At 39.2% G+C, this 104,852-nt stretch overlaps 2 protein-coding genes and 1 long non-coding RNA gene across 4 annotated transcripts; 1 reads left to right on the top strand and 2 right to left on the bottom strand.

The window, feature by feature from the left end:
- Positions 1-1,748: 1,748 nt before the first annotated feature.
- NHLRC2 (NHL repeat containing 2) lies at positions 1,749-61,978 on the bottom strand. Its single transcript, XM_011287569.4, has 11 exons — positions 61,609-61,978; positions 58,444-58,596; positions 42,184-42,639; positions 40,287-40,408; positions 31,923-32,052; positions 19,236-19,335; positions 15,622-15,853; positions 14,699-14,821; positions 13,577-13,786; positions 12,346-12,565; positions 1,749-9,308 (listed from the first exon to the last, which is right to left on the bottom strand). The coding sequence occupies exons 1-11, from the start codon at positions 61,784-61,786 to the stop codon at positions 9,052-9,054; spliced, it is 2,181 nt and encodes a 726-aa protein (XP_011285871.2). The 5' UTR covers positions 61,787-61,978; the 3' UTR covers positions 1,749-9,051.
- A 197-nt stretch (positions 61,979-62,175) lies between these two features.
- Positions 62,176-85,400, top strand: DCLRE1A (DNA cross-link repair 1A). Of its 2 annotated transcripts, none has more exons than XM_019813836.2 (10): positions 62,176-62,315; positions 62,888-64,031; positions 66,270-67,955; positions 69,484-69,617; positions 71,345-71,463; positions 74,578-74,718; positions 76,537-76,682; positions 77,469-77,623; positions 83,213-83,354; positions 84,794-85,400. In XM_019813836.2, exons 2-10 carry the CDS (start codon positions 63,566-63,568, stop codon positions 84,952-84,954), a joined length of 3,150 nt encoding a protein of 1,049 aa, XP_019669395.2. In that variant the 5' UTR covers positions 62,176-62,315; positions 62,888-63,565; the 3' UTR covers positions 84,955-85,400. The 2 variants fall into 2 exon arrangements, with proteins under 2 accessions (XP_019669395.2, XP_019669394.2); XM_019813835.3 differs by lacking the exon at positions 62,176-62,315 and adding an exon at positions 62,467-62,550.
- LOC123380921 lies at positions 65,537-66,881 on the bottom strand. The gene is made up of 2 exons (XR_006587337.1): positions 66,740-66,881; positions 65,537-66,451 (listed from the first exon to the last, which is right to left on the bottom strand). It is a non-coding gene; the product is annotated as an uncharacterized LOC123380921 (long non-coding RNA).
- Positions 85,401-104,852: the final 19,452 nt, after the last annotated feature.

The raw sequence follows: 104,852 nt of genomic DNA, 5'->3' as shown, positions 1-104,852 counted from the left end.
CGCTTAACCGACTGCGCCACCCAGGCGCCCCTAGGAAAATGTTTTTAATGAGACACAAAAAATATCGACTATGTTAAATTTATAAACATCCCCCCCCCCCCCCCCAGCAAAAGACACCTTAGTGAAAATGGAAAGGTAAGTTACTTGGGGAAAGTATTTGCAATCATGCACTATCAAGACTGGAGGAAGAATGTTTACATGACAGTAAGCACATAGGAAACAGAAAAATGGGCAAGAGATACAAACAGGCATTGAAATATCATCTGACATTTGTGTGGACAAAGTTCAAGTCTGTCAATTCAGTGTGGGAGGGAATGTGGGATCAGTGGCTCTCACAAACTCTGCCATGAGAACCACTTTGGGAAAAAGTGGCCTCCGTGGCTTCTGCACTTTCTGCAGGTGGATGTGTGATTGGCTACTTTCAAGTTCAGGGTGAGGCCTTTACTCTTATTTACCTTGTTTTAGAAATTACCCTTTTGGGTTTTTTATTCATTCTCTTCTCTTTTCAACTACAATGCAAGCTCTAGAGCAAGGACCTTGTCTAATTTGTTCATCACTGGTTCTAGAGTACAGGATCAGAGGTGCTCAGTAAATGGTCCAATGGATGGATTTGCATTTGATTTAGGGGAGTCGGCATCCTTCTAGTGCTCTTTATGAACCGTGTGCTCGCATTCTTTGCCTGTTTCCTAACCGGGGTAACTTTCTCTTATTAGTTCATGGGAGCTCCTCACATATTATAATGATTAATCTTATGTCCAATTTTGTTTTGCAATACTTTGTTTTTCATTGTAACTTTTCATTTCTGTTCTCATTTATTATACAGATGCTTAAAATTTTTGTGTAGTCCTACTTATCAATCTTTCCCATTATTGCTTTTGGGTTTTAGGTCCTACTTAGAAATGCCATCCCTACCCCTGACACTATATTGTTTCATTTTTTCTGGCATTTTGTATTTTCAATTTTTATGTTGCCACTAATTCCTTTAAAATTCTGTATATAGTGTTAAGTAGAGATTTTTTTTCTTTTCAAATGTTCCCAAGACCATTTACTAAATTGATCACCTTCCCTAAATGTATTTTTGAATTTACGATTTTTTTTTAATTAAAAAAAAAATTTTTTTTAACGTTTATTTATTTTTGAGACAGAGAGAGACAGAGCATGAACGGGGGAGGGTCACAGAGAGAGGGAGACACAGAATCTGAAACAGGCTCCAGGCTCTGAGCGGTCAGCACAGAGCCCGACGCGGGGCTCGAACCCACGAACCGTGAGATCATGACCTGAGCCGAAGTCGGATGCCTAACCGACCGAGCCACCCAGGCGCCCCTGAATTTACGATTTTTAATTAATGGAGTTGTGATTTCATGATTTTATTTTATTTGCTTGCAGTTTTTTTTTTTTCAACGTTTATTTATTTTTGGAACAGAGAGAGACAGAGCATGAACGGGGGAGGGGCAGAGAGAGAGGGAGACACAGAATCGGAAACAGGCTCCAGGCTCTGAGCCATCAGCCCAGAGCCCAACGCGGGGCTCGAACTCACGGACCGCGAGATCGTGACCTGGCTGAAGTCGGACGCTTAACCGACTGCGCCACCCAGGCGCCCCGCTTGCAGTTTTTTTTTTTAAAAATTAAGTCCTATGCTCATTTCCCCAAAAGTTCAAATAATAAACCATGATTTATAGGTTTTTAGGCAGTAAAATTATCTCATGATATACTTAAAACAGAAAGCATATTAAAAACAGAAACGTGGCTTTAGAGAGAAAATATTTAATCTATTTCATGAACAAAATGTGCAAAGTTTTAGAAAAGAGGCATTAGGTTTCAGTATAAATACATTCTTGCTTTTATAACCACACGTATTACACATCTTTTGAGTTGGTCATGAGGGCCGGTGCGCACAGTTGTTCCAAATGATCTTCTGTTAACACGTGCACCGGAAAGCATCACATCACTGAAAATAGTCGAGATCGATGTAGAAATACAATGTTATATAAAAATATATTACTCTGTCTACATGAAACACTTAAAAAAGCAGACCACAAACATTTTTAGAGTTAGAGTATGGATGGAAATATCAATATGTGATGTTCTAAATTAGATTTTCATTGCATTTTTTAATCTTTGGAGAAAAAAATAAACCTTTGGAATGACAGATAAGAAGTCAGCACAGCAGACCAACTGTATTTTCAAAAATAAAAACACAACTTTATCCACACAAAAGATGGGAGAGTCTGAGTCTCTAAAATATGACAAAGTTATGAGATGTTACAATTTGGAAATCTGTTTTATACATACATATCTCAAGCACACAGCAAACTCTGTCCACAAACCACATGTAAAGTAATTAAAGCAATGAAAGTATTTCGAAACTGGTTTTCAATGCACCCCTGACAGTGAGAATTTCAAACTCAAAAAAAAAAAAAAAAAAATTAACCTATGTAGAATATAATTAGGAAGGTATATTGCAGACTAGAGAGAAATTAAAAGCACATGGGGGTACGGTTCTGCTCTGGAAACTGAGATACTATTAGGAATTCTAGAAAAAAAGAATTTGCCACACCAAAACCTTTCTGCCGTAGAGCCATAGCTCCTCGCTGAAACCTCTATAGAAACTACCATTGTTTTTAAAGACAGGGAAGCCTAAGGCGTGGAGAGGAAATGGTAGTATGTATTCTACAGGTAAATCGGGATGACGAGTATCTGAGGCGTGCGTGAACAACACATTTCAACTCTATACGAGCAAAAACTTGTTGGTTTTGAACAGCATAATGAGCAAGGCAGGCAGCCCATCCTGTACATACCCACAGAATGATTGTAATTCTGGTGGCATTAAGAATAATGACCACAGATTCTAACAATAGAAGATTGTTACATGGCAGAGTCCTTCTACATTTTGAGAAAGGAACAGGTCTATTTTTACCCTTCATTACCATAGTTTATCAACTACTGTTTTGCCCTCTATGTTTTAGCAGATATTTATGAGCACAGCACACCAGAGTCATGAAAATACTGTTCAAACTGGGCATATTTAAATCTGAAGGGTGTTTTTCCCCCGATTTCTCAGCATCATGAGGGCTCATTTCACTTTATTTCAAATAGAAGTATGTAACTGCGTGTATTAAAAACAAAGGCAATAAATTATATTTGTTCATGTAACTCAGGCTCAGGTTTTCAAAAATTGACAAATTTTGCCGAACTCTGTATCGCTGAAAAACATCAGGTCTGTAAGTGGCTGCTAGAAGAGGAATTCACACCATGCCCTGGCAGTCACAAAAAGGCCTGAGTATACGGTCGTCTAGCAACCCTTTGTGATTGTTTAGTGTTTTTTAGCGTATGGTTGCCGGCAGAGGCAGGGAGGCATAGTTGGAAATACTCGTGGCTCTTTCCTTTTGGTTGGGGCTTTCAACAGAACGTAATGCCCTAGGGTGTACTCGAGAGCGCCATGCCTTGAAGAAGGGACACCCCAGACAACGGAGAACTCGAACTAGGCAAACATCCCACAACCAGGATCTAGAATTTTCACTGTTCAACTCGAACCTTGGAAAATAATGAAACCCAATCACACTAGGAAATGGAGGGGTAGCAATCAGAAAAGCTGCCTAGTGCTGCCTCCTGGCCCACTGTGCCCAGGTCCTGGGTGGTCAGACCAGCTGCCCGGAAGCCAGAAGTAGCCAGTGGGACCTGTAGGTCTGCTGTGCGAAAGGGCCAAGGTTTGCTGGTCACGGAACACATGTAGACAGATCAGTAAGACCCTAACTTCTAATACGACTCTTTGTTACCCTACTGCAAGGACATGGGGAAAACAATTATTCAGGACAAAATGGAGATTTATGGTTAGTGTGAATTCTTCATTTAAATCAACTACGTACATGCCACAGGAGAAAGAGGAGGAAATCTTGGCAATTAACAGTGAATTCTACTTCTAAAGTATGACACAGTAATTACCTTTTGAGTTTTACATTTCCTTCTGGGTTTCAGGAATGAGATTTTATAGCAATTAACAAGTTCTAATGATTTAAATTAGCCAACTATTTAATGAAAAGATGTTTATAATCTGGTTCCTAGATGATCACGGAGTCACAGTGGTAACATTTTACTTCACACTTTTAGTACCTAACGCTAGAATAGGTTTACCGTAATAGAACTGCATATATTTGAGTCACGGGGGGGGGGGGGGGGGGGGGGGAGCGAAGGTCTTCCCTACCAGTGCCATTTATGACACGAGTAAGCAGAGAACTTTGTGTGTTACCAAGACTGGCCAAATACTATGCTTCTGGAACTCACTTTGGTTATTAAAATGTTCTTAAATATGACCAAAATTTTTAGGTTGTGAGACAGTCCTGTTCTAAGGATTAAGTTATCCTTTATGACAAGGTCTTATAATTACCTTTTGAAGACCAATTAAAATAGCATTGTTGGAGCTAACACTGAAAAATCTACTTAATTCCTTAATACATCCATCTGCCAAGAAAAATCCTGGATGACATCTGAATTTGAGAGAATAGTACATAAAATCTTTTGGGAAACAAAAGTATACAGTCTGTTCCAAGCCATGAAGGATAAGAGCTTATAATGAAAAGTCAAAGAGCTAATACGGTTAAATGGATTTAAGTTAAATTTCAAAAACAATCATCACTAGGACTTTTTGGATTCTTTAGATTATTATTTACTATATATAGCTTCAAAAGATGTAGGTTTAAAACAAATTACTTTTGAGAGGCAGTATAACATGGTAGTTCAGCAGACGCATCCAGGCCTGGCCACTTCCTAAATGCGTGATCTTGAATATACTGGTGGAAAGGCTTGTAACTCTTTTGTTTCGGTTTCCTCGTCAGGGAAATAAGGAAAAATAGAACCTCTCTCAGAAGGCTGTTGTGAAGATTAAATGAGCTAATACGTGAAAAGCACTTAGAAAAGTGCCAGGCACATACTGAGCACTCCATATATTCAGCTCTCTGTAAATACCACACAGGCTTGAGAAAGCATTCACAGAAGCAAGTGCTCTTAATTCCGAGGGCTGTCTTCACTCTACATCTGGAAGTAGGCAGGAGTCAGGAGACTGGGATTCAAATAAAAGATCACTCACGATTCACCTTTTTAACCATTCCACGAAACTGGTCCAATGACAGCCTGTGCCAGGCACTGCTCCAGTGTCTGACATATTACTCTGAGAGCTTGAGATACGGTCACTGACGTTCTGGAGCCATTTTCTTATCTTTAAAATGGAGGTAACATCTATTTGTCTGATTCGTAGGTTACTTGGAAGCTCAAAGGAGGCAAATTGCATGAAGGCACTTTGAAGATTTTGTGGAGCACCATCAGACTGTATTACAGGCATGGGTGCAGGGTGAGTACGTGTGGACCCTCTCCAAGGAGGGTAATTAGTCGTAGTTCTGGGTTTAAGAAAACCCAGGCTTCTAACTCTAACATCATTTATAAATAGTAATACACTTTATTATAAAACTGTGTTTCTCTTATTGGGTCCCAACTCTATGGGGAGTATTAACATATCAAATAGATGGTTGAGAAATATTCTCCTTTAGAATTGCAATTGCAAAGAAAATGTCAAGCTAGATATTTATGGTCATAAATTATCATCATTAGCTAATAAGTAGCAGCTCCATTAATTACTAAAAGCTTTACAAACACTATTTCATTGAATCCTTATAGCGACCCCATAAAACAGGTAGAGTGGCCCCATTTTATAGGGTTAGAGTCCAAGAGCCTGCAGAGCACGTGCTCTTAACCTCTACACATTACACAATAAAAACACCAGAATAAAAAGTCCTAATCATTTCTGTCTTTACCAAATCACATACTTAAGAGAACCAATAGATCAAAGCATTCCAAATTATGTTCTGATCCTTGCAATAAAGGTGATTTTAGAAGTTACATCAGTGCTTCCAATTCAGTTTTCCTTTAAATTCAGTTTCACTTTAAATCTTTAAAAAAAACTTTTTTCCCCCTGAAAATAACACATTGTTCACTGAAAACAAACTATAAGCAAGGTGAATTAAAATATTTATAATTTTATCATTGAAGAGAACCACCGTTGACATAGTTCCTCCCAGATATTTGTATGCAATTGTGAACTACGGAATTTAGTTTTTGATGATTGTTCTTAAACACGATACCAAATACAAGGGCCAGACTGAAGTCTTTTTAATTGGCAGATATAATAAATTTTGTGCAGGCAGAAAATTATTACAGATATCTATTTTCAGTTTTTTCCTAAAATTTCCAACCATGGACAAACAAGCAGAGAATAACTTATTTTGGTGATACTAACCAAAAGTATTCTGCCCATAAGAGAAACTTAGATGAGAAGTTCTTGACTTGATCTTTGTATCTGTGTATGTCTATACACGTGCATGCGTGCACACACACACACACACACATATATATATATATATTCATCAGCACGTGTGAAATATTTTTGGCTGTGTTAAGATTTATAGCTTTCTGCAGACCTAATAATACTATAACTATAGTTTTAATTAGAATGGTCAGGGGGAAAACTGTTTTGTAGTCATTGAACTTTGCCAGAATTACACTTATGGGTGATTCAACTGTAAAGTTTTTCCTTGTGAGTAGGTTAAATATTTGCTTGAGGCAGCATATTTAAGATAAGCAAAGTTCTTTTCAGGGATCCTATTAATCCTGAGTATAAATTCAGAAAAAAAAAAAAAAAAAGTCCTACTGCTTGTGAAATAATATCCCAGAGAGTGATGGGAAAAATAGTGACAAAAACAGCACAATAATTCAGGGCAAAGATCCCAGGTATCATGTCAAAGTGTGTGTGACGCCACATTACTGGCACTTTGATTCAGATGACTTACACTAAAATCTGACTCTTTTTAAACTATCACTGGACATAATTGATACAAGAAAAGCTAAAGCTAAAAAAAAAAATGCAAGTCCTTATAGAAAACAGAAGGCAGACAAGGATCAAGAAGTTTTTAAAAATAAACTTTCTAGTGCTTCCTCTTATGTAAGAGGTTTATGTTAGTCATAAATTCTAGGAACCTACTTCTACTGCTTTAGTAGGATTCATAAAAAAATCATACTAAATCCACATAAATATTTTTAATGTAAGAAACAGTGCATATTGGTGACTAAGAATGTTCAATAAAACTATTTTGAAAGAAAATATAAGCTTAATACTAACTGAAAACTGTCTAGACAAAAGGAATAGAGATACATAATACATATGTGTGTTTGTATATTATATTGAAAAATTAATTACCAGGTATTTCTGAATTGGGTTAAAACCATATATACTTCTTTCCCAGGAAGTGAAATTGTTTATGTCTTTTTAAATAGGAAAAGATTAACCCAAAATATTCTCATCATGTCCAAATGGAAATGAGAAGTAGAATATTTCAAATTAGATTAAAACAGGACTTCAGCCTGTTTTCCATAAAAGAATATTAATGTTACTCATTCCTTTATTACTGAATGCTTTTTATGGAAAGAAAAGGTTTATGAGGTAATTATATAATAACTTTAAACAAGATTCCTTTTAACTTTACATTATGCTTCTCTTTAAAAATAGCTTTAGCAGATTACAAATTAAATCCAAATCATGACTATGCATTCCTTACTTCAGAGATTTAGAGAACCTGAGTAAATGAAGCTATTAATATGTTCAAAATTGTATTTCAAAAAGAAAAATGGGCAGATGATGCTAGTCCAAAGATTATAGTTCAAATTTGTTTCTGAAGGCATATTATGTCATCTTGCCTATAAATATTTATTGGGGAAATATAGTTTATACCTGACATTTTCAAAATCCTGTAAGCTGATTAAATCATAAACATATTGAATCAGTTGTAGTAAAAACAAGAATAGGCTTTTTAATAGTTATAAAGGGAAATTATGATAAGAAAAAAACTTTCCATTATCTTCTACTGGCAATTTCTTTTGGGGTTAAAAACCTCCCCAGTGTCATTTAATCACTGTATGTTTCAGCCCTAATATTTTAAAGAGTAATAAATATATATACATATTAATAGAATGAAAGTGCTTCACACTAAAACTTTCCTTGAAGGCTTAACAGTGATTTTTTAAAAAACATCACAATAAATGATCATAATTTAAGTTCTGTATATGGGAGCCAAAAAACCCCAAATCCAACGAATCTGCATACTTTAATGCTTACAGGTGAAATTTAAACCTCTAAGACAACGTATATACCCATTTACTCAGATTCAGCTGTCACAATTTATTCTTTATCATAAATAGCATCACAGATAGTAATATGTCCCGAAGTCCCTTTCTCCTTGAAAGCTGTAGTATTTCTGGGGCCTCACTTATTACCCGGTAAGACTGTATTCAATCAGAAAAAGTTCAGGAATTGAGTCTGTACATCCTTAGACCTCTTTTTCTGTATATAGTTATAAGGCATTAATAATGGCATGTTAAAATAGCAAATAATTTATAATAAAAATAGAAATTCTCTTTTAAATTGCTCTCAAATGAGAGAATCATAGAGAACAGAGAACATATTTACCACCCAGATACTCTTTAAGCTTCTGTAATGTGATTTTTTTTTTTTTTTTTTTTTTTTTGGCTTAAAACAGACCTTAGGCCCTGAATGGCAGGTGTCCTTATACCAACATGTGGACTGGATCTTAGGTTCTGTTTAAAGTTATTGTGAAATTTATATATTTAAATGTGCTACTCGCTACTAATAAAGATAGAAAAAGTTAAAATATTTGGTTTCATTATTGTTATCAGTATTCACTGCAAATTATCTTCATGATAATAGTCTAGACTACAGTGTGGATTTAAGTTTTGTGCCAAATAGCACAAAGTACCAAATCATGGTTCAAATGATGGTCAGTGATTTAGCTGGTACACAGCCAGAATGAAGGAATTTGTTTATAATGGATAAGTAAATATGAAGCGTAGCTTTATCTTAGTATCAGTTGCTAGAACTGAGCAATGGGTCTCCTGGTACCCAGAGGCAGAAATAAAGCTGCTTTTCGTAAGGTACAGTGACTGTGAGGGTGGGGGCCAGGGGCTCTGGTGACTGGGTAGCTGGCTGGCTTGCTAAAATACATACTTGAGCTCTACTGGAGCTATGCACCCTGGTTGTGCACTGGTTATCTGTAAAGGCTGACTGAACATAATTCCCTTCATCATACAGGCGTTGCTGTCTGTGCTACAGTAATAAAGAAACACGCTGATAGACAGAATGGCTTCAAGTGATAGGCAGTCTCCAGGGATCTGCAGTGAGATGGCTGGTTGACTGGAAATGCTCTCGATTACTCCAGAGGGTATCTGTCCTTGAAGAAGCCATTCATTGCCTAGAAAATAAACACGTAAGTTACAAAGACTGTATAAGACATCGAGGAGGAAATCAGACAAACCTCAGGAAGACTAGATTCAATCAACAGACATTTACTGAAAGGCTCTAAGTGTGAGGCATTATGCTCTGTGTGAAGGACATAATGGTCACCCATGAGATGTTCCCAGTCTAATGATCTTGATATCAAATTGTTAAAATTCTTCCTCTCAACACTGTAATTTACAAATTTCTGCTGAAATCAGACCCAATAATGAAAATATGACTATAGAGCCTTAATCCTTGAAATTAAAAATGAAACCTATTAAGTTCTAGAAATTAACATAAACAGGTCATTTTTACCAGATAAGAGTGTTCGGGAACGTCATGAAAACTACAAAATAAATGAGGGCACAGAAATGTGTGTACAACTCTGTGGTGATGCTCAAGTCCTTTAAGTAATGATGAATTATTAAATATCCAAAGGTAAAAACCAAGTAATTTTTAGAAACAAATACTGCGTGTGTTATTCAGATGGGCTCAACAATGTGAATACTAAGAGATTCTACTGAGCTCATTTTCACACATCACTCTTGTTAGGCTTCACTACGTAGATTATAACACAAGTCTAATAAGCCACTAACAACCTTGAAGCTTCTAGTATCAGAATTGTTAAGATCTCTTCATTCGTGAGCGCCTCCTCTCAGAAGGAACGTATGTTCCTACCGAGGAAGCGCACGTGGATGTGGACGTTCAGCTCAGAGGGCTCAGCACCAAGAGCCAGCATTTGGAAAACACAGGACATGCTTTCCTGCGGAGTCACACAGAAGACACTGAACACAACCTCATGACTTCTCAACGACTTGGGCCATTTGTACAAAAGCCAGACCACCTGCTGAGTGGTGATGAAATTCTATGTCTACTTTTTAGCTTTTCTTTCTTTCTTTTCACTTCAAGATGAGCCAACGGACTCTGGGCATCTGCCTATATCAGGCTGCTCAGTCTCCCTTCTAGTGTATTGCCTCTAGTTCTCCGTTGATTGAAAAATCATATTTGAGAAAAACAGGTCAAGTAAGAGGAAGGAGAAGGTGAAATGTGAAAATCTAAAGAGTTAGGTGAAGAGTTTTTAAATCATTACTTAAAAATTCTCTTTAAAACGCTTCAGCCTTCTTTGTTTATTTCTGGATTGGGGAATATGTTTTATTTAAGGTTTGGCTTTGCTAGATGGCAGATTAGTGGGGAACTTCTTATATTTTAAATCAAAACAAACTGTGCTATTTTAATATCCAATTCTAGAAATAAAACACAAGGTTTCTTTATTATTTTTTAGATACATTACATGTGGGAATTATAAAGTTATAATATGCTAATGGTGCTTTTATACTGACTTTTTTTTTTTTTAGGGGGGGAGGGGACTTAAAACCTTCACATATGCTGACAACTTTATATAGACCATAGTGAAAAATGGGCATTTTAAGTCTCTAAATAAACGGCCAAGAAGAAAAACCTTCCTTTATTCATAGGTGTATTAATGTATTCTATAAATAATTTTCAAAAACCTTAAATTATCAGGACTCTTGTCTGAAAGCTTATTTGCCCCTGTAACAATAAAAACAGAGCCACTATTTTGGACAAGTGATAAAACAGTTAGGACTTTTCCCTATAGACTACTTCACTTTAATACTACCTGTATTTTATATTCCAGTGGCTTATTATTAATCTGTGTTTGACCACGGAGACTTGAAAATGTTAATTTGTCAATAACATATTTTAAAACTCAATCCACTGCTCTCTCATTACACACAGAGATGAAATTAACAGTGATCTCCAATTGATGCAGTGCTTTCAGACCAACAGACGCAGGCACGACAGTGAAGCCCACAGTGGAGGACCTGCTCTGGATCCACGGACAGCCGAAGATGGCCAGAGTTTGAGTGCCTCCTGCCCACAAAGCTGACTCCGGACATCTTCCTCCTCGCCTGCAGAGCTCAGCCCTCTCCTTGCGGGGGGCGGGGTGGTTGGTCTCCCAAGGCTCAGTCAGTCACCCCAGGGCCAGCTTCCCCAACTGTGACCCAGCAGCTCCTCCCGGCTGGCCCACCGAGATCTGTGCTCTCTGGATTCAGATGCCCAGCGGGTGGTTGCTGCCCTGGGAAAGCAGCAAGGTAAGGAGGCAGAGAGCCTGGGTCTGGGTCAGGCACACAAGAAGTGTGTGAGAGGGCATGAGGGAGGAGGCGGGAGGAAATGGGAGACTGAGAACATGCGAAAGAGCGTGGGAGAGCAGGGCAGAGGAAGGTCAGTAGAGACCAGAAGTCAGCACTTCGTTCTGGACCACTAATGTTTTACTTTCAAGTTGTTGTCCACGGTTAGTGGGGCTGGAAAGCACTGCTGTAAGGCAAGCAGCAGGCTGATTCCTTCTTAAAAATTAATGAGGAGCACACAGCGATTCAAATACACATTCAAATCTTTACACAATTTACAGTCACTGGGGATACTTTGAGAATAGACGTGAGCAGGAAGTGCTCTTGAACAACTACAAATCAGTGAGTAAGGACAAAGGCTCCGCCTGGATGCTGATCACAGTAATTCATTTGTATTCAGTTACATATCCTCCAACAATGTTTTATTCTTCTACTTGAATGGCATACTTTGAAGATATGATTTTGGCATCCATTTTCTTATAGCAAGCAAGTACTTGGGCTCAAGTTCTACCTCTGGCATCTCTGAAGAAGAAAATGTAGCTTCAGGCTTAGTAACTGGTAAATCAAGTCCTAATGAATCTTTTGAAATAAAATGAACAGCAACTGAAAAGCTCTAAAGCACCTAATAGATGCTATCTGGAAAAGTAAAAGATAATAGTGAAACAAAGAATGGAACTGGAAAAAGCCCGAGTCAAGTTACTTCAGTTAAAAAAGTATGTTTTTAAAAATATCATACTCCACCAGGGGGGAAATCAATTTCATTCTTTAGAATCGATTCTGAGATTTATATCACCGTATTACTGGAAGGTAGAATGGTAAACATGATTTCATACTGGAATATTTCCAAGATTACTCTCATACCTTCAGCTGTTAGAAACCAACAACTGGGTACTCCTTCGGTTAACTTTGTTCCCGATGGGAGGTCTAATCTTAGCTTGAACTGCAGAGTCTGTCCTGGAGATGCAGCCACTGGGGGAAGTTGAATGTTTGGAGCAGATTTAGGTAGTTTGGGTAACGTCTTCTGTTTTTCTCCTAGGAATGGGCCATCTACAACAGCGTTTTCAGGTCTGAAGACTGGGAGCTAGGAAATAAGGAAATCTGTTAATTAAAGCACAACTGCTTTATAGTAATTGTAAAGGGCTTAATTTGGGACTTCAGTAGAAAAATGAGGTTCTGTATCAATGAAACTTAATTGCCATTCTAGTCTGAATTAGAAACGTGCTTACTTAGACGTCCTTATGATTATTTTATAGGCCGAGAAACATATTTCATCCTGGCAAAAAAAGTTACCAATACTAACGAATGAAACAGAACTAAGTTCATTGTCTGATATGTTTACAGATGGTAGGAAATTAAAGTAATACGTTATCAATTTAAATGTAGGGGGTATAATTCCAATTCCAATTTTCACTGCCAACTATAAGATGATCTATGTCAGGAGAAATGACACTTATGATGGCAATCTGTATTTTCACTTTAAATCTTAGGAATCTAAAATCCTAGAATTTTAGAAAAAAAAAACTCTTGCTTTTTTTTTCAGGCAAATGTGATATATCAGGAGGCAGTTTGAAACATTTTGGAGACTTTATCCTTATCTTTAAAAAACTGGAAGAAACTTAAATGAGTTCTAATCAATCTTATTTTCAATGTGTTGAGAAATGTGGCTGCTAGAGTTTCCTTTGGGAGGTTATTTGGTAATGACTCACCACAGGAAACGACTACACATTAAGAATCGTTAAAAAAAAAAAAAAATACCTTGACAACCCACCCCACATGATATGTGTGGTATGATGTATCTCTATACATTTTGTTTTTAGACATTTAAACACAGATCGGAGTCCTCTTTTTTCCTCTTCTGAAAGTTCAAATTCTCTCCAATTTCCAGTATCTTAAACACTCTCGGCACAAATGGAAGTTTTATTTTAACAAGAACAGGGCATTCTTGAACTAGGCATTCGCTCGCTACTCTATCTACCTGTTTTGCCTCCAACACTGGAGATGGTTTAACCACAAGTGTCTCTGTCTGTGCTGTGAGGACTTTAGTAGGATTCTTGAAATGATACTCTTCAACTTCTACTTTCAGATTGCTTACCACAGAAATCGTTTTTGTTTCTAAATCCATCACTTTAATTTGATGATTATTGGTGTCTGCTACATATAATAACTGGCCATTCTCTCCAATACACAAGCCTCCTGGTTCATTAAAAGTTGACTCAGTAAAGCTGGAAGTGATAACGTTACTTGCGTCTCCGGTTCCTGCTAATGTTGTGCAGTTTTTTGTTTTGGGATCCACAACTTTAATCTAAAAACAAAGAACAAAGAAGTACACGTCTGAAGGCCAATCTCATGTTCGTAGTAAAGCGTAGTATCAAGCAAACCAGAGAATCCGACTGCCATTAGCATCCTTGCTAAATGTCAGGAAAAGAATAGGCATTTCCGTATTTTCTTGAAAAGCCAAACATTCAAATTACAGTCTCAGGGGAGACACTCCATTCTGAGAGCTAAAAACTACGTAAAACTCCCAGTTACATCTTCTCTTCCAGCAGCAATCTTTGATGAAATATTTCTGGAATTAAAAAAATAAAGTAAAATTCTTTTCCTGACAATGGGGCACGGTTGAACTGACTTTCTTCTTTCTCATGAGCATCTAACCCTGGCTGAGAATTGGCTGCTTATGTTAAACCTAATGATTCCCAATTGTGCCTCAATTATGTTAATTTATGGTATCATCACAAGGTAGTAACATTTATTTTCCACTAGTTTTTATAGAAAAGAAAAATGCAATAAAAATGGAAACAGTTGAATAATCTGTGCAATAGAGACAAAAATGGAAATGCTGAAAATGGAATTATTTGCTAACAGGCACTGCAACTATGCAACAGCTCAGAAACGTTCCTTTGTTAGTTGACATATTAATTTCCCTGTCACCTGCCTTCTTTACTGTGTTACTAAGCAGCTTTGATGGATTGCAATTCACAATTTTTTGCTGTAGTCATTGGGAACGTGTTTAGTCCCTTCCCCAGCTCATAGTGCCATCATATGCTCTCTGCAAAGAAAGGACCAAGAAAAGAACAGCAAAGGCTTATACATAGTTGTCAAAGACTGTTACTCCTCTCTATTTTAAAGTGGCAGTTGGAGGAGGCTCACAGAGCTTTCAGCATTTTAAATGCCACAGATGCAAAGCAGGGTATTCTACAATTCAGTAAGGACTCACCTTGTGATTATAAGAATCTGCCACGTAAAGTAAATTCCTTTTCTTGTCCCAGGTTACTCCAAGTGGGTGCTGAAGCTTGGCATCGATTCCTACTCCATCAACATCACCATAAGCAAATAAATTCTTTTTTTTTTTTTAAAGAAAGAAACAACACATATTAAAAATTTTACAGGGCTACAGTATACGGTATAAAGAAAAAAGATGACTATATATGCTAGTTAAGTTAAAGAGGAAATGGGTCTGATTTTTTTTGAATGTTTACTTATTTTTGAGAGATAAAGAGACAGAACATGAATGGGGAGGGGCAGAGAGAGGGAGACACAGAATCCAAAGCAGGCTGCAGGCTCTGAGCTGTCAGCACAGAGCCCGACGCGGGGCTGGAACTCACGAGTCGTGAAATCATGACCTGAGCTGAAGTAGGATGCTTAACTGACTGAGCCACCCAGGTGTCCCGGAAATGGGTCTAATTTCACATGAATAGGCCTGGGTGTTTGATTTAGACCAGAAAAACAAAATGACAGAATTCTGAACCTCTTAATTTGTGGTGCTTGATAGTTTTATCCACAGTAATCACACCCCTAGCCAGGAACAGGTCAAGTCTACTACTCTGATGCTCTTTCCACCCTACTGCCTAATACCTAATCTCCATTCTCCTCTTCTTTCGGTAATCAATATTTTATCCTTCCTTTCCTCCTGAAGCCTTGACATGTGTGTAATCAAGCAGAGTCAACATCCAACTTCTCTTGGATGGTTTTGCTACTTGTGTTCCCTTATAGTCGCATTTCCTTTGGCCTCACTTCCACTTTAACTTACGGCGAGGCCAAGAACTCTGTCTCCTAAAATTTATTAACTCTTCGCAATTCAAGAACCGCAAGCCCGGCAGGGTCTGGGCGCAGCATGCAACAGTGACTTTCGGGCATTACCATGGGGTCTCGTTCTCCTCCTACAAGGTGCCTCACCGCCCCGTCCCTCAGTGACACAGCTCTCACGGTGCTGCTCTCGCTGTCTGCTACAAACAGGCAGCGCCAGGGCTCTTCCGAGGCCAGAGAAAGACCTGAAGGCTGGGCGAAGCCGGCCTTGTGAGGATACGCGTTATTTCGGTTCTCTTCATTTCCACTTCCGGCGAACCGAAGGCAGGTTCCTTTTTGTAGCTCACTAAAAAAAGACAAGTTCATAGGTGGAATCAACATGGTTACGTTGTATCCAATTTAGTTAGCAAATGAATGCGAACAATGAAATCAGTGGTGTAAGCATTGTTAAAAGCAAACTATGATCTTGGCCTAAAGAGTGCAAGTCAGCTTTGCTTTCACTGTAGTTTTTCTTTTTTAGAGAGAGAAAGAGAGAAAGCGAGCGCACGAGAGGGCGAAGGGCAGAGAGAGGGGGAGACCGAGGACTCAAGCAGGCTCTGCACTCACTGCCAGTGCAAAGCCCAATGTGGACTTGAACTCCCAAACCATGCGATCATGACCTGAGCAGAAACCGAGTCAGATACTCAACCGACTAAGCCACCCAGGTGCCCCTTTCACTGTAGTTTTTCTTTTTTTTTTTTTTTTAATTTTTTTTTTTTTCCAACGTTTATTTATTTTTGGAACAGAGAGAGACAGAGCATGAACGGAGGAGGGGCAGAGAGAGAGGGAAACACAGAATCCGAAACAGGCTCCAGGCTCTGAGCCATCAGCCCAGAGCCTGACGCGGGGCTCGAACTCACGGACCGCGAGATCGTGACCTGGCTGAAGTCGGACGCTTAACCGACTGCGCCACCCAGGAGCCCCTCACTGTAGTTTTTCTAAATCATTAACTTACTCACTGTGTAAGGACACACACAAAATTGAAACTATTCTGAATGGCTAGATAGGAAGTCCCTGACAAGAATAAGGATCATATCATTGACTAGATAATTTTGGGGTTTTTTTTTCCCTACAAAACGGCCAGAGAGAGGTATAGCTGGATCCCACCTTCACTTACTACAGGATGATAATGCTGCTTTAATCAAATGTAAAATGCATTTCTTAACATACAATAAGAAATTTCTATTTAAAGCACTCTGCAAGGATTCTTTTTGTAACATGGAGAAAGTTTTACACTTTGGCTTCTAAGTTTATGCTGGAGGAACAGTAAGGAAGACGTGGCGTGTTGAAGGAAGGGAAGAAGCTCGCTCAGGATGCAAAATAATGAGACTATGTGCCCATCATCTACAGATACGGTGCAGCAGGCACAAGTCCAAAATGACCACCAATCACTTAGTAGTTGATAAGTCACCCATGCTAAGTTAGAGAACAGGGGTACAGGCAAAGGGTTATAGAATATATAAAATATGGGCACTTATTCAAGAAACTTCTAAAAAAATAGAGTCATAGAAATACATGGGATAACTACTACACCAAATTAAGAGGTAATTAATATGAGTCTTAATTTCAAATAGGAGTTTCCTTAATTAAATAAAAAAGAGTGGGGAAAAAAGTACCTTCTAAAATGTTAGGAGTCTTGCCCACTGAAGATCAGTAATAAAGATAAAGCATCCTTAAAATTATGATACGGGTCCATGTGATCTGACTGGACATTTTCCTATTACGAACGACAGTGACAACTCTACTTATTTGGAAATTTAGTTCACTCTTGACCACCTAGGTCGAAAACAGCCATCACTTACAACAGTATATTCTGGCCAGTTTTGCTACTTCTTTCTCCTGTTTATAATGATGTCTCATATTAACGTTTCTGGTCACCTCACGGTTTGGGCCACTATCATCTCATGCCCAGAGATCATCACAGCCCCATCGCTGCTATCTCTGTCCCTAGTTGTGTCCCACTCCAGATGCTGCCAATGTTCTTTCAAAATCACAGATCTAATCAGGTCACTTCCCAGCTTAGAACTTTCCATTTAGGCATGCAGAACAACATTCACATGTCTTAAAAGGACACACAAGGCACTTCACAATTCGGCATTTACTCACATCACTGGTGCCATTTCCTGCCTAGAAAACCTCCCCTTTCCCTAACTCCTACTCCCCTCTCAGGTTTCAGTTTAGCAGCTTCTTCCCGGAAGCCTTTCTGGATAGCTCCTATCTTATTGCTATCGGGCGTTCTTATTCACTTTAAAGGACTGCTGCAGTGATCCCTTTTACACACAGCACTGGCATTTCCCAGCTATTTTCTGTTTGGTGATCTCATTCTTCCTCCGTTAGTCCACTGAAGAGAGCAACATTTAAAAAGCTTTATTCTTAATACAGTGAATATATTTTATCCCTTCAGATTAGCACAGGCCTAACATCCAGCATGTTTAATAAGTACGTAAGATGAATGACTAAATGTCGCCAAACAGCACACACAGCAACACATGCGCACACACACACACACACACGATTTGGAGCATCTGGTATGTTCGATCATCTATAGAACTACTCCTTCCTACTGATAAGTATATCTGAGATGATTAGCACTTACTTTCTATGGTGATTAAATGGTCTTTGTGGTCTAGGACTTCCATTCATTCTTTTATTCTATAAACCCTTACCGAACTCCTATTATATACCACACACTATGCTATGCACAGGGGACATAGAAATGAATGAGAAAGGGTGCCTTAAGGGACAGTGTAGTAGAAGGAAACAGTGATGTAAACAAGTACAACCAGGAACGGGGAGGGGGAGGGGGAGAGAGAAGGAACTTATCAGCACAGTAATGTAACTACACAGGGGGTGCAGTGAGGTCATAGCAAAGAATATGCGTAGTTCTACCTGGAGTGTTAGGGAGAAGAAACAAGGCTCTACAGAAAGGATATTAAAAAAGTGTGCAGAGACACTAGTTTTTCATCTTTATATCCCCAACAGTGGCAGCAAAACTCCTACATTTACTGTGTATAAACCAGGCACTAGGCTGAGCTCTTCATATATATTATTAATCCTCAAAACAAGCCAAGGAAGTAGATATAAATGAGGAAACGGAAGGATAGAAGGTTAAGTGGGCTCTCCTAAGCTCAGAGAGATAAGTGGCAGAGTCGGGATTCAACCTGAGGCATGACTACAAAACCCAAGCCATTAACCGCCCTGTCACCCAGTCCTCCAGTGTTTGTGTTAATGAGCGGGGATGTCTGGACTGCATGTTAGAGATGTGCCCACAGCTCCAGTTCTGTCTCTAGATGCTCCATAGGGCTGCTCTTCCCAGGTTCCCAGAAGTTAGCAATGGCAGTCACAAGACTTGGGCTCGTGAGATAGAAGTGACGTACGTCACTCCCAAGTAGAAGCTTTAAGAGCCACTGAGCGACTCACCACCTCTCTCTCTGCCAGGATGACTGGCAAAGCTCCAGACGGTGGCCGCTGCATCGGCCTGGTGGCAGAGGAACGCTCCCCAGTGAACCTACTGGGTCAGCCAGAAACAAACCTTGTCTTACGCTCCCGACAATCAGAGAGGCAGTTACAGAGCTCCAGCCCAGCACACGCTAGTGACTAGCACACAGTGGAGCTGTGAGCATGGAGACTCAGGGAGAGAGAATTCTGTGAACTCGTGTAGTTCACACAAGACAGAAACTGTCACTTACTTTTTCTTTGGTAGTCTGCCGCTGTCCAGGAGCAGTGCCCATATCTGATGAGTCCCTGCCATGGCTATCCAGAGAATGTCATCTCTTTGGACCTCTGAACCTTTACAAAAATAAACAGTAATTATCATGTACATATCTCGTTAATACAAACACTCCACGTGTTTTAGAAGTTTAAAAGATGACAGCGGTTATGTTTACAAATCATCTGAAGAAAAAAATAATTTGCACGTTTTAAGTTGTTTTTGAAATTTTTCCGTTTTCCTTGTGAAATGTTACTTACTATTTATAAATTTACCTGTAAATTCATAGAAATCCAAAGCATTCTTAATAGCGGTCTGTCCCTCTGCCTCTCTGGACACAATGTTTGTAAATATTTAAGTTCTTATTTTATCTGCTAAAACAAGTTGACATATACTCTCCAGAGAAACTCTGCCAGTCAAATACCGAGCATTAACCACTGAAATTATATGCTTTAATAACAGGGTTTTTGTACAATTATCATGAAAAGACCCCATCTTTTAATACTGTAAAAAAAAAAATAGGTATTTCCTTTGGGGCACCTGGCTGGCTGGCTCAATCGGTGGAGCATGCGACTCTTCGTCTCAGGGTCAGGAGTTCAAGCCCCAGTTGGCCATCGAGCCTACTTAAATATTTCCACCACTGGATTAGCTAGACTCAGATACACATCACAGCCGCTATTTAAGAATCCACTGTTTAGGGGCGCCTGGGTGGCTTGGTCGGTTAGGCGTCCGACTTCGGCTCAGGTCATGATCTCACGGTCCGTGAGTTCGAGCCCCGCGTCGGGCTCTGTGCTGACAGCTCGGAGCCTGGAGCCTGTTTCGGATTCTGTGTCTCCCTCTCTCTCTGCCCCTCCCCTGTTCATGCTCTGTCTCAAAAAATAAATAAACGTTAAAAAAAAAAAAAATTAAAAAAAAATCCACTGTTTAGTTGGCTATGAGAGTTTTCCAAAAAAACATAGTTCACCTGTAAAAAAGCTAAGGGTATATAACATATTCGAATATAACCTTGTTTACTAAATATCAGAAATACTTTTCCACTTTCTTAGATGATGTTACAACTAACTACAACACGACAAGGCTCTATTTCTCAAATTCTTTTGTTAACATTTATTTTAATTTTTTTAATGTTTAGTTTTGAGAGAGACAGAGTGTGAGCAGGGGAGGGGCAGACAGAGAGGGAGACACAGCATCCAAAGCGGGCTCCAGGCTCTAAGCTGTCAGCACAGAGCCCGATGTGGGGCTCGGATTCACGAACTGCGAGATCATGACCTGAGCCGAAGTCAGAAGCTTAACTGACTGAGCCACGCAGGTGCCCCTTACCATATTTATTTCAATTTAGGGGTGATTGGCTGGTTCAGTTGGTAGAGCATGTGACTCCTTATCACAGTCGTGAGTTTGAGCCCCATGTTGTTGGGTGTGGAGCCTACTCTAAAAAATATGTATCTATTCAAACTGTATTCTGAGGCAATTTTTACATATAATTGAGAATTTTTAAGTAAAACAATTTGGTCAGATCTACCTTATGCTAAAAGAAATATCTTGGTAAGGCTGTTTTGTTTTTTTGTATCTTCTCTAACTTCAAGCAGTTTGTGTCCAAACTTTTCTTCCTTGACTTATATTACTTTCAAGTGTCTTTCAATTTAACAACAACAAAAATAATGATGGTTCTCAAAAAATTGTGGTTGCTATGTGCCAAGCACTTTATAGAGATTATCACTCACATTTTCTGAAATGCCCCAAGAGACACGTAGTGTTGTTAGGCTCTTTTTACAGATGAAGAAACGGAGGCTTAGAGAGGTTAGGTAACTTGCCAGGATCACAGTGCTGGTAAATGAACTGGCATCTGACACCAGGTGGACCAACAGAAAAATCTAGATCACATGTTGCCTCTTTTTCTGTGTTCTTAATTACTATCCTATGAAATCTAAAGGAAAGTATTTTAATTTTTCATAGTCAAATATTTTTATGAACATAAATTATATTAAAAGTGACAAGGGCACCCACTTATTCTGGGGACTCTGTCTCTGCTTAATCACTTTAAAAGTAGATCAAAAGCTTTTCATAATTATTTTATTTTGCTCCTGCCATGTCAGGACAAAGTGCAAAGGCGACCATCTATAAGCCAGAAGAGAGCTCTCACCAGAAACCAATCATGCTGGCACCTTGACCTTGGACTTCTAGCCTCCAGAGCTGTGAGAAAATAAATTTCTGTTGTTTAAGCCACCCCATCTGTGGTATTTTGTTATGGCAGCCCGAGGTGACTAAGACATTCCCCCTGAGAACAGAAATGAGACAAGGATATCTGCTATCAACACTTTTATTTAGCATCATACGAAGGTCCTAATTTGTGCAGTAAGAAAAGAGAAGCACAAAGCATAAAGATTAGAAACAAAACTGTAGTCAGTAGAAGATGGCACGCTGTTAAAGCCTCTACCCTCTGCCAAGAGAGAGCTGCGTTGGTACGTAGCTGAGTCAAAGACCTAATCGGTTCTCCAAATTGACCGGCCTAGTTCAACCAGAGTCTCTTACTGTATGAAGGCCAAACTTACAGTATTAAAGTGTGAACAATCTGTTTGGTTTTGCTCTCTGTGTACTTATTTCCTTTGAAGCATGAGAAACAAGGAAAAGTATAGAAGCAAAGGCTGTGTCAGGTCAGGATTTCAGTGTCCTGGAATTCCCCATAACAACTGATGAGGACAGCTGGGGGGAGGGGGGAGGGAGGTGGCAAAAATGATGACCATCCAGAACACTTCTATGACTAAGGGACTGAGCTAAGTAAGCATGTTTCAGGGAGTATTTCCTTTAACAACTTTAGTAAGTTGTTCTCCATTTTATAAAGAAACTGAAATTGAGAAGGGTTAAATAATTTGTTAAAATTCACACAGCTAAACCTGGAATAATAATCTACTAGTAAATCTGACTCCCAGATTATTAGTGTTCTAACCAGAACAGAGGAACTACAGAAGTGAGCCTGGGCTCTTGCAGCCAAGTTTTCTCCCTCCTTTCTGCCTCTGCCCCATGAACTTAGCCCTGGCTTCAAGGACCCAAGAACATTTTCTGTGTGATCAGGAGAGAGATCAGATCAAATGTAAGCATGGCTCTCTATGCCAGGATGTGTGTCTACATTCACTCTTTCTGTCCTTCCTTTCCTGTAGCCTATGAGATAACCTATGGCTGAATAACCCCTTACCAGTATTTTTTCCAATCCCTTGCCTTTCCATTTTTGGCTTGTTTCAGCTTACCAGCAGCTCTTTGTGACTTTTAGGATGAAACCCCATATTATAACAAATCCTTCTACAGAATTTGTTAGGTACCACTTTCTATGTGCCAAGCACTGTTCGAAATGCATCACATATTAACGCTCCTAGTAATTCGTGCAATAAACTTTTGACCTATATACTATTAGTATATAAATACTATTAGTATATAAATATATTAGAATATAAGTATATTAGTATATAAATACTATTAGCATATAAATAGATAACTATTAGTATCTTTAATTTAGATGAGGAAATTGAGGCATAAAGAGGCCAGGTACCTTGTCCAAAGTCACATAACTACTAAGATGTAAACTAATTAGAACCCCAGCGGTCTGGCTTCAGTCCATACTACACTGCCTCTCAGGAAGTTTTTACCCTGGCCTGATTATTTCACTGAGGGCTGAAGAGTTTGTTCTCGCAGATAAAATCAGAAAGAATGAAAGGGAAGAGAAGGGAGAAAAAGGTAGTCGGGCATTTATAAAGTCTATTGAGCCAACAAGAATCATTAATAATTTATACTATCCACCCTGGATTTTGAAATCTAAAGCACGTAGTTGTATCACCAAGTATAGGTATTGGCTTTGTTCCTTCTAACAAGAATATGGTGATCATGAACATTTCAATTTTAAATTAAGAGTTCATTTAGTATTACTGACTTCCAACAGTCACTAATAATCAGTAAATAAATACATAAAAAAGTAAATAAGTAAATAAATAAAAGTAATAAAAAAAATTAAAAAAAGTAATAAAAAAAAGTAAATAAATAAGTAAATAAGTAAAAAAATAAAAAAGACAATGCCAAGAGCTGAAAAGGTTTTGGGAGTATTTTAAAAGGCAAAACCTCTCGTAACTGTAAGAATTAGTGAAATAATTATATAAGACAGGAATAAAATCAGCAAATGAAATATGAAAATGAAAAGAAAATTACCTGCCATCCAGCTTTTAAAAATTCAATGTTATTTTAAGCAACTAGGATCAAAAATAGAAGCCAATGATTAGAACCCTCTAAATAATTTCATCTGTGAAATTGCCCATTAGTGTAAATAGGTTTTTCTACACAATCTCTCAACCTCCTATGAAGCAAAACTTCACACCACTAGGAGAAAGCAACCAAGCCCAGCATCCCATGGTACAGGAAACAACCAATTACAGCTGGAGGAAGGGCAGAAGACAACACCTCTCCACCTCTGGGGGAGGCATCTTTGGCCAAAGACCCCATACCGACACCACTATAGGTTTCCCACGGCTGGGGAAGAAGCAGAAAACATCTCAAAACCACTCAGAATTTAGCTGCCCCAGAGAGAAGGAGCAGGAACAGCCAAGAAGTTTCCCACCTCCTTTCACGGAGGCCCAGGCCTACAGGGCCTCCCCAGGACCGAGGTCGACCAGTAACGAACCGCAGCGGCCTATCTCTCGTGGAGCTACTGCAGGACAGGGAACCAGCCCTGTGGCTCGGCTGTGCAGGATGAGCAAAGCGGACAGTGTGCTAACACTGAGAGAAACCCTCCGGCACGCAGGCTCCCCACACTAAGGCCGCGGCAGCCCCCTGCTAGAGGAATTCGAAAGCTATGATCGAAAGCTATGTGGAGAGTAACCACAGCAGTCATAAAACCAAGGCCCAGCCTAGCTTCTGACTAAATTGACTGAACCTTCCATTATAATGGCATAAATACTACTGATCTCCTCAGCCTCTATAGTTCTATTCAAGATGACTGGAATATAAAAAAAAAAAAAAAAAAAAAAATGAGAAGACACACATAAAAGCAAGGCCAGAACAAAACAACACCCCCCTCCCAAACCAAAACTCCACTTTTAAGAGACAAAACAATCAACAGAACAGACTCAGGGATGACCTGAAATCTGGAACTGTAGGATATGGACTTTGAGAGAGCTATGCTTTCTATGTTAAAGAATCTAGAGAAAAAGGTGGCCAACATACCTAAATAGGTGAAGAATTTAAGCAGATAGATGGAATCTATAGGAAATAGTAAAATGGAGATGCTATACACAAAAGAATCCCAATAATAAAAATTCCTTCAATAGGCTCATCAGTTGATTAGACACAGCTGAGGAAACAATGACCCTAAAGATAAACCAATATAAATGATCTGAATTGAAACACCACAGAATAAAAGGTGAAATAAAAAACATGATACGTAAGAACTGTTGGGTAGAACATCAGAGTCTCACATATAAGTAGCTGAAATCCCAGAAAGAAGAGAAAAGAGCAGAAAACATACATGAAGAGATGACAGGTGAGAATTTTTCCACCAATAGTGAAGGACACAAAACCACAGACTCAAGAATTCTAAGGATAACTCCTACACTTATCAAACTGCTAAAAATCAAAGGAAATCTTGAAGGCAGCCAAAGGGGGGGGGCACTTTATATGTAAAAGAACTAGGAAAATAATTAGACCTCTTGTTTAAAACTATGTAAGTTATAAGACGATGGAATGCATCTTCAAAGTACCTAAAAAAACTCAGTCCAGACTTATACATGGAGTAAAAAATATCTTTCAAAAATAAGAGCTAAATACTTTTTCAGATATCTCACTCCCAACATCCCCCCCTTAAAAAAATAGCCAAGAGAAATCAATGTCAGCAGACATGTGTCTCTAGAAATGTTACAGAAGTTCTCCAGACTAAAGCAGTGTTATTCCAGAAGGACACTTGGGATTCTAAGAAAAAGTTTTGAGAACAGTTTGGCAGTTTCTTATAAAATGACACATACGCTTCCATATGACCTAGCAATTTCAATTACTAAGCATCTGCCCAAGAGAACTAAGTACAAATGTCCACATAAAAACCTGTACACAAATGTTTACAGAGGCTTTAATCATAATTGCCATAAACGAGAGCCATCCGAAGTGTCCATCAACTAGCGAATAAACAATTTGTGGTATGGCCATACAATGGAATACTACTTAAAAATAAAAAAGAACGAACTGCTGACACAAGCAACAACAGGGATGAGTGTCAAAAGCTTTATGCTAAATAGACGAAGGAACAAGAAATAGAACACTGTTGGTCGCTGGGAAGGATACTGAACAAAGGGTCACAAGAACTTTCTGGGATGATGGAAATATTCTCTGTCTTGATTGTAGTAATGGTTAAAGACTGTACGTTTGTCAAAAATCACAGAGCTGAAACCTAATAAGGGTGAATGTCACTTTTATAAATTGTATCTCATTAACCTGACTTAAAAAAAATCTTATAAATACAAAGTCAATGTGATAATAAACACTCTTCTCTCAAATTTTAAATAGAAAACAACTGTTTTTATTTTACCAAAATAAAAACATATTAGTCCCACTGTATAAAATTTACTCCTCAAAAAAAAAAAAAATCTCTCAACTGATTATCTTAGAGGATGTTTTTTATGGTATTTCATAGCATATTAATGGAAGTCAGGGAAGCATATTATCTATGCACATAAGTACCAACACTGTAGATTTTTAGACTAGCATACTAAACAGTTGGATTTCAATCATTAAGAACAGCTAAATTATATCTAGGGAAAATGCTGATTAAAGGGCCAAGGAAGGTTAATGGGATTCGGGCACACTGTCCTTTCCATAAATTATTCTAAATCAGGTAAAGTCCAAAGTACTTAGAGAGCAGCAGGGGTTTTGACCTTTATGATAAAAAAAAAAAATCTCTTAGTAACATGGCACAGATTCTGAAAAAATATGAATTTGTTGTAGTTATTATTTTTAGTACATTATGAAACTCTGACTATATTTAGAGTGATAAAAAATGAACAAAGATGAAACAATCTCTTTAGTAAAAATAATTTTATGTTATTTTTATGTTTTTATTACTGTAATGGCATGATTAGGCTAAATATTCAGTCACTATTTAAAATACATATGTATGTACATATACACATTACATGTATATTTAAAACGATCAGAGGTATTTCAAGTACCTCCCTAATCTCTTGAAGTATTATTAACTGGGTCTCTTGGTCAGACATATATTCAATTGTGTATTGTCCTCAGTATTTTACATTCTCTTAACCTAATCTATTTTAAGTTCAATTTTTAATTAAGTATACATTCACATGGATACAGGTTATACATTCAAACGGATACATGTTATATACAAAGTTTAATATCTAAAAATCCATGAGCACACCACCAACTTCAAGAAAAAGAATAGTATTTGAAAACCTCATGCATCCTTCTATAATCATATCCCCTCCTCCTCCCACAAAGAACCACTAGTCTAAAATTTTGTGTTTTTCATGCTCTTCTTTTACTTTTTAATTTTTCCATGTCTGGATGGATCTCTTGATTGTACAGATGACCCTTGAAAACATGTCTGAAGTACATGAGTATACCTGTACACAGATTTTTTTTTATCAGTACAGTATAGTACTGTAGTTGTATTTTCTCTTATGATTTTCTTGACCTTTTCTTTTCTCTAGCTTACTTTATTGTAAGAATACAGTATATAGGGGACTCCTGGGTGGTTCAGCCTGACTCTTGATTTTGGCTCAGGTCTTTATCTCCTGGTTCATTTAGAGCCCCAGATCCGGTTCTGTGGAGCCTGCTTGGATTCTCTGTCTTCCTCACTCTCTGCCCCTCCCCTACTCATGCTCTCTCAAAACTAAAGAAACATTAAAAAAATAACAGTATATTACACATATAATACACAAAATACACGTTAATCAACTTTATGTTGTTGGTAAGGCTTCTGATCAAGAGTATGCTATTAGTAGTTAAGGTTTTGGGGAGGCAGAGTTACATGCAGATTTTTTTTTACTGCAAGGGGGTCAGTGCCCCTACCCCCTGCACTGTTCAAAGGTCAATTGTATAGTCTTGCTTCCTATTCAACTTTCTATAAAAGAAATCTAATGTGGGTCTTTTCTGTAACTTGATTTTTTTACTCAGTAGATGCCAGATACTTGCCCATGCTGCTAGGCATAGCTGTGCTGTGGTCCATTTTTGCACCGCGGAGCAGCCTGATATATGAAGATATTACAACACCTAATCTACATTTCATGTTTCCTTTCTGATAATTCCATCCTCTTTCAAATTCCTAACTATGGTAGAATTTCAGATATATCCTTTTAAAATATTAAAAAAATTTATGTGTTTACAAGAACAATTTTTCTCAGTCAGTCCCTTTCAAGTTGCATTTAATTACACATCTGTTTAAACCAGTTGTACAATTACATAATTTATATATGATCCAATTAAATATGAATGCAAATGGAAAGTTATTTTTATGAAAACAAAGTTGAATACTTTGGGAAGACTTAATGAAAGTAGCTAAGCCAAACTGTTGTTGAACTAAGTGTAGAAAGACTACTGAAAAGAATAGGTTAAAAAAATTTCAGCCCTCAGATTTCCTTGCAGGGGTTTCAAAATTCTCATCATACTTTAAAGAAACCAAAACAATATATTTACAGTGGTTCAAGACTATCAGGGGCTACGTAAAGAAAAGGCTGTAGTCCTACATCAAAAGATTGGCTAAAAATGTACATTTATAGTTCTTAAAAGAAAGCATTTTTACTTTTATGATTCCTAGATTTAAAAGTTTTTTTTTTTTTTTTTTTTTTTTTTTTTTTTCCGGGGCACCTGGGTGGCTGAGTCGGTTGAGCACCTGACTTCAGCTCAGGTCATGATCTATAGTTTGTGAGTTCAAGCCCCGCATTGGGCTCTGTTCTGACAGCTTGCTCAGAGCCTGAAGCCTGCTTCAGATTCTGTATCTCCTTCTCTCTCTCTGATCCTCCCCTGCTCATGCTGTGTCTCTGTCTCTCAAAAATAAATAAGTGTACAGGGCGCCTGGGTGGCTCAGTTAGTTAGGCGTCCGACTTCAGCTCAGGTCATGATCTCACAGTTTGTGGGGTTTGAGCCCCGCGTCAGGCTCTGTGCCGACAACTCAGAACCTGGAGCCTGCTTTGGATTCTGTGTCTCCCTCTCTCTCTCTCTGCCCCTCCCCTGCCCATGCTCTGTCTGTCTCTGTCTCAAAAAAATAAATAAATAAAAACATTTTTAAAAAATTTTAAAAAATAATAACTTTAAAAAAATTAAAAAGATTTTTTTCCTATATGGATCAATTATCATAGTGAATCACTTCAGTAATGGATTCTACTCATTTACTTCTGCTTTTATTTCCACAAAGGATTCAGGTAGCTTACAAAGAAATAAACACTAATAAATAAATTTGAAATAAGGAAATTGAAGCAATAGGTAAACAGGGTAGAAAAAAATGCAACTGTACTGATATTGAAAAATGAATGTCATGTTTCCATTATATTTTGCTCGATAATTTGTCTCTAAGTTTTCTGGTAATCAATACAACAAAGCAAATACAATCAGTTACAATATTCAAATTATCAAGGAGCTTAAACTTCATACTTAGGAAAAAAATAATATAGGGATCAGAAAAAAATTCTCTAGTAGAGAAATTTATAAGGTAATGATTGAATTACAGCAAATCTCTATAGTAAAAACAGTACAAGTCCCATAGGGCCGTGTTTTGATGAATACACAGTATGAAACACATATGCACACATATAGATATAAATGAATGTGACATGTTTATGCGTCAATATATCTTTTAATGAATGACACAATCCCAAAATACAGTTTAGTAAAAACAATTGTAAGAACAAATATCCTATGATCCAACTTCCCCATACTCTGACAATATGCATCAATCCAGGAGATTAGATTTTAGAGTAACTTAAAGCAGTGGCTCTTAAAATGTTTCCTGGGGAACATACAACTTTGAAATTCTGGTTAAATTCTGACCAATTCCTCCAAATTTTATAGAGTTTCTGGGAAGTTTAAGTACCTCAAAAAGCCTAACCAGGAATGCCTGGAGTATATGACCCAAGGTTAAAAACTCTTGGACTAGAGTAGTCACTGTGATTATAGGTCCTTCAAATAATGCTTGAAAACCATTTTCTCTTAGCATTTTGAAGGGTGTTAAGCTTTAGTGCATTTAAGATTACTCCTCTTGCCAAGTACCTGGAGTGAAGCTATTTTAAGCTGTAAGTGAAACGCAGAGCCATATGCTCTTAATGATCCGTTGAGCTAAGGTAGGACTCACTTCCTTTACTGAGAACTGAGCTTAATAAAGACATACATCTCAGCACATCAGTCCAGGTGGAAGCCAAGAGGGTACTTGTCTCTAGAGCCAAGATTTTCTTTAGAAAGCAGTTTGGATGCATTCTCAGTAGGAAATAAACAACCAGAGATTCCATGCCATAATGTGTGAAAAACTTTTAGCCTAGATTTAAGTACTCCTTGGCTACTTAAATATAGTATCTGGTAAAGTATATCCTGTTTTTAAGCAATGTAAGTTCTAATTTATGTGACAGACTGAATTACTCATCTTGGTTCATCCACACCCTTACCATGGCCTCGCTGTAGGCAAAATGCAATTCCCATCCCATGACTTTGAGCTCAGTTATGTGATTTGCTTAATAACAGTAGGTAGGCAGATATGACATGAGCAAGGGCTTAAAATGTATGTACTGGGCTTACACTCTTGTGCTTCTGCCTTTTGCCAAAAGAATATGCCTCAGACAGCTACTGGCCCAAGGAGGACGAGAAACAAATGGAGCAGATCTACACCCAAGAAACAGCCTGGAACCAAGCCCAGGCTGAGCCTTGATGGGCTGAACCCCAAACCTATATGTGAGTGAGAAATAAAGGTTTAGGTTTGTAGGAGTTTGGGGATGATTTCTTATGAAGTGTTACTGTGGCAATTACTAACAGACACAGTAAATACAAGTTGTAAGTTGCAAAATAGCAACATCAGTAACTGAACTGCTATACAGACTACAGCTTTAAATCACTCGGGACTTACACACTAAGGGGAGAAAATTTCTTTTTTTGCCGTGAGGGAGGTGACAGCACACCAAAGTAGCAATTCTCACCCATTTTGACTAGTTTACTGAGAGAGATGTTTCCCGACCAGTTTTCTCTCTCTAAGATTTATGTTCAAAGAGCTCAGTAGTGTATCCAAGGCAAAGAGGCAGGAGCAACAGAGAAGTCCTGTTAGGGATGAGTATTTTTAACCTTGAAATTATTTAGAATTGGGGGTGCGTGGTGACACAAAGACGACTGTAGCTGGTTTCACTACAGTTTTAAAATTCTCTGCATATAACATGACCCCTCACTGATTGCACCTGGGACACACTCTTCCCTCTCCCTTCCCAACCCCTTCCTTCTCCCTTTGAGCCTCTAAAACCCTCATGATTACTGGGGCACAGAGTTCCAAAAATAAAATTCTCAAAAGTAACTTACACGAAATACCTAAGTAATTACTAAGTGCAGCAGTACCAGTTCATTCAACTATTTTGTGAATAGCAAAAGCTTTATAAAGTTAATCACAATGGAAAAAATTAAGGTCTTTGAATTATAAACAAATTAACATAATAGGAAATTACCTCAAATGTAAAGCCATTAAACTAAACTGGTGCTTATTCACTCTATAAATATATTCGGATCTGGGGCGCCTGGGTGGCGCAGTCGGTTAAGCGTCCGACTTCAGCCAGGTCACGATCTCGCGGTCCCTGAGTTCGAGCCCCGCGTCGGGCTCTGGGCTGATGGCTCAGAGCCTGGAGCCTGTTTCCGATTCTGTGTCTCCCTCTCTCTCTGTCCCTCCCCCGTTCATGCTCTGTCTCTCTCTGTCCCAAAAAATAAATAAATGTTGAAAAAAAAATTAAAAAAAAATATTCGGATCATACAAACCATTTAGTTCCTAATACCATCTTCAATGGACTCTACTAATTTCTTTATTCATTACTCTGGTTTTAGATGTGTAGATAACTACCTCAGTATCACTGAGGGTCAATGAAAAATAAGGGTATGAATGCTTCTAGATTACTTTTTAGCCAATTAATACAGGTAATAAAAATTAGAAAGATAATATAAATCTCATTCATTCAATACCAACATAATTCAGTAATTTTTTTAATCGCCCAAAAGGAGCTATCACGTTTCAATACAAATTTTAATACTCTAAAAAAAGCAGCTATCACTTCTTGATTTCTTTCCGAATGAAGAGTAAATAAAAAGGGCATTGTTAAACAGCATAGTTCATGAATAATCATTTGAAGTTCTGAAACTACAATCTTTCAAATTTAAGAATATTCAGAACTGTATTAACTGGAAACTGCAGCTAAGCTGAAATTTGTTAACATTAGAGTAATATATCGTCTCTCGTACGTATAAAATACAACATGTAAGCATGTAATGTTATATATAACAATATATACTGCTGGCCTTATTTTTAAATTAACAAACACCACCACAGGTAATAAAAGTCTAAAATAACTAGCAGTTAGAATTAATCCCAATGAATGTCCCCAGAATATCTTAAAAATGTTACATTTATTAAGCAAAGTTTACTTAGATTTAATATTAAAAGTTTACATACCTGATGTCCCCAAAACCACATCCCAGGGGGAACTAATGGGCTGTTCTTCTCCTTTAGCTCCACCTTCTTTGTCTGTACCTTGAATCCCAATGCCAGCTACAGTGCTCACCATCTCAGCTTCTAGGTCAATCTACAGAAATTGACACATGTTTTATGCAGTGCATGTTACTTTTGTTTTGTTTTCCTTTTGGTACATGAGGACTTCCAGTAGAACATACAGAAAGGTTTTGCAACACAAAGTCTTTAAAAAAAAAAAAAAGGCTAATCAAGTACAGTATAGGGTGAACTTGTTACTCAAATGTACAAAACTCTGTCCTTTTCATTCCCCACCCCCCTTTCCCCTCCCCATCCTCATCATAGCCTCTCCTGGTATTGACCTCATCTTAACTGCTACTGATCTCACCTTAACTATAAAGTATGCTAGAAGAAAGTGTAATTCCAAATTTCAAAGCAAAATCTGGAAAAATGCATGTTTCTCTCTTTTTCTTTTTGAAAGAGAACATGTGTGTGCAAGTGGGGGAGGGGCAGAAGGGGGGAGAGAGAGAGAGAGAGACAGACAGACAGACAGACAGAATATGAATCCCAAGTAGGCTCCACACCCAGTACAGAGATCATGACCATGATAGGTCATGATTGTGACCATGAGATCATGACCTGAGGCAAAAATCAGAGTTGGACACTAAAATGACTAAGCCACCCAGGAGCCCTAAAAAATGCATGTTTCTTAAAGTTAAATATATGTATTTCAGTTATGCTTGGCTAGTAATTGACAAAAATAGAGCTTAACATGTGCCAGGCACTAGTCCAAGAGTCATCCATTTGTCCATCCTCATAATAATCCTATGATTTGTGATTTTAATTAATATTGAGGATACTGAGGCATAGATCATAAAGCAGGTTTCCCAAGATCACACAGCTAGTAAATCGAGGATCTCAGATTTGAACCCAGGCAGTTCTAGCTCTACTATACTGCCTCTACTTTATAAACTGAAAAACTAATGATTTCTGAAAAAAAAAAAAAAAACAACAACAAAAACCCTTTGGTTTCATCTCCTGAGATCCTTCCCCCAACATCTCACCACGAAAATTGTCAAACAAACATAAAAGTTGAAAGAATTTTATTGCAAACATCTGTACACCCACCACCTACTATCAACATGTCACTTACTTGCTTTATCACATAGTTTATGGAGCTATCAATCCTTCAACCCATTTATACTTTTTGACACATTTCAAAGTAAACTGTAAACAACAGTACACAGGCTCTAAATATCCCGGCTTGTTTATCATTGGTAAGAGGTCCATATTTTTCCAGTTCCCTTTTCTTTTTTGAGGCAAAACTTACAATGAAATGCAAAGATCTTAAATGTATCATTCAATGACTTCTCATCAATGCATAAAACTGTGTACCTTAATTTACATAAAGATGCAGAATGTTATCTTCACTCCAACAAGTCCCCTTATGCCTCCATCCAGTTAATCCTGCCCCCAGAGACAAACAGTATTGTTTTTTTCATCATAGATGAGTTGTATCTCTTCTAAGATCTCAGCTAAACAGAATCAAACTATATGGACTCTATTGTGTGAGGCTTCTTTCACTTAACAGGTTTCTGAGATTTAGTCATATATAAGTAGTTTGTTCCTTTTTATCGCTGAACAGTATTCCATCATAGGAATATACCACAGTTCATTTATTTATTTTCCTACTGATGGACACCTGGGTTTTTTCTAGTTTGGGGCCTTCAAATAGAGTTGCTCTCAATATTCTCATGTGAGCCTTTTGGTGAACTTGTGTTTTCACTTCTCTTATGTACATACACAGGACTAAAATTGCTGTTATAGGGCAGGTACAGGATAAGTATAAAAAACAAACAAAAAACTTCCAGAAGGATTTTTTTCCAGTGGTCTATTCCTTTGTATTCCCACCAACAACATATGAAAGTTCCAAATGCTCCACATCCTTGCCTGTTGTCAGTCTTTTTTAATTTTAGCCATTATAGCATTGCATTGTGGTTTCAGCTTACATTTCCTTTTTAACCCATGATGTTGATCACTTTATGTGTTTGTGGCCATTCTTATCTCCTCCAATGTAAATTATAATGAGAAGTTTTAAATTTATCATTTTTTTTGATTATCGTTTCTGTGTCCTGTATTTGAGAAACTTTTGCCTACCTGTAAGTCATGAAGACATTTTCATGTTTTCTTCTAAAAGCTTTATAATTTTAGCATTTACATTTATGTCTGTGGTGCATCCTGAACTGATGCTTGTATATGATGTGTAAGGTAGGGGTCATGTTTTCTCTTTTCCCCCATATGAGTATCTAGTTGTTCAAGTATAATATGCTGAAATGACTTTCCTTTCTCCCTTGACTGCTTTGATGCTTTTTGAAAAATCAAATAACTGTGTATGTAGGAGCTTCCAAAAGCTCCATTCTTTTTTACTGATCCACACATCTATCCTTTTAGAAGTATCACACTGTCCTGATTAGTGTAGCATTACAGTAAGTCTTTAAATCAGAGAAGTGTATCTTTTAACTTTGTTTATCCAAGACTGTTTTAGATATAATAAATACTTTGTTTTGCACCTCCATATAAGTATTGGAATCCACTTGTCAATATCTTAAATAAACAAATAGAAGCACCTGATGAGTTTTGATTGAGATTACATTGAACTCACAGATCAATTTGGAGAGAATGGACATCTTACTATTGAGCCTTCTAATCCAATATTGGATTAATTTTTCTCAGCAATGTTATAATTTAAAATATCGAGGTCTCATATGTTTTTGTTAAATTTATTCTATGTATTTTGTTTTTTGTTTAGTACTATAAATAGAATTAAAAATTCCAATCCAATTGATTACTAGAATACAAAAATATTGATCTTTTTATACTGAGATTGTATTCCACAGCATTCCTAATTTCTATTTGTCCGAGTAGTATTTTCAGAGATTTCTTAAATTTCCTATCACATCATTGGCAAATAAAGTCAGTTGTTGTTCTTCCTTTTTGGCCAGTATGCTTTTTCTCTTTCTTGCTTTATTACAGTGACTAGTACTTCCAGTATAATTTTTAACAGGTGTAGTGAGAATGGGGATCCTTGCCTCATTCCCAATCTTGGAAGGAAAGCATTCTATATTTTGCATGGAGTATAGCTATAAGCTTTTTGTAGATGCCCTTGATCATATTAAGGACATTCACTTCCATTTCAAGTTTATTGCAATTTTATCATCAATAGAAAAACATTAAAACATTTAACACCTAACCTAGCAAAACAACAGTATGGTTAATATCTTTTATTCTGTTATTATAGCAAATTACACTGATTTAATTAAGTGGTAGCCTCTCACATTTTTAGTGGCTGTTCTATAATCTCTCGAAATTGTAAGGAATATTCACCACTGTAACCTTATCCATATTTTTACTGAACCCAATCTGCAAAAATACAATAGGCAGTTAGGGATAGGCCCTCGGAATACATCTTGATTTAAGAAATGTATCAAAAACTGATGTGATATTCAAAGAATTCCTCCTATAAAAATCTTGTTACAAAGGCGTTTTAATGAATATTCAAAAACTGTTAATTCCTATGTTAGACAAATGATTCCAAAAAATAGAAAAAGAGTAAAAGCTAATTGGCTCATTTGATGAAGTTAGTGTGACTCTGGTTCTAAAATCAGGTGAGAACAGTGTAAGAAAACAGAGCCGTTTACTTTATGAACATGAATTTTAAAATATTAAAATTTAACTTGGGATAATCAAATCCAAGTTGACTTTTTAAAAAAAAATTCGTGATTAGGTAAGATTTATTCCAGAAATAAAAAGATGATCAAATGTCAAAAATCTCTTAATTCATCACATCAAGACACTAAGGGCAAAAACTATATAATTATTTCAATAAATGTAGAAAATGCATTCGATAAAATCATATAATAAAATAATTCTTAGTAACTAGGAATAGAAAATTTAACTTCATTAACAATTTTATTTCCCAAAGTTATAGAAAATATTAAATTTCTGGAGAAGATGTCCTCCCTTTAAGGTATGAGCATGACAAGAGACCCACTCTCACTGCTAATGTTTAAAGGCAACTGAGGTTCTTGCCAGCAATTAAATTTTTTTTTAAATGTTTACTTATTTTTGAGAGAAAGAGAGAGAGAGAAAGAGACAGAGCATGAGTGGGGTAGGGGCAGAGAGGGAGGGAGACACAGAATCGGAAGCAGGCTCCAGGCTCCGAGCTGTCAGCACAGAGCCCAACACGGGGCTCAAACCCACGAGCTGTGAGATCATGACCGGAGCCGATGCTGGACGCTGAGGCACCCAGGTACCCTTTGCCAGCAATTTAATAAAAGAAAACAAGATATGTATAAACAAGAAGGGAAAAGATAAAAGTGCATCTGTTTTTGCAGGCAACATCATCATTTATATGAGAAACAAATAAGGTTTTACAGAAATGGATGAGCTAATCCTAAAATTCATACGGAATTGCAAGGGACTCAGAACAGCTACACCAATGTTGAAAAAAGAAGAAAGTGGGAGAAGTCCTACTTCCTGATTTCAAAACTTATTAGAAGTTATAGCAATCAAAACAGTGTGGTATAGGCACAAGAAATGATATATAGGTCAATGGAACAGACTTGAAAGTTCAGAAATAAACCCATGTATGTATGAATAATTATTTTCTACAAGGTTGCCAAAACTATTCAATGGAGAAAGAACAGTCTCTTCAATACATGATTCTGGGATAACAGGATATTCATACTCAGAAGAATGAAGTTGGACCTCTACTTCACTCCACATACAAAAAAATAAATTCAAAATGCAGCAAAGACTGAACTGTAAGAGCTGTAACTATAAAACTCTCAGAAGAAAACAGGAGTAAATCTTCATGATCTTGGATTTGGAAATGTAATCTTACATATGACACCAAAAGCCTAAGCAATTAAAAAAAAAATTGGGAATCCTCAAATTTAAAACTTCTGTACATCAAAAGATGTGATTAAGAAAGTGAAAAGACAACCCAGAGAATTTGAGAAGTATTTGAAAAATCACATATCCAGTAAGGGATCTGTAACAGAATATATAAAGAACTCTTACAACTCAATAATAAAAAACACAACCCAATTAAAAAAACTGGTAAAGAATCTGAATAGACACTTCTCAAAGGAAGATATAAAACCAGTCAGTCCATAAAGATGGGAACAGATGTTTGACATCTTTACTCATTAGGGAAATAATTATCGTGTGGTTTTGAGAGGCCACATTACACCTAGTAGGAAGGCTAGAATTTAAAAAGTGGAACAAATAATGGTGAAGATATGGAAAAATTAGAACCCACATGTAAAATGGTACTGCAACTATGGAAAAATGTAGCAGTTTCTTAAGAAGTTAAACATGAAATATAAAACATATAACACAATAATTCCGTTACTTAGATATCTACCCAAGAGAAATGAAAATGTATGTCCACACAGAATTTTTACATAAATTCATAACAGCCAAATATTGGAAACACACTAAATGTCAATAAACTGTTGGACAGACAAAATGTGGCACACAGCTATACGATGGAATGCTATTCAGCAATACAAAGGAAGAAACTAATGATCCGCTGCACCAGAGATGAATTTAGAACATTACTCACTTTAAAAAGCCAGGCACAAGAGACCATATATTATGATTCTATTTCTATGAAATGTTCGAAAGAGGCAAATTTATAGATAGAAAGTAGATTAAGCTGGGCGTAAAAACAGGGATGAACTGTAATTGGGCATGAGGGTTCTTGGGGGGGGGGGGATGAAAGTGTTCTAAAAACAATTTATGGTTATGGTTGTACAATTTGTTAAATCTCCTAAAAGTTCTTCAATTATATACTTGAAATAAGTGCTATGTAAAATATATCACAATACAGTTAGACAACACACACAAACATTACATGCTTTACAAGGTCATACACAAATAGAAAGGTATGAATTGAACATACCAGAATGTCTGGCTACAGGTGTTTTTATATAGGGGAATAACAGGAGAATGAGACTGGGCTAAAAAGGAATTTATAAATTACTAAATGAATTATTCTAAACAAGCGTCAGATCTGCATGAAACAATGATGTTTGAGAAATATGAATGTATGATCACTCCTCTGTAAATGAGGTCTTAAAAGTATAGTAAATATTTTTATATACTTATAAAAATAAAGGAAGAAATAATAATTCCACCTCATTTTTTTTTGGCAGACACTAAACTAAATCATAATTTACAAATAACTTTATGTAACCTAAATTTATTGTGATTATGCTACTTAAAAAATATTTGAAATGCAGTGAATACTCCCAAACTCATTAAGTTCTAAGGCAAGAGATAGAACAGAATTTAAAAAAGACAAGTACACCCTGAATGCTGTGGGCTAAGTATCTTACTGCTTCAACACCTTGTTAGCTATCTGGGACACTACGGAGTTATACAAACATACAACCCTGAAAAGACAATGATAAAGAAACATTGACCTTTACGGACTTAGTAACAACAGAAAACCACTTTTTCCTAAGGTGGGAAATCATGACAGACCATGAAATCATGAATCCTACGAAAAGGTCTGCCTAAAATAGGCTTCTTGGTCAAATAAATTTAGAACCAATTCACAGATACCCCCTACTAACGTATTCACAATATATTAACATATTAAAGTCTCTAAGAACAAAGTCTCCAAGACTTTCACAGAATAAATCTGCTTTAATTTGTAAATCCACAAAATCCTTGCCTCATATAACATGTTTTCATATTCAGAGGAAGATACATTAGAAAATGCTTCATTAAATATGTTATTTGCTCAAAAATGCATTCAACAACTATCTATTGAACACCTACTATGGGCCAGACCTTGTTCTACGTGCTTAAAATTTCAGCAGTAAAAACTTTCATGCTTTCATGGGAATTTACCTTGTAATGATATTACAGGTTCTATCCATGTTGTTTTCCTATCATATGAAGTGATAATATTGTCAAATGGGCACAAATATCAAAAGGGAGAAAAAGTGAGAAAAGCAAGGAAGTATCTGAAACAATGTTTACACAGGATGGGTGAGATGAACTTAGTTACTTCTTTTCTAAATAGACAGCAACTTAAAGACCAATGGATTATAGCCAAAATATTCACTCATGTGAAATGTTTAAAATAACTAGGCACTTCTACAATGGGATACTATGCAGTCATATCATTCATATGACTAATACGGAAAACAAATTTAAGGAAACTGCAGAAGAGGGGCGCCTGGGTGGCTCAGTCGGTTGAGTGTCAGACTCTTGATTTCAGTTCGGGTCATGATCTCAGGGTTATGGGACCGAGCCCTGCGTTGGGCTGCATGCTGAGCATGGAGACTGCTTAAAATTCCCTCTCTCTCCCTGCCTCTCTCCCTCTTCCCGACTCATGCTCTCTAAAATAATAATTAAAAAAACCACAGAACATTATGTACATACAATATGCCTCATTTGTTTAAAAAAGGATTCTCTAGAGACAGTCATTTATTTTTATTTTCTTTATTTTCATTTTAGAGAAGGAGCATGGTGGGGGAGGGGCAGGGAGTGAGATGGCAGGGAGAGGGGTGGGGGAGAATCTTAAGCAGTCTCCTTGCTCAGCACTCAGCCAGCCCAACATGAGGCTCGATCTCACGACATTGGGATCATGCCCTGAACAGAAATCAAGAGTTGGGACACTCAGGCGACTGAACCACCCCGCATCCCTAGAGGCAGTCTTTTAAATACAAATTTATTTGTATAGGACAGAAAAAAATCACTGAAAAGACAAAAATTTTAACAACGGGGAAGCTAAAATAGATGGTATGAGCCTTTTTATGTATTTTTTAAATACATTTTTAAGTGTATTCATTTTTAAAAAGCAAGACCATATATAACTTTTATAATGAAATAAAACAAATTTTAAGATTGACTTACATGTATTTCTGGGCAAAGCATAAAAGGTGAAGGGAGGTGGGAGTGGTATAATATTTCTTCTAGGTTTGAGAAAATTTAACTGAAAAAAGGAGAAAGCACTGCTCTGTCAACAGTGGTTAGGAAAATACTTCAAAATGAGGAGCTTTTAGGTGATTAGCTACTTTGAAACAAAAGGATAAACAACAACAACAAAAGGACTCGATTGGCAGGTTAATCCGTGACAGCCACAGGCTAAGACACAGAAAAACAAGACGCCCAAGAAAAACACTAAAGCAAGTACCTCTGAAAAAGGCTGCATAAAGAGGACTTGAGGTGTTTAAGCATTATGCTCTCACTTCAAATATTTAATGTAGCAAGGAAGTACCAGTTTTTCTAATTAGAAGTATCAAAACTGTATTTAAAATGGAAACTTACCTTTCTTATAAGGTGGTTTTCAGTATCTGCCACATATATGATATTATTCCTTATGGCTACCCCCTGTGGTGAATTAAAAGTTGACTCTGAAAATACTCCATCTTTTCTTCCAGGGTTGGGTCCTAAAAGACAAGATAGCCACAGGACGAATTTTTTCCTCTTAAAAAGTTATCTCAAATTAACCCCCCACCCCCATTTGTTTTTCTTTGTTTCTTTTTCTTGCACCTATATTAGGAAGATGGATATAAACTAGACCTATCGTGGTAATCATTAAAAAAAATTTTTTTTATGTTTATTTATTTTTGAGAGAGAGACAGAGTGTGAGAGGGGGAGGAGCAGAGAGAGAGGAAGACACAGAATCTGAAGCAGGCTCCAGGCTCTGAGCTGTCAGCATAGAGCCCAATGCGGGGCTTGAACTCACGAACCGTGAGATCATGACCCGAGCTGAAGCCAGACGCTTACCGACTGAGCCACCCAGGCGCCCCTCGTGGTAATCATTTTTCATAACATATGTAAATCAAACCTCAATGAAGAAAGAAAAACAGTATTTAGAACTGGGATTTTAATATAAATAGCAAGATACTTTTACCTAAAGTCTAGTGTTTCCCAAGATCTATTTTTCTTAGAAGTTTTGCTAATGACAGGGCTTACTGAACAATGGTCACTAGTGCACATTAGTAGCATATATCAGAAGGGAATATTTCTATTTTTTATTATTTTTTTAAGTTTATTTATTTATTAGGTGCCTGAGTGGCTCAGTCAGTTAAGTGTCCAATTTTGGCCCAGGTCATGATCTCACGGTTTGTGGGTTTGAGCTCCGTGTAGGGCTTGGAGCTTATAGCTCAGAGTCTCTTTGGATCCTCTGTCTCCCTCTCTCTCTAACCCTCACCTGCTCACACATGCCCTCTTTCTAAAATAAACATTAAAAAAAAATAAGAAGTTTGGGGTGCCTGGGTGGCTCAGTCAGTTGAGCCTCCGACTTTGGCTGAGATCATGATCTTGTGGTTTGTGAGTTCAAGCCCTGCATCAGGCTCTCCACTGACAGCACAGAGTCTGCTTGGAATTCTCATTTTCTTATTCTCTTTCTCTCTCTCTTCCCCCCAACCCCCCCTCCCAAAATAAATAAATAAATATTTTTCTGTCAAAATAAATAAAGTTAAAAAAAATCAGTTAAACCACAACTAACCAGTATTTCCTAAGTGTATCTGGCCACAGAATTCTTTTGAAGAACTATTGTAGAATAATTATTAATTTATCACAAGATAACATTATTCCTAAAAACATGTTTGGGAACGGTAGCTTGCTGCTGGTTTCTCCGTTTAACAAAGCAGAATATTCATTTACACTATTTTGAAAATTATTATAGAATTAAAAACCTTTTAACCATTTAAATTACACCTACTATAACTAATAATTTTTGAGCAACAGTTCTCATAAGTGCCTGTCTTAAACCCAAACATCAAGTTGCCCAAACAAAAGAAACACAAAATAAAGAACTCTAGCAAAAATGAAAAAGAAGAAATGTGAAAACTTAAGGAGCTAAGGGAACATATCTAAGCATACTAAGAATAGCACCAGGGCTTAGAGTAAGACTAGTTTATTTGCATTAGGAATGCACGAACCCCTACTTTATGGACTAATGCTGTATATGCTACTAAAGCAGAATTGCAAAAAGATGAATTATTTTTCTCTTTGACTATTACATTATTAGATGTCAATTTAGTCTGGATAAATACGATCAATAAGAATGTACTTAACAGATTTTATTAACTATGTAGATGTACTGAGCCCATTTTAGATCTAAAACCAGGGAGATATATTTCAATACATTTCCTTGAGCTGTTTTTTTTTTTTACTATAAAATATATTACATATCATAATTAGAAGCAAACTTTACCTCCAATGCTGTACTGAATTTGCCCATTCTTCAGGACGACCAAAATTCTATGATGTCCAGTGTCTGCTATTACCAATCTATTAGAAACATGGTCTACCGTTACTTTGCCAGGAAACAGCAATGGTGAAGGTGGCAAAGAATCTTTATAGAGTTTTATTTCAATTTTATGATTTCTGATCTGTCCCCTGTCTTTATAATACTTTAAAGCTATTGAAGTATATAAAAATAATTTATCTTTGTGTCCCTCTCCAATTAAAGAAAATAACATATTTCCACGAGGTCCAAGTATGACCAAAGTTGGCCAGCAGGAGACTTCTAGTTCTTGCCAAAGGCTGGCATCTGCATCATTAACCACAGGGTGGGTGATGTTGTATCGAAGAACGGCGCTCTTAATGTTATCCAGGACTTTTTCATTTGGGAACTTAGCCGAGTGAACACCAACAATCAGAAGACCGTCTAAATGGGAAAAAATGTAAGTTAAACATTATGAAGTAATCAAGTCTGAAAGTCACCATCTGCGCATTAGATTATGGGTCATTAATAAACAGTCCAGAGATTAAAACAAAAAAAAGGCAGAACTAAAAGTGTCTTCTTCAACTGCATTTAAACACACGTATAAAAAAATTAACACTCAAATATCATGACAATCTTGATAACTACATAAAAATGAATATGATCAAAATCATATGGCTATTTCAGGATTACACCTCTTTGTGTCCTTTATCTAGACAAAGTTTTAAAAAACACATTAATTTCTTATGAAGATACTGAAATACTGTTATTTTTTCTCCAACTATTATAAGCCCCTTTGAAATTCATAGTGACTATGACTGCTTTTTGTTAATATTTATTGTCACATTATCCTCTTAGGTTTTTCTGGCCTACCCACATTACAAATTAACAGAACTATAAGCAAGATGTTTCTATAATATTAAGGTCTTTGATTTATTTAAAATTCCCATTATGTGGTTCCTAGAACAAGCCTTAATTGAAGATAGCAGAAAAAAAAAAAAAAAGGAAAAAGTGTTCAGCTGGATTCAGAGAAAAAACTCAACACTGACTACAGAGGTAATACAATCTCCCAACACACTCCTCAAAACCTATGCACATCAGCATGAAGAAGAAATAAACTCACACAAACCGGCAGGTGTAATTTCCTAACAGACCATCCTTCCATTTGCAACTATTAAATCCCAACAAAAACACAGACATCACACAGGTACACATACCCTCATCCCCGCTGGAGTACAGAAAAAAGTAAACAAAAGCAGGCAGATTGTTGGGGGGTGGGGGCATTTCAAAACTTGGAAAACCAAACCATTAAGGGGAGTTTCGTTTTATTTTCCCCTTCATGGCTTGGCATTGAAGGTGGACCCCGGTTTGGAAGCAACGCAGGTGGCTAAGACCATGGAAACCCCTTTCTGGCCCAAGGAGCCAGGGAAACTGGAGAGGGTGGGGGAAACCCCAAGGGGAAGGGAGCAGGAGAAGGTGACTCCCCATTTCTGAGAATGAACACTCACAAGTCTCGGCCTGACTTCTCAACTATACACATGTGAGGCAGCCCTACAACAGTACAGCAAAGGCTTAAAGAACCGAGAAGTGGATTGCTGGGCTGATGAAAGGAGACACAGAGCTGATGGAAGAAGAGACAGAACTTTGAGTTTGCACCAACAAAGTTGAATGCCTACAAAAACAACTGACAGATACCAGCTCCAAAACGAAGCAGAAGTTTGAATTAGTAGACAAAACACCATAAAGGAACTCTAACTATGCTCCTTGAGGGAAAGAAAAGCACACTTGAGGGGCACCTGGGTGGCTCTGTTGGTTGGGCGTCCAACTCTTGATCTCAGCTCAGGTCATGATCCCCAGGGTCGTAAGACTGAGTTCCAAGTTGGGCTCTGAGCTGAGTGTGGAGTCTGCTTAAGATATTCTCTCTTTCCCCCCTCTGCCAGTCTCCCCCATTCTCACTTGCTATCTCTAAAAAAAAAAAAAAAGAAAAAAGAAAAACACACTTGACATGAATGAAAAAATAGGAAATAAAAATAGAAAAAAGAACTAAATGAAAATTTCAGAACTCAAAAATACCATATTTAAAATAAATTCACTGGATGAGCTCAATGGCAAAAAAGAGATGACAGAGAAAAGAGTCAGTAAACCTAAAAATAGCTCAACGGGAAATTATCCAATCTAAGGAGCACAAAGAAAGAAGACTGAAGAACAAAAATGAACAGAACCTCAGGAACCTGTGAAACAGTTTTAAATGATCTAATGTATGTGGACTTGGACTCACAGGAGGAGAAGACAAAAAGATTGGGGCAGAAAAAATATTTGAAAAATGCCAAAACTTCCAAAATTCATCTGAAGATATAAATTTACAGAAAACCCAGCTATATGGCCAACTACTCTTTGACAAAGCAGGAAAGAATACCCAAAGGAAAAAAAGAGTCTCTTCAACAAATGGTGTTGAGAAAACTGGACAGCGACATGTAGAAAAATGAAACAGGACCACTTTCTTACACCATACCCAAAAATAAATTCAAAATGGATGAAAGACCGAAATGTCAGATAGGAAACCATCAAAATCTTAGAGAACACAGGCAGAAACCTCTCTGACCTCAGCCAGGGCAACTTCTTACTAGACATGAACCTAAAGGCAAGGGAAAGAAAAACAAACATGAACTATTGCAACTTCATCAAAAGCTTCTGCACAGTGAAGTAAACAATCAACAAAATTAAAAGGCAGCCTAAAGAATGGTAGAAGATATTTACAAACAACACATCTGATAAATGGTTAGTATCCAAAATCTATAGAGAACTTATCAAATCCCAAAAACAAACAACTGAGTTAAGAAATGGGCAAAAGTCACGAATAGACACTTTTCCAAAGAAGACATCCAGATGGCTAACAGACATACGAAAAGATGCTCAACATCACTCGTCATCAGAGAAATACGAATCAAAACCACAATGAGACACCACCTCACCACTGCCCAAATGGCTAAAATTAACAACACAAGAAACAACAGGTACTGGCAAGGATGTGGAAGGAGAAAGGGGAGCCCTCTTGCACTGTTGGTTGGAATGCAAACTGGTGCAATCACTCTGGAGAACAATGTAGAGGTTCCTCAAAAAACTAAAAATAGAACTACCCTACCATCCAGCAATTGCACTACTAGGTATCTACCCAAAGGATACATAAATACAGATTCGAAAGGGTACATGCACCCCAATGTTGACAGGAGCATTATCAACAATAGCCAAACTATGAGGGAGTCCAAATGCCCCTCAACTGATGAATAAAGAAGATGTGGTATTTATATACAATGGAATATTACTCAGCCATCAAAAAGAATAAAATCTTGCCATTTATAACAATGTGGATGGAGCTAGAATGTATTAAGTGAAATAAGTCAATCAGAGAAAGAAATACTATATGATTTCACTCATATGTGGAAACAAAACAGATGAACATACGGGAAGGGTAGAAAAAAAGAAAAGAGGGGAACAAACCACAAGAGACTCTTAATGATAGGGAACAAACTGAGGGTTGTTGGAGGGAAGTGAGTGGGAGATGGGCTAGATGGGGGATGGGTATTAAGGAGGGCACTAGTTGTTAAATACAAGTGATGAACCACTAAATTCTACTCCCGAAAGTTTTTGCACTGTATGTTAACTAAATAAAAGTTAAATTAAAAAAATAAATGTACAGAATTCAAGAAATTCACTCTAAATAGGATAAATTAAAAGAAAATCACGTTAAGACATAATCTCTGAAAACCAAAGATTAAAAAATAACGTCACAAACATTTTAAAAGAAGATACACAAAACCAACCCAATGATTGGTGGTTAGAGACTGGGAAGAAGGGGGGTGGGGAGGAGTGGGAAAAATTATACACTTAAAATTATACACCTAAATGTGCAGTTTACTATGTGTCAATTATGCCACAATAAAGTTCTGAAAAAAAAAAAATAGCATGAGCTCTGGAGTCAGGCTCCCTATAATCAAATTCTGGCTTTACCACTTGCTGAATTACTTAATCCAATTAAGGCATTTAGCATAATACCTTTTATACATTATAAAAGCTCAAAGAATGTTTGCTATTATTTATTTAAAGTTGTAAATACAAGGACACCCGGGCGGCTCAGTCGGGTCGGTTGAGTGCCCAACTTCGGCTCAGGTCATGATCTCAAGGTTCCGGAGTTAAAGCCCCGCATTGGGCTCTCTGCTGTCAACAAAGAGCCTGCTCCAGATCCTCTGTCCCCTCTCTCTGCACCCCACCCCCAGACTTGCTCTGTCTCCCTCAAAAATAAAAACATGAAAAAAAATAAAGTTGTAAGTACAAAGATAACCAATGAAACAACTTTTTCTAACCAGAGCAATTAGTAAAATAGCAAAGAAAATACATCATGTTAAGAAAAACAAAGAAAACCTAATACATATAATGATTATGCACAATAATAAGTAAATATGAATGGGCTTAACTCAAAAAAAAAAATTCGGGGGGGTGCATGGATGGCTCAGTTGGTTAAGTTTGCAACTTCGGCTCAGGTCATGATCTCGTGGTCCATGAGTCCGAGCCCACACTGGGCTCTGTGCTGACAGCTCGGAGCCTGGAGCCTGCTACAGATTGTGTGTCTCCCTTTCTGCCTCTCTCCTATTCACACACTCTCTCAAAAAAAATTTTTTTTTAAAAAGAAAAAAAAAAAAAGAAAATGTACTGTTGCCTTGCTTTGTGTGTTATTCATATAAAGTCTGTCCTAATTTCCATGTTTTTGAAAGTCACTGTTTTTCCTGGAGGCCCTGAAGATATTTTTTAAACATCTTTAAAATGTAATAGTTTAAAGTAAGATACTTCTTGAGCTGTTCTGTGTCAATTTTCTCTGGTATCTGATAGTACCTTTCAATACGTAGATTCAAGGTTTCTTTTATTGCCAGAGCATTTTCTTGGATTCTAATTTTACGTATTAGTTTTGGTCAGTTGTTTTGATTGATTTTTCTTCAGTCTCCAAGTAGCCTTATGTTGGATCTCTTCTGCTTGTCTTTCATTTCAATCATTTCCTCTATTTTTACTTCTTTAGCTTATTTTCATTCTCTAGGTTTGTTCTTCTCCCCTTCTTTATTTAAATGTCCCTTATTACATTTTTATTTGAATTTACTGCCCCTTAGGCACCTTGTAATTTAGTCTTCTTTCTAAAATAACTTGGACTTTTTCCTTCTATTTCTTTTCTGAGTTCAATCAACACTCCTTACCTCTTGCATTGGGGGGGGGTGCATCTCCATTCTTAGTTTCTGAATTTTTTTTTTTTTTAGCATTTATTTATTTTTGAGACAGAGAGAGACAGAGCATGAATGGGGGAGGGGCAGAGAGAGAGGGAGACACAGAAGCGGAAGCAGGCTCCAGGCTCTGAGCCATCAGCCCAGAGCCCGACGCGGGGCTCGAACTCACGGACGTGAGATCGTGACCTGAGCTGAAGTCGGACGCTCAACCGACTGAGCCACCCAGGCGCCCCAGTTTCTGAATTTTTAAAAACATTTTTTATTTTTGAGAGACAGGTTGCGAGCAGAGGAGGGGCAGAGAAAGAGGGAGACACAGAATCCGAAGTAGGCTCCAGGCTTTGAGCTGTCAGCACAGAGCCCGACGCAGGGCTCGAACCCACAAACCACGAGATCGTGACTTGAGCTGAAGTCGGAGGCTTAACCTACTGAGCCACCCAGGCACCCCTTCGTTTGTGAATTTCTGGTTCAAGATCTTTTTAAATTATTTTTTTTTCAACGTTAATTTATTTTTGGGACAGAGAGAGACAGAGCATGAACGGGGGAGGGGCAGAGAGAGAGGGAGACACAGAATCGGAAGCAGGCTCCAGGCTCTGAGCCATCAGCCCAGAGCCTGACACCGGGCTCGAACTCACGGACCGCGAGATCGTGACCTGGCTGAAGTCGGACGCTTAACCGACTGCGCCACCCAGGCGCCCCTCTTTTTAAATTATTCTTAAACGCTGTTTGAGGATGTGTAATTCAATATGGAGGATTGTGTTACAGTTTTTTTGTGATCATTAGGAATGTTCATCAGCACTTCAACTCTAACTTAACATTTTCAGCTTTTTACAATTTTATATGGATGTGATCTTTTTAATATTCCCACCCATTTTGTGGACAGGGCTCCTAGATTGAGAGTACACTTTTCTGACAGTTCCCTTTCTCTGTGCAGTTTCATTTTTGGGTAGCATTGTTGCAAGAAGGGGGTTGATGTGTATTTTCTCTCTCTTTTTTTTTTTTTCCTGCAAGATCCTCAACATTTTGGTTTTGTTTTTTGGGTTATTTTGTTTGTTTGTTTGTTTGTTTAAGTAGAGGATCTTCAAGGGGAAACCCCATCTCTAGGTCTGATTCCCTCCAAGAGGCAATGCTGCTCTGAGGCTTCTGTTCTTAGGCCCAAACTCTTTCAAGAGCTGGTGCTATGATCCAAACATGTGTTCAGTATTTTGCACTGAGTGGTGGAGTTTCTCTTTCTACTGGTAAGGGGGTTACTCTGTGCTTAGCCCAAGACCTCTAAACCACTCTCCTTTTTTTCCCCATGGGGTCTTTTCAAATTCCCCCCATCCCTGTTCTAGCACCTGCAGGCTTCCAGCGAGAGGACCTTTAATGGAATTCAGTTTATTTCTCAACTTACAGGTAGTTTGGAAGCATGATATTCTCGGCCTCCTAGTATTGCTGAAGGCACGATCAAGTGTGGTTTTGTTTATTCTCCTTGTTTTTATGTTTGAGGGAGAGGAAAAGATAAGTGGGGAGATTCAAAATTAGGTGGCCTCCATTCTCCTCCAAAACCAGAAATGGGAGAGAGAGATTTCAGTTTTCAACATCAGGTATATTGAGATATAAGTTACTTGAATTTTGTTCCTCAATACTTTGTTAATTGGTTAAATAAAATATAACTAAATCCTAAAACCAGCCTGTTACTTAATGGAGAAAAATAGTAAGTATTTCCAAATAAGATAAAGAACAAGGCAAAGATGCCCACTGTCTACTACTATTAAATAATGAATTGGGGGGGGGGGCGCTATTAGCCAACAAAATTAGACAAATCGATTATAGAGATAAGATTTGGAAAATTTCTTTGCAAATAACATAGCATGTTAGGGGAACCTCAGAGAATCAATTACAAAACTAAACAAAATAGTAAAAGATTTAGGAAGCAGAACATAAAATAACAACAAAAAAGAATACAAAATTAACAGATAAAAATCAACAGCTTTTATATACCTATACAATAGCCAGTTGGGAGTATAGAATGGTAGACAAAACCCCACTTACAATAAATAGCCACAAAGACAAGAAAAGATTTTCAAACACATTCTAAACTGTAATTTAAAACTACATCAAGGGGTACCTGGCTGGCTCAGTACAGTATGCAACTCTTGATCTTAGGATCATAAGTTTGAGTCCCATGTTGGGTGTAGAGTTTACTTAAAAAATAAATAAAACCACACAAAGATACCATTTTTTTTTAACCTATTAGATCAGTACAAATTAAAAAAGTGTGTCAACCATACACAAAAATAAACTCAAAATGGATGAAAGAACTAAATGTGAAACAGGAAACCATCAAAACCCTAGGGGGGAAAACAGGCAACAACCTCTTTGACCTTGGCCGCAGCAACTTCTTACTTGACACATCTCCATAGGCAAGGGAAATAAAAGCAAAAAATCAACTACTGAGACCTCATCAAGATAAAAAAAACTTCTGCAAAGCAAAGGAAACAATCAACAAACCTAAAAGGCAACTGATGGAATGGGAGAAGATATTTGCTAATGACCTATTGGATAAACGGTTAGTATCCAAAATCTATAAAAAACTTACCAACTCAACACCAGCAAAATAAATAATCCACTGAAAAAATGGGCAGAAGACATGAATAGACACTTTTTCAAAGAAGACACCAGATGGCCAACATATGAAAAGATGCTCAACATTGCTTATCATCAGGGAAATACAAATCAAAGCCACACTGAGATACCACCTCACGCCAGTCAGAGTGGGTAAAATGAACAAATCAGGAGACTATAGATGCCGGAGAGGATGTGGAGAAACGGGAACCCTCTTGCATTGTTGGTGGGAATGCAAACTGGTGCAGACGCTCTGGAAAACAGTGTGGAGGTTCCTCAAAAAGTTAAAAATAGAACTACCCTACAACCCAGCAATAGCATTACTAGGAATTTATCCAAAGTATACAGGAGTGCTGATGTATAGGGGCACACGTACCCCAGTGTTTACAGCAGCACTATTAACAATAGCCAAATTATGGAAAGAACCCAACTGTCCATCAACTGATGAATAAAGATGTGGTTTATATATACAAGGGAATACCACCCGGCAATGAGAATGAAATCTTGCTATTTGCAACAACGTGGATAGAACTGAAGGGTATTATGATAAGTGTTATGAAATAAGTGATATGAAATGTCAGTCAGAAAAAGATACCAAGTTTTCACTCATATGTGGAAGTTGAAAAACTTAACAGAAGACCATGGGGGAAGGGAAGGGGAAAAATAGTTTCAAACAGAGAGGGAGGCAAACCATAAGAGACTCTTAAATACCGAGAACAAACTGAGGGTTGATGGGGGTAGGGGCCCAGGGGGCAAAGAAAAGGGGTCATGGGCACTGAGGAGGGCACTTGTTGGGATGAGTGCTGGGTGTTGTATGTAAGCGATGAATCATGGGAATCTACTCCCAAAGCCAAGAGCACACTGTATACATGGTATGTTAGCCAACTTGACAATAAATTATATTTAAAAAAAAAACCAAAAAACACGTCAATACATTTTACTGGAGCAGCAGTGGGAAAAGAGGCACCCTCACAGTCTAGGAACACAAACTAGTACAACCCTCCTGGCTCACAATGTGGCAATACTCAACAAAACTATATTATACGCATTTAACTTTGACCCAGAAATCCCACCCCTAGGAATCTACCCCCAAGATATGCCACCAGTAATACAAAAACATACCATGAGGTTATTCGCTGTAACTGCTAAATATTGGAAACAACCTAAGGGCCAATACATAGGACAGGACAGTGAGTGAATAAATTCTGGTGTACACAGACATATACACACACACACACACACACACACACACACACACACACACAAAATGGAGTTCTATAAAAATAATCAGGAAATTCTCTATATGAAGTGGCCTCCAGGATAAATTGTTACATTAAAAAAGCAAAACACTCAAAAACATCTACAGTAGGTCACTGTTAGTATTTTTTAAAATTGTTTATTAATGTTAATTTCTTTTTGAGAGAGGGAAACAGAGCAGGAGCAGGGGAGGGGCAGAGAAAAAGGGAGACACAGAATCCGAAGCAGACTCCAGGCTCTGAGCTCTCAGCCCAGAAGCCCAACACGGGGCTCAGACTCAACAGCAGTGAGATCATGATCTGAGCCGAAGTCAGATGCTGAACAGTCTTAACCACAGGTGCCCCAGTATTTTTTTTTTAAAGAGAAATAAAAAAATAGAAATCATGTTGGAAAGGGATGGAAAGAATGGGAAACTAGAAACAGGTAGAGGGGTGCCTGGCTGGCTCAGTTGGTTAAGTGTCCGACTTAGGCTCAGGTCATGATCTCGCGGTTTGTGAGTTCGAGCCCTGCTTCGGGCTCTGTGCTGACAGCTCAGAGCCTGGAGCCTGCTTCAGATTATGTGTCTCCCTCTCTCTCTGCCCCTCCGATGCTCATGCTCTGTCTGTCTCTGTCTCTCAATAATAAATAAATGTTTAAAAAAAGAAAAGAAAAGAAACAGGTAGAGAGATGGGTAGATGGAGCTATACTTTCTGTATAGTTCTGACTTTCAGGACCATGCTAAGATTTCACATACTCAAAAACAAATATAATCAACTAAAAATACAAACAGAAACAAATGAATCTAGCTGTACTTCAAACGAACAACATAACCTCATGAGGAGTGGGGAGGATTAGTCTAAGTAATTTTTAACTAGTTGGGAGGGACTAGAAGCAAAGACACCCCAGTAGCAATGAGTGCAGGATGTACCCAGATCTTGGTTTCTCAAACCCATTCCCAATATTCAATACTAAACAGAATCAGAGCTCTTTGGAGAAATGGCTGATTCACGGAAGGGGCTGGGAAAGTATAAGAGGAATCTTTAAATATTTTGTTGTGACAAGGAAGTGTTTGGAGAATGAGAAGCATGGATCAAAAGGACACAGGTGACAGCTTGAAGAGGATCCCATTCATCCAACAGGGGCAATATGAATATCTAAATAATGACTTACAGCCCAATGAATTAAGAATCCAAGTCATGTCTATATTTTACATGTGTGATATACATACATACACACTATGTACCAAAATATACATACATCCATCTATTCCCTCTGATCAACATAGCCAACACTTGTTCGAAGAAGTGAAGGTTAATGGGAGATGTTTGCCTTTAGAAGGTGTTAACTAAGTGAAGAGAGCAATGAAGGAGATTCCATGGCGACAAAACACATGGAAGCCAGAGTGTATGAACGATGGAGGAGACTGAAGAAGTGACTAGGACAGGGAATGAAGGGGAGCAAAGGATTTAAAGGATCTAGGTTGTTAGCCCGAGGAATGATGGAAGGCATATGGATAATGAAGTGCAAGTCTCAGAGATAATTTACACCAAACTTATGACTTTCCCCTCCAAACCTGTCCTTTCTATAGTGTTTCCTTTCACCAAATGGCACCGTCATCTGTCCAATTATACAAGCCAAAAACCTACCTAGGATATCTCTGTTATACCAAAGAGCCCTCTCTCATCACCCATATTTAATCCATGACCAAATCTTATTAATCTTATCCCTCTATAACTAGTTTCAAGCTATTGTCATGTCTCATAGGAAGCACAACAGCCTTGTCACAGATCTCTCACATCCAGTCTTGTCCACTAATTAGTTACCTACCCAGGAGTGAGACTGTTTTTTTTTTTTTTAAATGTTTGTTTATTTTTGAAAAAGAGAGAGACAGAGACAGAGCATGAGTGGGGAAGGGGCAGAGAGAGGGAGAGCAGGCTCCAGGCTCTGAGCTGTCAGCACAGAGCCTGACATGGGGCTCGAACCCAAAAACTGAGATCCTATGACCCGAGCTGAAGTCAGAAGCTTAACCGACTGAGCCCCCCAGGCGCCCCAAGAGTGGGACAGATCTTGAAACAATCACAAATCTCATCCTGTCACCCTCTTCCAGAAAATCTGCCATTGTTCTTTGTGTAAAAACTAAATCTCATCTCCCCAGCATGTTCTCCACGCCTTTCTTCCCCTCCCCTCAGGGTGTTAGAGCAACCTGGCCTTCCTTCAGTTCCTCCAGAATATCATTATTCCTCTTGCTTTAATGCCTTAACACACAATCCTCCTCTGGCCTGGAATGTTCTTCACCCTTTCTCACCTAGTAAAGCCATACTTCCCTTTTACATCTCAAGCTTAATTTTCACTCTTAAGAAAGCTTTCTTTAATTCCTCCAGATTAAACTCCATTATTTGTTTTCATAGCACCTGTAATTTTTCTTCTTAGTACTAATCAGAAATTATAAAAATATTTGTGAGTATCTGATTATAAGTCTTGCCCTTGTTAGACTGTAATTCCTATTAATTATTTAGGGACCATGCATGTTTTATTATTCACTAGCACAGTACTTAGTAGAAAATAAAATGATGAATAGACAGGGCATAAATACTGAAGAAATTTATATATCTATACAATATATAAACCATATTATATTGTCTAAATAGAATATCTATATTAATCTACAAAGACAATTGCCAAATAACAATGCCTCCCATTTTTTCAGTGTCAATAACCTTAAAGTATGGAGATTTTTCTTAAGCTATTTTGCTTTTTATGTTAATTGTACACAATAAAAATAGAATGTCAAAGATTCTTCACTTTATGAATATTTTGAGAGCACAGGGATCAAAACACTCCATTTAAAATAAATTATAGAAGGAAAGGAAGAGACGGAGAAGGAAGGAGGAGAGAAGAGAGGGAGGAAGGGAGGGAAAGACAAGCTGTATAAAAAGAATAACTGCTTCTAAAATATCAGTAATAAAATAACTTCAAAAACTCACTTTGAAATCTTCAAAGGTCTTATTTTTCAGAGATATAGATATACAGAATTGTACTAGATTATAATTATATACAGTAATATGTACAACATTGTATTTTATACACTATATACTAGAGTGTATAGTTAATCATAAACATTGTAATAACCTACTTAAATGGAAGATTGAAAGCAGTTGAGTTTTACAGGTTACAAAATTGTAGATGGAGACGTTTTGAGATCTAAAAGACAAGCATGACACTTTACTGGGCAAGAAAGGATAACATTATTCCAAGCAGAATGAATGCTAAGTGTCAGGGCCTTAAGGCAAGAGAAACAGGGACACTGAGGAACCCGGGAGGCCAGAACACCCTGAGGGGAGAGAAGGGTGTGGAGAAGCAGGATTTTAGGTCTCATACTGAGAGATGCAACCATGATGTGAAAAGATCAAAATCACTGAACACTAAAGCACAAAGCCAAAGCATTTGAAATTTTTTTTTAGAATTTCAAAAACTGACCCTGCATTACCCTGCATCTCTCCTGAAACATCCTAAACTGACCAATATTTTCATATTTTAACTATTTTAATGTTTTTATTTTATTTTTGAGACAGAGACAGAGCATGAACAGGGGAGGGCCAGAGACAGAGGGAGACACAGAATCTGAAACAGGCTCCAGGTTCTGAGCCGTCAGCACAGAGCCCGAGGTGGGGCTCGAACCCAGGAACTGTGAGGTCATGACCTGAGCCGAAGCCGGATGCTTAACCGACTGAGCCACCCAGGCGCCCCTTACTTTAACTATTTTAAAAACAGAATAATATAGGTACTGCTGCAAAACGAAGATAGAGTGTGCAGACACGAGTTAACACGGCATGCCTGCCTGGTATTCTTCCAAGGTCTGCTTAGAAGGCTGGCCCTTGCCTGGATTTCAGGAGGGTTCCTGAGATTCTCAGGATGGAGAAGAGTGTCTCACTATGCCTAAACTGTTGGCACAAATAATATGGTTTATGCTGAACCCTTGCTTTCCTTCTGGGGCTCTAGAATCTTCATACATGCCACCAGGCAGAAGCTGCCTATTTGGCCAGCCCCCAGTAAAAACCCCGATTGCTGAGTCTTTAATAAGAGTCCCTGGTAACATCTCAAATGTGCTCTAACAACTCTTTGCTGGGAATTAAGTGGTCTCGTAGGACTCCACTAGGAGTGGAGGTCTTGTGTTTGGTCTCCCCTGGACTTAGCCTCTCATGAGCACCTTCTCCTTTGCTGCCTCCACTCTGTATCCTTTAGCTGTTAATAAATTACAACAGTGAGTTCTCCTAAAGAATTACCGAACCCAGGGAAGGTCTGGGGAACTCTGATGCACAATCAAATTACATACTGACTCATAGAAAGGTTTAGTTTCATTATGAAATTAGAACTGCATTCTTCTAATTTTTAATAAAGTATAAAACAGAAAAATAGCATCTCCTCCGTAGTGAGAATGCAAGCATTTACCTGGTGGTACTCTGGTGTTTAGGTTAATTCTGATTTAATTATACATTAGCATACACCTAGGAGTCACATTTTAAAATATGTCAAATATTAGGGAATATAGTTTCCCTATAGGGAAAATAGTTTCTCTAATAAATGTTTTCTTATAAAACAAGAGTACTTGTCCTCAATAGCCATTGGGCTACATGTGGATATTATATAATATGCCATTAAGGTACCCAGCATAAAAGGCAAAAACATGTTTATAAACTCTCAAGTAGAAACAGAAAAAAAAACAGAAACAAAAACCACCTAAGGTACCTGTCAGTCTAATGTAAACATGTGCTGAATTACTATGGATTAATTACAAGCTTAGGGCAGTTACATTCTTAAATCTTTGAAGATAAGAGCCATTCATTACTATTAAATATCTTTTTACTTTAGACTCTGGCATTTATAATGTCTCATGCTATTAGGAAAATGATGCTGGTCACCGTTACAAACTTGATTTTAAAAGCTGTTTTAGAGCAGAAGGAACTGGGTCCTAATTTGGACTCCTTTCAGGCTGTTTTTGAATTAATAAGCACTTCCCTCACTTAGCTGAGCATTTCTTGCTTACTGATAAAATGAACTGAATACTCCATGGAATTTAAAATAGGCTGCTGAATGTCACTTCAAGAACTATTAGCATTGCTGCAAACATGTTCAGAAACAGAGCAGATAGTAATGAGACAAGACACATCGCTGTAAGAAAGCATATTAATTTAGTGACAGCTTATTGAACTTTCAGGTGATAATCTCTGGGTATGCCTGCTTTTGTGAATATGAATTGAATATATCTTTTCAGCAATATAAAAACATTTCTAAGTTACTGGCATTTTCATAAAGTAGCATATTATTGAACATGTCCTTGAAATTACATTGTTGGGACCACTTCAAGTATTTTACTTTTCACAAGTATATGTGGATGCAAAACTAGTTTTTATTTTTTGTCACGATGTGCTATAAAAATGATGCTTCCAGTAAACTGGTAAAAAGGTTACAAGGATCCATTCCAAGAAGTTTGAATTTGCTTCGGGTGTGGAATTAACCAATTAAGTTACCAAATACAGCCTTTTAGGGATGGTCTTAAGGATGGAAACAGTTCACTGGGATTCTTAACCCAGATCTGCAGCGCCTTTCTAAAACACAAATCTTACTGTCATCCTCTTATTAAACCAACAAACCAACAAACCAAAAGCAACCTGAAACACCTCAGTATCTTCACTGGAAGACAAAGTCCAAGCTATTTATTCTTAGTAACAAGACCCTTCACAACTGTCTGCACCTAATGTAACTTCCTCTCCTTTTGTCTTTCCTAGGAGCCCCTACAATCTTGCCCCACTGAACTATTATTTACCTCTCTCCAAGAAACCTACTTTTCCATGTCTCCCTGCTTGTCTATCTGTTGCTTCCTCCTGCTCCTTTTTCATTTGCAGCTGTACGCCTACCTGCTCATTTTTCAAGTTCCAGCCTGTCTCCTCCTGAGAAATCTTTTCCAATGCTTCTAGGCAAAGTGAGTTACGCCTTTCCTCAGGTTCCATAATGCTTTTTATTCAACTCTGTTGCATATTTCCTCAGTTAGCAGAGTACCCTGCACATACTACATGCTCAATAAATATATTTATTTATAGGAGTTTGGCCAAGACACACAGGCACGCAAAACTAGTAGATAACGAGACGCTCTTATTTCTTAAATCAATACAGATGAAATTTTGAAAACATAAATTAGTTCCCAGGAATACTGGAGTTCTTGATAAATCTCAGTGACTGGCAATTTCAAGATACAATATATTACAATTTGTAAGCATTGGAGGTTTTACTTGCACTGAAGATTTTAACCTACCAGTCCCTTTTTTTTTAATCACTCCGTTTTTAAAACCAAGATATCTTTCAATTCTGTGCATGTATACTCTATTCTGATTTTTACTCTAAGATCATTGACCCTCTCTCCTTTTTAAACACTCCAGGTGTGAAGCTTCCATTCATTTAAGCCTAATTAAATGGAACCTTTAATTAGTTTCATTCACCCCATATGCTCTCTTTTTCAGAAAAAAGTAAACGAGGAAAAAGATCTGAAAAAATTTCAGTTCTAAAGCAAATACTAAGTATAATCTCTTACATCTTCAGAATTTATAATACCATAAAAGAGGATTTCCTAGTGTGCTTTGGAAAACATTAACCTTTATAAGTCATTTTTTAATAAAATAGGGTCAAAGAAAAGGTATCTGCTATAATATTTTGCATTCCACTGTATGCATTTGAAATGAAAGGAAGTCGAATCGCATTTTCTAATAAGAACTTTTATCTTTATGTCTTAGTGCGAAGAGTGTAAGATTAGAAACACAAGTTTCATTTGTTCATAGAACAAATTTTGGTTCAGTCTAAATATACAAGACAAACTTTTAAAAATACTTGATCATAAAAGAGTAAATCATGACCTAACCTCAGAGAAGAAACATAGATTAAGCCTGGTTCTCGAGGAAGGCAAACCATTATCTTTAAGCGTAACTCTTCACGAAAAAGCGCATGGAGTCCTTAAATCATAGATTAGAAATGCCTTCTGCAATCGTTGAAGTCGTGCCAGATGTTCATTCTCCTATAAGCAAATGAGTCAGCCACTACTCCAGTGCCCACGCCGGGACAGTCTGTTAGAAACCAATTAAAGGGCAGGTACCTTTATCAGAGTATGTGTGTTCTAATGCATGAAGATCAGGCAGTAGATGAATGCAGTTTATGCAGCAGTAGGTGAAGAAATCAAGGATGACTACTTTTCCACACAGATCCTTGTAGACAGATATAGGCTCTTCAGTGTTCAGCCATTCTAATCCTGAAATTTACAAAATAAATTATGATAAAAAGAAAAGGCAAAGATAATTTATCTAAAACTTTCCATTAAAACATAAACCATTATTATTTCAAGGAGGGGATAGGGCAGTGGGGCAAGATGGGAAAGACGCTATTATGGGGCAATATGCAAACATAGTAAGAAAAAGCTACTAAATTCTTTCAGAAATAGAATAGTCTGTGTGTGAAAGAAAACAAGATCAACGCATGTAGGTAAAAACAAGAGTCAATATCAAATATTAAGAGGACCTAAGTACACAATCAGGTTCAAAGGAGCTTTTTAGAAAGAAGCTCAATCTTAAGAACAGCAAGACAGGACTAAATTCAAAAAGGAACAAAATGTTAAAATATAAAGATAAACATACAAAATGTCTAATTTCCTAAGAACTAAAATGCTCTGGATTTGAAGGAGGCCTTAACCACAAAATATTTCAAATGCAAAGTTAAGCAAAATACACTAGCACAGATTTCATGGAGGCAGTATTAACACTGATGAAGAACGGGTTTGCCTCCCTCCAAAGAAAAATGGAATCTCATTAATCTGTACTTTTTTAAATCAGAATATATAATTTCTTGAGTAGGACTTACAATTTTGTTAATAATTAAAAGATTTTGTTAAATATTAAAAGCACAGCTAACCAATTTAGAAAAACAAAGATAATGAGTTTGTGGTTTATGAGTAAATGCAGTCACTAAAACCGTTAATTGTACCTCGGAGCAGGTATCTGGAAATATTTTATAGAAATTGAAAGCCAAAGTTAGGTGGAAGAAGTGTATAATAACAGCTAATGCCTAATAGCAGTAACTGGAGTTACTCAATTTAAACAAAATTCTAAAAAAAAAAAAAAATCGAAATCAAACCAGGATTTCTGCTTTAATAGTCCAATTTAGTGAGGTTTTAGGTGAGAGTGAGCTCTTAATTATGCATTTTTATAAAGTGTTAATTGCATACCAGATCAAGTAATCACATAAAACCTCAAACTAATGTATATTTCATATCTTAATGGCAAAATATTTATGAATCTGTCTTTTAAATTTATTTTCTGTAAATAGTCAAGAGTGACTTAGACTGGGGGGTAAGGAAACTATTATTAAATATCTGTTATTTTCTTACCATGCTTAATAAATTTTACAGTAACAATGAATATACTTTTTAAAAGCTGCCAACATTTGGGACGCCTGGGTGGCTCAGTCAGTTGAGCTTTGAACTCTTGGTTTCCGCTCAGGTCATGATCTCACCGTTGGTGAGTTCGAGCCTCACATCAGGCTCTGTGGGGACAGAGCAGAACTGTTTGGGATTCTCTCTCTCTGCCCCTTATCCACGTGGTGTCTCTCCCTCTCAAATTTTAAAATAAGCAGCCAACATTTATTGAGATCTCCTATGAACTAAGAACTTTAGATATATTACCTCTGACCCACATAATTAACCTGAAAGGTAAATACTAGGTTTATTTTATAAGGTAGTAAAGTGAGGCTTGGAGAAATCAAGTAACTTGCTCAAAGTCATGCAGCTAACAAATGAAATAACTAGGACTTAACCCCAAATCTGTCTGAATCCATCCATTACACCACAGTTTCCCATAAACACTTACGTCTTTTAAGAAATGAACAAAGCATACTGTTTGCGTTAGGTTTATGACTTCTCGATTATAGTTCACTGATAAAGAAACCAAAGAAAAACTCTTACCTAATACTCTGAGCTCAATAATCAGCTCCAGCAGAAAATCTGATTACGTCAAATACAAAGCCTGAATATTTTGTTACATTATTTATGAATCACGAAGGTCAAATCTCATGGTAATAAAATACACCCAGTGTAACTATAAACAAGACTAGAAAACAAAAACATTGCCCCCAAACCTCACTGGTGACTAGTCTGTAACACTGTACTATGTAACTTCTTACAAAGTTTCTTTTTTTTAATAAACATGCACATATGTATATAATCTCTTTAATTTCTTTGATGGGTTAAGCAGTCACGCACCCAATTCTCTTGTAATAATTCCACAATATTTCAAATCCAGCCTAGGATTAGCAACAGGAAAAAAAAAAAACAAAACCATTTTTGAAGCTAGGAGCAAAAGGCTTGGAAAGACACGTGAGACTCTGTTGTCAGAGGCGAGGTTCCGATATACCTCCCAGGAGATACTGAACCCTGCCATATCCAACCGATTAACTATACATGTGGTTTCAGTGTCATGCCAGGAGACACGCCAACACCAACAAAACAATGCCAGTCCCAACCAAAGAAGGGAAAGTACGGTTTCGTTTATCATAGCAAGATGTGCTTCCCAAATAGCACTACTGCGGGTATCAGTTCCCTGGTGTTCCAAGCACTCAAAGAACTGGGATTCACACCCTGTTGACTGGCCATAATTGATTCAGATTTTAAGAATGACAAATGTTACGACTTGGAACGGAGAAGTGTGGCACAGCTAAGATACTTGCCAACCCGGGGTCTGCAGAGTCTGACTTTGGCGGTTATTATTAGCTGTGAAGCCTTAAGAAAGTTACTTAGCCTTCCCGTGCCTCAGTTTCCTCAACTATAAAATAAGTCTGTTAAGAAGCCTCGGCGGGTTGTAGAGAAGGTTAACTAGTCCCCTGAAGTGTTCACAACGGTGGGTGGCACAGACGTGTTAAGTGTCAGGATGATGCACAGAGGATGGCAATGACGACGCTGGGCAACCAGACTGCAACGACACGGTGGCATGGACATTTCAATCGTCGCCAGCCGGACCCACGAAGCATTCGTGGAATATCTAAGTTAACACAAGGCCCGGGCAAGGGCTCGGGACACAGTGACGAAAGTGCACGTCCCCGCGCTCCAGAAAACCACCCTCTGCCGCCGCTTCCGGCCCGGGGGAAGCGGCACAGCGGGCGAACCGCCCCCGCGCGGCCGCACTACCCTGCCTCGCCCCCCGCTGCAGGGGAGGGCGCAGTCCCCGAGGAAGGGGAGGTTCCGGGAGGGGTCCCCACCCCGAAGCCTGCCCCTCACCTTCCGGAAACTCGGGCACTGACAAGTCCTGCTCCCAGCCGTCCACCTTCTGCAGATACTGGTAGACCAAGCTGTCCTTCTCCTCCTGGGTGACGGCGTCGAGCAGGGCGTACTCCAGAGATGTCTGAGCCGGGAGCAGGCCCGCGAGGCTGGAGCCCCGGGCGCCGGGGGCCGCCATGTTCTCTCCGGACAGTCCAGAGGCGGCAGCCGGGCCCGCGGGAGGGTCTCGTGCAGGGAGAGAGGAAGCGCTTACGGTCCTTTGGTTTCAAAACGGCACATTCGCTTCACGCTCCCCCAGCCCCCACTCCACGCAAACGACACCGTTTCTTTTGTAATCATGCATCCCGATGCTAAGGTACAAAGTGTTGCAATTCCCGGGCCCGTAATTTAGCCACCGGCCCAAGCCACCCCGCCCCTTCCAGAGCCCCTCGGCACAGCTGAGCCTGGACATTCGGAGCGCCAGATTCAGCATGAAGAAAGCCTGTGGGTCAGCGTTCCAGAAGCTCTAAGAGAACCATTCCCTCCCCCCGCCACGCACACACACACTTCACTTTGGAAATGAGAGGGGGTTAGACCAAAAATAAGATAAAAGAAATCCGTAGGACTTAAAAGGACACAAACTTTTTAGAAGTCCCGCCCTTAGACCGGGGTCAGCCGATTCGACACAGCAGTGGCAAGGGGACGCTGTTCCCGCCAAGACTCGAGAGGTAACGGGGTGGGGGGGTGGGGGTGGGAAGGGTGTCCTCGCGGGAGAGATTTTCTTAAAGTTGGGAGTGACTGGCAATGGCTTTGGCTTATACACAAATACAGTATTTTGTCGCCCTGCTGTGCTGAAAGTGCGAGCGTGAACAGATTGTCAGCGGAGCGGAGCGAGGGGCGGGAGGGGGGCGCCTAGCGGAGCGGACGCAGCTGGAGCTGCTCCCGAGGGTGTGCGGATGGCAGGTGGGCTGCGGCGAGGATCCGGGTGGGCCGAGCTTCCGACTTCAGAAGTGGAGGGCTCTGATGGCTTTTGTAGAGCCGGCTGTGCTAGCAGCTCACCCTCTCCCTGCCTGGGAGGTGATAGGCCCCACTCACTGGCCTTGCAGCCTCCTAAGTTCAAAGAGAAGGTAGAGCAGGTGGGAGGCATCAGGCCGATGAACGTGGGTTTTGAGGCTGGTGGAGGGAGAGAAAGCTGGCCACCCCTAGGGCAGACCACTTCTGCGGTCTGGAGTTCGGAGTGTGGGTGGCCTCAGTGCAAGCACAATTTCACATATTTGAATTTTGTTTGTTCACTGTGCAGTGTGTGTCCGTTGCAGCTGGAGGAAGATACTGGACTGACCCAGGAAGCTGAGGTGGCTGAATATCCAAGAGTCACAGATAAGGGCAATTTTTACCCCCTGAATCACACACCTCTTTGATTATGATGTGATTAGGGTGGTACTCGCAAGCCGAGGTAGCCATTTAATGTTTGGAAAACCTGCTAAGCCTGTTGTCCAGGGACTGTGTTCCATTTGTGAATTATCTGGACAATTGTCCAGTTGAAAGGGAACAGACAGGAGCTTTATAACAATTTTACAAAGCTCACCCTGAGATTAAGCTGTTGAACGTATACTTCCCATTAGTGTTTAATTTTCAAAGTATTACTGATTCTTATTTTTATGAATCAAGTCCTTGGAAACGCCAAGTCACTTGAATGAAATAGCAGCCACAATGGTAAACTTCTCAAACGCTACCCCTGTGGTAGGTTCTCTTAATTTTATTGTGGTATAAATGGAATAGCATGTGTTCTCAGGTATAAGGTTTGTCGTTTGCCAATACATCCATTACCAAAGCTTTAGATTCCCATCAAGTTAGTGGGTTTGGGTGTTTTTTTTTGTTTTGTTTTTTTTTTGTTTTTGTTTTTTTTTGGCAGCAAAATCTTTCCATTTAAAAATTTTGTAACAAATAGATTCTCAATTTTCTTAAAAATCATTTTGCCATGTTAGAGGATGCTTTTTTGGAAGAAGACATCTGGGAATACAAATCTAAAAGAAAACCAAAGCCGGTACATACAAATAATTGCTCTGAGAATACTCCAAAATCTGTTGAAAAAGCAACAGATGGAAAATACCAGTCAAAACGAAACAGAAATAAAAAAAGAACGGTAGAAGCTAAAGAAAAGACAAAGGACCCTGAAATTTGCCTTGGAGAAACAGAGAGTCAGACTTCTGTAGCTTCTAGTCAGAATGCTAGTTGTGAGGATGGTATTCAGCAGTCCCAAGATCAGGAGGCCACTCCAGGAAAGCACTGTAGGACTCGCAAAAACAAACACGTATCTCCAAAGATACGTCCAGTTTATGATGGATACTGTCCAAACTGCCAGATGCCTTTTTCCTCATTGCTAGGTCAGACACCTCGATGGCATGTTTTCGAGTGTTTGGATTCGCCACCGGTCTCTGAAACAGGTAAGACTGCAAAAAAGGTAGTAGTTTTTAAATAGCCTGAAAGATCTGCATTAGGCAGAGGAATCAGTCCAGTGGAACAAGGCAGGCAAGCAGGAAACTAAAAGGGAGGGGAGGCGCTGAAGTATCAAAGTATAAATGACTTAACCCTAGAAGCAAACAAAGGAACCCTTCTTAAGGGTAAAAGGATAACAGTCAATGGTATGTTTGTAGAGAATGTTGCAAACTTGAAAACAGTGGAAATGCATCTTATTATTTGATGAAGGTTCCTAAACATCTCCATTGTTTTTTTTTTTTTTTTGTCAGTGTTAATTGAGCACATACTGTGCTAGGTACTTTAATTCTGTTTACTTACTTGACTCTCACAATGACCCCAAAAGGTAGGTGGTACTGACCTTTTATAGATGAGCATTCTTTGAGTTTTACTTATTTTAAGTAATCTCTATGCCCCACGGTGGGGCTTGAATTCACGACCCCAAGATCAGAGTCGCATGCCCAGGCACACCTATAGAGCAGCACTCTTGAATGTTAAACTGCCCATTTTGTTCTCTTTTTTGAAACAGAAATTTAAAGAATTATGCATATAGTCAAGTCTTTTTTTTTTCTTTCAATATATTTATTTTGAGAGAGCGCACACACAAGCAGAGGAGAGGCAGAGAGAAAGGGAGAGGGAGAGAATCCCAAGCAGGCTGTCAGTGCAGAGCCCACATGGGGCTTGAACTCACGAGCCATGAGAGCATGACCTGAGCCGAAATCAAGAGTCGGGATGCTCATCTGACTGAGCCACCCAGGTGCCCCTATAGTCAAGTCTTCTAAATGTGATTGTGTTGGATCTGTCGTGGTATTGTACAGAAAGAACTGGGAAGGAATCTTGGGTTTTTAAGATTCTAATTTAAAATGTGCCAAATGATAAATGAAGTAATGCTATGCTTTTATTATCTTTTAAGATCTATAATGTCATGTTTAACGTAGGAAGTCCTACTTGGAGTATACGAAGAATGGGTTGTTATGATTTGTGTATTTCAGAGATATCATATATACCATATGTAGATTTCTAAATCTCAAAGAATTAAAATTCAGCAAAATAAAAATACTACCCAGTATGGCTTATATGTTATGTATGATTCAGAAGACATTTTTATTATTAACCTCTAGTTATTTTAAAGTACTGCACGAAGATGCAAAAGAACTTTAAAAAAATTGGCGTTAGCTTTTTTTATAAAATGAAAGCCTCATCAAATGCCAGTAGTTTTGCTCTTAAGTGGCTCGAAAATCGAAAATCAGAAATGGAAGTTGGACTCCCGTGGGGAGCACCTCAGGGTGAAATGTCTTAGGATGAAACCACCTGAAAGAGGTTTTTCTGTAGGTTTTTCATTGCCTAACCTTAGGAATAGAATCTCAGACAGACTCTTCTTGAATTGAATTCGGTTCCATAACAAATACTTCGATGAGGTGGTTTTAAATTAAGCAGTGAGGTCTTCTAGTTTAATGTAACATCTTTTTGGAGAGGAAGAGGGGTCATTTTTTTTTATTTTTATTTTTTTATAAACCTGAGAATTAACGTCTAAGGGGATTTGCCAAGATGGTTTACGGAATGGTTCTCAATTATAATAGTGTGATGGGGAGTAGTTTGCAGATTATTATTAAAGCCTTATTATTAACCAGTTTATCAAATTGAATTTCAAATCTTAGAGTCTAAAATATTCAGTGTATGAACAGCTATTACTAATTAGACTATTACTGTTATCCTATGCAGTGTGAATATTAAAAAAAATGGACCCTAATTGGGTACTTTAATCGTCACAAATCCATACTGCTTGATAAGATAAAAATTGGGGTAGAACTTTAGTTCTCTGACAGACACACTAGTCTTTTTCACTCTTTATTGCCTGAGCAAATCTGGACTAGTGAGCACCTGTAAATACTTCATGTAAGCATGAACTGCATTTTGAAGGAGCTCGTATTGATGAGAGTTACTTGGGGAAGGGGGGAAGGTATTAGTCCTAAAAATTGTTTTGAAAAAAGATTATCTGCAAAGAAACTTTAAGAAGTATTTGATTTAAAACTCATAACGAGCACCTTGCAAAACCATACTGGATTATTGTTATTTTATGCTGGATCTTTTGATTGTATTAAGATAGCCATGGTCCTAAGGCCTCAAAGTAGGACTGATGACTTTCAACTTACGTGTTGACTCTGTTTTGATCCTCTATTACTTTTTTTCTTTGTTAAAATTTTCAGAGTGTCCTGATGGTCTTGTGTGTACCTCAACAATTCCTTCCCATTTCAAGAGATACACTCACCTCCTGCTGGCTCAGAGCAGAGCCAGCAACCAGCCTCTCGGCAGCTCACCACATGGGCCAGGGGGTCGTTTCGGTGAGACTAATTCAGGCTTCCTCTGTAGCCTTGAGGAAAGATGGTCTCTGCATCAGAAACAGACGGAAAACTTAAAAACCGTTTCAACTACGCCCACATCAGTGACACCGTGTCTAAAGAACTCTCAGTCTCCTGCTCAAACCAATACCAAGATATCTTCTTTGACAAATCTCCAAACATCCCAATCCACCCCACGACTTGCAGGATGTGTTAATAATGACAAACCAGTAGGAGTTGGTTTGCCTCTCGCTGAAGAATTAGACAGCCAAAACAACTCAGAACGCGCACTCTCGCCACTGCCAGAAAATGACTTTAGCAGCTACGAAATCTCTTACTCTCCACTTCAAAGTGATGAAGAGACTGACGAGATAGATGAAAAGCCAGGTGATTCACAGCAGGAACTGCTGTTTACAGAAAGCTCTAAAGATGGCAGCCTGGGAGAAGATGACACCAGCTCTTCTTTGTTCCACCAACTCCGTGGCTCCTCCCTGAGGGACCAGCAGGAGCGCGGCCCCCACGTGCACGGCTTCTTAACTCAGGATCGACACGATGAAGTATTGTATAAATACAGCACGCTAACCGGTTCGTCTCGGCCTCTTTTCCAGAATAAGAGCATCACTTCACGTGATGACGGGGCGCACACGGGTGATGATTTCGTGCCGTTGCCATCGGCATTCGCAGAGGGGCTTCCTTCTAGTTATCAAGCTGTCACAGCAAAACCTGGCAAGCCAGAATGTCGGGCAAATAAACAGAAACAGGTACTTGAAGCCTCAGCTGTTGGCAATCAGGTTTCCCTTCCATCACTGAATCGTGAAATGCCAAAAGCTTTTGGAAGCCAGGGAGAAGGGGATCTCTCTTTCCATCCAACCCAAGGTAAAATTAGGAAAGCATCAAATAGGAACTTCAGTGCTAAGAACAGTACTAACTCCACATGTGTCTGCGGAAAGGCATTAGGTGGTGTACAAGGCAGTAAAGTTACAATTCCAAATACAGGGAAATCTAGTGCGTCTACTGCGGCCGAGTCTCTGAAAATACCGCCATCTGGTCCAAGCTGTCCTGCGACACAGTCTTCTTCCAAGGTAATGAAACAAACGGATATAGGTGTTTATTTTGGTCTGCCACCCAAAAGAAAAGAAGAGAAATTGCTGGAGGGAAGTGCAGTAGAAGGGCTGAACTTCAATCCAGCTGTAAGTCCTAAGGAAAAGAGGTCCCGGCAGCGCAAGAGGAAAGCAGAAAAATCATTAAGTGATTTAGAATTTGATGCAAAGAATTTAAGTGAGACTCAGCCCTCTGTGGAATTTTCCAGTGAGAGGTCACAGCATCAAAGAAAGCGACTGAGAAAGTCAGATTCACTACAGGCAGGAGCACATCAGAAGAGGTCACATCGCCTTATTGATAGGACAGAATCCGAAACCCTCAATTTAAGGAAAGACAAAGTCTTCGTAAAATCAGCTTGTGGCAGGCTGCAGAGAGGGAACACAAACATCCCAGAGTCCTCTAATGCAGGACAATTAAGAAAAAAGACATGCCCATTCTATAAGAAAATACCTGGTAAGTTGAAATGCCAATGTTTAATATACCTACAAAGAATCAACTTAAAATTTCATGTTCATTCCCCATGTTATGTGTGTGTGTTTGTATAAAACAATCTTTATATGTATTTCCTTTGTTTTTTATAATTCCTTGACCTGTAACAGATTTTTTTTTGGCCTATTTGAATGTTTTTGCCCTATTCAATGCAGCAAACTTTTATTAAATATGTTCTGTGTACAAGACCCTATACTAGTAGGTAGATATTACAGATTTGACACAGTTAAGTAAAGGTCAGCTTAATATGGAAGGAGGAAAGGCTCTCTGTAAGTAGTTACAATAAAAACAGTCCCTATGCCCTTAAGAGAAATACTGAGTGCTAAATAGCTTCAAAGAAGGAAAACTAACAAATTGCATAGGTCATAATAAATGTCAAATAGTTTTAATGCACATCATAACTTAGTTTCTCAACCTTTTCATATTTTATAATTCCCAGTGCCTTCATAAGTGAATTACAAAAATGCATAGTAAAATGAATTTGATTATTGAAGAAACCAGTAACTCTTCTTCTGAAGAGAATATAAAGCTGCCGAAATATACCCGGTTTCAGAAAGACTTTTTAAAGTGCTTTGATATTCCCGATCCAGAATCCAAAATGTTTATGTAGGGAATAGCATTTATGTACATCAGAGCTCCGGTTTTGTTGTTAATGATTCCTGTGATGAGTTTTCTGTATTTAAAGTGAGCCAGAGACTGGTATGCTGTGTGTGGATAAGCCTCAGTGGGATTGTGAAGTATGCCTGTTTACTGTCTCCTCACAATCCACACCCTTGGCTAGTTCTTTCATGAACGTTTTTCGGAACACCTCAACCATTTTTTTTTTTCTTATAACTCCTCTAGGTAGCCTTTTTTGGGCATTTTTTAAAAAAGATTTTATTTTTAAGTAATCTCTACACCCATTGTGGGGCTCGAACTCACAACCTCGAGATCAAGCGTTGCATGCTCTGCTGACGGAGCCAGCAGGCACCCCAGAATTTATTTTCTTACTTCCTCCCATCCCGCACCGTGAAATTCGAATACTGCATATGCTGTTCATCTGTTATTGTACTGTGACCCTTTGGAGACCCTCAGCCGCTGTAATTTGTAAGATTACTCGGGCCTTCAACCATGTCTGCCCCCAGTGTGCACTGCCAAAATAGAATAAAATAAGAAGAAATATAGCATTTGCCTTTTGCTGTTTTGTAGAAGTGAAGGATTTAAGTCAGGAAAACAAAGAAATAATTGGTTTGTAGCTTAGCATTTTAATTTCTTTTGGTACAGTTATTCATTGAAAAAGCAAAGCCAGTAGTGGGATATTTACTAGAAACTCACAAGACTTCTTTTCATTTCTAGTATCCGATTTCGCTGCATTTATGTGGAATAAGGTTTTAGGGTATAAAGCTCAGTTGGAATCGAGATGTATAGACGGTAGGATCTGTTTACATTCTAACTGAGCATCTTCCACCCCGTTAGCTATCACTCAAGCAGCTGTGTGCTCTTTCCGTGACAGGGACTGGCTTTACAGTTGATGCCTTCCAGTATGGACTGGTGGAAGGTTGCACAGCCTATTTTCTCACACATTTTCATTCTGATCATTACGCTGGATTGTCTAAAAACTTCACATTTCCAGTTTATTGTAGTGAGGTAAGTTTCAGTATTCTAAACTCTAAATGTATGGAATGCAGCGAATTTCTAAGCAGTGTGGTTGAAAAAGAGTAACGTTGTAAGATCTGTCATCCTACTAGAAAAGCTATGAGAAAACAGATTCCACATTAAGATTCTAAAATTAAATGAGCTATTGTCAATAGTTACAATAGGATTTAAAAAAAAATTGTCTTTTACGTTTGTTTATTTCTGAGACAGAGACAGAGCATGAGTTGGGGAGGGGCAGAGAGAGAGGGAGACACAGAATCCGAAGCAGGCTCCAGGCTCTGAGCTGTCAGCACGGAGCCCGACGCAGGGCTCGAACTCACAGACTGTGAGATCATGACCCGAGCTGAAGTCGGACATTCAACCGACTGAGTCACCCAGGCGCCCCTAGGATTTTTTTTAATGCTTTATTATATGGAAACCGTAAACTACTTCATGCACTTCATGGTGCACTAAAACGCCTAAGTTTCATCCAGTAAACATCTATTGAGTACCTTAAAAGACATTCAAGGCAAAATACCTAACTTCAAGGCACTCACAGCCTTCAGGTGATACTTTTCCAAGTACATGGTGATGGGGTTGGTATTGTGCTAGAAAACTGAGCAGAATGCCAGCAAGTAGGAGAAAGTGCTTTACACTGTCCTAGGCCAAGGTCAGAGAAAGTTTCCTGGTGAAAGAGATACCTTGAATTAATTATTAAAAGGTGACTATTTTAAGGGTGCCTGGGTGGCTCAGTCGGCTAAGCATCGGACTCCTGATTTCAGTTCAAATCATGATCTCAGGGCTGTGAGATCGAGCCCGGTGTCAGGCTTCGCGCAGGGCATGGAGACTGTTTAAGATTCTCTCTCCTTCTGCTTGTGTATTCTCTTTCTCTCTCTCTGTAAAAAAAAATAGAAAAGAAATGACTATTTTAATGCCTACTACTAAGGGATTTGGATAGAATTTGATTTAATCCTCAAGCATTCTTGAATTCTTGAATTCACCTCTTTTTTTTTTTAATTTTTTAAAAATTTATTTTAGAAAGAGAGAACGTGAGTGGGGGTGGGGCAGAGAGAGAGAGGGACAGAGGATCTGAAGCAGGTTCTGCGCTGACAGCAGTGAGCCCGACATGGAGCTCAAACTTAGGAAGTGTGAGGTCATGTCCTGAGCCAAAGTCGGACACTGAACCAACTGAGCCACCTGTGTGCCCCTAACCTCTTTATTAATGAGGCAACTGAGGCTGGGAAAGGGGTTAAATAACGTGCCCCAAGTCATAGAGCTAATAATGGCAGAGCCAGAATTTGAACACAGGTCTGTCCGATTCCAGAACCAGGTGGAAGAGAGAGGAGAGGACATTCTAGGTAGAGAGTAGAGTTTGTATAAGCGCACACACACCTTAGAAATCGACCCATCCCAGGCACTTCGGATAATTCAGAATGGTTAACCATGAGATAGGGAATAACAGAAGATAGACCCGCAGAAATGAGCAGGGGCCGGCTCATGCGGGGTTTTGGTTGTCATCTGGAGATGAGGGACTTTGCATAGATAGGGAGAGCCAGCGACAGTGTTTAAGCAGAATTGCAACAGTCATTTTAGGAAGTTTTTTTTTCCTGGTATTCGAGAGGATTTCCATGAATATCAGTGGGAGAACAGGTAGACTAAGATGCTTGGTTCTAAACTAGATCTGAAATAGGAGACTTAGTGTTTCGCTGTATCAGCAACAAGTGCATTCTGTTTTGCAGATAACCGGCAATTTGTTGAAGAGCAAACTTCACATGCAAAAGCAATATGTCCATCCACTACCAATGGACACTGAATGTATAGTAAATGGTGTAAAAGTCATTTTGCTTGATGCCAACCAGTAAGTATTAAAGTTGTATTAAGGCTGGCCTATTTTTTAAAATATTAACAAAAATAAGTTTATTTAAGAACTGTCTTATTGAAACCATTATTCCTATATTTAAAAAAATTCCTATTTTAAAAAATTCCTAATTTTTAAAAATTTTTAAAAACTCTCACATGTGTTTCTCCTTTTGAAAAAAAAAATAACGTGCCCGATTACAGAATCAGAGATTAATATAATGGGATCCTTTAAATATTATCTAACCCATTTTGATGCAGTTTAAATTACTATGTTTAACATACGACATCCCTCTTATTTAAAAAAAAAATTTTAACGTGTCGCTGTTTTGAAGACATAACCTTTTGCCATTTTCTTTTTTCTTGTTAAATTAAAAAAAAAATAATTTTGTTTGTTATTGAGAGACAGAGAGACAGCATGAGCATGGGAGGGGCAGAGAGAGGGAAACACAGAATCGGAAGCAGGCTCCAGGCTCCGAGCTGGCAGTACCGAGCCCGATGCGGGGCTCGAACTCACAAACCACGAGATCACTACCTGAGCCAAAGTCAGAAACCTAACCGACTGAGCCACCGAGGTGCCCCTGCCATTTTCTTTATTTTTTTTAGTTTTGGCCACTTTCTTTAATATCACTTATATAAGTTAACAGATTGTACTCCATTCAGATACCAGAGGATTTTTGTTTCCTTTTAAGAAATTCTTCAAGCTTTTAATACTAAAGTCTTGGAATTTTTTTTTCTTGAAAATGGTTTCCCTTTTTCCCTCTTTTTTTTTCTTTTTAAATGTAAAGCACTGTCAGTATCATATTGCCAAAGTGTAATTCTCAACTGCACTTCTTCCTACTTTTCATACAATTTTAGCCTTGTGTACCTTAGAGATCACAGATGTGTAGAGAATTCAAATTAAGACTAGGTCTCCAGAAATCCAGACTCATGCTCTGTCTTCAGGTTGCCTTTAACTTTCTGTCTGCTAACTTCTGTTTCTTTTTTTAATCACCAATTATGACAACTCAAGTTCTGATATTTTTTAAGCCAACTTTATTAGGCATAACTTACATAAATAAAATAGACCCATTTTAAGTGTTTGCTGAATTTTGACAAAAATACACACCCATGTAATTCCCACCATAGTAAAAATTATATCGGAAATTTTCCCCACCCCAAAAGGTTTCCTGATGCTCCTTCCCAGTCAATCCCGCGCTGACTCTGGCCCAGGGAACCATTGATCTGTTTCCTATCACCATGGATTAGGTTTGTGGTTCATTTCCTGAATCCTAGGGATTCAGCTAAATGACATCGCATAGTATCTACTCTTTTGCATCCAGCTTCTGTCCATGTTTTTGAGATTCATCCAAGCTGATGTGTATATCAGTGGTTTGTTCCTTGTTACTGCTGAATAGTATCAGTTGTATGGGCACACTACAATATCTTTATTCACCTCTTGATGGACAACTGATTTTTGTTTATTGACCTTATATCCTGAGACCTTGCTAAACTTGCACATTAGTTGTAGTAGGTTTTTTATAGATTTCTTAGAAATCTTCTACGTGTATGATCATGTCATCTGTAAGTATAGACAATTTTGTTTTACTTCTTTCCATTCAGAGTGCTTTTTTCCCCCTCTTGTTTTTGGTCCTGGCTCAACCTCTCAGTGGTGAGAGCAGAGATACTGCCTTGGTCCTGACCCTAAGAAGAAAGCTTTCAGCCTTTCTCATTAAGCTTGATGTTGGCAATGGGTTTTTCATAAATGCCTTTTATTAGGTTGAGGAAGATGCCCTCTCTTCCTGGTCTACAGAGTTTGTAATCATGAATGGATATTGAATTTTGTCACATGTTTCTTTACCTACTGAGAATATCATATAACTTTTCTCCTTTATAATGTTAACAGGGTAAATAATCATGATGGGTTTTCTGAATGTTAAACCAGCCTTGCATTGCTGGGATAAACCCCACTTAATCTTCATGGATTATCCTTTTAAAAATATATATTGCTGGATTTCATATGCCAGATATTTTGTTAAAGACTTCTGTATCTGGTTTTCATAATGGATGTTGGTCTGTAGTTTTTTGGTTTTTTTTAATAATGCTTTTGTCTGGTTTTGACATTAGGGTAATGCTGGCCTCATGAAATATTCCCTCCTCCTCTATTTTCTGAAAGATGTTGTGTATATTGGTATTTCTTCCCCAGTCTTGGTATCATTATTATTGGTAACGTTGGTATTATTTCTTTCCCACTTCAGTCATTCATCTGAAGTTTGGGGGCAGGAAGCTAAGGGGTAATTTTTAATTACAAAAGTAATTATGTCATATTTTTTCCTAAAATGCAAAATTAAAGTTTCCTGTGTTTTGGCAGTAATTTCCAAGCCCCAATATGGTAGAGCGTCCCCAAGTCTACTGTGAGGCCCAGTGGTTCCCTAGGAAGACCCAGGGGACTCAGAAAAGTTGTCCTACTCATGGTGACAGCGAAAGGATTCAGATTAAAATCAGCAAAGGGAAAAGGCAAATGGGGGCAAAGTCCAGGAGAAACCAGGCCCGGGTTTCCAGGTACCCTTCTAATGAGTGGCACGGATGCACTTAGTTCTCCCAGCAGCCATGTGTCACCACACATGCAAAGCCTGGCCAAGCTGGGAAGCTCATGGAGCCTTGAGTCCAGCGGGGACGACAGTCATGTGCACATGCAGCACCCACGTGACTTGCCTCAGCTACTCAGACTCCAGACCCAGAGAGCAAAACCAGATATTCACCATAGGAAACACCATTAGCATAAACTCTCACATCAAGCTAGTAACACGTGGCCCCAGGCGTCAGGCGCACAAAGCACTCTTATGGGGCAGAAGATTCCAAGGGCTCAGAACTCCTCTCTCAAGGGCCGGCCAAGGACTAGTCCTAAAGACACGTTTTAGGTGGGGAAGTGTGGAGTTTGAACAAACCTGGCCTGTTGAATTAATCCTTTCCTGCGCCTGGATTTTTTTTTTTTTTTTATGATGTAAATAAACTTTCTAAAGTAAAAATGCTCCATTTCCTCTGTATGCAGTGCTGCGTCTTCACCTACTGAAACCGAATAAGTTCTCTTCCTTTGGCTTCCTTGTGCATGTTAAGAATATTCCTTTGTGTTCAGCTGTCCAGGTGCTGTCATGATCCTGTTCTATCTTCCTAATGGTAAAGTCCTGTTACACACCGGAGACTTCCGAGCACACCCCACCATGGAACGTTCTCTTCTCGCAGGCCAGAAAGTCCACACGCTTTACTTAGATACGACGTAAGAGAGGCTTTGTTTGTATGCTTCCTTTGCCCGCTGACAATATTTGCCCCGTAGATCGTGAATAATGTGCACAGGTGCTTAGGTAATCAAAATGATGGCTGATTACCAATTACCATCTTAAGACTATTAGAGAAATGCTGTTTGAAAAACTACATACTTGCTTAAGAACAAATTTGAGAGGACATAGTCCTAACCAGCTGCGACTCAGTTTTTTTCTTTTTTGTAATTTCCTTTTGAAAATATGGTTTCTGTGAGAATCCTGTTACTGAAACAAGGAAGGAAAAACGGGGGGGGGGGGGGGGTAAACTTTAGGAAACACCCTTTTAAGTTATTTTTTCAAAGTACTTGTGTAACTATTAAGTGTAATTGTGGAGAAGAAACAGAAGCCAAAATGCGATTCTGCTTCAGAATATTCAAAATTCTTTGTTCGTTTCTCCAAGTGTAATTTTTAAGTGACAACTTTGAATTCCTAAATGTTATATAAACATAATGGCACCAGCCATTTTTTATTATATATTAAAATACCTCATCATTTTGTTAGAATTTAATCATATCAACTATTTCAACCTGTTTTAAGAAGTGAGTTTGGATGGCATATTTTAATAAAAAAATGGCCTTTCCACATCCAGTTTTCTAACACTATAGCTAATTTTCCCATTTTTTAATATGTACTTTAAATACTAGGTAAATTAAGAAAATAATAAGTAAAAAAAAAACAAAACAAAACACCTTTTTTTTGTTACTTAGTTTTGCTCAACATAGAATTCTGAATTTCTTTGTGGGTTTTTTATCAGAGAAAAGACCTAAGTGTCTTCTCTATTATTATGGCTGACCAGCAAAAACAATTTTGAAAATGGGGAAAAATATGTTTCTTTGGTATTTTTACTTTGTGACATTTTTTAAGTAAAAAAAAATGATTGATTTTCATTTTCATGATTTTCATCCCAAGTGGAGACAGGTAGCTAGTAGTCTTAGGGTTAATTTTCCATTTGGTGTTATTTGGTGTTATTGTATTAAGGTAGACCCCAACTGGATCTGTAGTATTCCTGTAATATTGTACATATTTCTGTACCTCCTCAGAAGAGCAGATAACCATGTGAATGTTCACTGTTTGATTTAAAGCTACTTCAGTACATTCAAATTTGATTTCATCACTTTTTTATTTATTTATTTAAAGATATTTTTTTTCTAATGTTTATTTATTATTGAGAGACAGAGAAACACAGAGCACGAGCATGGGAGGGGCGGAGAGAGGGAGAAACACAGAGTCCAAAGCAAGCTCCAGGCTCTGAGCTGTCAGCACAGAGCCCGACGCAGGGCTCGAACTCACAAACCGCGAGATCATGACCTGAGCTGAAGTCGGACGCTTAACCGGCTGAGCCACCCAGGCGCCCCACATCATTTTAATTTTTAAACGAAATCGGAATTCTTTAGTTCAGAGATAATTCCTGTCACTAGTATTTTCTTTGATAGTGATTGGGGTTAAAACAAAAAAGCTGCTGAGGTTTGTAATTCACAGCTAAAGTAGCTGGCCGGCTAGAACAGTCCTTTAAGAAAAAGGGGCAGTTTCTTTATATGAGGGTGATAAAAGAAATATGAAAAAGATACATTGAAGATGCAGAATTCCATCAGAAATTACCCCTGGCCTGTCACAAATATTTTAACCGTAGGCAGTCCATAACCAGAGTGGTGTTAATACATCATACTGTTGCTGTACGTACGCTTGCTAAAGCTTGTTTTCTAGAACAACGTCCAGCCTAATGCTATGGCTTTCTTGTTGCTCATTTAATAAGTACCGTTTTTAACATATTACAGATACTGCAGCCCAGAATACTCCTTCCCGTCGCAGCAAGAGGTTATCCAGTTTGCCATCAACACTGCCTTTGAGGCAGTAACTCTAAACCCACGTGTTCTTGTTGTCTGTGGCACCTATTCTATTGGAAAAGAGAAAGTCTTCCTAGGTGGGTGGTGGCTGTATCTAATTTACATTAATATATTATAAAGATCAGATTCTCTTTTGCATAAAGCCCTTTCAGTCTGGATGCTTGCACTTGATACTTCTTTCCTGAAATGGTGCAATATTACCTTTGAAGAAAAATTGATAGAGTTGGGTTCCTTTAAACTTTGAAAGGCTTAACTTAATGGAAATGCCTGGTAAGTGCGTGTGCCATTGCCTATGCGTCTGTACAGTGTTTCTAGAGCAAATGTCCGTGCTACGTTAGTATTTCAGTGAACTTGGAAAATTTACTAGTGCGTAATTGTGTCTCTGCATTCTTTGAGGATAACCATCGATTAATTACTTTAGAGAACAGTTTTAATTTTTGTACATAAATGATTTCTGGATATGCAATTGTAGCTTGTCCAGATGGCATTAGACTATTTTACAAAATACTTGGCATTTCTTCCTGATTATGGTCGCATCGTGGCAAACATTAAGATATGAAGTGATAAAGCCAGAGTTTTAACTCCTCCAACTTTGGTTCCTTCCTTTCCTCTACCCCTGTCTATGCATCTTTTGCGATTTTTAAATACTAGGTCTTAAAAATAAGTTCTTTGGATTTCTCACAGTTCTTACTTCATATAGTTAACCAACAAAAGTACTCAGTGTTTTTGAAATATTAAAAGTGTGAACATTTTGAATTTTTTTTGGGGGGGGGGATTCTTATTTTAAGTTTTGATTAAGTTGTAACTTAATTTTTTTTATAAGCTGTGATTTTACTATTTTCAACCTTTTCCTTTGCCTATAGCCATCGCTGATGTTTTAGGTTCAAAAGTGGGCATGTCCCAAGAAAAATATAAAACCTTACAGTGCCTCAACATCCCAGAACTTAATTCCCTCATCACTACAGATATGTGCAATTCACTGGTTCACCTTCTCCCAATGATGCAAATTAACTTTAAGGTAAGCATTCATGAGATGTCTTTTTAGCATGAACTAGAAAAGGTAATGCAGTGATTATAAACTGGAATCCCATTTTACTTGAGTTCAACTTGGAGGAATTAGAGTGGAGTCATAGTAAACTTTGCCCTAGAAGGTCTTTTAAGTGGAATTTACAGTGCTTTTATTTTGTGTGTGTGTGTGTGTGCGCGCGCACGTGTGCGTGTGAACAGCTGTATAGAGTAATTCACATGTCCTGGGAACTAGAGAACTATCATAAAAGAAACAAAAGTAGGAAAGTATGCAACTCTCTGATCATTCCCACCTTATGTTTTGAAGATTGTCTTCCATTCCTTTCCAGTGAGTAGAGCAATGAATGGAGAATTCTAAGAGTTCTTACTTGTGTTAAGGTCTATTCTGTATTAATTATAAGCCCCTGTAATACTGATATATGTTGGAAATTTACGGGCTGTGAGGATTAAGTGCAACAGCGGGAGTGCATTCAAAAAGGATGTTCTAGTGTTAGTTCTGAGGCAGAGGTTAAGAGACAGAAGATGTGACCTCACTCTGATTTGGGGCCCTTATTTGTCAGGTTTACTCCTATACTAAGATTCATTCCATTTACTAACATTTGGACACCTAGCAATGGAATACATCAGAACTGTGTATTAAAAATAGATCAGAACATAACGTACACACACACACACAAAATGTATTTTCACTTTTGTTAAGATGTTCGTGAAATAACATTTATGGAGCTTTTTGAAATAGCTTTAAAAAAAAAGAAAATGAGTTATTTTAGTTCTAGCCCCTGGAATAAGGAAATTGTATCTGGTGTAACTATTCCTTTGTTCGTGAGATAAAGGCATAATTTTTGTGGTCTATTTTCCTGAGTATATAATTCATAAAAAATTTCAGGGACAATCAAGTCAGAGTTTTGTCCCTCTAAAGCCATCTTTGGAAAAGTACTTTAAATTTGGGAGTCATCTGATTTGTGTGGAGGTTAATGAGATGTTGATTATTCATAAAACGAACATTGATATCTTGAGGACAGTATGGCATGTTTTTATGATTTTTATCTTAAAGTTTTATTTCCTACTAACTTAGTTTGTTCCCTTTGAACAAGTGACCCATTTAGGAGGATAACAGGGGTGGAAGAGTCAGAGTTTTGTAGAAATGAGGGAGTAGAACTTTTCATGAAAGAGTTTTTAAAGGTACCTTGTGCTGCACGGAGGTCACATAAGCAAAGAACGGCAGTTTGGCAATTAGAACATGTTGGGTGACAAGAACTGTTTGAAGCGATATTGGGGGAGGCCAAGTGGTAGAGGGCTGAGGAGGGAATGAGAAGGTATAAATGGCCAAACGAATGAGAAGGTATACAAATGGCCTAAAAAACATGAAAAAAAGAGGATCAACATTGTTAGTCATCAGGAAACCATAAATCAAAACCACAGTGAGCTGCCATTTTACACTCACTGGGATAGTGATAATAAAGAGACAGTGTCATTTGTTAGTGAGAATATGGAGAAACTGGAACCCGATTTATTGCTCGTGAGATGATTAATGGTGCAGCTGCTTTGGTAAACAGTTTGATAATTCTGAAAATGTTAAACATGCAGTGACTATATGACCAGCTAATCTTAGGCGTATGCCCAAGAGAATTGGAGACATAGGTCCACACAAAAACGTCGACGCAAATGTTCACAGCCACGTTATTCATAATAGCAAAGAAGTGGAAACAACTCAAATATCCATCAAATGATGAATGGATAGACAAAATGTACCATATCCATAAAGTAGGAATGTTATCCAGCTATAAAAAGGAATGAATTAACAGTACACGCTACAGTGTGAATGAGCCTTGACAACATGATGCCACGTGAAAGAAGTCAGGTACAAAAGGCTACATATTATGTGATTCCATTTATGGGAAATGTTCTCAGGAGGTAAACCTTAGACACAGTAACTAGATTAGTGGTTGCCAGGGCTTGACAGAGAGGGAATGAGGAGTGACTGCTAATGGGTAGTGTCTCTCTTTGGGGTGATGAGAATGTTCTAGAATTAGATAGTGATGATGGTCATGAAGCTTTATGAATATGCTAACAACCACTGTGCACTTTGGGGAAAATAAATGCTAGCAGTTGTCTGTCTTGAAGACAAGAAAAAAAAAGAATATCTTAAATCATTGTCTTTTTCTGTATTTGTTATCTATTGTTGGTATTGCCTTCAGTAGCCCTTCCCCTTCCTCCATGAAAGTTATTGATGACATTTTTGGAAATTACTTATCTACAAAACACAGGTGGAGTGGAAGCTGATGGTTACCATGGGGCTGTATTTTAGTTTGTACCTCAAGCCAGTTTTTTTTAATTTAAAAAAAAATTGTTTTAACTCTTATTCATTTTTGAGAGACAGAGTCCGTAAGAGCCGGGGAGGGACAGAAAGAGGGAGTAAAGCCAACTTTTTTGCCAGCCAAAAATAGTTCTGTTGCATCAGAGCTAATGATTGTGAAAAGGTAAATATACAATTTTCAGGGTTTGTTAGGCAGGCTTGAAAGCCCTAGAAACCCTATAAAACCATTCATGCTATCTAGTTCAGTATCCCAAGTCCCAACTGTGGTACACAGTTAATTACCACCTCCAGTTACCCGATTGACTGTGATCAAATATTACAACAGTAACGTTATAGATGATTACACACTGAAAACCAATTCCGGTTGCATATACTGAAAGCAGTTTTATCACAAACTAGTTACCAATAAACAGACACAAGTCACGGATCAGAGACTTATATTGACTAGATCATTCCTTTTTTTTTTTTTTTAAGTTTATTTATTTTTATTTCGAGAGTGAGAGAGCGTGAGTAGGGAAGAGGGAGAGAGAGAATCCCAAGTCGACTCCACACCGTCAGCGTGGAGCCTGACACGGGGCTCGAACACACAAATCCCGAGACCGTGACCTGAGCCGAAATCAAGAGTCGGATCCTTAACCAACTGAGCCACCCAGGCGCCCCAGATCATTGTTGATAAAATTCCTAAGATGGTGGTAGTACTTCAGTTGCGGTTAATGAATGACTAGTGGCTGTTGGCAGTCTTTCCTGTATGTTTGGCTTGGACGATAGTATCCTCGGTTTTTGTTTGTGGCGCGGGTTGATGATGTTTTTGTGGTAACTTTGGTTTGTTTCGTGAAAAGCGGAAATTCTCACTTAATTCTACTGAGTGTTTTTGCAGAGCAAATAGGAATGGATGCGTTTCATGACTTACATTGAGAGCTGGACTCTCACTTTACAATATTGTACATATAATTGCTTTTGTTTTGTATTATTTCCTTTTCTTTGTGAGCACAGGGGGAAGAGAGTTAGTACTTAAGCAAATAGTACTACGCTTACCTAGATCTAGACTAAGCAAGACAAAACCCCCAAAAGTTTGCAGAGGCAGGGATTATAATGAAAACTTAGCTATCTGTCCATAACCTAAACTTTTTGTGGAGAGGCAGTAATTGGTAAGAAATATGACTGTTTAATGGTAGGGATTTAATGAGAAATCATTGATACAAGTGAGAAGTCAAAAGATTGTTATTAATTCAGCAGTGAAATATAAATGTCTGATAAACACAGTCAAATGTTTAGCCTCTACCTAGTGATCAAACATAAAAGTAAAAAAAAAACAAAACAAAACAAGGATATGTTTGTCTTCTACCAAATTGGCATACTTTTTACGAAAGTAATATTCCTATGCCATGATACAGAGAAATTAGCACTGCTATCCACTTGGATAGTAGTGGAAAGTGGGGTAAATCTTTTTACTCAACAATTTCATTTCTAGGAATTTCTTCTAAAAAAGGAGTCCTTTGTGGGGGCGCCTGGGTGGCTCAGTCAGTTAAGCATTTGACTTTGGCTCAGGTCATGATCTCACGGTTTGTGGGTTCGAGCCCCGTGTCGGGCTCTGTGCTGACAGATCAGAGCCTGGAGCCTGCTTTGGGTTCTGTGTCTCCCTCTCTCTCTGCCCTTTCCCTACTCGTGCTTAGTCTCTCTCTCTCTCTCTCTCTCTCTCTCTCTCTCTCTCTCTCTCTCTCTCTCAAGTAAATAAACATTAACAAAAAATTTAAAGGGGCACCTGGGTGGTTCAGTTGAGCATCTAACTCTTGGTTTTGGCTCAAGTCATGATCTCATGGGTTCGAACCCCACATCGGGCTCTGTGCTTGCAGAACCTGCCTTGGATTCTGTGTCCCTCTCTCTGCCCTTCCCCGTCCATGTTTTCTCTCTCTTTCTCTCAAAATAATAAATTTTAAAAAAAGAAAAGACAACTGTTTCTTTAAAAAAAAATTAAAATGAATCCTTTGTGAAAAGATCAATCTGTAAGGCTTCCAGTTATTGATGGTGTCATACATGATCAGAAGTAGAAAAAGTTAAGACAGGGCCTATGGTTTCCATTTCTAAAAAAGATCCACACAGTGGGTTTTATTGACCATCTCCCTGCCGGGCTATAAGTTTCCAGAACGTGAAGGCTGTGTCTCTTACCCAGCACTCTGACCCCATGACATGGCCTAATACTGGAGCAGATGTTTATTAGATGAGGGACTAAGTAGATGGATGAATGGATTGGTCTTTGTTTTCTTCAGAACTTTCTACCAGCATCTTTTATAATACTTAAATAGTTCAGAGCATGTATGCTTAAGAAAGAAAAGAGCTTCAGAAATCCAAGATGACACCATGTGCAGTTTAGATTTTTTATTATTTTACATAAAACTAGAATTTTATTATAAATTTACACTAAGCCCTTGACACCGTGGGTTTTGTCTTACGACCAAAAGTATTAGACTTTTGGTATCTCTTGTCCCGTGACTCTTTTTATTTGGATTTTTCTCATCTTTCAAAGATTGAACCTGGGTCACTGATTGTCACATTTCATCAAATGTCAGCACTTATGATGACTTTAGTTTGGAAAATCCTGCTCCAGATTTCTTAGGGAAGCCCAGTACTTCCAATGGTAGCAGCATGAAAAGTGTTGAAAGTATTCTAGTTCGTGTTTGAAGAGTGAAAAGGAGTGGGCCCCCAAGAAGAGTGCCAGTGCGTGTCTTGGAAGCGTGCGTGTTGAGTCTGAAGACGTTGACAGCATTGCTTCCGCTTTCTATCCGTCCACCGGTCCTCCGTTGGACATGTGCACGTGGATATGTTTGGCTCTCTGTTTACCTGTGTCAGTATTAGTATCTCTAACAGGGATATTCTTACATACTATTATTATCCCTAACATCCTAGCCGTGTATTCAGTATCCTCATAGTAGTAGGACTTGGAGTTTGTGTTTTGTTTTTTTCCGTTCTTTTTTTTGGTAGCTGATATGTCATCTTTAAATACATAATTCTTATGTTTAAATGTGCCTCATCTTATTTTCAGACTGTACTTAAGCTTGTTTAACTTTAGATAAGGGGAAAAGGGTTTTTTTTTTTTTTCAGTGATTTTGACTTTTTTTTTTTTTGGAAGTATGGCTCTAGGTTATTGCAAATTAATGTTCACCAGGCACCAGCTCGCTGAGATTATGCCAGCGTGATCATTCTGTTTTCTTCCGCATAACCCACCTTCACGGACCATTAAATAAGTATCCTATTTTTATTTAACAGGCTTTACAGAGTCATTTGAAGAAGTGCGGTGGAAAATATGATCAGATTTTGGCTTTTCGACCTACAGGATGGACACATTCTAACAAGTTAACTGGTATAGCAGACATTATTCCCCAGACCAAAGGAAACATTTCAATATACGGTATAGCTATTACATTTTTTTTTTTCACTTTTAACGTCCGTTATTACATTCTTAAAAAGAGCTGTGAAAATAAGGTCCGAGAAAAACAGACACCAAGGAATCTTTAACATTCGAGGTTCGAATTCCTCTGCGTTCTCTACAGCTGTATCTTTAGTGCGTCGTCAACTGAAAAAAAGGAGTGTGGCAGGAGTAACTAAATGGGCATTGGCGAACACACATCGTTCCGTTTGCCTGATCAGTGCTGTGTGGACGAAACCGTAGAACCGCTTGGGAGGAGGGGTGGGCAGTCAGTTGTATCCTGGACATTCAGGTGCCATCGTCAGGCTGTCAGCAGGAAGACTGGATTAGACGCCATGACAGCAAGAGGTACAGATTTGACTCATTTCTCTCATTTCTTGGAGGGGCGTTACCGTTGTCCTCAGAAATCGCTTATTGGAATAGTGGGTGATGGAAACATCTTTGCTGTGTCACTAGCCTAGTGACTTAATTTCAGCCCCGAAAGACCCTAGTTAACTCACGGCAGGACCCTTTCTCCCTCCCTTTCTCTGTGGTTCTTCATCTTCAGTAAAGATAAAAGGATTTTTAAGATTTTATTTTTATTTTGTTGCTTATTTTTTATGTGTGAAAAGCTTAGGTGGCTGGAATCTGCTTACTTGCTCCGGAAACCAAGAGACTTCTTGCTTGACACTCTTCAAATTTTATTCATTTTTTTCCAGGATTTTCCTGAAACACGTAGCTGAATGAAGTGTTTAAGGAGAAGAATTATTTTATTTAAAAAAAAAAAAATTTTTTTTTCCAACGTTTATTTATTTTTGGGGCAGAGAGAGACAGAGCATGAACGGGGGAGGGGCAGAGAGAGAGGGAGACACAGAATCGGAAACAAGGAGAAGAATTATTTTAAAAGAAAACCTAATTAAAAATAAGAATCTAGAGAGATACATATTAAGAGTCTACATAGAGGGGCACCTGGGTGGCTCGGTCGGTTAAGCATCTGATTTCAGTTCAGGTCACGATCTCACGGTTTGTGAGTTCGAGCCCCATGTGGGGCTCTGTGCTGACAGCTCAGAGCTTAGAGCCTGCTTCAGATTCTATGTCTCCCTCTCTCTGTTCCTCCCCTGCTCGCATTCTCTGTCTCTCTCAAAAATAAATAAATAAACATTAAAAAAACTGACCCTTTCTTCCCCTTCCCACTTTAAAAAAAAAGAAAAAAAGTCTACATAGAAACGCAATAGAATTTTTCAATGTTCAAAGTTCCTGTATCATTTTAATCTTTATTCTCCATAAAAGTTATTAACAATTTTTTTTATCAGTAATAAAGCACCAAGGAGTTTCTGACAAAAATACTGTGGATTGCTTTACCTTTTTATTTTGAGCTTGTGTGGGGTTTTGTTTTAGTAATTTGATTTTTCATAGGCGATACCTTTTCTTTTGTGTTGCAGGAATCCCTTATAGTGAACACAGCAGCTACCTAGAAATGAAACGTTTTGTTCAGTGGCTGAAGCCCCAGAAAATCATACCTACCGTGAATGTTGGCACTTTGAAGTCTAGGAGCACAATGGAGAAATATTTTAAAGAGTGGAAGTTGGAAGCTGGATATTGATGTTACCTGAAAGGACTCAGAACTAGTTAGGTAACTATCGTAGAGCTCATTACTAGTTAAATCTTAAGTGATATGCAACACACTTTATACGAAAAGCTTCGTGAAGGCTGCTCAGATAAATTGTTTCCTCATTTACATTTGAATAGCACGTTCATGGTGCCAAGTGTCTCTGCATCCTCAGTAATGATGGAGACTGGTCTCCCAAGTACCCTTGATTCTTGCTCCTCCCACCGAAGCAGGTACGTCCTGCTGCATCCAGCCTCAGGAGAGGCAACAAAGGCAGCCTGAGGGACCAAAGGATTCATGATGATAATGGATAAATGAGATCGAAAGCATTATATACCTGTCATTTTGTATTTTTAAAATTATTTAATATGGAGCATATTTTTATGAGATAACTTTTATGTGGTATGTATACTTAAATAAAAAATTAATCTTAAATTTGCCATGGTGTCTTTTGGTTTTTAGGATTTGTAACTGTGATATTCATACAATTTTGTAAAATTTCAATGAAAATAATTCACCATTTGACTAAAGAAGATGATTCAAAGAGCCTAGGTAGTCACCCAATAAAGGATGGCGGAAAGAATGCATGAATAGATGTTTATCCGAACTATTTACTAAAGACATTAGATTACTAGAAATTCAGATGCAGCGTTTCGGGTTTTTTTTTATTTATTTATGAGTCCTGATCTGTCCAACACAGACTAAGTAGTTGATCCAATATGAAAATTTGGGGCAGACCAATTCATGTTAAAAGTGTTTTGGGGTTAAAAATGTTTAAAAAATAAGAAAACGGCAAGTATAATGAACATATGCATGTGTGTGTATGTGTATTCTTGCATTACCCCTAGCAGTGAAATTATTTGGGAGATTTAAAACAAAATTTTTTTTTAACGTTTATTTATTTATTTATTTATTTATTTTATTTTTATTTATTTTTTTATTTTTTTAAATTTTCTTTTTTCAACGTTTATTTATTTTTGGGACAGAGAGAGACAGAGCATGAACGGGGGAGGGGCAGAGAGAGAGGGAGACACAGAATCGGAAACAGGCTCCAGGCCCTGAGCCATCAGCCCAGAGCCCGACGCGGGGCTCGAACTCACGGACTGCGAGATCATGACCTGGCTGAAGTCGGAAGCTTAACCAACTGCGCCACCCAGGCGCCCCTAACGTTTATTTATTTTTGAGAGAAAGGGACGGAACACATGTGGGGGAGGGTAGAGAGAGAGAGGGACACAGAAACTGAAGCAGGCTCCAGGCTCCCAGCTGTCAGCACAGAGCCCGACGCGAGGCTCAAACCCACGAACCATGAGATCATGACCTGAGCTGAAGTCGGGATGCTTAACCAACTGAGCCACCCAGACACCCCAGGGGATTTCTTAATAAAGGTTTTCATGGAAAATTATGTCCAGTAATGATTTCAGTCACCAGAAGGATAGTGTTCTCCACGAACTTTATTTTCACAAGCTTGGGTTTTACATTGCTTTGGAGGTAAGGATTATACAGATCACATTTAAGGGAGGAAAAGCTTTTAGGGGCACAGTGGTAATAAATCCAGTTTAATGTTCTCAGTTGACTTCAATTACACATTTAAAATATTTTAGCTTGTTTGGGCTTGATGTTTGAAACTTTTCATTAGTTATTAAGAGTTAGAAAAACTTAGTCTAGCCCACAAATACAGGCCTTTTTATTATAGGGAGATGGTCACGTTGCTTATGGTCATTTTAATTTATTATTTGAGTAATGAGGTTTTTTCCTTAGAATTGTGATTTTTTTTTCCCTTGGTAAAAAGACTTTTCATGATTTTGAAGGCTTTACCTTGAAAATCCAGGCATGTTATTTAAGGGCAGCCTCAGCCTTTTTATTATCCAATGCAAAAAACATCTTTCTACACAAACAGCACTATTTGCAACAACTTGGAATGATTTTGTTTTGCTGCTCCTGCCGCGGAATATGCAGAACCTCGTTTAGGGCCCATCCCAAAGAGTTTTAAATATAAGTCACAATCACAGCCAGGCTTCTCTGGGCTCTGCTGAGAGCTATATATGAAATTCTTCGTTCCAATACCTAACACTTCGGTAGATAAAAAATTTCAATTTTAAAGTGAAATGAAAGAAGAAGAAATCTACCATCAACCAAAAATAAATGGATGACAGCTCTCGAACATCTTAAACATGTGTAGAGAAGAAGTAGAATTAAGCCAACGTAGAGAAAAATGTTTTACTATTTATGTATTTGGAACTTTCCAGAAAAACTGGTTTACTCTTACCTGACACTGAACATTAAATTCCCAGAGGCAGTGACATTTGACAGGCCGATTTTTCATGTTCTCGTGACTTCAGTGTAATAGAAAAACCTTTTCTACTTCTTGTCAATGCCTTTTGTCACTGTATTAATGTACCTAAATATGAAACTGGTTTTCAGAATAATAAATTTTATTTCATGGATTGTTCAGTGACTCGGTTATATTCCTACAAACCAAATACATTCAGAATTTCCTTGTTTGGTCCTGAGTAACCATTGATAATAACTAGACTAAGAAGCTAAGAAGAAGATCATCTTCAAGTACTAATCCTCAAAATCATCTGTCTGGAAGGAATATTAATATTGACTTGTAACTTTTCTGGTGGCTTTATTACTATTCATTCAGTGTACCTGATACCGATCTGATCTCAGGAAAATTCCTATAAAGAAGTTCTGTGAAATCAGCAAAACCGTAAGTTAATGGTTATCGGTAATAGAACGGTTTAGGTCTAAGAATGACTTCTATGCTGAATAGTTGGAAGCTTTTAACTTGGCAGTCATTTTAATCTGCTAATTATGTTTCCTCTTTCCCTTAACATCTACCCCTTCCTCCTTGAAGTAGACCTGTCTCCTTGCCTGGGTCTCATTCCCCGCCCCCCAGGATTTCACAGTCCCATTTTTGGTAAGCCAGAAATAACTTCTAAAACATTTGTTATGAAGTGTGCCAAGTGTATAAAACCAACTATTATGCAAAATGATTATTTTCGTTAAACATTCAAGGCCGGGCCAGAACTAGGGTGAGGCAGAAGAGGTTAGCGTATGGGAGTTGAAGAGGTGCCGACCCTGCCTCTTGCTGACCGTGCAGTTGAAGGGCCCAAGGAGGGAGAGCCTCCTGACGTTTTATGCCAGGAAACCCTCTTGTCTCATCCTATTCCCGGGCCCTGCCTCGTAGGATCTAATTATTGAGTTTTTGTGAATCCAAAATGGTTTTCTAAATAAAATGCTATTTTAACTGTGTTTTGAAACAAAAACATTATAATCTGAATTGAAGGGCATACATTTTAAAGAACTCCCAGAGTCATCAGTATAGAGCTAATTAGTCCCCGTGGTTCTAAGGCACCAAAACCCAGATGCCTCTGAGACTCCTCCCCCAGGGTATGTAAACCCTCTCAGGGCGGGCCTTATCTGGTTCATTCTACGATCTAGTACCTTTCTCAGCGTCTGGTCCAGAGACATTTCTAATAAACAGGAAATGTTTTGATGAATCTTGGATATACAGTGAAAAATCTATCTGACTTCCAAAATTCTTTCACATGTTTTCCTCAGGTAAAAATGGTTTCATTCCAGAAGAACAACTGCAGAGAAAAATATATTGAGACTACTCAGTTGCTTGTTTTTGGTATATTAAAACGTCCATTAGGTCCAAATCAGGGCGGGAAAAATTTAGAGAAGAAACTTTTCTTGTCAACATACATTGCTTTGGTTTGTCACTAAAATCAGTCGTTGAGCATTTGAACCCTCCCTCCGAGAACTGTCAGTCAACACTATTTGTGGATTAACCCGTCTGTACTCCACACTATTCTGGGTATTGTGGGGAAATTAAGAACAATACAGCAAGCACTATTGAGAGATAATTCTGTATAGGGTGGAGGGGTTACAAAGATGCTCTGTTAGAGGACTCCACATGAGTAAAATAGTCTCAAACATCATAGACTGTTAGGAAAGAAAGACATGCCCCTTAGGCACCATAAAAGTCAAGCCTTGAGAAGTGATGTGACACCAGAGTGCCTGGGAGCACTTAAAAGGGAAAAATTAATTCTCGTAAGAAAGAGTCCATGGAGAAGAAGACTTTTTTTTTTTTAATGTTTATTTTTGAGAGAGAAAACACAAGCAGAGGAGGGGCAGAGATGGGGAGAGAGAATCCCAAGCAGGCTCCACGCTGCCTGTGTAGAGCCTGGCGCGGGGCTCCAGCTCACAAACTGCGAGATCATGCCCTGAGCTGAAATCAAGAGTTGGACGCTTAACCAACTGAGCTACCCAGGTGCCCCAAGAAGATGACTCTGAAATGGCCCTGAAAAGATCGACAGACCTCTCATAGATTGGAGAGTGATCCCAGAGACCGAGAAGTCCCAGAGGTGTGACAGGACAGAGTGTGGGAGAGGAAGTTTCAGGGTTGGTGTATTGGTGTGTGAAACAGGCTAGGAAGTGTAGGTGGGGGGAGATGGCAAAGAGCTATAGCCATACTAAGTATTTCCGGGGGTTATTCTGAAGAAAACCAAGAGTTTTTGAGAATCTGGGGGCAGTCAACATAAGTATATGTGTTGGAAATGAAGAAAAAGTGAGGTAGATATTGATACACACAAATACACACACACACACACACGTACTGAATGGTATATAAGTCTATGAATTAGAGCTTAACAAGAGAACTGGGCCAAGCCTTGAACCTTTGACAAACACATTATAATTATGGGATATCTGTGAGGTGTTGATGTTTAAGACCAGGTCCTTGCCTTAGAGGAGCTTGGACTTTCCTCAGGGGACTGGGTAAAGCCAATATATGTAAAATACTTCAGAGATAGATGTGTATGGTTTTATATCTTGAGAAAGGAGAGACTGGAGTAGGTTGGAGTTGTATGAGCTACTTGGTGAAGTAGGATACAAGAGAAACTAATTTAGCAACACAAAACACAGTTTGCAAATAATTCATGAGTGATCAATTGAACTGGTCTTTAAAAAGCTCATTTAATTTAAATGAAACTTGGTTTATGTAAGTGCCGCTCTTAGGTATGGGTTGCATTTCATGGCTTAAATCCATATAGAGCTATTGTAGATTACATAGGGATTTAAAAACACCTAAGAACACTGCTTCGTCCTAAATATGACAGACGTTTTTTCCAATGAGAAAAACTTTCGTAAAGTCAAATTACATTATATGTGTAAGCCCTTCTGTTATTTCAAACTAGAAAGCAATTGCTTAATATCATAAAATGGCTCCAGAGCAGTGTTTTAATATGTTATTCGATAATGTTATTAAACTGTTTTTTAAGTTTGTTTAAAAGAACTGTTATGAGCTTCCTGTTGAGCCTCTGAGCTCCGATTACATATCAAATGGGGTAAGTAGATAAAATTGTAAATGAACGAAAAGCAACAGTGTCTGGAAGGGGAGTAAAAGCCAAAACTCTTGTTTTGCTCAATCAGTCCGTTTCTTTTTATGAGTGTCTTTCATCCATGCAAAGAGTGCTGAACTCTTATGTTTTGTTTTTAATACCTTTATTGAGATATACTCACATACCATATAATCCACTCATTTAAAGTGTGCAGTCCAATGGTTTTTAGTATATTTACAGAGTTGGGCAACCATCACCACAACCAATTTTAGATTATTTGTATCACCCTACAAGAAACCCCATATTGATCAGCAGTTACTCCCCGGGCCTTCCCCCCTCCCCCCAACAGCCCTACACCCCTCCTCCCGTCCTAGGCAGCAACTAATCTTTCCGGCTCTTTAGATTTACGTATTCTGGACATTTCACACAAAATGAATATCATATGCGGTCTTTGTGATTGGCTTTTTTGACTTAATATCATGTTTTCAAGCTTCATCCATGTTGTGGCATGTATCGATACTTTATTCCTTTCCATGACCAAAAATATCCCGTTGTTTCAAAACACCGCACTTGTTCATCCATTCTTCCGTTGGTGCGTATGTGGGTTGTTTCCATTTTTCGGCCATTGTGAACAATGCTGCCGTTGACATTTTGTACAAGTGTTTGTGTGGCCCTATACTTCCATTTCTCTTGGGTATATGCCTAGAGGTGGAATTGCTGAGTCTTATGGAAACTGTGTTTAAACCGTCTTCCAAAGTGCTGTGTCACTTTACATTCCCATTAACAACGTAGGAGGGTTCCAAGCTCTCCACATTCTCACCAGCACTTGTTGTTGTCTACCTTTTTCATTACAGCCATCTTGGCAAGCGTGAGGTGGTATCTCATTGTGGCTTTTATTTGCATTTCCTTAGTGACTAATTATAGTGAGCACCGGTTCACTGTTTTGAAAGAAGACACCATCCAGAAAGCTCAGTTAAATGAAAGTTCTAAAATGTATTATTAAGCCTAAGCAAAACAGTCAATTTTATAGCCTTTGGCTTTGCTTTGCTAGAAAGTGATGCTGCTTAATAATTACAGTTTTGGTTCAGTGAGAATTATTTGAATTAGTGACGGGATACGTTTAAAATGCATAGCAGCATTCCAGGTCTCATGAAGTGGTTATGTGCAGTGCAAGTAAGAGAGACCTACTGCCTCAGCTTGCAGAAAGGAGGCAGAACGATCATAATTATAAGTTAGAAGGATGTAATATAGGAGGGTTTTAAATATCAGGGTGGAGGGGCACCGGGGTGGCTTAGTTGGTTAAGCATCCGACTTTGGTTCAGGCCATGATCTCACGGTTCGTAAGTTGGAGCCCCACGCCAGGCTCTGTGCTGACAGCTCAGAGCCTGGAGCCTGCTCCAGATTCTGTGTCTCCCCCTCTCTCTGCCCCTCCCCCATTTGCTCTCTCTCTCTCTCTCTCTCTCTCTCTCTCAAAAATAAACATTAAACAATAAACATATGTACATACATACATATCAGGGTGGATAACACCAGCTGACCTTGAATAAGCAACACCATCTATAAAAAGGGCGTATAACGTTGATGTGATATATACACATAAATCTTTAGTTTTTACATTTTAAAATTGCAGCATGTTATTTAAGATCTTGTCTGAAAGCTGGATAATGAAGTAACTTATTTGGGGCCTGGTTAGCCCTAAATCCCATAATCATAGAATTCCTGGCTAACATCAAGCTTTCCTTTAAGTACATAATAAAAGCATACTGTTTTAAACAACCCAGCTATTCACATGTCATGAGAATAATCAGCCAAGAAACTTATCTTTTTGCTTCAAAGCTGTTGATTTTTATGTAAGAACGCTATACTTCTTCCAGGTTGTGTCCTAGTAATTTATTCGTCTGTATTAAAATTTTTAACAAGTTTCTGACAAAGAACAGGTGAGATGAGTTGGGAGTCATTGGAAGTTCAGCGTAAAGTTCCTTTTGTCACCATTCGAAATCCTTGGACAAGAGGAAACAGATGGGTTTGGTTACATTATCCTTGCTGTGCCAAATAAACAGACAAAGACAACGTTAAATCTCCTTTTGCTGTGGGTCTGCATCTAGGCTAGGAATGGCACTTGATGTTAACCATGCTAGCTTGTCAGCTGCTAAATATTTAACGATAGAAGCTTGAAATTTTAAAAATACACAGCATTAAAAAGTTTATTTGAATCCTCGTTGGATGACTTCATTTAGTTATGCCGGAGACATTTACTGGATGCTAATTAAGTGTGAGACACTGCAGGGGGCAGAGAAAGGGGCTTGGATGCCTTAGGAAGGTCTTCAGGGACCAAGGTAGCATTCAAAGCGGACTCTTAAGCATGAGTAAAATTGGGATTCTCAGAGGGAAGATAAAGCTAAGAATGGCATCTACATCGTCAAAAAAAAATCAGACACAGTTCTGAGGAAAGTCTTCCTCTCCGGGTTGAGAAGGGTAGCATCCATACATAAAAGAAATAGCCAATGTCCACAAAGCTCATTCAGCGGTTCAAAAGCTGAGCCGTTCAAAAACCAACCAGCAAGACACAGAGGCCTGCCTTTACAGGGCTAGAGGAATATGCAAAGCAACTGAGAAATCATGATACATTATTAAAGAGGAAATGGGATGGTGTGGGCAGACGCAGTGTCCAAGCTGGGGGTTGAAAGAGGAATCTAGTGATTAAAAACCAAGCCCGCTCATCATACCCTCCTGGCATTCAGTCACATTCAAGAGAGCAACTTGACGAAGACATATTGGAAGCCTTTTGAATCTTTTCTTTGTCTCACAAAAATGTCGGAAGGGGGGGGTCTCATTTTCAACGTATTCACCAAGTTAAAAGTTATCGCAAAAGGAGAGAATCCTTCAGCTAAAATGTTGATGGAATTTCAATTAAATCGGTGGATAGATCATTGCTTATTTTTTCTCCTCTTCATCCCAAGAGTCATTAACGGGGCAGTAAAGATATTAAAAAGGAATCGATTCGTGAGAATAATCTCACCATTGGGTGAGCGATTTCAATGGGAAATTTCTGGAAGACAGAAAAAAGTAAACTGGATGGAACAGATAGATAGTAGGGTGGAGAATCTGGAATGAACTGAAGCTATATTTGTGTGTGTGTGCCTGTGTGTGTATAATGATGTAAGTGAAAAACTCATGATACCGATAACTTGAGGCAAAAGAAAAGCCGTATGAGAAAGGAAAGGAAACCTTAGTGCGCCGCGTGGTTCTGCGATGAACAATGTTTACAGATTTGTGATGATATAAATAGCGATCAATGATTTAATCAAAATCAGTGATAGGATGCTATTAAGGAATGGAGAAAGAGGAAGGTGTGAGCGAGAATGGTTAAACCAGTTCCCTGCCGAAAACTCTCCCATTGCTTCCGATAGAATAAAAGCGAAGTTCCTTGCTGTGGTTCTGAAATTCCCACACTGTCCAGTCCCCATCTGCCTCCCTGATCTCATGTCCCCCAACTCTCTCTCCTGCAACCACCATTATATCCCACCGGCCTTTTTTCTCTTCTGAGTCAGGGTCTTTCCTCTTCAGGGCCTTCGCCCTTGGTCTTTTCTCTGTGGAAAGTGTTCTTTTGGCGGAGAATAAGTTGGTTCCTGATACCCGATCTCCTCTTCTCCCACAGAAATAGAACTTCCGCTCGGTTCATGGCTGCCCAGAATAGAAACCACATTTCAAGTTTCTCTTGCAGCTAGGTATGTCTATGTGACTATGTTCTAGCCAAGAGGATGTAGGCAGAAGAGATGGGAAATTGCTGAGTTGTGCCCTTATAGAGAGAGGACGTGCCCTTCTCCTTCTCAATCTTGCTGTTTGGAACACAGATGCGGTGAAGCCATCTCAGACCATGCAAATGGGGAGCAAGAAAATAGGAGCCTGGTCCCCTGGAAGGCCTACCCTCAGGGTGTTGTATGAGGCAAAAAATAGACTTCACATGCTTAAACCCCTGTTACAGGGTCTGTTACATACACCTAATTACTAGGGCTGGCCCTAGATCATTACGGTACAACTCAGCTTGTCACCTCAGAGGAATGTTTCTCGACCACCCTACCTCAAGTCAGTCTTTTTAATCCCTATTACATGTTTTCATTTCTTTTTTTTGGGAGGGGGGTGGATTCATTTATTTTGAGCATGCGTACAAGAAACAGCGAGAAAAGCACAAGCAGGGGAGGGGGCAGGGAGAGAGGGGGAGAGAGAGAGAATCCCAAGCGGGCTCTGCCCTGACAGTGCAGAGCCTGATGTGGGGCTTGAACTCACAAACCGTGAAATCATGATCTGGAGCCGAAATCAAGAGTTGGGGGCAGCTTAACCAACTGAGCCACCCAGGCGCCCTTACATGTTTTATTTTCTTTATAACACAAAGCAGTATATTAAATTGCTTTATTTGGTTATTTGCTTTATAATTGCCTTTCTCCTAGAATGTAAGTTTCATGAATGCAACGATCTCGTCTGTTTTGCTCATTGCCCGAAACAGTGCCTCTCTCTGTGAATAATATGCATTTGTTGAACGATTGACTACCTCACACTGCAAGTTAAAAAAATGATGAATCCATTAAAAAAGTGGGATACCCATATTACTTGGGAATATCGAGGTAAATTTGGAGAAGCAACCGCTAAAATATTCTTAAATGGCTGCTTCTAGAAACCAGTGCTGAAATGGGGACAGGTGGCACAGGATGCTGTTGCTTCTCATTATGAATGCTTTCGTACTATTTGATTGTTTTTATTTTTCTTACAAGAAATTTTTAATGTTTATTTATTTTGAGAGAGAGAGAGAAAATGCATGAGCGGGAGAGGGACAGAGCGGGGGGGGGGGGGGGGGGGACACACAATCCAGAGCAGGCTCCACGCTCTGAGCTGTCCGCACAGAGCCCAACGCGGGGCTTGAACCCGCGGACCACAAGATCATGACCTGAGCCAAAGGAGGACGCTCAGCCGACTGAGCCACCCAGGCGCCCCGCTCTTTGATTGTTTTTAACTTGTGCATACATCGCTTTGGAAAAGGTCAAATTAAAAAAATAAAGAAACAACTCAATAAAACACTGTGCAGTCATCAAGTGATGTGGTAGAAGGATGTTTGATGACACGGAAAGACATCCACAATATGAAAACAAAAAGAGTAGGTTACATAACATGTCAATATGCACAGCGGGATCCATTTTTGCATATGTATGCAGCGCATATGCATAAAAAACGCTGTGTTATAGTCAATGCATATGGCAAACTCCTAACTTTAGATGTAAGTGGATATTCAGTGTTATTAATAGAATCCGTTGTTCCTGATTAACAGCGTTGAATGGAAATTTAAAGACTTTAGGTTTGAAGGGATACTGTGTTGTCTTCCTTCCCAGGGTTCCTACTGGCGTTGGCCAAGCCCTTCCCTTTAGCCATTTCATGGGTTTTACCTCTATTCTAGGAGCAGTGAGGCGCCACACTGAAGTGTGTTAAGCAGACACGGTATGATAAAACTGGTTTTAGGCAGATTTCTCTCAGTGGAAGTGGTTAGGAAAGGCAAACCTTGAATCACAGAAATGCATCAGGAAGCAATTGGGGTAATCAAGGCTGGAAATGGTGGATACCTAACACAGGACAGTAGCAGTCCCGTAGAGAGAAAGGGGCTATCTCAAGAACAACAGGATGGAGTTAGCCGGAAGGGTGGTAGGACTGAGAAGTGTGGATGCCGTAAGCTCCTGGAAAGCAAGGACTATTTTGACCTCGTTTACTACTCCATCCCAGGGCCCACCGAGCACAGTTTCTGGTACATATTGACATCAGTAAGTATTCGTGATCTAAAGAAGACGGAAAATTCAAAGAGGAGGCTCAGGAGTCTGACGAGGTCGTTTGGCTGAGAGATGGGCTGGTCACCGAGCAGTAACGGGAGGGCCAGCGTGGGTAGAGGGAGACCAGAGAGGAGCTTGGACTTGGAGCGTTATCGATTCCTGGTTCCCCTTTCGTGCGAAGGCAGCCAGAGAACAGCTGCGTGTCCAGGACCGTGGGATCTTGGCTCAAGATGGGTTTGAGAATCACCAGCATCAAGATGGTGCCTCGAGTCAGAAAAGGGGATAATACTTCATTAGGAGAGTATATTGGGTAAGATGAGCAGACAGGACGGGCCCTCCCAGCGGCCCCCCAATTAAAGGACAGGGGGCCCACGGAGGAGGATCAGAAGGAGCCCGCTGAGAAAGGGGAGGGGAAATCTGGCGTCTGTGGCAGCGAGGAATGCTGCCCAGGAAGCATCAAGGTCAGTCCTGAAAAACAACCTTTTGCGTTTAGGACAGAGAGGTTGTTAGCGACATCCAGCGGGGGGTTTAGGATACACAGGGGAATTGGAGATGGGAACCATTTCACCTGGCCAAGGAGACTAACGGAGTGATTACCATCTTTTCCTCCTTTTCAGTTTTTCCCCCCTTTGGTTTCAGTAGGTCTCTGAACTTGTACCGACCGCTGCCTTGTCACCTTCTTATCAAAGTTCCAGCCACTCGTCTGGCAGCGGGGAGCTTTTTCCACTCGGTCACCCTGGTAATCAGTGCACTCTCGGGACGCTGACAGGGACTTGTTTGTGGTGGTTCAGAATGTGGCTGCCACAACCAGTCCTCCCAGCACTTGGCTTTCCCTGCTGCATGGTTACGTCCGTAGTTCCAGTGTGTCGGTTCCATCTTCCCTACAGCAAAGACACACACGTACACAAATCCAGAAAAGAATAATAGACTTCGTAACATTAAAAATTAAGCTGCCGGCGCCTGGGTGGCTCAGTCGGTTAAGTATCTGACTTCGGCCCAGGTCATGATCTCACAGTTCATGAGTTCGAGCCCCGCGTTGGGCTCTGTGCTGACAGCTCAGGGCCTGGAGCCTGCTTCACGTTCTGTCTCCCTCTCTCTCTGCCTCTCACCTGCTTGCATTCTGTCTCTCTCTCTCTCAAAACTAAATGAACATTAAACAATTTTTAAAAACATACAAAAATAAAAATTACGCTGCTATTCATGTTCTTTTTTCAATTTTGTTTTGATGTTTATTTTTGAGAGAGAAAGACAGAGAGAGAGAGAATGTGAGCAGGGGAGGGGCAGAGAGAGAGGGAGACACAGAATCTAAAGCAGACTCTGTACTGACAGCTGTGAGCCCTATGTGGGGCTCAAACTCACAAACCGTGAGATCACGACCTGAGCGGAAGTCAGACCTTAACCGACTGAGCCACCCAGGCGCCCCAGCTGCCATTCATATTCTTGATTATTGATTGACATTTGCATTGTGTATTTTCCCGAATTTTCTTGGCTAAGGATATTCTCAGCTCTTTCCCCCTTCTTTCCTCTCTCAAGCCATCCTTTCTCTAACACAGCTCCATAATATTATTACTTTTCCTTTATAAATACCCTGTCCTGTTTCTTGCTCCTCCTTGAACACATGAAGTCTGTCATCTGTCCCATCTTGCCTTTCATGCTTTTCTCTTTGTAATAACTCTTAGAAGCAATAAGTGATTTGGAAAATGACATAGGAATATTAAGGGCAAGATAGTTTTGTGGTAGAATGTACTGTGTTCCAACAAAATGCTTCTAATTGTATGCCACCTGTTTTATCATCAAAACGTTCATTCAAACAACACTTCACCGAGCACCTTCTGGGTGGTGGGTACCACATATGTGCTATAAATACCAATAGCAAATACAGGCCCCAGCAACTTGTGCAATACATCTGTGAATAAATGAGAAACCTCAGGCAGTCACTGACAGGAGGTCTGAGGAACAGGATGAGCTGAGATTAGTCTTCACACTTGAAAATTCTGGAAATAAAGCCACAGCGGCATTCCACAGGGGCGTGGTGGTCTCTGTTAGAGCAGCCCAGATAAGAGCAGCTAAAGTAATAAATGGCAGGTCTTCGGCACCTCTTAGCAATGAACATGAGTGGATGAAGAACCCACACTCCACCATGGTTCCTCAATGATGAAAATCTTTTGATTGGAATGGCCACAAACCCCAGGAAGAGGGGGAGTTTTTCCAGTTCCAGTTAAGCACCTAACAAAATTACCCGTGTGAGCTGGGAACACTAACACTCTTCATGCTGATCTGAGGAGCCAGGGGTTAGCTCCGCAGAAATCACCATCATACAACCTACAATTAATGTAGGGCTCTTTGAGAAGAAATATTGCTCACATAGCGGGCATAATGATGAAAAGTTTTGGCTTAGTGTCCAGAAACTATAATTCAGACCTGGTTCTGCCACTAATTTTGTGACTTGAAGCACATTAATTCATTTCTTTGAGTTAATGAAACCTGGTCTCAGTTTCCTCCACGACAGTGAGAGAGCTGGTTGATCTCTAGATCATGCCTCTGTAATTCTGTGAGTCTTTTAGCTCAGTTGCTTTTTTTTTTTTTCTATTTGTTTTTCTCCAGAGTGTTTCATGCTTTTCTAGAGCTTGGACGCGATGATATTTGTCAAGCCAATTATTACAATGGATCTGTTCTGTAATGGTAACATATATAAGGTGAGAAAATGTTTTGGGCCAATTTATTTTGTGCATTTATTACGTCATATTTATCTATTTTTTTTCTTATACGTGAACAGCAGAACTTCCCCAGCCTGGGTATGGGACCATGGAGGCGAAGCGATGGGAAATCAGTCCCTTATAATGGTATTAACTCCAAAATAGAGGCAGGTGCCCATAGCAACAAAACAGCCTGTCAATAAAGGATGGAAAGAGAGAGCAGAGTACATTAATTCTTTAATAGTGAACACACAGGAGCAGAACAGACGACGATTATTCATTGCAATAAACAAGGTGTCGATACAGATCATGGGTAAGACCTATATATTACACCCATTGCCAAATAATGACTCATGGTTCAGAACTGCAGTTTCCAGATTTAACTGAGCGACGCATTGCCTTAATAGGCTTTGGCAGAACTATGGAACAGCTTTGGCGATTCCATGGGCGGAGATTGTGTTGCCGTACCTTCTCCTCCCCTGCACATAGAAGAAAGTGATGGTCCAAGAGGCATCAAAGGGCAAGATGTGTTGGAGGTTTTGAGGTAGCTGTGGGGAGAATTGGAGATTGAAACATACACAAGTTGAGTGGCCTCGAGTAAGAACTACTTGTTTCTACCCAAAGGAGAGAACTTTCAGACCCCATTCCTTTCCATGCATCCAGGACTCCCTCTACAGGCTTAAGATAGCCAGGTTTCCAGGTGGAAGATGGGTCTATTCCTTATCAGGAGAGGCAAGACTGGGCAATGGCCCTCAGTGGAGGAGACAGAGATATTCTGCCCTTGAAAAGAAGAGTAGCTTTTTTTTTTTTCTCTCTCTCTCTCCCCCCTCTCTTTGTCCCTCTCCCAATTATTCTCTGGAAGCAGCTTTCAACCACAAAAAGCATGGCTACAAACACTGCCAAGGAGTCGAGCCCCATTGTTAATGTTCACTCATTCTTGCCACTCCTTTCTTCCCAAACAGCTAAATGTTCAAAAGATAATAAGCATTTCCCTCTGTTTATCCCTACAGGGGTCCATGGAAACACTTTTTCATCATTTCCTGGCTCGGTGAGAGAGGATGTTGTTAACCAACTGCCATTTTTACTGGTGAGATTACAATGTCAAGACCAAAGGGCAGCTGGTTTGCTTCACCGATAAAAGAATGAAAGCCCTTGCTTGTAAATAGCTTTGTCTGTGTTAGCAACCTCTTAAATTGTCTTGCCACCCTCACATTCCCCAACTACTTCAAAAGCTCTGCTCCATTCCTAGGCTGTGTTACCCTGGTGACTAATCTTGATAATCAGGTCCTGGAAGTTTCCATGGAGGCAGTGTCTTAGCACCTGTGTGTGACAGTTTTGAATGTGGCGGGACAGGTGACTGTGGACTGTGGTAGGTGTGCTTGTGCCTGGTAATGGTGGTGGTGGTGGGGGGGGGGGGTGTTCATGTGGAGTTGCAGGTGGGGGGTGTGCCCTTTACTGCATTTCTCCACCACTTTGCATCACACCTATCATAACTATCTTAAACATAAGAAAGGGGGCTTATTCCCAGCCCATGCCGAGATGCTGGCCTCTGGGCTTTTTGGAAGTTCTGAATCTCCCCTTCACGGTCCGCCAGGAGTTGAGACTGACCTATTGTGTCTTCCCAAAATAGTCACCTGACAGAGTGTGCAACAGCTTCCGGAAAAAGAGGTTGGGTGAGAGGAGAAAGGAATATAGTCCCTAAATTAACCAAAAAAAGAGGAGGAGGAGGAGGAGGGGGAGAGATGAGGAAAGGGAAGAGGAACAGGAGAAAGGAGGGGGCAGGAGGTGGAAAGGGGGGAAGAGAAGGAGGAAGTGGGGGAAGTGGGGAGAACAGGAAGGGGAAAAAGGAGAGAAAGGAGAAGGTAACCAGATGATGAAATGAGACCAGTTTTTGAAACAAAACATTTGCCTTTATGTCTTCCAGAGGCATCCAGAAACTTCCACTGTGCAATGCTTAGTTCACTCACAAAAGGGCTTTTTAACTCCTCATGGATTTCTCTCTGCACTTAGACAGAAATTACTCCAGATGGCAGCTTAGTAAGTGGGTGGGAAGAGCCCAACCAGCTCTCCCTCATTCCAGGGTTTCTCAGAGCATGGTCCATGGGCCTTTCTCAGAATCACCCAGGGCCCTAGTTTAAAACAAACAAACAATCAACAACAGCAACAACAACAACAACAACAACAACAAACAGGATGAATTCCTGAACCTAAATCAGTATCTTCAGGGGCGGATTCTGGGAATTTGCAGTCAGCCTAGGTTTTGGCTTTTCTATTTAAGGAGGAAGGGCCCCAGACGCTTCTTAATGCCGATAAAAATTTGTGAACCACTGCTCTAATCCACAGGACTCAGAGCTCTGTTTTTCTCTCTGTAAAAGATAGAATTTAACGTTTTTTTAGCATTTGAACCATCAGCCAAGATATGTGGGCGTTGCTTAGCTCTACGGCATCCGGAAACGTTAAAGAAATATACGTGTACAAATACTGAACGAGAAAACAGTGGCCGCATCGCTATGACACAGTATCAGCCTAAAAGACACCAGCATGATAGGTCACTTAAAACCGGAAGAACTTGGAAACTCACGTGCTGGGAGCTTATGCCTGGAAGTATGTATCCGGAGAAAGAGGATGCTCCTGCAAACAAAGGTCCAGTAAAGAAGTGGCTTTGTTAAGGGTCCCTTCACAGCCTGCACTGCAGTGAATTGCTAGCAAAAGCTGCCTTCTCTCCACATGGATGCACCGTTCACTGCCTCTGGGAGGGCACACGGCTCAGGACCCACCGTTTTTCAGGCTGTATGGCCAGTTGATGCTTAACACGAATCTAAGGCAGAAGAACATCAGGATCTCGTGCCTAACCAGGTGACTGGCTTCTCCCCATCAGACAAACCCACGCCACCAGGTTTTCTCTGGTGGGCTCAACGTACAGAAGCTTCCAGGAGTCAGTCGTGAGTGACCCACAAAGGGGAGGGAAGTAAGGATCAGACAGAGAGGCCCAGGTTGCTGACGGTGTGGTGAAAAACAAAACAAGGAATACATCTGAAGACCGGGTATCTGAGAATACTCAAGGCAACGAACACATAAACAACAACAACGAAAAGCCCCAAACGCTTTCCATGTTATGTCCCACAATGACCTATTTGTTACACTCCATTTTTCATGGAGAGGAGTTGAATGAGGATTCTCGGATGCATTTAAACTGAAACCAAACTAAGTCTATCAAAAAGAGGATCATTAAATAAACAATGATATTGAAGAATCGGACATTCTGAGAAGATAGCAGTCAGTGATAGTTTACTTTTGGTCTCCAGGATGAAGTTTTTTGGCAGTCAGTAATTCACCTTGAGTGCATTAAGGGAACACTTTGTGAAGTGATGAGTAGAAAACAGTTCTGTTTTTTATTTATAATGGTTTATGTTGGTAAGTTAGTTCTCCGGTTTTACTCAATCCTGACAGATTTTGACAATACTGCTTATCTATTGACCCTACTTTTTTTTTTTTTTTTTTTTTTTTTGCTTGCTTCTCTAAAGAGGTTAACGATGAGAAAAACACAGCCGGCAAAGGCAGAGGAAGAAAAGGCTGGCTAGGAAGAGGGAACAGCATGTGCAAACATCGCACGGAAGAAAGAACTTAGAGGCTTTTGGGTGCTCACGGTAAATCAGCGATTGGAGTGTGGAGAGCTCAAGACAGTGACCAGCACAAGAGGCCTGGGTGACAGCCACAAAGAAACAGGAGTTCATGCTGTGGGCGATGGAATGCTATCAGAGGGCTCTGGGATGCTATCAGAGGGCTCCACATGTTCAAAGATGTGAATTTGTTTCCCCAAATTTGCAACAAACAAAGGCAGAAGAAGAGGAAAAATATAATAGTCCATATTTTGTTGTTATCCTGATTTTTTTTTTTTTGGTTGGGCAGCGAATTGATTAGACTTTGTATTATTTTGAAACGAAATAAATGCAGGTATTCCCCACTTGTTGAAAATTCTCATTCCACCACTTTGCTTTTTCGAAAGACCCACATGAGTACCTGCTTTCACTAACCAAAAGAAATCCGGAAAGGATTTTTGCTTTTAGGGAAAAAGATGGAAAGAGAAAATAGCAGTCAAGCTATCACAGAGGCAAGCCCTTACAGAGGCAGCACACTCCTGAGCAGCGAATGAGGCCCCGCCAGCCACCTTCCCCGGGAACCACTCTCAGCATCTCAGTGTGAAACCTCCAGAGCTCCAAACTGTGTCTGTGAGCACCTGTGCTCCACCTCCATTTATTCGGTGCATCCGTTAGCAAGATGTGTCCTAAGGTATCAGAAAAGCGGAAGAGAGGCTATCTGGGAATGCTTAAAAGTTTTCCATATATTGGGGCGCCTGGGTGGCGCAGTCGGTTAAGCGTCCGACTTCAGCCAGGTCACGATCTCGCGGTCCGGGAGTTCGAGCCCCGCGTCGGGCTCTGGGCTGATGGCTCGGAGCCTGGAGCCTGTTTCCGATTCTGTGTCTCCCTCTCTCTCTGCCCCTCCCCCATTCATGCTCTGTCTCTCTCTGTCCCAAAAATAAAATAAACGTTGAAAAAAAAATTAAAAAAAAAAAAGTTTTCCATGTAAATGAATGGTAGTTGACTCTTCGCTTTACAATATTGGCTTACGAAGGGTTTCACAGGGGCACTCTACTTTCGGGGAGCAGGGGCAACATGTATTTAAAACAATGACCACACTTCGGGGACAACTAAACACGTAGCCGGCAAGCAGCATGGGACCCCGAGGCATGATAGATGCTTGACGATTCCTTACTGCTGTTCACTCTACTTCTCCCTGGGAAGGAAATACACAGATAAGGAAGATAAATCAGCGATGTCCAGAAAACATTACCAAAAGGGATAAAAAATGAGGACATAGTTGTTAGCTATCTGCTTATGGTTTGTAACATTGCTCACTACGTAAGATTTTTATCCATTTACTTTAATTTTTTTTCTGTGTCATCAGGCTCTTATGAAGATAGCTGATCATTCATACCTTATGTATTTTGAAAGAAAAATCCACTAGGTTTCCAAATATCACTTTCCTCCCGCCTCTTGTCATTTCTGAATTTCTCGTTGCTTTGGAAATCAGTCCATTCATCAATTTCTCAGAAGCCCAACTCCAAAATTTCTCCCCCCATACTCTCCTGATACAATTGTTGACGCTCAGAAACCTAAAGAAACTTAAGTAAAAAATGTCCAGGTAGGTGTGACCCTATTTCATTCAGTGTAAAAATGACCTTTAAAAAAAAATTTTTTTTTAATGTTTATTTATTATTGAGAGACAGAGAGAGACAGAGCGTGAGCATGGGAGGGGCACAGAGAGGAAGAGACGTGGAATCCGAAGCAGGCTTCAGGCTCCCAGCTGTCAGCACAGAGCCCGACGCGGGGCTCGAACTCACAAACCGAGAGATCACGACCTGAGCCAAAGTCGGACGCTTAACGGACGGAGCCACCCAGGCGCCCAAAAATGACCTTTGGGAGTAAAAATGAGAGGAAAACTCCCCTGTGACAGGGGATGTGATTTCAATGTTGTAGCTCTCCGAAGGATTAGAGATGTCCCTCAGACATAACAAAGTGTCCTTTTTTTTTTTTCAGCCCGCTCTTTGTAGTGGGTCATTGCCACGGCTTTCATCTGTAGGAATCCGGATATGGGCAGCCACCTGCCCCCCACCCCCAGGCCCTTCTCATGCAGCTCTGAACCCTCTGCAGCGCACCTTGGAACGTGGCATTGAGACTGCCTGACAGTGTCTGAGCGCCTTGCAGCTTGTGAAGAGCTGGCTTGCACATCCCTTCCTGAGGACATGACGTCTTGTGGGCATTTGCTTTCAGCGGCAGCACGTTCAGCCCGCGTTACAACTTTCCTGTGGTCTCGGTGGTGGCTGGGTCCCCCAAGTCTTCAAGTATGGCTGCCGACGTTGAAACTATTTCCCTTCTGGTGGCTCTCAGAACTCGGCAAGCTCTTCTATGACTTGTCCTTATTAACTTGGCATTCAGCTTCTGGAAAAACTTAGCATGATGCACAGACTCAGAGTT

Source organism: Felis catus, chromosome D2 (assembly GCF_018350175.1).
Source record: "Felis catus isolate Fca126 chromosome D2, F.catus_Fca126_mat1.0, whole genome shotgun sequence".
NCBI lineage: Eukaryota > Metazoa > Chordata > Mammalia > Carnivora > Felidae > Felis > Felis catus.
Note: the sequence above shows the minus strand (reverse complement) of the source record. Positions and strands in the feature narration are given on the sequence as shown.

Coding starts and splice junctions, on each gene's coding strand:
- DCLRE1A (XM_019813836.2), top strand. CDS start 63,566: ATGTTAGAGGATGCTTTTTTGGAAGAAGACATCTGGGAATACAAATCT. Junction 76,683..77,468: donor AAAAGAGAAAGTCTTCCTAG/GTGGGTGGTGGC, acceptor CTTTGCCTATAG/CCATCGCTGATGTTTTAGGT. Junction 83,355..84,793: donor AGGAAACATTTCAATATACG/GTATAGCTATTA, acceptor TTTGTGTTGCAG/GAATCCCTTATAGTGAACAC.
- NHLRC2 (XM_011287569.4), bottom strand. CDS start 61,786: ATGGCGGCCCCCGGCGCCCGGGGCTCCAGCCTCGCGGGCCTGCTCCCG. Junction 42,640..58,443: donor ACACACATACTCTGATAAAG/GTACCTGCCCTT, acceptor TTTCCCATTTAG/ACGGTCTTCTGATTGTTGGT. Junction 40,409..42,183: donor AATTCAGTACAGCATTGGAG/GTAAAGTTTGCT, acceptor CTTGTCTTTTAG/GACCCAACCCTGGAAGAAAA.